This window comes from Urocampus carinirostris, chromosome 2 (genome assembly GCF_059441175.1).
Source record: "Urocampus carinirostris isolate Australia breed hairy pipefish chromosome 2, RoL_Ucar_1.0, whole genome shotgun sequence".
Lineage (NCBI taxonomy): Eukaryota > Metazoa > Chordata > Actinopteri > Syngnathiformes > Syngnathidae > Urocampus > Urocampus carinirostris.
The window spans coordinates 11064990-11199196 of record NC_142350.1 but is presented as its reverse complement, the minus strand read 5'-3'; the positions used below and the strand labels follow the sequence as shown (position 1 = coordinate 11199196).

Below are 134207 nucleotides of genomic sequence, written 5' to 3'. Positions count from 1 at the left end.
AAACAATCAATAAAATATTTTTATAAATATTTTACTAGATTTTTTTTAATATTACTTTTTTGTTTTAACGTTTTGTTAACCAATTTTACTATTGCAGTTCTACATTGCAATTAAAAAAAATTAAAACAGAATAAATAAGGAATTGATAATAATAATAAAAAAACTATTAAAAAAACAATAATTTCAATTATGCTTTATTTTTCAAAAACAAAATTCCAGTTAAAATGACAAAAGTTTTTGATAGAATTAGAATAGATTTAGGTTGGATGGTGGCTAATTTAGCTTTTTTTCCGTTAAATATGTGTTCTATTCATAAGAAGTTCATTAGAAGATATGGCAATATAAAAAACCCTAAAAAATAGAAAATAAAAATTTGAAGATTACAAAATTAAACAAGATATATTCAAGTAAAAATGAAATAACTAAAAAGTGTAAAAATTAAAATAAATAATAAAAACACAAATAATAAGTCAATGAATAGAATAAAAAAAATAAATGAAATAAAAAATAAATAAACCAAAATAAACAATTACAAATCAATATAATACAAATAAAAAATAAAACAATTTAGAATAAATAAAATAAAAAAGAGATAAACAAGAGATACACCTGTTATATACCAATCTATAATTCTTCATTATTCTTTTTCATTTCTTGAAAATCACCATGTCCCATCACTGCTGAATTATCCTTAACACACATTTAAACAAACTTACAAAAAAATGGTTGGAGTCTTGGCCTGGCAAATACATTTGAAGAGCAGATACCTCTAAAAAGAACTCATCAACCTTAGAACGAAGCCCACTTGTCTCTTCCTCGATTGCAGGTGAAATGCCCTCTAACCCTGAAACATCTCTTAACAAGACAGATTCTTGCCATCAAAGACTCCGGAGGAGGCGCCTTAATGCTTTCATGACTTCTTAACGCGATTCCCTGCAGGTTAACATTTAAGAGGAAAGCAGCAAATGGATCGTCGCCACAATCGTGCTCCCGTCACCTTTTTTTTTAAAAGTGAAAAATCTCTAAAAATATCGTGGGCCTAAACAGGACTCAAGAGGGATTCCCGTTCCATCTGCATCCTTGAAGACAATACTCATGGTGTGCACATGACCCCCAGTGTCCAATAAGAGATCCAACTCTGATTCATCCCTGAAACCATCTGCTTTGGGGGGGGTCCCCACCGCCTCCCACGGACTTGTCCTATCTCCTCCCATCTCATTACTCCTTTCGGTAACCTAACCCTCAACGCCCCCCCCCCATTCTTTCCCCTAAGCCCCCCACCTCTATCTGACACTCAGCAGGGCCGCCTTTCCATCTCGGTGTGTGTGCCTGCAGGCAAACATATGCTGCGCTTCCCGTCAAGAAGATTCCGGTGGTTTTGAGCGAGGAGGGATTGTTTAATGTTTATTAATCACCTGTCTGTGGATTGGAAGAAGGGGGGGATTAAATGGCGATACGGCAGCACACAATCACACACATGAAGTGATGTTATAAGCATGCCCCGGTTTGGCATTTTGACACTTTCACATACTACATGTAAATCTAAAGCGTGTTTAGTCTATATCTTTATTTTATTTACAGTAACCAAGCAAACATCTAAAAATACATATTCAAAAATAATAAACAAATAAATAACAATAAATGTTTAAAACAATTGTTTTCATACAAATTAAAACTAAACTATTTAGTATTTTTTTATTTTATCGACTGTAAACAAGCGGAACTCTATAACATTTTATATAAAAAAATAAGACATGACCAAAAAATAAATAAAATCACAAATATTTGAAATAATGTGATCTTTTTAACTATATCAACTATGTAAATATAAACTATATTTAGTTTATTTTCTAACTTACTGTAAGCAAGCTAAAATAGAAAATGTCATACAGAAATTAATCAAATATATTTTATTTTTATGTATATATTTTTCTTACAATTTAATTGTAATCTCTATTTAGTATTTTATTGTATTCACTGCAACAAAGTTAAAACAGAAAGATATTCTATATAAAAAAACGTGACCCAAATAAATCATTTAAATATTTGCTATAATTTTATTCTTATTTATCTTTTCCCGGAATGTATATATGACCTCTTTTCAGTGTTTATTTTATTCATTGGAATCAAGCAAAAAGGAATTAAATATTATAACAAAAAATATTTTTACAAAAATATTCACTAAAATATTACCATTCATAATTAAATTTATACAATTTTGAATTTTTTCTACAACTCAAATCGAAATTGTATTTATTGTTCTTTATTTCTTGTAACCAAGCTGAAATATAAAATCTCATACAAAAATATACTAAATAATAAACTTTAATATAGCAATGCTTTCGGTTACAGGATGCTGAGTTGATGAGGTTGAAACCAGGTATCACACATCGCTACATTTACGATTCACCTCTGTGGGTTTCCTGGCTGTTTGAGCCAGCTAGACGTCAAAGTTACGTGGGAATGGCCGGAGTGTTATGAAAAGATATACCGAAGAGAACAAATACATGCACACACACACACGCAACAGGAGCAATGATCCGAGAATGTATGATCTCAGATCGAATACACTGAGCTCCCCCCAAAAAGACAAAAACTTCTATAACGATTGAAATAATACTATTTTCTTTTTTTCTATGGAGCTAAGCTAGATTGTATTCAGTATTTTTATTTTACTTAATGTAGCCAAAGTATTTTTTAAATTATTGGTATACCATACTAATACAAAAATAACATATACTGTAATACATTTTAACATAAGTGACTGTTGATATTACAGGGGTGTTTTCTAACAATCAAAGTCAATTCAACAATTTTTTTTTCAGAAACGCTTCAGGTAGTCGGAGGTTTTTTTAAATGATTAATGATAGGTTTGTACTGATACTAGGTATTCGAATCGATCCGATACGATAACTTTTGTTTTTTTTCCATAGCAGAATAGTTGGACTTATTTTGTGATAAACAAGGAATTACAGGATACTGTATATTATTTATGAAACCTTCATATTCTCTTCGAGTAGTAAGTCATAGTTGTCGTTTTTCATTCTGGTCACTCACATTTTAATTTATTTCAATTTCTCAAGTGCTCACTAGACGCCGACTGGATTCAAGTGCAAAAGTACACAGCCAGGAGCATGTTCTCTTTCCATGTTGCAGATGAGTAAAGCCAAAAGCACCACAGGGACAGCGTCACTTTTTATTGGAACAGAAAGAAGACGGAGGTCGGCGATAAAAAAAAAAAAGAAAAAAGGTTGCCATTTGCTTGTAGCGAAACAGGGTCACTTGACGGGAGAGATCTTCTCCAGGTCATGGATGCCCTCCTTGTCAATCAAACGGACGGTGAAGGAGGGGAGGTTGAGGATGAAGCGCTTTTCCAGCTAGAGGAAGGAGAATGGAGTGAGTTACTTCATGTATATCATTAGAAAGAGAAATACGAAGATACTCACTTCTTCAATGCACTTCTTCAACAGCTCCACTGCTTCGTCTCTGCTCAAATCTGGAAAAAAAACAACAACCACAGGTTATGGATGAAGTGTGAAAAAAACAAGACGCTAAGGTTTCTGTAGCTCGCCTGGTTTGTAGTAGCGGTCGAGGATGGAGAGTGTGAGGAAGGCGCCGTAACCGTGGGCGGCGAATGGGGCCTTGACCAGCGAGGACAGGAAATCCATGTAGTAAAGGCCCGGACCGTCGGCCTCGTCGTAGCCCGCTAGCAACAAGTTGACGTGATACGGTGTCTGAGAAGAAAGGTTGGGGGTGGCTCAGAATCCAAGGTTGCTTAAAAAAATAAACTTCCCCCCCAAAAAAAACAATTTTTTGACGAGTTAGTTAGCGAGCGAATGCCCCAGTTTTCAAAAGGATCCCTGCAGAGAATTTAAAACGACGACATCACAATAAAAATCTACAATTGAATATTTCATGGCAGTGCATTACGGATTAGTAGGGGTGTGCGAACTTTTTAGGATAGATAATTGAAAGAAAGAAAAAAAGAAAAATGAGTTGTCAAAAGATTCAACCATAAATATATAGCTACCAAAAGTGCCTAATTGAAGTGAAAATGGTCAAGGGACATGTTACCAAATATTAGTGCTGCTGTATGTATGTTTGTGACCCAGCAGATTTGATCACTTTTGCTGTTAACCCATAATAAAGTCATAAAATAACCAAACCTCATGAAGGTTTTTTTTGGTGACAAAGAACTATCTGTTCCAATCACACAATCAGAGAAAAATCAGAGTTGTAGAAATAACTGGAAACTCAAGAGAGCCATGACATTGTGTTATTCAAAAGTGTATGTAAACTTTTGACCACAACTAAGTTTTTTTCCCATAGAATTTGTAGGATTCTAAATTTCTTTGTACAATCACCCCCAAAAAACCAGATTGTTGTGCTTGAAAAAGAGAAAAAGAAAATTATACATTTGTATATATTTTTGGCAAAAAAATCAGCACAAACTACAATTAAAAAAAAATAACACTATTCTTTAGGCTTGAAATATCAGCAAACTGAGAATTTACAGACACGCCCACATTTTGCACTCCCTCTTACAAAAAAGCTATATTTCGGCACTATTGCCTAGAATTTTTCAGAAACTCAAAACGGAGAAATTGACCTTGCCGTTAAAATACTTTTGTATATGGCAGCACTGAATTTCAGACATTATTTGTTCATACCTCATTCGATGTCACTGACAAGAATAGACATCAAATATTCTTACTGAATTTGCTGAGATTGATTTATGGCAAGATGGCTTACTCCATATAAAATATGGGGGATTAGGGGTTTCCATATTAAATTATTCCCAATCAAACCCCCACCCCCAACCCCATGAGATTGAGGATCTAGTACCAGTATTCTCACACGCAGGAGAATGATTTACACCAACAACAATAGCGACAAGATGATGAAGGTGCAGTAGCTACTATGGAAACCAGTGCCTTCGCTCTGAAAACGCTGGTCTACTAGTGATCCCGAGAGCCAAAAAGAGATCCACAGGTTCGAGAGTGTTCTCCATCCGGGCCCCGGTGCTGTGGATTGCTCTCCCCCCTGAGATTCAATCTGCAACCTCAATTGAAATGTTAAAATCTAAGCTTAAATCACACTTTTACTCCATAGCATATGAATAACCATATTTTATGTTGACATTTTCTGTGTATTATTTGCCCTCATGTAGGTTTTAGATGAGGGGATCGTGTCATAGTAGTCTGTAGTTTGCAATCGTCTTTAATCTGTGCAGCCCTTTGAGACTCTTTGTGATTAAGGGATACACAAATAAACATGACTTGACAACTATCTGTTTCATGGAGAAGATCAAACCCTTAGCGCACAACCGGCTTGGAGAAGGATGCGCGACGCCAGGCTGTAATTCCTCAAGACACACCGCAGGAAGTGGAGCCTCGATGACCCTAGCGATTAAAGGATCCGTGAAACGTGAATTAAGTAATTATTATTATCACTTTTACCCTGGACGATTATGATCAATTTTCTGTTGCGGAAAAGTGTGCATGTGCAAGCGTGTCTATTCGAGGAGGGGGTTATTCACTTGCAGTGTGACATCTGCTGGAAGTCAGCACCCCTGTTGCCTTTTCTGTCACCCCCCGCCCTCTTGGTTTCTTCACTCACTCGCCCCGCCACACCCCAAGCCCTGGATTCGCGCTAGGGCTCATTAAAAACTTCTAAAGTCGTTTTTCTTCATCTTCAGAAATTACATCTTCCATGCTTCCGGCCTCTTTTTCCCCCTCCAGTCTATTAATTTGTTTCCTCAATTATAAAAAATACAATTTGGGAAGCTTCAAAACACCTTGAAGCTTCTTTTGACATATTGAAGAGTCATTAACACTGCCCAAAAAATGATCGGCTGCTCTCTGCCCAGTCCGAAGGATTCAAATCATTTAAAAGCCTAAATGGTATTTTGTGCTCTTTTTTGTCACAAAATACAGGGAGTCATCAACACGGCACAGAAAATCATCAGATGCTCTCTGCTCAGAGCTTACAGAGCTGACAAATAATGAAAATCGTATTTCGAAATGGATAGATTTTTTTAACGTAGAATTTAAAAGTGCCGAGTCGAAAGGATAAAGGAGTCCTAAACAAAGTTTTCGCTTAAAAAGAAACTGCAGATCAAAGCTGTTGTTACTAAAAGTCTCCAGCAGATGGCACTAATGCACGATAAATAACCAAGTAACAATCAATATTGTCAATACAAAAAGGAACATTGCTTGAATTCTACCCATCCTCGTAATTTGTGAAAGATTGGCATAGTAAACTATGGAAGATCCCTAGTGTTTGGTAGCACTACAGACACTTTAAACTGGACCATACTTGGACTATTCTTGCACTACACTCACTTTCAACTGTGTTCTATCTTATTTTTTATCTTACTGCCTTAACTCATCTTGGGTTAATCTTGTATTTTTATCTTTTTGATATTTGAATATTCTGTCATGTATACATGTATATAGTTTCTTAGATTTATTACGCTGGCAACTGTGGACAACAAAGTAAGAAATTCATTGTGTAGAGAATCGTGGTTCTTTACTGAGCATATAACAATAAACACTTTGAATCTTAAATCTTACAACTGAGGCCATTTTTACAAGCGCTATCTGAGGTTTGTACACTTTTTTTCATGGCCAAATTCAAGCTCTTTCTAAAGACTTTCTAGGCCAATTTTTCAATTTCTCCAGTACTATTAACAGAAGGAACAAATCATGTGTTTTGCCAATCGACAGGTATATCTGCGATTTTCATATGCGATTTTTAATTGTGTTTGTGCATTTAATAAGATATGTTTTTTAGAACTTGAGTAAATTGTGAAAATATTTGTGGATCTGAACAAGATGTGTATAAACATTTTTAGAGGAGTATCTCACTCTATATACTGGACTGTCTCAGAAAATTAGAATATTGTGATAAAGTTCTTTATTTTCTGTAATGCAATTAAAAAAACAAAAATGTCATACATTCTGGATTCATTACACATCAACTGAACTATTTCAAGCCTTTTATTATTTTAATATTGCTGAATTTGGCTTACAGCTTAAGAAAACTCAAAAATCCTATCTCAAAATGTTAGAATATCATGAAAAAGTATAGAAGTAGGCTATTCAACTAATCACCTGAATCATCTAATTAACTCGAAACACCTTGCGAGGGTTTCCTGAGCCTTAAAAACACTCAGCTTGGTTCAGTAAACTAAATCACTGCTGATCTGACTGCTGTCCAGAGGACCATCATTGATACCCTCCATCAGGAGGGTAAGACACAAAAAGAAATTTCTCAAAGAGCAGGCTGTTCACAGAGTGCAGTTTCAAAGCATATCCACAAAAAGTCTGTTGGAAGGGAAAAATGTGGCCGGAAACGCTGCACAACCAAAAGAGATGACCGCAGCCTTAACAAAATTGTGAAGAAGAGCCGCTTCCAGAATTTGAGGGCGCTTCAAAGACAGTGGGCTGAAGCTGGAGTCCAGGTATCAAAAGCCACAGTTCACAGACGTGTCCGGGAAATGGGCTACAATAGCCGTATTCCCAGGCTGGAGAAAAGCAAAATCCAAGTTGCTTGAAATCCAGTGTGAAGTTCCCACAGTCAGCAATGGTTTGGGGAGCCATGTCAGCTGCTGGTGTTGGTCCAATGTGTTTCATCAAGTCCAGAGTAAATGCAACTGTGTACCAAGAGATTTTAGAGCACTACATGCTTCCATCTGCTGAAAAGCTCTATGGAGATGAGTATTTCATTTTCCAGCATGATCTGGCACCCGCCCACAGTGCCAAAACCACCAGTAACTGGTGCACTGACCATGGCATCACTGTCCTTGATTGGCCTGCTAATTCCCCTGACCTGAACCCCATCGAGAATTTGTGGGGTATAGTTAAGAAGAAGATGAAAGACACCAGACCTACAAATGCAAATGAGCTGAAGGCCGCTATCGAAGCATCCTGGGCATCAATAACACCTCAGCAATGCCACAGGCTGATTGCCTCCATGCCACGCCGGATTGATGCAGTAATCCGTGCAAAAGGATTCCCAACCAAGTACTGAGTGCATCAATGGACATTTTCAAATGTTTGATTTAGTTTTGCTGTTATAAAATTATTTTTTTTACTTGGTCTGAGGAGGTATTCTAATATTTTGAGATAGGATTTTTGAGTTTTTTTCAGCTGTAAGCCAAAATCAGAAATATTCAAATAATAAAAGGCTTGAAATAGTTCAGTTGATGTATAATGAATCCAGAATGTATGACATTTTTGTTTTTTTAATTGCATTACAGAAAATAAAGAACTTTATCACAATATTCTAATTTTCTGAGACAGTCCAGTAGGTGTTGGGTAAAATGCAGGTAATGTGTAGCTTACATTTTCAGTTGCAGGAGGTTCTTCCCATTACATTTTACCACTAAGAAATTCTACCTTCATTTTCTGCATGGCCCATAATAAATATCCATATTGATACATAATCCTTGTACTGATACACATTTCATAGTGCCCTGTTTAAGTGTACCAGGGTGTCCTCTTGGGTGCGATCCGTAGGGGGCGATGTCGCTTCAATGAAAAGTGCTGTACAAACTAATCCCAGCTGCTGTTAATAACGAGGGATGAAGAAATGCAATGGCAAAGCGAAGCGATCATAGAGCTCTCTCTGCGTCATTTTGAAGCAGACTTGTTGAGAAACCTGGCAACAATGTCAAGCATTTACAAGCACTTAACCCAAAATTCAAGCACTTTCCAGACCTTGAGATAAAACCTTACAATTTAAGCATTTTCAAGGATTTCATTCACCCGTACGAACCCTGTGTCTTGTAATCAAATATCCACTTTTTTTGTCACTATTCTTTTTTTTTTGCTTTTAAGTGTTTTATTACATGTTTATCCTCCTAGAGTCTAAAATCACGTAAACAATTTTCACTACGTTGTTATCAATAAAGACGACTCAATTAAAAAAAACACCTGGGCTGTCATTTCAATCTAGCTCGTATTTGACCTGCTTATTTCTTCACCTGGTGTTAGATTTACCACCTAGGGGGGTTGTTACATCCCCTGTGGAGTGGATTTTAGCGCTAGTGCTAACGATGCGGAGCAGGTAGGGCCGAATACCGTGCACGTGTGCTTATACGAGACTCTTCTGAGCCAGCAAACACCCCCTGTGGCATTGCACCCCCTTGCAGGCACCTGCCCCACCGGTTATAATGTAACAACAGCACGGACCTGGCATGAAAATAACCTTCCCATGTCACCTCAAAGGCACCTTGTTAACCCCGACACCTGAACTCACACCTACCTTGAAGTTAACAAACAATCTGCATCATCAACCCCCACCCCCACAAAAAAATCAGACACAAACACACACTATTACTATAATAATTGAAAAATTGCAAATACCCCAGTGACACAAGTGATTAACGTATATATGATCAAGTAAGAACATGGGGATCTGTCCAAATAAAAAATGATTTTTAGTCAAATAAAAAATCTCTCGGAAAATGAACATTTCAACTGTCCAAAAATGAAAAAAAATGAAAAAATAAAATAGGTAAGAAAATCTGAGATAATACAGAAGAATGATTTTTTTTGCACTTAATACAATTAAAAAGGCATTTACCAACACAGAAGAAATAATTACTGAATAAGATTTATTTCCCTTTTTTAAAATATATATATACAAAATTTTGTATTTTTTTAAATTATTCCTAGCAGCGCATCATAAAAAATGATATTAATATTAATATTTTTGTTGTGGTAAGATTAAATAAATAATATGAGAATAAAATACCAAAATTACCTGAAAAAATATCCTTATTTAAAAGATTTGTTTTTCTTATTTTTTTAGCATTACATGAAAAGGATCGTTAACAAACAGAAAACAGGTAAAATTTGATTTTTTTTACATGCAGTAAAGTCAGAAAATTGATTAAAATGAGAAACGAGTTACTACAAAATAAAAAGAAAATCCAAGATAAATTTAACTGTTTTTTATATTTTTTACAATAGTTATAAAGTTATTTCAAAGAACTAGTTATATACAATTATTTTTAAATTCTTCTTAATAACAAGACCCTTTGCAGTATGCTTGAGTCTGAATGCTGCACCAATGACTAATGCGTTATTAACATTCCAACCTTTCCAAACGCCAAATAAAGATACTTTGAAACATTAGCAAGCACTAAAGCAAAGGTTCAAAGCTAATCCCTATCATTATTCTTGTCACCCACTCCTGTCCCCCTTTTTTGCACCCTGCCCCTGGGCATATCTCTTTATTGGCCTTTCTCCTCAATCTGTTGTATTAATTGTTCATCTGTGCGAGAGCCGGTGAGTTGTGTGCAATATGGTGCAGATAATTATTTGTGCCCGTTGTGTGCCTGTGTACGAAATTTATGGGCGAACTGTTGCCACAGCCTTAAAGATTTCGAGCACTGCTTGGGGATCCCGTAAAATAAATTGTGCAATAGCTCCCCAAAGTATTCTAACATCATGCTCGTTTGCTACAATTTATGTTTATTAGCTATATTTAATCTCTGTTAATCCAACTCTTAGTTAATTGTGTATTCAAATCTGAGGAAAACCGTATACTCTTCATTTTGATGCATTGACGTACAAAAACTGGTTGCTAATGCCACGTGGACCGTTAGCATTCGCTAAATCAGAAAAGCTAGCCAGATTAGTGCTCAAACTGCAACCATTTTCTTACCTAATGAGCATTGTAGTGGGTAATGCTATGTCAGCAAGGGTACCTGAATTAGCATTAGCGCTTCCTCCGGTTATATGATGTCCATAAAAATATGATTAACTACCATTGAGGGGAAAAAAGCTCCAAATAAATTATAAACGGGTTGCTGGACCTGTCCACGTTAAATACTGCACCTCAAAATTTTGCAACCATTTTTGGAACTTTTTCCTATTAAGCATCGCTAATGCTAATATTGTGACCCGGAAAACTAGCCACATCAGTACTTTCTACAGTTTTCTGTGTCATTAATTGACAATGATAGTAATCATATTACCTACTATCGAGAAAAAAAAAAGCTGTAAATAAGTTCTCGGTCACACGGGATTCATCAAAAAAAGAACTTTGGTTTTCCATTTTCTCTCTGTGTGGAACCCCTAATGCCCCCAATAAGCAGGTCGGCGCCTTGCATGGCTGCTATTGGTGTGTGTGTGTGTGAGAGAGAACGGGTAAGTGTGAAGCACATTGTAAGCGCTTTGGGAGGTCTTCATTGACTTGAAAAGCTCTAAATAAATGCAGACCATGTCCCATTTACCATAACCCTGTACCTCACAAATGTGCAACAATTTTCAGACCTCTTCCCTAATGAGCATTGCGTGTTGCGAATGCAAGTGTGTTCTTGTCAGTGAAGCTTGCTGAATTAACAGCACATTCTCAGATTTTGAGCATCATTAACTGACATTGATAATAATCTGTTAACCTACTTAAAAAACAAACAAAAACAAAATTCTGAAATGCAGGATTTGATATGAAAATAGCGTGGAACGTCTACTTTCTCACTGCGTTGAATCGTGTAGTTCGGAACAATTTTCGGACCTCTACCTGAATGAGTATTGCTAATCCGTAATGCTAGTGGCCATGTCAGCAAAGCTAGACAAATTAGCATTCTCACATCCTCCGGTTTAGCATATGATTAGTGAACTGATGAACTAGTGTTTAAAAAAAAAAGCTCCAAAAAGTTATAAAAAGCAGGCTTTGACAAAAAAACACTTTTTAACTTCTTTTTTTTCTGTGTGGATTCCTGTATCTCATAAATATGTTCAGACCTCTTCCAAATAAGCATCGCTTGTTGCTAACGCTAGAGACTAGGTCACCTGAGCTGGCCACATCAGCTTGAGCGCTTTCTTCGGTTTGGCATTATTGTTTACATTATAGAGGACAATTCCCACACTGGCCACCACCTCTTTGACTCGTTGCCCTCTGGTAGGCTCCACAGGTCCCTCAAAAGTAGGACAAACGGGCTCAGAGACAGCTTCTTCCCCAGGGTCATCACCAGCCCAATCAGTAGCACAAATCTCCTGACTTATTTTGGATGCATTTCTCTTTTTGTTGTTGCCAAATAAAACAGTGAAAAAAATACATATGTTATTGCACAAAACTGTTATATATATATATATATATATATATGTACCTTGTGATTTACATTGCTGCTGCTAAATGTTATTGCACTATTTTTCTTTGTCACGTTATTATATTTATTACTATTATTATTGTTTTTATAACAGGCTAGTTCTTTAAGCACTATGTAATTATTATTTTTTTGCCTATTCATCCTGTTAGTCTTTAATTGTTTCTCTTTTTAAAGTCTTTATATTATATGTTTTAGCCTGAAGTGCCCATGTCTAATCTCGTTGCATACAAGGTTTCAAAAAGTTGATATCAATTACTAGATGATTCAAATTCTAATCATACTTCCAGTGATCAACTACTACCAAAGAAAAGCTCCAAATAAGTTTGAGAACACAAGATTTAACAGAAAGTCAGCTTTAAATTTCTATTTCTCTCTGTATGGAATCCTGTACCTCACAACCATTTGTGATCCTTTTTCCTACTGAGCATCGTTACTTGCTAAATATAATGGCCGTGTCAGGAAAGCAAGACGCATTAGCTATTGCGTTTTCTCGTTTTTTTGCGTATTTCGGAATGACATCGAGAATAATCTGAATGACTAATATAGAGGAAAAAAAATGTATATATAGTATAAAACACAGGATTCAACAGGAAATTAGCTTTTGACTTCTATTTTCTCTCTGCATGGAATCCTGTTTCCCACAACTATTTTCGGACCTCTTTCCTAATAAGGTGACTCGCTAGTCACTAATGCTCGTGGCATTTTCTCTGGTTTTGAGTATCATTAATCGACATGAATTATAATCTGATTCACAAATCTAAAAAAAAAAAGCTCCAAATAAGTTCTAGAACACAGGATTGACCGACAATCAGCTTTGAACTTCTCCTTCCTCATTACTGATGCCAACTCGTCAAGGCCCGCGGTGATTTTGTTTACCGCCAATTTTTTCTTTGCTTGGCCCTCTCTTGCTCTCCCTGCTCCCCGGAGCTCGAGTAAATTCAGTCCTCCAGAGGTTAATAATGCGGCCCAGTTGTTTTGTTTTGGATTTTTTGGGGGGCGCGAGACGCTACCTAAACCGATTCAGGCCCTCTCCGTTCAGACACGCTCTGCTGACGAGAATTAACTAGAGCTCCGGGTGCTCGAGAGTCGCTGGAGTATGACATCCATGCAATACATCCTGCGGGAATAAGGCTATACAAATTAACTATATAGCACTGATTAATTTATCAGCCAGCAGTTTTTAACCTAAGGCTTTAGAGATGCTGGAAGAGCAGTGATCATTTTTAGGGGGGGTTTGGGAATCAAAATTGGGAAACAAAACAAATCATTATCTAGAAAAATCCTCGCGTTTGAATCTGCTGTGATTTCATCAAATTAATTGACCAATTCTTAAATATCTGGGACAGCTTCCCAGGCATCAACTAAACAAAAGGTTAGAAGTCCTTCAGAGAGCTTTATATAAATCGATACTCAAACACAAAGTTCGTTAGTGCAGTGAACGATTTTGGCAGATGCGGAGTAGAAAAATAGAAGAGCCTACCTTTTTTCTTTTCATAAAATATTACACAGCCAGTATTAGAGTGAAAGAAAATTGATTGGGAAATATTGATGTCTCAGATCTAAAGGGCCTTACACTCGAGATGGACTAAAGGAAAATAAAAATTGCAGATGTCAGGATACTCCGGAGGTTAGTGAAACATAGCTGGAGGAAAGTACAGGAAAAAAATGCTTTGGATTGGGTTTTAGTACTCCTCTTCCCTCGCAGCAATCGACGAGATATGAATAAAAATGTGTCTTTTTCTCAATGTTTTCTTAGCTTAAATAAATACAAATGATCCTGAAAACTTTTTTTGTGTGAAAATCATTTCAGCCTTCTTTTTAGGTTATAGTTAGTCTTGTTTTCGTCTGCCCATTATACAGTGATACCTTGATACTCAAACTAGTATATCTGAACAAATCAGAGTTCAACCCCAAAATGTGAGTAATTTTCACTGCATTGTTCAAACAAAAATTAGGAACTTGAAAAAACCTGAACACATCAGATTGAGATGAGCAGCCCTTCCAACAATATGTGTTCAGAATTTATTTGTGATTTGGCGCGTTTTACTGTAATTAGTCACCTCAGTGCTAATGTACATTGTGGCCTAAGTGAATCGCAGGTAAAAAGATATGCCGCAATCCATTATCCCTTGTCGCCTATTGCTGCAAGCGGGATCTGGCAGAGGGCACTTTTTATCAGGCTTGGCGGCTCAATTTTGCAGTTTTGTCCACAAAAATGTGAACTGCATTCCTGCACCTGTGATCCATTATCCTCAATCACATATTGCTTTGAGAGAGGATTGGCAAAGCGGACCTTTATTGGGAGGCGTGCTGCTCTTGCCGGCCTAAAAGGAAATTCAAGGTTGCGGCAGCGATCAATTATTCACAATCAGAGCAGGAGCCAGCAGAGTCCATTTTTTATTGGATATTTATTTTGCGGATATTTACGTATCGCGGGGAATTCTGGTCCCCATTAACAGCAATAAATGAGGAATTGTAGTATTTAATTCTGATCAAATTTTGGTTAATAGATTTTAAGGACTACTAGCTACATATTTCATATTAATGACACCCCTATTTAAAAAAAAAAATAATCATGTTGTATAACAACTTTTATTCAACGATTGTGGCCGCAATCCATTATCGTTGGTCAACTATTGCTGAGAGCAGGACCTGGCAGAGTGAATTTTTTTTACTGGTTTGGGGTGTTCAAGCATTTTTGGCCACCTAAAGTGAACTACACTTCTTGGGCCACCATCAGTTATCCCTAGTTGACTGTTACTTAGAGCAGGAGCCAGCAGAGCAAATTTGCGTCATGCATGTTGGATCTTTTTTCCTGTTTTTTCCTCCTAGAACAAACAGCACCGTGTGGCCGCGATCATTTATCCCCAGTCGACTATTACTCGATGGTGGCCTACAGAACATATGTTAAAAATAGGGGGGAAACGTAGGCGCTTTTTGCCCATTGTTCGGATTCTGGTCCCTATTATTGGATAAAAAAGGAATTACAGTATTGCTTTCTTTTGGTCCCCTAAAAGTTGACAATAAGGGGAAAACAACGATCAAGTTGAAGAAGCAAATTATTAAGTAATACAAGAACTGTGTACAAATGTCCGAAATCAAAATGCTGCTCAAAGGTAGAGTGAATGGGTTAAAATGGTATAATATATTTTTTGTTACTTTGTTAAGAATTTATTATGTCCACATTGGAATCATTATTGTTGTTAAGGTACACGTTTTATTCATATTTAAGGTATTTTGCACTAAATAGGAATGTATAAAATATTATTATTTTTAATGGGAAAAAAATTTCAGTACTCAAAAAAGTCAGTGGTCGAACACCCATCCCAAACAGATCATAGTCTCGTAACGACGTATATAGGATTCAAATTAGGCTTAATGCTGGCGGAGCATAGGAAAAAAAACATTGAATGACACTCTTCCATGTTAGAATGCAAGTGTTTGAATGGGAAGAATTTAAAGTCATGTGTACATTGACGCCGACTGGTTCTCACACTCTATTCTGTACAGTTGAGAGTCTACAGAGAATAGATCGACCCCAGCTGGGACAACCACAACACTCCCCCTTCTCCCGCAACGCCGCACCCGTCCACGGCTCGATGTGTCCCACATTCCCATCCCGGCCGCACTAATTGTTTTTTGTAATTATTATCACCCTTCTGCTATTGTGAAGGGAAGCAGCTGCACGACTCCAAACAAATTAGTACGAGCGTCATGACATCTGCAAATGATCTGACTGTTTTTTAAAAATAACCTGTGCCACTAGACTAAGTAAGAACCAAAATGGCTTTGAATGGACTTAGTTGTGAGTTTGTGTGTGTCCTTATAGAATACCAATATATATTGCTAATGTTTTTCCAGGTGCAAACCAAGACACAGGTGGTATTTTGCTGACTAAGGAAGTGCAACATTTAATACCAATTGGTATCAGTGTTGATACAAACCTTTATTCAAAGAGCATTTGTGATTACAGTGATGTAGGATCAGGGAATGAAAATCGTAATGAAGATAAAAATGTTGCCATTCATTTCTCACAAGTTTGAAGGAAAATCGTATTTTTGCAATAAGGGTATCGCTTTCCTCTAGTATCTCTGTCTTTGGTAGTTCTTTTTTGCCCTCCTGGTGTTTTGCTGTTCATACAGCGCAGCCCTAGGAGTGTAAAGTAACAAATGCAGTTCAAATATAGAGCTGCTGCTAAACCTTCTTCTTTTTCCTCCCCTTATCCTCGATGAATCAGGGGTCGGCTCACATACACACACATGCAACTGTGTAAGGAAAACGTGCAACGATAGTTCTACCCAACTGATGAGTCGCAACACCTGTCGTCGGGAATCATTAGGTGACCAAACCCCCTAATTCTCATCCCTAATACCAAAGCCCAACACGGAGGCAACGGGTACCAATGTAGTAAGTCTTAGGTATGACTCGGCCGAAGCGCGAACACGGCAGCCTCACAGTCTCCGGTTGGGCGCCCTACCCCAAAGTCACCAAGCTAGTAGCATTTGCTAGACCAGGAGTGTCAAACTCATTTTAACTCGGGGGCCACACGATAGAACAAACATTCTGTCGGGGGCCGGACTAGTAGATTAAAGAGAAAGCAAAAGAGAGATAAAAGAAATAAGAGAAAGAGGGAGGGAAAAGGAGAGAGGGCGGGGAAAAAGAAAGAAAAAAAGAGAGAGGGAGAGAGCGTGAGAAACAAAAGATAAAAAGTCGTGAGAGAGGGGGAAAAGAAAGGGAGAGGAAGAAAGAAATCCAAGGAGAAATAGAAAGACAGAAGGAGAGAAAAGGAAAAAAGGAAGTTAGAGCAAAAGAGGTGAAAAGAGACAGAGAGAGAAAGAGACAAAAAGCAACAAAGGAAGAGAAAATGAGAGACACAGAGAGTGAAAGAGACAGAGACAGAGAGGGAGAAAAGGGGTGGAAAAGAGCAAGCGAGTGAGCGAGAGCGAGAGAAAAAAATAAATAAATACAAGTACAGTGTCTTTGTGAGAGGCACCTGGCTTTGGCAACATCAAGTTAACATATTTCGACCTGCAGCTTGTTTTCTCTTGCGCTTCTCTGAGTGTTGTCTCGCGGGCCGGATTCAATCCCTTAGCGGGCTGGATTCAATCCCTTAGCGGGCCGGATTCAATCCCTTAGCGGGCCTGATCTGGCCCGCGGGCCGTCTGTTTGGCACCTGTGTGCTAGACCTTGCTTAGCAGAAAATAAATACTGCCTAGAGTCATTGAATTCTAAACTAACATTGTGCAAAAACATTTAAGGGCCCGGTCACACAGCCGTTTGCGGCTGAATCACGGCCAGAAATTTCTGCCTGTGAGGTGGACGCTATTGGACGCTTTGAGATCGCCATACAGACGAGATACAGCAGTGCTTAACACGCGGTCGGAAATTCACGCGCGGTTGGCAGCGCGAAAAGGTTTTGCGCTGCTCAACACTTTAGAGCACGGGTACACAGCCTTTCACGGGCGTATCGAGGCTGAATCACGGCCAGAAATTTCTGACCGTGAAGCAGACGCTGTTGGGCGCTGTTGGACGCTTTGAGACCGCCATATAGACGAGATACAGCAGTGCTTTACTCGCGTTAGGAAATTCACACGCGGTTGGCCGCGCAAAAAAGTTTTGAGCTGCTCAAATCTTTGAGCACGTGTTAACCGCGGGCGGCACACGAGGTAATGACGCGGAAATGACGCGGGAATAATCTGATTGACTAATATCGAGGAAAAAAAAAAGCGCTAAATATAGTATAAAACACAGGATTCAACAGGAAATTAGCTTTTGACTTCTATTTTCTGACCGTGAAGCAGACGCTGTTGGGTGCTGTTGGACGCTTTGAGACCGCCATATAGACGAGATAGAGCAGTGCTTTACTCGCGGTCGGAAATTCACACGCGGTTGGCCGCGCAAAAAAGTTTTGAGCTGCTCAAATGATGACGCGGAAATGACGCGGAACGACGTGCTCTGGCCGCGGCCAGGGTGTGGTTACACATGGGTAGGACAGGAAATTTCAGCGGGTAATCGTGGGTGGAGCACGGTAATAGAATGTTCTGCGCCTGTATCGCGGTGTTATTACGTGAAATTAGCGTGTTACGCGTGTGACGGTCAAACGCCTTTCTCCGCGTATATACAGCGCGATTTGCCGAGCACATGTCAGTTGTGCTCGAGACGTCAAGGGGTGGACATGGATCCCCGTCACCGTAGTGACCTCGTCTTAATCCATTTTTATTTCTTGACATTTATTTTCATTTCATAACAAGATAATAAAATCAAAATGAAAAACGATTACAATAATAACATTGGCTTCTTCGGTGCCATAGCTTGAAATTTTGATCTTCACGGGACTGTGTCTTGAGCGGTTATGATTTCTACAGCCCGGTGTTATGCCGAGAAATGCATCCCTGCCGAGATTTGCATCCCCTCGCTACTACAACCACTTTTACCTCGTTTTATCTCACTTTTATATCACTTTTAGGGAATGTAATGGCGAACATATAACCAAAACCACTTCGTCTTGCATTTGTTGGGAATGTAATACAACTTAAACCATTCCGTCTTTGTTTTTGTTGTGAACGTAATCGAACGGTAATGCACACCGTATATAAAATCCTCCCACCCTGGCGTGAACGCGCATTCTGCTGCGCTTCCAACAAAAGCGATCGTATTCTATATAAAACGCTTATTAAAACAATAAAGTGAGCTAATTATAACAATTGGGAGATCCTAGTCTATATAACGCGTTTATTTAAACAATAAAGTGTGATTGTATTCTACAAAATGCGTTTGTTAACGCGGATGAAAAAGTCACCAACGTCAATGCACGCTTCCAACAAAAGCGATCGCAGCAGAATGCGCGTTCACGCGAGGGGGGGGATTTTGCGCAAGAGTCGGATTTGGGCACAAGACCGGCTCGGGAGCTTTTATACCCGTGGTCCACACGAGAAAATGACGCGGAAATGACGCGATGAGAAAGCGGAACAGTCGCCGGCGTCTGTTTTGCGGGCATACCACCGATGAACAGCGGGTTGGACAATTTTGCGCAGTTTCCATCGCGGGCAACCACGGGCAAAAAAAAAAAAAAACGCAAAATTTTACCCGCAATACAGACGCAAACGGCTGTGTGACCGGGCCCTAAGGTCAATATTTTAAAACCTCAACATTGAATCCCGATCCAAAAATCACAACATAAAGTATTGCATTAATTCCTAGCTTTTAGGATTTGGAATTACCAGTTTTACGACAGAACGGCATTTGTGTTTTTCTAGACAAATAATAATGTTAGACTGAGTGCCAATAGCTGCAACTTTCCTGCTCGTTAAGTGTTGCCAAATAGTTAATTTGGTAAATTATCCCGTCTGGGCAAGATACGCCTCTCCAGCACTGGCATTGCCAAATAAGGTCAACATTGTTGCAAATAAGTTACTATAAGTCGCTGTCACACCTATTATCAGCAACTAGGAGACTTTGCAATTTTGTGAAAGCCTCTATAATTGAAAGCTATGTTTTTAAGATAATTTTCGAATTATAATTAATTTAAATACATAGTAGATTAAATTTATAGAAGGCTGATGGAACCTATTTTCTGTGACGAAATAAACTGAAAAACTTTAGAAGAAAAGACATCTATCTATCTATCTATCTATCTATCTACCCTGGTCATATCCCTTGAGAGGGGTGACCGACAGCAAGACAAACACATACAAAAACAAAGAAAATAAAAAAAGGGGAAAGAGTAGCAAAAAACACACACAAATTTTTTTGGCCCATAGCCAACCCAAATGCCCAAACACCCAAACAAGTTAAGCACCTCTGCACCCAAGTTGGTCATGCTTTCATCCTTCCAGATGAATAGGGACACAAGAAAGCGACCATGCCACTCGGGTCAGGGTGACACAACACACTCTTCTGTTCAACAGCAGGGCCCGACAGCTTTCATTGGTTTACCCCTGCCGCATAATACAGGTGCCCTGCCCATCCCTTAGAACGCGTCCAAACATCCCACTATCCTTTCACAACACCTCTCCACTTATTCCTACCACCAACAAGAGCTCTAGCTTCCACTACATTTAGACCTCTTTCCTGCAGTTCACTCATAACACCATCCATCGACGTCAATCACGGCCTTAATCTTGGTCTCCTTCCATTTACTTCTGCTCTGTAGATCCTCTTCCTCCTCATCCATCCTCTCCATGTGTCCAAACCAACCCAGTACTCTCTTATCCACACCCTTGCTCAGTTCCACTATTACTCCAGTTCTGTCTCTCACAATCTATTCAATCTTGCCACTCCATACTCACACTCTTGTTGGTCATCACTCACCTCAGAGCACCCAAAACCTTGCTTCCTTGATTCACTCCATGCAATACCTCGCACTCCATTCCACCAACTGCAGCCACATGACAACCCTAGTACCTAAAGCTTTCAACTTCTTTCAGCACCTGTCCATGCAACCTGATTTCTAATGCCATGCCCACTCCATCACGTGAACACTTCATCAACATTCACACATAACTTACGCCTATTACACACTCTTCCAAACTCCATTACCAACCATCTCAATGTTTCCTCAGAATCAGCCACAAGCGCTGTGTCATCTGCAAACAACAAACGACTTACCTGCCACACTGTTATCCATCATCTCTACACCTCTGCCAAATACTCTTGCATTCACCTCTCTCACCACACCATCCATGTACACATTAAACAGCCATCGTGACATCACACACGCCTGTCTCACACCAGTCAACACAGGGAACCACACACTTGTCTCACTCCCTACTTTTACACGTGCTCTGTTGTTCACTTAAAAACTCCTCAATGCTTCCAACAACCTTCCACCTACTCCATACATTACCTTCACCTGCCACAAAGCCTCTCTATGAACTCTGTCATACGCCTTTTCCAAGTTGATTCAAATTCCCAAATTAATTCAACGTTGTATTTGATGAACAGAGAAAAACTATAAAAATGTCAATCAATCAATGAATTGTAAAAAAGCTTTACACAATTACCTGCACATCACTGCTAGAAACAGAATCAAATAAGTATTTTCATTGAGTATTCACCCTGCTTCGAAGGTACTCTGCGAGGTTCTTTCTCGTGAGGTTTGCAGCAGCTGCTGGACTGAGTTCATAGCCTGCACAACCAAACATTTAAAAAAAGTTAACCTCGACCAAGATTTGATTGATAAATAGATTTAAAATGCAATTTGAGGTACCTACCGTTTCTCATTTTGTAGAGCTGAACGTTCTTCTGGATGTACTCTGCAAACTGCACTGTGTCTCCTGCCTCTCCCACACAGAGCAGCAGGATCTTTTCGCTTAGTTTGAACATCTTGTCATCGTCTGAAACCAAACAAAAGGAATTGACTATGTTTACATGCGGGTATTAATCAGATTGGAAACTAAAAATTCATTTTTTTGATAAATCCGAATTAATCAGTTATATGCGCAGACACAGGCAGCACAGTGGTTAGCGCATGTGCGGCACAGTTCATGTCTTGGGAACCTCCTGCGTGGGTTCAAATCCAGCTCCAGACTTCCTGTGCGGAGTTTGTATGTTCTCCCCGTGCTTGTGTGGGTTTCCTCCGGGCACTCCGGTTTCCTCCCACATTCCAAAAACATGCATTTCAGGTGAATTGGCCGGTCCAAATTGTCCCTAGGTGCGAATGAGCGAGTGAGTTGTCTGTCCCCGTGTGCCCTGCGATTGGCTGGCAACCAGTTCAGGGTGTCCCCTGCCCACTGCCCGATGATTGCTGGGATGGGCTCCAGCACCCCCGCGACCCTACTGAGGATAAGCGGTTGCAGCTAATGAGATGATATGCGCAGACACAAGCGAATGACCCCGTTTACATGGAGTTTGTGAATACTCTGATTACAAGGGCAAAGAACAGTGGACATTCTTGCAAAAATAGACACTGGGTTTCTAAATGTAACTTTAATAAAGGATGATTTCATAAATGTCACTCACAGAATTCAACAAAGTACCGTGCTAGTTTCCTCCATGCTCCAAAAGTGAGCAGTATTGCTTACACTCTACATCAGGGGTCAGAAGCCTATGACTTGCGAGCCATATATGGCATTTCATGAGTACATATGGCTCGAAGATAAAATGTCACACCTAAACACCTAAATAAACCTTTACATGGAAGCTCATTAAAAGAATCTATTTTCATTGTTAAGACACTTTATGATGAAAAGCTACCAGACAAATCTTAAACACCCTAAAGCTCTTGTAAAGTACTTGAAGCAATTTGTTTGGGTGAGCGGCAGGAATGGGCGGGCTCTCCACAGAGCATGCACACTCTTCCTACTCCTCACTCAGCGCCGTCTGCAGTCAAAGTAAATACATTGGAATATTCATTTGTAATATTTTGTGAAAATTTTACATGAGAACTTAGCTCGCACCTTGTTTGGAAACCATTATTTAGGACAAAAATGACTAAATGAGCCTCAACACTCTTAAGTGACTGCAGGACGGAGACCATTTTTAAGTCCTATATTTATATGGGACACAGACTCCGGCATTATTTTTATTATTTCACAAATTTTAGTAAAAATCATCAAACATCACACAGTGGAAAAAATGTGCAGAATAATAAGCTTTTGTCTTTTTTATGAACATATATGGTGCAGTTCTCGCCTTTTCCAAAATAAATAAATATCATTGGCTTTTATGGCTTTTTGGGTCAAAAAGGTTCCCAACCCCAGGTATATATGGATTAATGATCGACCAATGTTTTTCAGGGCTGATACCCATACCGATTATTAGTATTAGAAGGAGGACGAGAGCCGATATTTGGAGCCGATATTCATTTGCTCTAAAAGCTTAAATTTACGCAGGAATTTGTCTAAAATGCAAATGAAACAAAATAATATTTGTAATAAATTCAAATAAAACTTTTATAGGGCTCTGCAATGAGCCCTAATTATGTAAAAACAATTGGGGTTTTTTTCGTTTTATTCACGACAATCAATATTTCTTAATGAACAAATTATACAGACGACAATCACAACACTCATTCTATCAGAAGAGCAACGCTTAGAAGAATAGGAAAATCCGAGTCAGAAGGGAGTGAGACGCTGGTGTTCTCCGCTTATGCGTGTGCGTCGCTGCACGTATAAGACATTTCAGTCAAGGGTGGTCACAAAAGGGGCGGGGAGAAAAAAAGACAGTACAGAAATCGCAAATTAGAAAAATATTCGTGGATATTTTTCATATTCGTGAGTATGAAAAAACATTCGCGACAGCCCTAACTTTCGCTAAAGTAGACTGTGGCCAGTACAGGCAGCTTCCTGCTTCAGTGGCTCCGCCCCCGGTCACTTATCCAATCAGAAGGCGCAAGGTGTGTAGCGTCAAAGACATAAAGCAGGAGAGAAAGGCTCAGTAGTTGCGCGGTGATGTGCTTAATAATCGGCACGTCAAATGAATAAATATGCCGATACCAATATACGTCAAATTCCCAAATATCAGTTCCAATAATCAACCTGGCCGATAATCGACCTCTAATATGGATGGATACAAAGGTTGCATCTTTTAATTACGGATGTTTGAAACTGTAGCATTTTCGCAGTGGGGGATAGAAATACCCCAACGAAGTTGGCGTCTCTGTACTGCAACAGTGCTTTGTGTCATAAAAATATCCCGGATGGGAGAAACTGCACATGCGCACAAGCAATCTGATTACTTGAATGTGTATAATTGCACAAGCAATCGGAGACTCAAAGGACTAACCCAACCATTATAAATTACAAAACTCACAGTTGTACTAAAACCTTAAGCAGACCATTATAGTGTAACAATCTGTGAAGCCCTTTGAGACTCTTCGTGATTTAGGGCTATACAAATAAAAATGACTTGACTTGACTTGACCATTACATGTGTTTACATAATCCGATTGCTGGCAATATTCAGTTTCCAATCGCGTTATTGCGCCGTGTTGGAGGTAAAAATATTCTGCAGTACTAGAAGAGCAAAACATGTTTGAAAACATATTCAAAAGAAGCCATGATAGTGTCAAAAATACGTCTTCGTGCGGTTAAACAGAGTTTTACCCAACTCAATGAAAAGACGTCTTTAAAAAAAAACAACATCGGACAAATTTAACACGACGACGACTATTTTCACACTAAATTTGGTCCTTGGTGTAATAGCTAAACACAACCAAATTTTAAAGGTGAATTTTTGACTACAACAAGTTTAAAACAGGCCAGACCCGATTTGGCTCCAAAATGAAATCTTTAAAAAAAAAAAAAAAAAAAGAAAAGCTGAGTGGGACTTAAAGGGACAATGTGTAATATTTAGTGCCAAATAGTGATATAAAAACAACAAAAAAACGTTGACTTGAAAATTACACTGAACACCTAATGCACTTGATATGCAGGTAAGTTTCTTCCATGGCTGACGCAACTATCGATGTGTGAGCGTGTGTGTGAATGGATAACTGTGAAGCACATTGTAAAGCGCTTTGCGTGGGAGGACATTAGTGATTTGAGAAGCGCTATAAAATGCAGACCATTCACCAGGCAAAAATACATGAACAATCACGCCAATGTTCATTTTTAGAAACAATCATCTGTATTTCTTTTACATAGTGGAATCCCTAACTACAAGTTGCTGCCATGTTTGACTGTTATCTTGCAGTACTCTTTGCACTGGTTTTTGTTCGCATTAGACAATACAGTGCAATCTAACAGTCAAATATTTCTCACTGGGACTTTGACCATAAACAAATACTTTCCCTTTCACTTTGAGGGGTTAAATGTGAACTTGAAATGTTATATTAATTTGGTACAGACTTGAATCTGTAAATGTTTAGACTTCAAAACTATTTTTTTCCCCTGCTTTTCTTTTCCAACAACCGCTTTAAAGCTGAAAGTTACTTTTTGGTTATTTATTATTGTGAAGGGCCACCAATCTTATATTTCTCGTGTTATAACTATGTTGTCACTCTGTCGTGATTAATATTATTTAACTACCAGGTTGAAAGTAATGGAAGTCGGGATAACGACACCTATCATTTCAATGAGTTCTCATAGAAAATCCCAATGACCATCACTGTTGGTAAGCCCTTGTCAGAACCGGTCCGTGGACTATCCAAGTTTTCCCAGGGGGGTTACCTGGTGCCCACAGGTACCATGGTGGTGACCCATGGTTTAGGGCAGGGGTCTCCAACCTTTTTCAAGCTGAGAACTAGTTTTTGTTAATAAGCCCATCGGGCACCCAGTTTGATATGCATTTCTAGAATATTAACAGATATTATTAGTAAGTTGTTACAAGGTTAAGTATTAAGAATATGTTTGAGTAGTCAGTCCAGAACTAAACAAAAAAATCGTTTTACTACAGAATCACAATAACCCAGGGCGGGTGATCTAATTTCAGAAGAGGTTCGAAGCCATCTCAGCTGTTCTTACAGGGCACCCTGGTGCCCGCGGGGACTGCGTTGGAGTTCCCTGGTTTGGAGTCTTGCGAGTTATCTAAACTAATTCATTAACGTGAATATTGTATTCTAACTGTAGATTTTTTACGATTGTGAGAACATTAATTACAAAGAAGCGAGTCATATAAAAAAAAAATCAAATTTACTTCATGACGTTCGGCATCTCACAATATCAACGTTATGACACTTTTAAAACAGACCATGCTAAGCTAACACATTGTCACTTACCTCGTTTGAGCTGCATAAAGCTGTTGATTGCGACATTATCAGCAGCGACGAGGACAAAATCTGGTCCTTGTATCCCGATTAGATATTCCATCCCGTACAGCGAGAAATAGTTTAATTAAAATGTGTCAAATATGAAAAACGCGCTGCAGTTTCGCTTGGTTAGATTACACAGCAAAAGTAAAGAGAAGGAGACGCGGAGTTATACGTCACCGGAAACGGAATTGCGTAAAATTCACGCGACTCGGGCGGGCATTTTGAGCGGACTTTTCAACCTCAACTGGAAATGCTGTTCATTTTTTAACTCTAAAAAGTATATTGTTTTTCCTTTGTTTTTAATCTGACGGGGGACTGATTTAAAGGACGAACACTACGAAGCCATAAAAATATGTCGGGTGAGGATCAAGTAAACGACACCTCGCAGCGGAGACGCTCCCCTCGTCTGACGTCTCCTGTTGTAGACAACGAAAGAAACAACAAGGCGCCTGATTGTAACATTCCTGTCAAGAAGTTTATAACGGTGAGGAAAATAGCACCCAAGAAAATAACTTCTGCATCTGCGCACAACAAAGAAAACACGCCGAGGAAATCAGAGGTGACGATTCCAGGCCCTGGTTCCGTTCGGAGGAGCGATCGGAAGCCTGCCACACTCTCACCGATCCTTGCACCATCGAAACCGGTTCAGCCTAAAACGCTGCAGTCGGTGGAGGATCCACGATATGCGGCGTTGTTGCACAAAGTACGTCGCTCTTCCAGTGCAAAGAAGAAGGCCACCATGCCCTCCCCGATCCTTGCACCAACGACACCGGTCCAGGTTAAACCGCAGCACCCGGTCGAAGATCCACGAGACCCGGCGTGGTCGCGTCCAGTAAGTCGCTCCTTCTATAGGAAGCAATAGAAGTTAAATTGTCTTTATTGTCATTGATACCAACGTGGTGAAACATTGTGCAACTAGATTAGATACGGAACATCTCATAAATAATCTTAAGAGTAAGAAAAGATTGTCAGGATATATGGCCAAAAATATTTGCAACATCGTGCCTAGGGACTGACCCACCCCTCCATTATTTACCACTTTTCTGAGGTACGGTTGCTGGGGCAGTAGACTCAGCAGGGAAGCCTAGACCTCCGTATCCACGGCCAGTTCAATCGACAGGATCCCAAGGCATTCCCAGGCCAGTCTAGCGACATTGTCTGGCCAGTTAGTCCTGGATCGACCTCTGGCCTCCTGCCAGTAAGACATGCCTGAAACACCTCCCGAGAGAAGCGTCCAGAAAGCATCCTTATTAGATACCTGAGCCACCTCAGCTGGCTCTTTTCAATGCAGAGGAGCAGCGGCCCTACACTAAGTACCTCCCGGCTGACAGAGTGTGCACTCGATGGCTGAGGCTAGCCAGCCTGTGTGGAAACTAATTTCAGCCGCTTATGTCCAGGATCTTGTTCTTTCGGCCATGACCCAAAGTTCGTGACCATCGGTGATAGTAAAAACGTAAATTTAGATATTTTCCTTTTGGCTCAGCTCCTTCTTGACCACAACGGATGACTGCAGACCTTCCACCAATCTGTCTATGGATCTAGTGCAATACCATTAGCACCCAACGAAATTTTCAAATAAGTTGCGAGATGTATATGTTTAGTTTTGTGCACTTGTTTAGAGTGGTGATTGTCCTGGGGAAGATAGTGTTTCTGAGCCTTTTTGTCCTTGTTTTAAGGCACCTCCAGCACCTACAAGGGGGCAACAAGTCAAGATGAGGCCTACCATTCCATCACCGATTCTTGCACCAACAACACCGGTCCAGCCTGAACCTCAAAAGCCGTTGGATCCACGAGACGTGGTGTGGTCTCAGAAAGTTCGTCGCTCATACACCAGGATCAGCGACAACTCCTTCAACAGCCCCAAAGATCGAGAGGATCTCTTCGGGTTCAGGATGCTGCAGACCCCTGAGGTGAGACGCAGAGCTGGCCAATCGCAAGTGGATCTGGAGGTTTCGAGTACAGCGTTCCGACCCGGTTCCTTTGTCCTGGACGGCGAGGATTGCACCATGGACCTCAGCATCCCGGGGGTCACCTTGGCAAAGAAGAGGAGGTATCGGAAGAAGGTTCAGCAGATCAACGCCACAGAGGTGGAGCAGCTCTCGGCCAAGTTGAACGCTGAGTTCCAGGAGGCTGAGTTGTTTGAGTTAGTTGTTGAGTAGAGGAAACGTGAGGACGGACAACCACCGAACGGGACAAATCTGTGTTGTGTTCTGACAGTCAGGTTTCAAGTGCAAACCTTTTTGTTTTCACCCCAATTTATATTGCTTATTGTCATTTCTTCTAACTTGTTCCTGTGTGAATTCCGGCAGAAGCTATATGTCAAAATGGGTGATTTAGGGTTAAACGATGTACAGTATAATAAACTTTTTATTTTCGCTCCAAATGTCTTTCATTTTCAGTCCCAATGTCTCCAAATTAAGTTTTTTTTTTTTATTTATTTATTGAATCAAGATTCCAATTTTGCAGGACTTTTAGTAGGGACAGGTGATTATCGATACCTGGAATCAGTATCGGCCCCAATAGCTGCCTTTTTTTTATGATATTACAATGATAGTTGCTAGGGATCATCTGCTATGAGTTTTTTTAGTGCTGATAACGATTATTAGTATTAAGAGTCTGCCGATCACCAATATTAGGAGCTGGCATTCATTTGCTGTAAAAGCTTGATAATTGACGAAATAACATTTGTAGTAATGCAAAAAGAAACTAACACTTATTATAAATTTGAATAAAACTCAAAAGCTCTCTTAAACATTTTACAGTACCCCGGTTTCCTCCCACATTCCAAAACATGCATGTCAAGTTAATTGGCCGGTCCAAATTGCCCCTAGGTGTGAATGAGGGAGTGAGTTGTCTGTCTCAGTGTGCCGTGCGATTGGCTGGCAACCAGTTCAGGGTGTCCCCTTCCCACTGCCCGAAGATAGCTGGGATGGACTCTGGCACCCCCGAGTCCCTTCAGAGGTTAGGTTGTGCAGATAATGGATGGATAGTGCTGGCACAGGGGTAGGAAAAATTATGCCAACCTTTTGGATTGTTTAAAATATTTGCATAAAATCAAACATGACTTAAATTGGTGAAAATTTGGCAAGGGTTTGGTTACTCATACCCACCGCTTATTTTCATAAAATACGCAAACTTAAATGTTTAAGTTGTTTTATTTAAAGCAGTTTTTTCCCATCTATGTTCTTGACAAAGATCAGGACAGATTTGATGGAGATTTTATGCAGACGTATGTGAAATTTCATCGGATTTAAATACGTTTTAATACCATTCTGTCATGTCCTGCACGGTTATCATGGCGCCCAGCTGGCCCCGCTCCTTGACACCAGCAGAGACGCATTGGACTGATTGCTCTTGGAGTACTTAAGCGCGCTCCTTTGTACTGTGCGTTGCTGGAACTTTTGTTAAACCTGGTTAAACTCCGTGAGACTTCTGTTAAAACCTGTTAAATGCCTAGTACTGTGAATCTGCCCGTATTTGATCCTGTTTTGTTTTTGGTCTGATCCGTTTGTTTTTTGACAACTTGTCTTTTGTTTGGATTTCTAATCCACTCCGCGACCATCGATTGCCGGATCGAGTGTGCGCACCCTCCTCATCCTTCCTCCAATAAATTGTGAGTACGTCTACGCGAATGGGTCCTTTTTTCCTGTTTCCCGCTCCGCTTCGTGACAGAACGTTCCAGCCAGTTTTGGACCCAGCGGATGCTCACACCAGCGTAAATTGGGGTCACTTCTCCGGCCGCGCCGTCACCTCTCCTGCCCACTCGAACCACAGCCACGCCCGCCGTGGCCATTGTGTTAGGATTGTATAGTTATATTTATCCTACAGTTGACATTTAATATGTTATATGTGTTCTCAGACATTTTGAAGAGATCTCAGCCTGTAAGCTGCTCTTCAAGGCCATGAGTTGTTTTTGATGTGCAGCCTGTCTTTTGTCTCAGATACCAATGGATACACCCTGACCTGTTCATGCCCATAACTCAAGTTGTTTTTCTCCAAGAACCTGAATATTAGAAGGGAGGTTTCGGAGACGTCTTCAGAGCCCAGCGAGCGAGCAGAGCAAGCGAGGAGGAGATTCGTAACAGCTCGATCTCCGGGGCTCTCATAATGATGATTAATAAAGTAACTAATTCTAAATAACCGATTCTCTATGTCTTCTTTTATTTCAGAGCGTTTTATTAAAAATGTTGGGGACTTGAACCTAACACATTGCTGTGCCTCGAATGGGGTTTCCGGGAAGATTTGGCGCCGAGCTGTCCGAGGTCCCTGTCGGCCTCAATGCCGCGCCTTTCAAGTCAAGTCACATATATTTATATAGCCCACAATCACAAAAATGTCTCAAAGGACTGCACAGGATTACAATTACAAAATTGTACAATTACCTGCTCTTAAACCAGCATGCGGGCAAGGAACAACTCAAAAACCTCAGTGTGAGGAAAAAAGAAAAACCTTGAGAAAGGACCTCACATGTGGTAATCCCCCTTCTAGGATTGACCAGGGTGAATCACAATTAGCATTACTGTACACAGATTAGTACACACTAGGTAAATGTCCGGAAAATGTCCGGAAAGAGCATGACAGCAACGACGCCCCCAGTCAGTAAACTAGTCCAGAAAGTCAATGACTGCCACGACGCAGCTTACCATCTCTGCCAGCTGGTAAAAGCAGGGGTTGACATGTGTGCTTCAGGTCAGACGCTGGTCCGCTGACTCATCTCAAATCGTCCTTTTCCTTTGTATCACCACCAGGCAGGCAGTTGGAAAAAGACAGGACAATACAGAATATGAGGGCATCAATCATAAGCTTTGGAATAGAAGTGTGTCTTATGCCTCGATCTAAAAACTTCCGTTGAGGTTGCAGATCTTATCTCCGGAGGTAGGGCATTCCATAACACTGGGGCCCGGATGGAGAACGCTCACGAGCCTGCAGACTTCTTGGCTTAGGAGTCACAAGTAGACCGGCATTTTCCGAGCGCAGACTCCGTGCAGGAACATAGGGGGAAATCATATCAGAGAGATAAGAGGGTGCAAGCCCATGCGAACATTTATATGTTAATAAGAGAACCTTAAAGTCACATCTTAAGTCGACTGGGAGCCAGTGCAAGTTGGCCAATACCGGAGTAATATGCTCAAACGTTTTGGTCTCTGTGCAAAAGTCTAGCTGCCGCATTCTGAACCAGCTGCAAACTTTTAATGCTAGACATCGGGAGACCAGAAAGCAATACATTACATTAATCAAGCCGAGAAGTAAGAAACGCATTAATTAAAACCTCTGCATCTGATTGGGACAGCATCGAACAAATCTTCGCAATATTACGGAGGTGGTAGAAAGCTATTCTAGAAATATTTTTCACGTGTGACTGAAACGACAGATTCGGCTTCAACGCCGCGCCTGTCGGCCGACCTTCCGTGCCCGTATGTTGGTCTGACTCCTCTGCTCGCCTGTCTGACTCCCCTGCTTGCCGGTCTGACTCCCCTGCTTTACTGTCTGACTCCCCTGCTCGCCTTTCTGACTCCCCTGTCGCCTGTCTGACTCCGCCGATCGCCATTCCGACTCCGCCGATCGCCAGTCCGACTCTGCCGATCCCCAGTCCGACCCCGCTGATCGCCAGTCCGACTCCGCTGATAGCCAGCCCGACTATTCCGATTCGTCTGCCTGCCATTCCGACTCTTCGAGTCGCCCGTTCGACTCCTGCAACGCTCGGCCCGTCTGAGTCCGACTCATCAGCTCGCCGCTCCGATTCGTCTGCCTGCCGCCCCTGCCTCCCCCCGTTCCTGCGTTTTCGGAAGAGGGAGTGCGGTTGCCCTCATCGCGAGCGTCGACCCATTCTGGGGGGCGAGGTATTTGTTTCTTTTTGGAACCTCAGGAGCTGTCCCTTGAAGGGGGGGTTCTGTCATGTCCTGCACGGTTATCATGGCGCCCAGCTGGCCCCGCCCCTTGACACCGGCAGAGATGCATTGGACTGATTGCTCTTGGAGTACTAAAGCGCGCTCCTTTGTACTATGCGTTGCTGGAACGTTTGTTAAACCTGGTTAAACTCCGTGAGACTTCTGTTAAAACCTGTTAAATGCCTTGTTCCATGAATCTGCCCGTATTTGATCCTGTTTTGTTTTTGGTGTGATCCGTTTGTTTGTTTTTTGACAACTTGTCTTTTGTTTGGATTTCTAATCCACTCCGCGACCATCGATTGCCGGATCGAGTGTGCGCACCCTCCTCAACCTTCCCCCAATAAATTGTGTGTACGTATACGCGAATGGGTCCTTTTTTCCTGTTTCCCGCTCCGCTTCGTGACACCATTCTATGTCACATCTGACCACTCAAGATTTGGGAACCAATACAAAAATATGGGATCAAAATATATTTTAACATTTAAACATCTCATTGCGATACAAACAGTATCTGGCCATCAAAACAAGGGAAGCAAAGCTGCAGATGCTCAGCACAGGATTATGTTGTGTAGTCATTGTTATTAATGATATTTGTAATATAATGTGAAAAGATTTTGAAAAAGAAAATATCCAAATTGTGAAGTTAGATGAAAAATATTTTTTACACTGAACACATTTAAAAATGTAATCAAATTTTATATTTCAATAATGATAGGAGAGGCAAAGACTTTTGTGCCTCCCGTGACTGCACATCACTGTCGAAATTTCAGGAAAGGCTGAGCTAAAAAAAAAGTTTGAGTCACATTGAGCCTCCATAGTTGGAATGTGTCCTTGAGCTTTTGAGCACTTGTTTTAGGTAGCACAACTCAATACAGCAGTGGTTCTCTGAGTGGGCACGTCTGACCTTAGAAGTTTTTTTTTCTTTTTTAAATGTCCTGAAATAAAGTGTAATTGCACCTCCACTGCACTAGAGGGCAATGGCACTCTCACTTGGGTGGGAGCGGGAGGTTTTCAAATAATTGAGAAGCACGGCAATATAGTGACTTCTGGTAGTCACACTGTCCCTTTAAGGTTAACTCGGAAGTTGCAGTTTCCCACAACATCATAAAACCAACGCTCCAACGTCCCTTGTGGACGAATCACTCACGCCGTTACTTAGCTGAGACTTGTTAGACAAATACGATGCATTCCTTTACGCTGTTCTCCAGTGATTATGTCAGAGCGAATGAGTGAGCCATCAGTTTATTTTTAATGACGTGTGAGCAGGTAAAACGTCGCCTCTCGAGGCTTTCGACAGCTAAATGGATGTGATGTTTAATTTGTTGGAACAGGGGGGGGGGGTGTCCACTGTCACATTTGGCTTTTTATCCAAGATGCTGTCGAGTCGGTGAGCAAGAAGCATCTTTTTTTTTTTTTCATTTTTCCAGTCAACATCATTATTTTCGGTTGACTATGCATTACTGTTTTCTGGCTTCTCACTTCGGTAGTTTTGCCAGCTTTAGAATCAAACACTTGAAAAAAATACAACAGTTTTCCAGTGGCGAGTCATTTGAATTTTTTTTTTCTTATTTCTTCTTATTTGAGGTACCAATAATCTTTCATTTTCCTACCTATTTACTTTGTTTTCAAGTCAAATAAGACGGAAACAATACTTTTTCATTATTTTTTACTTAAGTTTTGGACTCCTGGAATCAGTATCTATAATACCAAAGAAGTTGACTATTCACTTGACTATCAAGGCCTTTAAATGGTCCCTGGTATCCGTATTGATCAATGCAAAATGCTTATTTTGGGGAGGAGTAGAACAAATTTTAGATGTAAGTGAAATCTGTATTTGATGTCAGTATTAATGAATACCAAAGAGGTGGCTATTGCATATTGAATGCCTTTTGGATCTGTAAATATTTTTATTAGGTTCTTTTTGGGGTGAATTGGTACCTGGCATCAGTCTTTATCAATGCAAAAAAAAACAAAAAAAAACGAACTATAATTGTAAAAAATATATGTATTATACTTTTGCTTGTTTTGTGGATGTTTTTATCTCTATTTTGGAATGACAGGTCACATCCTCACTTCCAATATCACAGTAAGTACTGCAAAATAAATATTTTTAATTTTTATTTTGTAATAATAAATTAACCCTTTTATTCACTCGCAGTTGTAAAGCTTCTCCATTGTTTCAGTTGTGTTTTATTTTGTTGACAGACAAGGCTTGGACTCGTCATTTCAATTTCTGTTAAAACCAGTTTGAACAAAAACATCTTTCGAGTGGAAAATTCCACTCTCTTAGTTTAGTTTTCCTTACGTTTTAGTTGGTGGGATTGCCCTCTGGGTATAAAAATAATTTGCAGCCATTTTCACTTTGCACTCTTAAATTCTACCAACCATTAACCTCTAACTCATTTGTGCCCAGAATATTCTGTGATAAAAGACATTTGAAAAAAAGCTGCTAACCAGCTCCAGCACTTGTTTTACCCGTCTTACAACCGGGACGTCGACTAAACCCGCAGGAAGAAAAAGATCTACGTTCTTCACAAGTCCCGTTTACACCAGGTATGAGCACGAGAAACGTGGAAAAATAATGAGTGTCTGCAGCCAGGGAGTAAATCCACAATTTGCTCATACATTTAAATATATTTGCCTTGAGCTCTTAGTAGCCTTCATTTTTCATTCTGACATTCCTGCTCCTTGTATATTTTTAACAAGTGTGCCTGGTTGCCACCGAGCTCTGCAAAGAAGACGAAGACGAAAAGTCATAACGCCGCCTTTGCTTTTGCGAGAGCACGGTGGGTATTCGACGCTCTCAAATATAGATGCTGCCCCCCTTCCTCTCCGTTTTCACTCACGGCAGTTGTCGCCCGGTTCAGCTTGACTGCTTCGTTAGGGCTCATCATTTGCATTCAGATTAATTATCTAATTACTGACAAATGTCCGGCGGCCACCCCCGGCACACGTCATCTTGAAGCCCTGTAATTATTTTAATCATTTACTTTCATCTGGAGCGTGGCTGCCTTTACGCCCGTGTTTAGAGGCCATTCTTAATTACCCTGCTAAGACTTTCTTTTTGAGATTTTCTGCGCATGTCCAACGGGGGATGCGATCCAGAGGCTTTTTTTTAAAGCACAGAGGAAGCGCTCTCCCTTTTTAAAACCCCCCTCCCACCCGAGCGACTAACTCCCCCCTACCCCATTGTAAGTCCTCTCCCTTTTCCCCACTTTATCGCAAGCTCACACAGGAATCGCCTGTGGGCCTATGCACTTACACACATGCACACTCTCTCATAGAGGAGACTCGTACACCCTATTTGTGGCACACATATCTGCATGGAAAATCTATACTCGTCTGTCACCCCCACCCCCTACTCAAACTCCCTCCCTCAGCATCCATCCCTCAGCATTAGAAATAAGATCTTAAGCCCAAGACTTAGTCAGAGCCCAAAACGAATTTTGGGACGGGTCTGGCGTAAAATGTCAATCATTATGTTCAGGTCGGTCCGAGCTTCTTTCTCGCTGACTTTTTCATTTTTTGCCTCTTTCTCTCTTAAAGTGCCGGGCTAGATTCTTAAGGACATATTGCTGCTGCGGTTTATGGCAGGTTTTTCAACCCGTCAAAATGACTGACGGCCTTATTTTTCCTGTCAACCACTCAAAAAAATCAGTCAATGATGGGAAATTATCGATTAATGTAACCTCCGAACACGCATAGATATAAGAGATGTGAAGTTTTATACAGTTTTGTTTAACTTGCATTTGTTACAAAATATGGGCTTCAATTTGTTGTCATAAATAGCCTCTCTTCGTCCCGAGTCCTGACAAATAAAAAAAATTAGTGTTTTCTTCAGGCTCGATTCCCCACATCAAGTTAATTGGTCAGGCTGGGGCTGGGGCGGGCTGTAATGCTCACGGGCCTTGGGCAGGCTGGGTTTTTTTAGGCCCCAGGTGCCTCCATTCAGCATCCTACCTTCAGCACCCCTCTACCAGTATTCTTCCCTTAGTATCTCTTTCTCAGCATCCCTCCTTCAACAGCTCTCCCTCAGCACACCTCCTTCAGCATCCCTTCCTCAGCATCCTTCCCTTAGCATCAATCCCATACCATTCCCCTATCAGCATTTTTCACCTAAGCATCCCTCCTCAGCATCACTCCTTCAGCATCCCACCCTCAGTATTCTTCCCTCTGCATCTCTCTTACAGCATCACCCCTTCAGCATCCTTCCCTCAGCATCCCTTCCTCAACATCCATTTATCAGTATCCCTTGCTAAGCATCCCTCCTTTAGCCTTCCTCCAACAGCATTTGCCCATCAGCATCCCTTCCTTAGCATCTCTCCTTCACCATCCCTCCCTCAGCATTCGTCCATGAGCATACCTTGCTCTGCATCCCTCCTTCATCATTCCCCCTCAGCATCCCTCTCTCGATGCATGGCACCTTCACTCCTTTCTTCAACTTGTGTTGCCTCACATCACTCCCCTGTCTCCTCCCATTGAGAGGGATGATAGGTCAGCCTCCATCCCCCTCTCCCTCAACCGGCCCACTCCATAATGATGCTCTCACTCAACCCCTCCAGCCACCGTGACTGCTCTCGTTAAGGATAGCCAAAGTGTGAGAGAAAGAGATACAAAAGCGCCCGTAATTGGCCTCTAGAATATTCAAGTCAGTGGGGATGAAAGTTTTTTTAATGAAAAGATGATTATCTACCAGTTCATCACGCACCGCCGTTTCGTATTTCATTTTCGTAAGTTCCGCATGTGGAGTCCGATTCAGCGTGAAATGCGACTTTCATTTTTAGATGTTTTCCATGCTCATTGGAGTGGATTTGAGAAGAAGACTAAATTCATGTGGACTTAAAAAAAGAAGTTTACCTATGCTTGAAAATATCTATATTGCAAAAAAATTACTTGTTTTGATTGTTAATTTTCTAATTTTAATGTATTTTTACGTTTAGTTTGTTAGTGTATTTACTATATTTTGCGTATTCTGGTCCTTTTAATTTGTCCAATGGTCTTATATGTAATATTATTGTTATTACCCCAGCAAGAAAGATTTTTTTCTAAAACTCACTTGTAAAATAATAAATAAGCTTCAAAAAAAGTTCCAAAAAATAAAAATTTACTCCAATGACAGAAAATTGTAAATGTTTTTCCTACTGATTTTGTAATTTCACTTTATTTTTATTTATTTTTATTTTTTGTTTTTTATGTTTTAATATATTTTAGATAGGCAGTATGGTATTATATTTGATAGTATTTCATGATATTAGTCGAAAAATAGCTTAAGATAAAATAAGAACATTATCGGGGACCCCTCTCACCCCCATCATGGACTGTTCACTCTGCTAGCCTCTGGGAGGAGGTACTGCAGTGTGCGGTGCAGGACCACCAGGTTCCGCAGTAGTCTAGTCCCCCTGGCCATTAGACTGTTAAATGGTCAATCTAACATATAGTTAACCTAAATCTAAACGGCTGCTAATCTGACTTTTTGCACTACTGGCAGTTCTTTATAGCTTGCCACTCCTTGCACATTTGCTCTCTGCACTATTGTACTTACAGCGTTATTGTTACAGTGTTAATGTTACTGTTTACCTGACTTGTTAACCTGACTGCCCATTTTGCACATCTGGTTAGCTACTCCTCTTGCACTATCGGCACTATGGTAAAATACTATACGTAGCCATAATACAATACAACTTTTACTTATATCTGTACATTCAAGGAAACTGTGCGGGTCAGATGTATCGACATTTCGTTCTGTATACACGTGTACTAGAATGACAATAAAGTAGATCTGAATCTGAATCTGAAATACCTTTCCAGAACAAAATATTTCAGCAATTTTTTCTGTTTTAGAGATTTTTTTTCTAACTTGCCTCATTGATAGGGAGATTTACTTGTTTTGGTTATTTGATCTTTTTTGTTTCAAATTTTTTGAATGCTTTTCCTATTTTATCGATTAAAAAAAAAACTCCATTGTCCTAAAATTTTACTTATTGTAATTATTATTTTCATTATCCTAACAACACTATTTTTATATGTACAATACTGTCACGAGGACCAGAACAGAGCAGGAGACCCCAGAGCGTTCGTTACAATTCTTTATTTGGAAAAGCGTACAGGGTTAGCAGGAGACGCGATGACCGTCGGACGTCAGCAGCAAAGCCGTGATGACTACTTCGGAACACATAGCCAATCGTAGCGTGGGACGGAAGCAGGTCGAGTTTACCGGGACTGGAGAGAAGATCGTAGCGTGGGACGGAAGCAGGTCGGATCAGAGGCAGGCAGAATCAGGTAAAGAGGTCAGAAGGCACAGGTAAATCAGGAGAGTCAAACGGGGTACAAAAGTAATCCTCAGACGAAGAGGTCTCGGCGTAGCGTGCTTAAAAAGGGAACATAAACCAATCAGGATGCGCACTCAAGCGCGCCAGATGATTAACCCAGGTGGCTCCACTTAGGTAATCATGACACAATACATTTTCAGTAAAGTCCATTTTGGTAGTATGATTATGTATGTGATCATAATGTTATGATCTTAGTTGAAAATATCTCAAAGAGACAGTGTGTAAAAATTAGTGCTTCTTAGTGGTACGAAAAACTTACATTCATCAAGATGGTAAATTAAATGAAAATGAAATGATCTGCATTTTGTATAGCGCTTTTCAAGTCGACACTTCCCAAAGCGCTTTACAGTGTGCTTCACATTTCCCAATAGCGGTCGTGCAGCCATGTAAGGCGCTAACCTGCTTATTGGGGGTATTAGGGGTTCAGTGTCTTACCCAAGGACACTTCGAACATGTAACACGGAGGAGCCGGGATTCGAACTGCGATCTCTTGATCCCAAGACGAGCGCTCTACCTCCTGAGCCACTGCCGCCCCAATGCATTTATGTAGCACTTTTCAAGTCACTGAAGACCTCCCAAAGCGCTTTACAATGTGCTTCACACTCACCCATAGCGGCAACAGCATTGCTTGCTCATCGGGGGTGTTAGGGGTTCAGTGTCTTGCCCAAAGACACTTTGACATTTAACTTGGATGAGCTGGGAATTGAACTTGCATCCAAGGGTAATGATCTGAATACCAGGCAAAATACATAAACCATGATACCAATATTTATTTTTATCAAAAATAAATAATGGGTCGAGACATTTGACATAGTGGAATCCTTACATTGAGGTCGCCACCATGTTGGCTGCTATGTGCGCTCTGGTCACTGGTTTTGGTTCACATTTGTGGTTACATATTCCACACTGGGGCTTTAAATTTAAATTTAAAAATACTGGCATGACACACTCATTCTTCTCTATCATTGCAGATTCTTACAAAAAGGGAAGCTCAGGGCGGGGTATAAGTTGGGATATCTGCCTGTTATCAAATGAACGCTATCGGTCCTCCACCTTAAATTGTAGTCAAACAACACAAAAAGGATAACTCTCTGCCAGCATAACTCTCTCTATAAAATCTCTATAAATCTCTATAAGCATAACTCACATACCTGTCAACCTGTACCTTTTTGCCATACAAAGTACGTTTATTATGCATTTTAAGACATGTACGATGTACGAGAACATCTGTACGGAAAAACACAAATTTGTCAATTATGGGTACCATCCGGTATACACCGACTATCACGAAACGGCAAATCAATCGGGTCAAACGAGTTTGCCGCGGTAGCTTCTATTTCGGTATCGTTGTTTTTGTTGCAAGCGAAGCGAGCGGTTTGATGTAGTGAAAGGAAGTCCGTCTCTTTTTAGAGAACCGGCTTTTTCGGCTCTCAAACGGCTCACTTGCTTTGATGCATTATATTACGAATTATGATGTTGTATCAAGAAGTTCAGAAAAAGCGGAAGTATAAAATGAGAAAATGAAAAAAGACAGGTTTGTGGCTATATTACCAACAATAATTTAATGCAGAAAATAAATTAATAATTTGAATAAGAAAATGTTTTATTCTACTTAATTATAATTGCATGTATTTTTTCCTTCTACAGTGAACGTCCAAGCTACTTCCTTTTTAACTTTTTTTTATAATAAACCTCATTCATGTCGAGCAAAATGTTAATTAACAATATATATGATATAACGAAACACATGTACAATATAACATGCTAAACTACATAAATCAACACGTTTGAAAAAAAAATATGGTGTAGGATTATTTAGTATTTTGTAAGGGAAAATACGACATTTTGTAACAGCATGGAGCCAAGGAGGTTGACAGGTATGAACTCAATGGATCAGATGGTGACTTAACACGGTAGAATTCTTCCTCAAAGATGATACGATTAAATTATAAAAGAGCACAAGGACACACTTAACTCTGCAGGATAAACAGACGGCTGTTTGTTATTCATTTTCATTGCACATAATAGCCGAGCCATTAATCCTTTTTTTGCTCCAAGACGCTGTGAAAAAGCCGCCTTGTGCCACTCCGACATGGAAGAGTTTTGCCAAATCCCGACGGAATACGAGGGGTGGGGGTGAGGGGAATAAATAAGGACCCCCACATAGCCTTAGGCTACAGTTTGGAACGGGGCGGCAGAGATTAGACGTCAAGGTATGGTGCAAACAGCCCAATTTGGGGGGTTTCGGATTGTGGGTCAGCTATTGCGAACTGACGCCGGATAACAACGCGGTGACATTATTGTGAATGCGTGAGAAGAAACGATAAGGCTCCGTGAAAAGACACATGACACCAGATTAGTTTGCAAATTCAAGCGTGGAGCTGCACTGGATGTGTGCGCATGGTCTGATTGATTTTTTTGGGCGCCCCCAAAAAAAGTTGCGCCGATGAATTCAGGAGGTGGCATTATTTAACGGCTTTCCTCGCCGGCCGCCATATGTCGACTTCGCGCCAGTGAAAATCAGGGATACTTCCACAAAAGTGATGGTAAACTGGACAATTGGGTCGAAAATGAGACAATTTTCTACTTGACTCACCTTTTTGTAGGTGGATTTATATTTTGTGGTTTGGAATCCTTAAACATTAGAGTCGTAGGAGCACCATATCTTGAGGTGTGTCTTGGGCAAGAACAGCCTGGTGGCCCCCATCCTTGTCCAAGCCAACATATGTTTCCACCCGGCCTCGAACCAGGGATCTTTCGCGTGGTAGGCGAATGTTCAAACTACTGCATTACGGAAACCTTCAAATTCTGGTTTGGTATCAACATTTATTTTCAAATATTTTGTAGTGTTGATAAAATAATCGTTTGATAACCCCGTTATTTGGGTTGTTACATTTAGTTTTGTCTGTTTGTTTATCTTTTGCTTTCCTGCTTCCTGTTTTTTTCCCCGCTTTTGTGACTTCCTTCTTTCTTTCTTGCTCTCTTGCTTTATCGCTTTATCGCTTTATTTATTTCCTGATTTCTTACTTCCTTGTTTCTTTCTATCTTCCATCCTCTTTACGGCCTTCTTTCCTTTTTTCCTTCCTTACTTCCCTCATCCTTTCCTTTCTTCCTTATTTAGTTCCTTCCTTTCTTCTGTCCTTCCTTCCTTCCTTCCTTCCTTCCTTCCTTCCTTCCTTCCTTCCTTCCTTCCTTCCTTCCTTCCTTCCTTCCTCACTTTCTTTCTCTCTTTCTTTCTTTCTTTCTTTCTTTGTTTCTTTTTTCCTTTCTGTTCAATGCCACCTTGTAACTTCTCACACCAATCCCCCTTCAAACCATCACTGAGGTGGGCATGACCCACCACCCCAATGTGTTTTTTGTAGGCAAATTGTCACCGTTTAGCTCTATCTCCTCGCCACGGAATAAACACGTAGAGCGCGTGTGCGGGGGGTTGCGTACCCCCGGACAAAAGAAAAAGAGCAAGTTAAACAGAAGTGACAATGTGCAAACATTCCTGCCTGCAGCTGCATCACATTCCCCGCACACACAAGCGAACCTCCACCCTGCGTGGTCACCGGGCCCCCCTTTGTGACCCCCCTCGTGCCTGGCACACGCACCTGCCGTTTTTTCTCTTTTTCATTCGACATGTGCATAATCTCAGGGCGGGCCCCGGCTCCTCTCAATGCACTCTTGAGAAAACCTCTTATGCGTGAAAAAGGTCCCCTTCTCTCTCTTTTGTCCAACACGGTTTTTATGGGACAACATTGAGCATTATGAGGTTTGGGGGATTTATCACGGGACTCTATAGAAGCCCCCTAATCCTTTCGGAGCTGAAACTTTAACCTGCTGTTTTCATATTTATTAGCTGGTTAAAGCAGGCGAGGCAGCTGAGGCGTCGAGGCGCTCACAAATGGATCAGGGAGGGGAACCTCGAGAGAGACTTCATAATGGACCCTGATTCTTCTGCTAACTAAATTAACGATAGGAGTCAAGTGGATAAGTGACAAGAAGGTTGCAAAGGTTGGTTTGGTCCAACAGGTTTGACCTCAAATTGAACCACTCAAGTGCCAAAACGGAAAAAAAAACGTTTGTTTTATTTAAAAGAAAAAACATTTTAAAGAGTTTGACGTTGCTCATCAGTATGTATCAAGCTTTTGGGTATTAGTTCCGTATGATAAATCAGAATCAGATGGCAGGAGTGGCTTCGATTAGATCTATGTCCACACATCAAGGAAGCCCCATATCCTAGTGTTGCTTTCTGTACCCAGCGATTGAGAGTGTGTAAGGTTTCTTCATTTTCCTCATGCTGAGGTTTTTAAATTTTTACTTGCCCTCATGTGGGTTTTAGATCAGGGGATGGTGTAATAACAGTCTGTGGTTTGCAATCATCTGTGGTCTGTGCAGCCCTTTGAGACTCCTTGTGATTAAACATAACTCATGACCCTTGAATATATTATATCCTAGGGACAATTTGGACCGGGCGATTAACCTGACATGCATGTTTTTTTGTAATGTGGGAGGAAACGGGAGTGCCCAGGGGAAACGCACGCATGCATGGGGATAACATGCAAACTACACACGGGGGAGGCTGCGGTAGCTGGACTTCCACCCTGAACCTTTGCACCGCGAGGCTGTGCGCTAACCACCCATCCGCCGTGCCGCCTATGAATGTATTATATATAATTTGTAAATTTACCATATTTAATGATTTAACCATAAAAAAAAAAAACCTTTGAAAACAGTTCAAGAATCAGTCACATTATTTGTGGATTCAAAAAATATGGCTACAACCTTAATCTTTTCACATGCAGTTTGTTGTTTTTTGGTGACAACACCATACAGTGACATCTGGTAGTCAAAAAATATATACTGTCCCTTTTATACTTCAGCATATGAATAGTTATATTGTGTGAAGCATTAACAACCGTTGACATCCAGTGGTCAAATGATATACACTGTCCCTTTAATACTTTAACGAAAGACGACAGTGGTACCTCTACTTTTGACAACTATATATAACTAACTATATAGTAACTATATATATATATATATATATATATCTATCTATCTATCTATCTATCTATCTATCTACATATATATATATATATATCTATCTATCTATCTATATATATATATATATATATATATATATATATATATATATATATATATATATATATATATATATATATATAAGTTATATATATAAAGTAATATATATAAAATTATATATATAAAATTATATTGTGATCAGTGCTGTAAATGAGCCACTACATCCAACATGTGATCAAATTCCCAAATAATATTTTCAAAAGAGCAAAATGTCAGCTCCAAATTGTGAGAGTACACATTTGTTTTCAATTGTACATTATTGTAGATTTCTCCGCAGGCCACACTGACATTTGCCAACCACACAGCAACCTTGAACATGTTTCTCACTAGTCGGCAGCAAACTATTGCAATCTTCATTTAATGTCAGACGCACTTTGTCCATCCATCCTTCCCGGCGTCCGTCCGTCCGCCGTTGGCCCCAGTCGACAACTCTTTTCATCCAGTTCATCATAGCCGAGCCTCCGGCCTCCAGTTCCCCTCACCCTTCCTCACCCCTCCTTGCTCCCCTCCAGCTCCAGCATCCCCCTCCTCCTCTCTCCTCCCTTCCTCCTCCACCATCAGCACCAGCAGCACCTCCTCCACCCCCTTTCTGTCAAAGCTGATTGTTTCCAAGCCAGCAGAGTGCTGCAGGGCTACCACACTGTCACACTACATCAGGCAGAGGAAAGAAGGGGCCACCAAGACTATGATAGCTTCTATATGTGTGTCTGTGTCCAAAAAAAAAAAGACCAGCTGAAGACTCGGCCACGGCGGGAGTGTGATACGAGGAATATTGTCCGGGAGAGGGAGGAGAAAATCACTTAGAACAGTGTCTCTCAACTGTAGTGACCCAAAAGTGGGTTGTGGGATTTTCCTTCGTAAAATAATGCTCAGAAGAAGCAAAAACGGAGGGTCAAACACACTTCCTAACAGTAGATGGCGATAATGCCCCGCTCGATCTCCACTTCTTCGTTCAGTCCACCGGCGCATTTGCGAGGGACCATATCTCATTTAGTAGTGATTTTGTTGGTTTTGTTTCCTTTTCTACTGACAGATTTGATACATTTTACTATAAAGGATTTTATACGATTAAATACAAGTTACATTTATTGAGTGCAATGAAGATTTTCACTGAGTGGGCTTCAGGTCACGTTGATCCGAATGCAGAATATTTTGTCTAGTTCTGTTGATAACAGGACTGTGACGCAGGCGGCAGGCATTGATAGGAGAAGTTGTTTTCATTAGCGCTATGCCTTTATGAGTTTTTCAGACGCTCTTCTCCGAGATGGTGGGGCCACGTAGGGGCTTTCATTGGCACGCCCATGGGAGGAGCCGGCACACCAGCTTGCGGAAAAAACGTGGGCAGGGGATCTAGAGAGGAGACTTGACAGAGACTCAAGCGACACTAATTCAGCTAATTCGGCCATATATTCGATGGAGTTCACTTAGTTAAATTACTTAAGAAATTAAATCTGCCCCCGTGTGAAAATGTCGGCTATTCTTGTCCATCTTTTCCCATCAAGAAACGAGCGCGCATTGTTAGGAGTTGGTTTGGATAGTCATTTCATTTTTGGAAAAAAAAAGGGTGAAAATATTCTGAAATCCCAGCTTTAAACTGCACCATTCTTTCATTGGATACATTTGAGAAATTGAAAATGTTTTTTGATGCTGGCCGCAGCTTATCATTAGGGTGGATGATTGCTCCTGAAGTTAGACCAGTGGAGAACCACTGAATTAGAACATTTTGCAGCTTTTCTATTCCTGTAAAACAAAGCTGGCAAGGAGAATACTTTTTTATTTTACCAAAGATCTCTTATAAAGATGACAGGATCTAATAGTTTTTAAAGGTGTTTTTATCACCCCCGACACACAGTGTACTTTCTTTAAAAGTTGCATACAAATTTAAAAGAAAAATATAATTTTAGTATGTTATCTTTTGCAGGACAGTCCACTTACAAGCACTACCTTGTGAATGCTTGTCTAATTATAATAACCTTATTTTATTTTTCCTTATTTCTCCCACTTAAGTCTTTAATTACAAGCGTGGCACGTCTTATCTTGTTGTAAACAATGTTCACTACGTTGTTAACAATTACAATAGAGATAAATCAATTCAATTTAATCAGTTTATTAAGTACATCGAAGTCAATGAGAGCATGTCTGTGAGCTAGAGTCGCCCCCTAGTGGATACGATTGCCTCACAGCAGGCATCAATAATCAAGCTAAAATACATTGAGGTCATTTTTGAGAATTGAAAACATTCAGGTTCTGTAGGGGTATAGTTTTCCTCATTTCATTTTTTTTTTGTTTTTTTGCTATGTTTGAATCCTTTTTGTATCTATTTTTTTCAAAATTAATACAACTTTCTTTGTATACAAATTTTTTAAATAAGAAAAAAGATTCCCATCGTGCCACTCCAGCAGCTCCCGTGTTATTTTTCGATTGTTCTCGATTGTTCTCAGCTCAGGGATGCTGCTGGAAATGTGAATTTCCCTTCGGGGATGAACAAAGTATCTATCTATCTATCTATCTATCTATCTATCTATCTATCTAAAAGTGAACACCAAAAACTAGACATGGCTAATCAAGCTAAAATCAGATTTGCGTACTTTCTGAGATTCGAACACAATCTGGTTCCGTTATTATTTATTATTCTACTATATTTTAATTCATTCTTACATATTTTCCAAAATACAGATTATCCTTCAGCTGAAAGAATTCTTAAATGAGCAAAATGATTACCATTTTTTATCCATAATATTTTAAACGTTTTTACTTTAAGCAAAATAATCTGCTCACCTTTTTTTTTTAGAATTGTACATATTTTGAGTATACAAACATTAACAATGTTTGAAGAAACATTATAAACATCATGAGATATGGTCATTTGTGGAAGATTTACGGTAAAATTATAAAAATAAATTGTCATGGGATTTTCTAAAAATTCAATATTATATTGTAAACAAAAATTTAAATACTTTGTGTGATTTAGATCATTTTAATTACTCCCTATGTTAAGATTACTCTTCATTTGTTTTTGTAAAATAAATTTGACAAACTGAAAAACAAGATATTCGAAGGATTGCCCTCAAATTTGCTGACGTATGTGAGGAAATATTAAAAGCTAGCTTACTTTTTAAAATATTTATTCCATATTTATTACATTAGGTGACTTCCTGAATTACACTGCACTTGTTTTGTAAATATCAGTCAAATAAAAAGAAATTTAAAAAAAATCAGGTGAAGCTATTGCGTGGTTTATGAGGGAACAATGACTCCCTAAATTACACTGCCCTTGTTTTGTTTATTTAAATCTGTCATATAAAATGAAATGTATTCATAAAAGTGATACAAAATAATATCATGAATATTTTTTGAGACATATACAGAAATATTAATAATCATTTAAGATTTATGACATATTTTTGTTATTGTCTGATATATGGCAGATTTATGACCCCCTCAATTACACTGTACATGTTTTCTTTAATCTGTCATATAATAGGAAATAAAAACAACAACATCCTGAACATTTTGTAGCACACATATGGAAAGATTAATAAGAACTTTGCGGTACATTGGTACTTGTTATATTGTGTGTTTATGTTTAAGGTACCTGCAATTTATTTTGAAAAAAAAAGGGATTTTAATTTGATATTTGCTGATGATAATATTAATAATAAGAAATGGTAGAATATAAGTTATACTGGGCAAGTTTAGATTATTTTGTCTACAGAATTTTAAATTGCATAAAGTCAAGCAAATATTTATGATATATTTATGACGACGCGTGAGTTGTAACAGGTTCATGACTCCCTAAATTGCACTGCACTTGTTTTGTGAAACTCCATCAAATAACTGAAAACTAAGATTTAACTAAACTATAGATATAATGTACCACGTTCACTGATCTTTTCACCGCCAGGGTCGTAGGGGCACCACGTCCTGTGGGGTGTCCTGGGTAAGAACAGCCTGGTAGTGCCCATCCCTCTCCAGGCCATGTTTTTGAGGTGGTAGTTTGCTCCCCCACAAGAAAAATATGGCACTGGCTTAATGGTTACCAGTAACAGGATAAGCTTCCTGATCTGACTCAGATACAGCCCCTTCATCATCTGGTCACTGTTGTTTTTTGGTGCAAAGTATCATCCTTTAGATATGAGCTGACATAATGAGTATCACAGTGTACAATACACATATACACAAAATAATTATTCCTAACATTCAAAGACATATTTACAGAAATATAAATAACAAATCATTGCACATCACTGCTTATTTTATTATGTTGTGTTGCCACAGACATTGTTCACCTGCTTAGCCCACCTTGAAATTGTGCTTAGTGTTTAACAAATCATCATCTCACACTGTTTTAGTAGCCTGCATGCACATGACAAGCAAACACATTATCCCTCTAACATGTCTTCCATCTTCCCGACCAGCAACTGGGGGGGTCAACATAGAAATTCGCTCCGCCCGCTGCAACGATTTCACGACAAAGAAGCGATAAGGGGAAAAACCGGCGGCGAGAGTTAGCCTTAGGGTCCTGTTTTTGAGGGCACAGGGGCCCCGGGTGCAGACTCCAATGATCCCTTGAGGCCTTCACAAATTCACAGAGGATAAAAACCTGGTATCTACAGGAACACATACAGAGGTGAGATGATTTCAGCGCCCAGGGAGAAAGGCTCACACGGCAATCACGCTCTCTGCAGAACTCGGGCCACCCCAGCCCCTGTGATGGGCCCATACAAAACCAACTTTTATTCACGGGACAAAGAAGCAATTGTAAGCTGAAAGGACACCATGCCCCGGGGTGGATTACGGCGTTCGGAGCAGAACATCGATAAACATGCCAATTAACTGCATAATGAAGTCTGTGTGCTAAATTTAGTCCTTCAGAGAAGACGATAAGTGGAAATAAAACCCACAAACAAAACACTTTGTTTTGATTACCGCCAAGAATCGAAAAACACAGCCACTGTTTTGATATAATATTTATTTAAAATCCTCTTTATACACAGAATCAAATCATTCTTATTACTGAATGTTCTGGACAATCAAGGACAACACATTGACTTTACAATATGAATCCCACAACGAGGCCTTTTTTGCAATTATAACAAGAAAAAATATTTGATTATTTGGTTAATAAAGACTCCAGTCACAAAGAGTCAACGAGAACATTTTGAATCAAGACAGTCACAACATGGGAAAAACACAAAACAGAAAAGTTGGTCTTCGTTTTGGGGGGTTACATACACACAAACATACATGTCTACAGTTTATATCAACTATAACTGCATTTCCAAAGTGCCTATTTTTGTATTTCACAGCAGTGGTGTGCAGAGATTGACAAATGGTGATGCTACAGCTCCTGCCCTTCTGGAAATTTGATGTATTTGTTTGTTGTTATCACAATGATTAAACAGTTTAGAAAAGTACACAGTTTACCTTTCCGCCTAAGCGTCTGGATTTTGGGGGTATTTTTTGGGTGGGGGTTATTATAACTATTACATTAGAGAGTAAAGTTTGCTTCGAACTCCAATATTCTAGACTACTCCTATTCTCAATCATATTTTCTTGATCCATTGTAAACTTGGTGTGGGAAATCTTGATAAAAAATCTTGATTTTCACAATAAAAGTGAAATTGTATTCAAAATGTGTGCTAAAATCTCTTTATATATTGAACAAAATAACATATTTTTTTCTCTCTGACCCTCAAGTGTCTGTGCACGCCACTGGATCACAGTGTGCAAATTTGACAATAACCATTAGCTAATTTTATGATTTCTACAGTTTATTTTAATGAGACCTTTTGTATCAATAAATTAACCCGATGTTTTTGGTCAAAATCTCAAACAACTGCATTGAATATGCACATAAAACTGCTGGTTAAAAAACAAACTTGTTCAAGATGGGTTGTTAGAACTAAGTAATTTTTCATTGAATATTAGTGTGACTATTTTGGAGCCGAACACTCATTAAACCAAAATCAAATTTGGTATCAAATAGGTCCATATATGAGCTAAAATTGAATGATTTTTGACGCAGGATTGCGACCCAACACTTATAGTTTGAAATGACCTGGATAATTGGGTTGTATTGTACAATATAAACTTGAAAAAGGGCTAATTTGGTTTACAAAATGAAAAAATTGGCTCATTTTGTAGGTTCACTCGACTCAACACTATTAACTGATGGCAATTTTACCCAAGGAGCGCGAGGTTCGATTTTGGGCAAAAATTGTACCACTAATAAAAAAAGTGTTGTTTGTTACCAGTCTTGAACTTAATGTCCCTTCATTAATAATTATTTTTTTCCTGATCCAATTCCTCTGCCATTTTGTTTAAACCAATGCAGCCTACGAGTCAAAAACTTAGGGTTAGGTTTGGGCAAACTTTTTTTATGGGTGTGAGTTCACAAAGGGACTTCGGGGACAAATGTGACATAAAGGTTGTTAAAAGGCTTTTGCCTGCAAAAAATGCGCCACAGTGAACTCTTTCCTGAAAAAAAGCTCAACTTTTTTATGAGATTTTGAAATTCCATCTATGGGGAACATGATTGCGTGTCATCAATCAGCCCTCATTTAAATCTTGTTTAAGCTACGTGCATCTGTTTCCTCGCCAATCTTTTTGGTGCAACGTCCATTTTTTTTTCCTTAGTCAAGGGGGGGATTTTTTAAGGGTTATTGTTCTGTCTTCTTTATTCATTATCCATTATCCGTTATCGGTCAGTTCATAATACGCTGCAAAGCCTAGGAGCCTCTAGGAGGGACTCTTACTCTCAGCCAAAAGGCCAAGCTAAGGTCCTAGCCTTAAAGCCTTGCTGCGATCATTGCGAATGCACCGTTCCCGGAGGTACTGCAATACCGGGCTGATGCGTGGAGTGGACAGAGCAAGCTCTTATTCCATCTCCATGTTAGTGTCGTTACGTTTCTCGAGGCTGTATCACGGCCAGAAATTTCAAGGGCCTGAATGTGAACTTGAAACAGATTTAAAACTAAAGAGAGAAGCTTTGATGGTATGCAACCTTCCATGTGCGGAAGCCTCACTGTAGTTCTGGTCACCACTGGGAATGCATGGTATGCTTTCAGCTAGGTTATTTGTGGTTTGAGTATGCATCATTCGTGAAAAGTTTGCAGCAAAAGCAAAAAAATATATATTGGTCGTACTTTTATTAGATTTTTACAATTTTCATTTTGCGGACTGGGTTCAAAAGCCAAAAGGCCAAATTGAGTTATTTGTTGCCCTGACTTGTAGAGCGCTCTCATGCAAGGTTAAATTGTGGTAAAATAGTTGGTCTTTATGATGAAGATGGATTTCATATCCTTCTGTCTTAAATTAGAACTTGAATATACATATATTTCAGGGTTAGTCTTGCTAATACATTTCTCGTGAGCAAATGTTTTTACTGGATTCATGTCCTATGACTGTGCCTCAGCAGAGGGCGCGACAGCGTTGACCACGGCAGCGCCCATTCGCAGAAGTTCCTTCCTATGCGTGAGGATAACGTCGAAACTGGACTGCAGTCGGTTCTGCTGCTCCTCCACGCGACCTTGCAGGGTGCGCAACCATCGGATGAGTGCCAGGCGCCGATACATGGTCAGCTGGACCTGGTGCTTCTCCATCTCCTGTGCCTTGAACCTCTCGCGGTCCCGCAGCGTCCACACGGCGTCCATCATCTCGCCGTCCGAATCGGATGATTGCTGCCGTCTTTCCTCCCCGCCTTCTTCCAGAAGGTCTTCCAGGTAACTCCCGGACATAGAGCTCCGACTGAAGCTTCTGCGTTTCCCAAGGGTTCCTCGGTAACCGCTCCTGGAGAGTTCCGAGTCGGAGTGGTCGGGTTTTTGCTCACTGGAGGTCATGCGATCCAAGCCGCCCGTGGTCAACCAGTTGGTACCTCGCTCCAGTCGAATGGAGGACATGCTTCCACCCGACTCGGAATCGGAACCGCTGTCCCCCCATTCATCGTCGTTCTCTAGCTTCATCATCTCCTCGATGTCGCTCCGGCTTCGCTGGCTGCTGGTCCTTCTGTGGAACTCCGCCTTTTCCTTGTGCTTGGCCAACATTTGGCAATCTTCTTCTTCCATCCTCCTCTCCTCTGCTCCATCAGGAGGCACCCGGCCATAGCCGTCGTCGCCGTTTTCGATTTCGGGGAGGGGCTCCAGGGTGCTCCAGGTTGGCATTCGGGACCGGGCGGAAAGGGTGCTTCCCTGTGAAGGGGAGGACCTTGAGTCTGGACTCAGGAGGCCCAGTTTATGAAGGTGCTGCTGGTTTTGGTTTTCGTCGCCTTTCAAGCGTCCACCGTTGGACAGGAAGTTGGAGTTGCCATCTTGGTCGAACTTCCTGGACGATGAGGAAGAGGAGCGATAGTTGGTGTTCTGGCCTCTGTAGGCCAATTGTTGATCCGGATGGAGCATATTTGGTCTGGACTGATTTTCACTGTAAAAAGACAGCATAGCTACAATTAGCTAAAATTATAATGCTAAACTATTTCATTGGAAAAAGGGAAATATCCCCCAAAAACACTCTAAAAATCCGATGTTTCATTATATATATTTCTAGATAGTGTCTTTATGGCACTATCGTTATTGTTTTGGTCCAGTTTGAGAGTTTTTCTTGGTTCCTCTCCTTTTACGTTTTCTTCATTTATAGGTAATGTCCACAGCATATTCTTTGATGTCTTCCTTTCATGTTTTGTTCTGTTACGACTAGATAGTCTGCCTGCATTTCATTTTATTGTCTAGTTTTCATGGCACTCTTGTAGTTGTTCTATCCACATGTGATAGTGTTCCCCCCGTACTCTTAATTTTGTGTTTTGTTCAGTTAGAACTGGTTAGTGTCTTTTTTTTGTTGTTGTATTAGAGCTGGATAGTGTTGGGACATTGTTAGCTGTTCTCTCCACACATTAGTATGTTTGCAGTGTTCTTCTTTTGTGTTTCTTTTTCAGTTAAAACTAATTAGTGCCATGTTTTGTTCAGTTAGAGGTGGTTAATGTCGGAACATTATGCAGTTGTTCTATCCATGCGTGAATATGTTCCCTATGTCCTCATAATTTATTGTTTTGTTTAGTTGGAACAAGTTAGTATCCCATCATACCCCATGTTTTCTCCTTCCATATGTAAGGCTAGTAAGGCTTTGTAGTCTTCCTTTCACGTTGTGTCCTATTGCAGCTGGTTATTTTCCTAACATACTGTGCGTTGTCTTGCTTTGTGTGTTTTTGTTCAGTTAGCGGTAGATTTTTAACATATCCCGCAATGTCCTGATTTTCTGTTTCGTCCAGTTAAATGTTGTTTGTGTCCGAACATATCCTGCATTTTATAATTTTCATATTTTGTTTATTTACGTCTATTCAGTGATTCAACCTTATGTAGGATTGATGTGTTGTCTGGCCTGTATTACAAACTTTTGATGTATTTGAGTTCTGATGATCCTATTAAATTTTATTGTTCTGTTCCTGTACACAATCTGATATGGATTCATTTTCTGTAAGTAAAATCTTTTCTAAAATTGATTTTCTGTTCATGGGATCTGCTTCTCAGGCCATGTTGTATCATGACAGATATTTAATTTTAACGTTTAAGGCAAAGTATTGGTATTCATGGTATCGGTTAATGACCGTTTAAGGGTTTGGCTAAAGGAAACAAAGTATCTAGAATATGAAATGATCACCAATTTTTAGGAACTATACAGTATGTTTTGCTTTTGATGTCTTTTTAACACCAAAAGTAGATACCTTGTAGCCATCATCGCTTATGAAACTCCTCATTAATAAATTACAAGCAAAATATGACCTTATTTATAGTCCATAGACCCTCACAATGCAAAGAGTTAGCTTAAAAAGCCCCCTTCGTCCATAACTTTCTCGCCCTATTCCTGCAGGTCACCCCAAAATACTTTTTTTGTTTATAATAACTGGAGGCTGCTGAGCTGCACTCCACTCCCATTAGCATCACCCATTTACATGTCACCCCGGAATGGAAATTTCTCTAATCCTGACTCCGGGCTGCTGTCAATCCCCCTCCTCATTTTCCCTCCCCCTTGCTCACAAATCCAATAACACAAGAAGAGGAAAAAAATACCCGAATTGAGTCGATGCAGGATGGACGGTCCGGTTCTTTATCAGGGCTTCCGTGGATTTGCCTAGATGCTTATAAAAAACGCGGAAACGATGACTAACGACGCTTATTTGTTTCATATTTGATTTTGAGACGAGAGAATTTGAAAAATATAAAAATCAATGCAGTATAATGTATTACAGCGCGTCTCTTCCTGCGGCTTATGTAACACTCACCCCATCTCAGTGTTATCTCCTCTTTCCCTTCCTCGATCAAAAATCCACGCAGTCTCACTTTCCCCTTTTTATCTGTCACTTGACTGACATTTTGTATCTCATTTGCATGCGTTTGCTGTTGATTTTCTTACCACGGTGCCGGTTCGCTGCTCAGCGCAGAGGCTGGACCGATGTTGCGGCGTTTTCACCCTCCTCCGTCGCGGTGTGTTGTGGATCCTCCTCCCCCTTCTCTTCCTGTATCCCTCCCCTCCTCCTCTTGCCATCCCATGACTCATGGAGTTCCAGGAAGGATTAAAAAAATGTACTTCTGAGTTCGGAGGGCAGGAAAAGAAACAAAAAAAGGAAAGTGATGACGCGCGTTAAGTAGGATGGAGAAACAAACAGCGTTTATGGCGCCTTTACTTTAGTACTTACTTTACTTTAGTGTTCGAAACAGATGTTACCGCTTTTCACTGGAGATAAGTATTTGATACAAATCAACAGAGATTTCATAAAACCTCAAACACTTTGAAGGAGATCGAAAAATAATAACATTGAGACAATTGTCATGGCTATTTAAAAAATATGTGTTTGAGAGTTCTGTCTGCATTAATGGTACTTGAACGCACCTCGAGTCCAGTGCTGACAGCTAATGAATGGCCGCCCCAAAGTGCCAAAAATACAGTGATGAAACCAACAACAAAGGTTTATTATGTAATATGGCAATACCTTTTAGAAATAGAAGTCCTTTAACCCAAAGCCATCGCCGGTTGCGTGCGCATTGTTGACCCAAAACAACAGGAGTAGCAATGCCAGTTTGAAAATGGTGAAAGATTTTTATGTTGAGCTGCGTGTTTAGACTTGCAGTTTACAAAAACAACATGTCCAACTATTGCTTGTACAAGCGCACGAATCACAATTTTAAGCAACAGCATTTTTGTGCAATTCCTAGGGAAAACGGGCTTTTCCTCGTTTGCGATGCCCATTTCATATCTTGTACGTTATCGTGGCAATCTGGTTTAAATTTACACAATGCCCCACCTAAAATAATATATGGGATTAGAGCCACGATCCATTAACCTTAATCAATTTTTGCAGAGTGATCAGCGGAGTGAATTTTTGTCGGGCCTGTATGGTGTTTTTTTAATTTTTTTTCGCCGTTACTGTATTTCTGTCGAAAATGAACTGCACTTTTGCAGTCGAGATCCATTATCTTCAGTCGACTATTGTTGAGAGCAGGGAGCAGGAGAGCGCATTTTTTTTGCTATTTGGGCCCTTGAAACATGCTATTATGGCTCGCCTTAAATGAACTTCACTGTTTATGCCGCAGTCCATTATCCCCGGTCAACCACTGTTGAGAGTGAGAGCCCAGGGAGAGCAAATTTGTGTCATGCGAAGTGGCTTTTTTTCCCCGTTCTTCTCGTGTAAAATGAATAGCACTCATGCGGCCATGATCCATTATCCCCGGTAGACATTGCTGCAAGCAGGGCCTGGCGTTCCCATGTCAAAAATGTGGGTGGGGGGGAGTTGGGGGCTAATTCGCCAAATTTCGTGTATTGTGGAAAGGTCTGGTCGCTATTACCAGCGATAAACGAGAGATTACAGTATTAAATTCTGATCAAATTTTAATTAAAAGTTAATAGTTTAAATTAAGTATCCACATATATCTTAATAATGAAAGCCTTCTTAAAAAAAACAGCCGTGTAATGAAAAAAAAAACACATCTGGAAAAAAAAAACACATGATAAGGGTTATACAATCCTGTCAGGAACTCAAGTTCATCGATGTCCCCAGGAGGAGAAAAACAAGTATAAAAAAGCTTTGTGAATCTTGAGTCTTTAGTCTGGTGATTCCATTTTATGCAAGCAGTTTAAGGCTAAAATAAGAGCAGAATCCCCAGAGGTGGAAAAAAATACGAAGAGTCTGTTTCAAAAAGTACCAACTGTACCAGAAAAATATAATAAATATAATATCAAAAGAAGAAAAGGCACTTAAGACTGCCACTAGGTGGCAAAAGTGGGAGAATATATTCCTATCACATATTAGATGAATGTACAAAACATATTTTTAATAACTAATATATACTTAAAGGGGTGCATTTAGGCAAGTTAGACTCAGGCTATAAATATGAATTGTCTTGCACAAACTATTCATTTAAAATTAGCATTAAAACTGATCTAAACTATGTAACTTTCGTATGAGCAGTTTGTTCAGAAAGTTTTTGTTTGATGAATGAAATATTCTATTAAAATTGTTCAAGCTCATTCTTATTTGGCAAGCTTGTTCTTTCTTTTTTACACGGTTATGATCATAATCATCCTGAATTAAAAAAAAAAGTTATATTTTCAACTTTTATATATATATATATATATATATATATATATATATAAAATATCACAGATATTGAATTTTACAAACACAAAACTATGGATACCATGAACAAACTAAAAAATATGTTTTTTGAAACATTATTTTTTAATCTTTCTACCTTAAAATAAAAAAAACCCCAAACCATTGCAATTACAAATTTCATTGAAAAACCGAGTTAGAAAATGTAGTTATAAAATAAAAACATTTTACAATTCCTGGATGTTTACCTAATAAGTTTGAATTTTACTATTTATTTTATGATTTTTAATTGAATGCTTTAGAATACATTAAAACAGAACAATTGTTTCTGCTCAAATAAGAACTAAATAAAATGGGCAAAATTATATCATTTGTTGTTCCAAACATTTGTATTTAATGATTTTTTTTACAATTATTTTTGTTCAATCATTTAGAATGGGTTGAAAAATATGGAAATTATTTCAAGTATAATATTTACCTAAATAGAAAAAAAATATAATTTTAAAATAAGTAAAACTGTCCACTACAAATTAATCTATTTTTCCATTAATAATAATAACACTCGTACTCAAAAAGGCAAACCTCTCTCGTCTACCCTTTATTTTTATTTAAATTATCCTTATTGAATTTAAAAGCGGCAATTTTTATTTAAGAAAAAAATAAAATTGTATCAATAATACTCTAAGCAAACTTACCATTTTCATTTTTTATTTTAGAATTGTTCTTAAATTAATCAAAAATATATTAAATTAAAGGAGAAAATACATTTTTTAAATTTGTTAAAATAACCGCTATATTGTAGATTAATTTCCCAAAAGAATATCTACATGCCCTCCTTTGGAACTAATTTCTAATTATCAATACTGTCCATTTCCAAGTGAAATAAGACCGGTAATACAAAGAAAAAGCAAAATTCTCTCATTTCAATGCAGATATTTATATTGTAAGCTTTAGTCTACCAAATATATAATATATAAAAAATAAAGAGTAAAAAATTCCACTACATTTGTGATTATTGTATTATATTTAAGACTTTTTCCTAGTGAGTATCTGTTCCAAGACACAAACTGTTGTTTAAATAGATATGAAAGCGATTTTAAAAAGAATGTCTGTTTACAAAATCTGAAATAGATAATAATGTATACATATATCAAGTCAAGTCACATTTATTTGTGACGCCCTTTATCACAAAGTATCTCAAAGGACTGCATAGGTTACAGTCAAAAATTTCCTGATCTGAAACCAACATGTGGGCAAGGGAAACCTCAAAAAGCTCAGCATGGGGAAAATAGGAGCCTCACAAGTGGTAGTCCCCCTTCCAGGATGACCAGGGTGAAATAGATTTAACTTGACCACATATTTAAAACCTCACATACCCCCAAATGAGAACCACTGCCTTAAATCACTTGCAGTAGTTGTTGATGAACTCTTCTTGCAACTGATTGGCAATTTAATGTAAGAGTTTTGGGTGTTTTTGTGTGTGTGTGTGTCAGTATCGAGAGGCTACATCAGAGAGAATTAACAAGTGTTCAGTGTCTCTCTCCTCTCTCGTCCCCCCTGACATGTCGACGCTGGCGGCGTCCAAAAAAAAGAAAGAAAGAAAACTCATCCCGCCCCCCGTTATCCCTCCATCCCTTCTTCCTTCAACAACATCCACATTCAAATCCAGCAGCTCCAGGCATCCTCCCCCTACCCCCTTTTCACCAGTAGCCTAAGCCCATAAAAAATACATCAAACACAATCTTGGGAACCCCGGGGCCTCGTCTCACGCAAAATCGTCACTCTCTTTCGCTCTCTTGTAAGAAAAAGCAGTTACACAATGTGGTCACGGCATGTAAAGCCTGGGAAAATCAACTTCTGACTTACCTTGTGCATAACCAAACATTGTTTTCCGACGTTCTTCCTGTCATGTTCTGTACTTTTGACATGTTAGTATACGTCCCCCGCTGTCCCGTTTCCATGGTTTTGTTTAGTTAGAGGAACGTAGCGTTCAAACATATCCTGTGTTGTCTTCCTTCCATGTGTTTTTCAGTTAATGTTGTGTTGCTAAATATCCTGAGTTGTCTACGTTACATGTTTTGTTTAGTTAGATAGAGCCAGTTAGTGTTCCATCATATCCTATGTTGTCCTTCTTGCTTTTGTTCAGTTAGAGCGAGTTAGTGTTCCAATGTATCCTACGTCTTCTTTTTTCGATCTTTTTCTGTTCACAAGTGGAAATGTTTCCTTTGTTGTTTTACTTACATATTTTGTTCTGTGAGAGCAAGTTGGTGCTGGAAAATTATGTAGTTCTATCCACTTGTATATCCCCTGTGTCTTTAAGATTTCATGTTTTGTCAGTTATAACTAATTAGCATTACAACATAATATCGTCCATCTTTCGGTGTTTTGTTCAATTACAAATTGCTTCACGTAAAAAATCCATTCAAAAAAAGCGTCGTTTTGCATGCAACACCCTCAAAAATAGAGATGTAATGTTCAAAACAATTTTGGAAACGTGTAAATTTGGTTAACACAACCTAGAAAATGGGTTACCTTTCCATTTCATGTTTTGTTCAGTTGGAGCTGGTTAGTGTCCCAACATAATCCTACATAACCCTTGTCCTCTTTCATGTTTTTGTTTAGTTACCGTATCTCTATTTCGTGTGCCTACATTATATTTCAGGGTCTCGTCAAGTCACTTTTATTGTTTTGACGTTTCTTCCATCATCTTTATTTTATGTTTTGTTCTGTTAGAGCTGGTTGGCAATGAAAAGTCATGTTCCATCTATGCGTGGTTTGTGCCCTGCATCCTCTTGATTTGTTTTTTTTTTTTCAGTTAAAACTAGTATTCGAGCATATCCCACCTTTCCCTTTCATGTTTATTTCAGTTAGAGATAGTTAGTGTTTCAACATATTTTGCGTTATTTTCTTCTATTGATTGCTCAGTAAGGTAATGTTCCAACAAATCCATTTTTTTTTAAATTCATTCAGGGTAGTCAGGTTGTTCTGTCCAAGTGTGGTAGTGCTTCTTGGCCCCCGCATTTTTGTTTTTTGTTTTGTTCTGTTGGAGCTAGTCGGTGATGGAACAATATATTTTTTTAATTGAAACATTGATCATGTAGTTCTCCCAAAGCTAGTGTTCTTTGCATTCTTTAAATTTTGTTTTGTTCAGTTAAAACTAGTGTTCAAACACATGCCGCATCTTTATATTTTGTTTTCTCCTTTTAGATCTAGTAAGGGTTTCAACATTATGTTACAGGGATGCATTCGGGATAACTTTGTTGACTTTGAATTCTGAAGGTCCTATTAAACTTAATTGCTCTCTCAGAACCCTATTTATGGGTCTTTTTATTTTCTGTACTATAGATACGATTTAGAGATATAATTGTACTCATTCAAATCTCATCAGTGGCGTTCAAATTTAGATGAGCGCAGTCAATTCTAGTGCATGCATAGCTCACGTAGAGCTTTGAAAAGGGATGGGTCTTCCCAGTATATAATAATAATAATAATAATAATTTCCTTGTATTGTCATTCTGTGTAACAATGTACACAGAACGAAATGTCGATTGCACCTGACCCGTTGTAGCGAGCCGATGCAGCCGCAGCCAACAGAGGGCGCCGCCGACCACTTTTTAAGTCTTAGGAATGACTCAGCCGGGGCGCGAACCACCGACCTCCCATCTCAAAGCGGGCGCCTTACCATCTAGGCTACTGAGCTGGTAATGAGCATACTACCAAGTTTACAGTCAAAGTTTCACACCAACAGACTGTTTTGGCTGTATGTTGCGAAAGGAATCCTTTACATGGAAGCTCAATAAACAATTCAGGCTCACTGTTGAGATACATTATCATGAAAACCCACACAAAAACTGTAAACAGCCACAAACGTCAGCCAAGCATCCTGAGCAATTTGATTTGGTGAGCGGTAGGAGTAGGCAGAGCTCTGCACATAGCGCACTACTGTCTGCACTCAAGGTAAATATGTCAGTATCCTCGTTTACAGTATTTTGTGACATGTTTAAAATACAACTCTGCTTGCACCTTGTTTTGAAACCATTATGTAAAAAATAAGGGTCAAAATGAGCCTCAACGATCTTAAATAATCGCGGGAGGGAGAAGTTTAAAGTGGCATATTTGTTAATATGGGACACAGGCTCCGGCATTATTCTTATTTGTTAAATTTGATCAAATCATCTAACGTCACGCAGTGAAATAAAATGCGCAGAAAAATTCGATTTTGTCTGGAGAGCGGGTTTGGCTGAAATTTGACTTAAAATATTTAATGTGGCTCTCCAAAATGTTCTGAAATCTTATTTTGCGACCACTTTTACGTTATGCGTTCCTCGGCAACGTTGGATGGTGACATTTTTAGCCTGCAGGACCGTGACCCACTTCCCTCAGCTTCAGTACCGGCGGCGGTCTCGGGCCGTGACAGCGACCGAGGGCAGACAACACCCGTGGGCTACCCTGTCAGATCGTCGGCGTGGAGAAGAGAAGCACAAAGAAGAAGAGCAAGCCAGTATTGTTTAATAAAAAAACGAGCCAAATGAGCCTGGACGTTGGAAAGTGAAATCCACCGTGGCTTGTTTTGCGCTATAATTACACTTTTATCTCATTGAGTGGATGTTGCATGGCACACGGCAAAGAAAAAACACCCTTGGGTGCTTTGGCTTTGGTTTCACTTCAATTATTCCACCCTCTGCCCTCTCTTATCCGGGTAATAGCAACAGAAAAGGATCCGTGTCCTCTGGATATTTAGAAGCTCGGACCTCAGTGCCAAAACGTGTAACCCTTTCGTGTCGAGTTTGCCAACCTTTAACCTTACAGATTAGCTCCGGAGGTGGAGAAAGTTGTGAGAATTTAAATTTGGAAAAGGAAAGTGAGAATACGAATCTCAAGGTCTGGTTAAAATCTGATTAAGTTGGGTTGGGTTGCTTGACCCCCACAAAAAAGGCTGTTAAATTGCAATTATTGTATTTCCTTGACTACAAAGTGCACTGGATAAGGAGGATATGCAAATTTGTGTAAAATCTTCCTTTTGTCGATGCGGTAAGTAATCTGAAAAATACAGTGACTAAATTGGTATAATTTGGTTGTATTTTATTTCATGTATCCTTCACGTCCCGGGAAAAAAAAACGATATATCAAATAAGGGATAAAAAAGGAAAAAAAAATACCAAAACAGGTGAATGAAAACACACAAGTGATTTGAAATATTAATTATGGCTGCCTTAAGCTTTAGCCCCTAATGACGTGTAATGGCATCCTAACCCCAGGACATTCATTTGCTAATCACCATAACAACTAATGAGGTGTATAGACAAAAGGGGCTTATTTATTTTAAGTCCTTCTCAAAACTCCAATTAGTCGTTCAAATGAGGAAAAGCCAGCAGGAAATTTCGATAAAATTGTAAATGAGCCAAAACAAACATTAAAAGTAACTCTTTTTATATACCAGAAATGATCATTAACAATCCCAAAGTTGAATTTTTGACAAAAAAAAGAAAGTTCTTAAAATATAATTTTATATACACGTAAAATAACCTATACAAATCCTGGCCATCACACCTTATATACAGTACTCATTTAAAAAAAATGTAAAAATAAAATAAAATTGTACAATTGATGGAACACATTGATTTAAAAAAAAGGGAAATAAGCAACACATCAGCTAGAAAAATACTAATACTCATAGGTTTGATCTGCTGGCAATTCAGTGGTCTAAGAAATGAAAAATGCTTCTTGGGGGTCTGCTGGATGTGTCCTGCTTGCAGACCCTTTTGGGGGCCGGGTTCACAGCACCTAGGTACCCCCTCCTCTTTGAAGTCTGTCAGGAAAAATTAACATATTTAATTTGTCAAGAAAAAAAATATAAGACAAGTATAATTTCAAAGTCGTCCCATTTGTTTTGACAAAGATGGCTTAATCTTACTAAATTCCAATTTATTTTTTCCAACCTTTTGTGTACTCACTTGGTTTTGTGACTCTTCCCTGGCCTTGCAATCTTTTTCCGGAGATAATGTCTGAAAGAGGAATCCGCGACTGTTTCTGGGCGCCAGCGGGTTTCCTTCGGATATGGATGCCAGTTTCTGGAGGACCGACTGGGGCTGACTCAGCAGAGAACCTCTCTTAACCTTTGCAAAATCCAAAAGTAAAATCAATAACAAATACACAAAACCATATTTTATGTCGACATACCTTTGAGGGTTGCAGGAAGGGATTGAGGGTTGCCTTTTTGGGCAGCGGTGCAAAAGGAAGCTCCGCTGCAGAAATTAGGATGTATGAGCATCACATCCACATATATTTATTAAAAATAATAGGCTAAAAATAAATGTTAAAAAATGCTTAGTGTTAGTAGAATCACGCTGAATTTGCTGTAAGGTGCAACATGGTGCATTCCGTGTACTTTCAAAACATAGAACATGGTACCAAGATATATACTGTAAGTAGGCTAGTTTTCTAGGTTTCAGTGCTTTCAGCGGAATTCCTTATGGCCTTGCCGTCATGGCACTTTAATAACTGTTCTATTAACATGTGGGTGTGTTTCATAAGGCTATTGTCTTTAAAAAATAATAGTTCAGTAGAGATCGACATGCATGTGGAATTAAACAACACAGGGTCTCTGTGTTGTGATCAGAGGAAGAAAACTTAGTTTTTAAGTCATGCACCCCTTCAGCAATTTGAACACATTTTGGGTTTACACCGCGCAACAGATGTACGCCCCCAAATACCCTTTTTTAAACATTTTGTAAGAAAAACTGTACTTTTACTGTGTGCGCCAGTCTTTGTTTTCAAAGTTTAAGAATCTGACATTTGTCTGTTGCTGTTTGCTGCATTCACTTTAAATGTGTCGAAATCTTAAAACCTGAAGCGAAGAAAAGGGACATTTATCTGCTCTGCTGTTGTATCCTTCCCTTATATGTGCACCTAATTTTTGCACTCTGTTCAAAAACTATTACTGAAAAGTAGAATCAAAGACCTTAGGACTTGTTACCTCACCTGTGCAGTGTTCCTTGAACGGTTTTAGCCTGACAGGTTGAAATCCTGCGATGTTGCATTTGTTTTAATAAAAAGAACAGAATGATAAGTTACCGTACTTTCCGCACTATAGGGCGCACCCCGAAAAATAGTTTTTTTGTCCCATATCTTCCATCTATAAGGCGCACCGGATTATAAGGCGCTACAATGGGAACGTCGACAAAACAGTCAGATAGTTCAGTCAAAATTATTACCCCCTTAACATTCCGAAAGCTTGCAAAGAAGCAAATACGTGTCTCCGACATATACAGAAACAGTGTCTGTACGATGTCACTCAAATGCATCGGTCCAAATATCATTTGGAAGGTTAAAGTCTTGGGATTCAAAAAATGCCAACCATTCCTTAGTTTCTATTTTCTTTTTCGCTCGCAACTTTACTGTGCATATGACAATAAACACTTAAAATTGAGTTTAATTTAAAAAAAGACCCATCACAAACATCAAGATCACTCTGAAACAAGATACTGGGAAAATATATAGCCGGAGTAGCTCACCGAAGTAGTTGCGTTCAATAATAATGTTCAACCATGGTCCGCTTATATCCGTGAGGGTAGTAAATCCAGGAGAGTAAAATATTTACAAATACAGAATAGTAAAACTTTTTTCTATGCCGTAGACAACCAAACTTGCTATTCACATTCATCTTTTTCAGCCAATTGCAGGCTTTGTTTTGCCCCTTTAGCCTATGCGAGCCTGTAAATGATAAAAGGGATCCACCTCCTTTACCTCCGAATAACTTTAGCCAATAGTGATCGATTCAAATGATGTTTGACACATTGGCTGGGAAATGAAACACTGGCATATGTATCCCAGCATACACCGCGGACGACTTCGCCTTCAGGGGAAAATCTAGTCGGCGGCCGCTTGCCTTAGTGACTTAATATTGATCCATTTATAAGGCGCATGGTCAGTTTTTGAAAAAAAAAAAAAAAAAAAAAAGGCTTTTAGGTGCGCCTTATAGCGCGGAAAATACGGTAATAATGATTTCTTGTTTATATATTTCTTGCTCTTCTTTACTGAGGTGTATAGCAGTGTCTGAAACAACGTCTTCCCGGACGGTGCATCTTTTAAGTTGGGCGTACAACTTACAAATCTCCACCCGGGTGGCCGACAACTTTTTCAAGAAAAAAAAAAAAAAAAAAAGCAAAAGATTTTTTCTCAAATCAAACGTGCCAGCCAGTTGCTTTATTACGATTTCTAAATCTTCGTTTGGTTTGGAAATTTCGGTTAGTTTGTCAATTTGCATGCTCGGCAGCCAATCAGAAGCCTGCATCGAATAACTTCGTGCTTCCAGACTCTCGCGAGTGTGATAAGGTTGTGCATTTGCATATCGTTTTCCAAAGTAGACGCACAGAGAACACAAGAAAAATGGATAAGTGGTTAGGAATCAAGCCAAAACACCAGCCCCAGATGAAATATTCAAAAGAAGCTAACAAAATTGATGACGCTACAAAATGTAAACGTACATTGAAAGCGTCGTGGAAAGAGTTCACGTGACTTGAAGCAGATGACGCAACTCAAACATTGCATGAATGAAGATGAGTAAATACCGGTACATACTGATGGCAGATGGAAAACAGCGATGTCATATACATGCAATGAATGTTATTAGTAGATTTATAATAAACTTAAATCGAAAGTGTTGTTCTGTTATATATCCTGATTATAAATCCTTAATACTTTGCAACAACGTTTTTTTTGTGATTAGTCGTCTTATTGTGTTTCAAGTTGTGAAAAATGGGGCAGGCAACCTTATGGCCAGGCAGGCAACTTTTCAGAGTTGTCTTCCCTGGTGTCCGGTAACTTTTTGTCACGAGTTTCAGACACTGTGTACAGTATATGTTATATTAAGCTGATATTATCACAGTAACATAGTAGACAATGAATTTGTCAATCGGGACTATTTGTGGGACAATCAATCGTCTCCAGAAATTCTTAATTGTGACAGCCCTTTTCACAGCTAGTGAGCCGGCCTGCATCATATTAAACGGCACTTATGTTGATCCGTCCACGTGTGGGAATGTTTCAGTAGTCTTTTATGTCATGTTCGGTTAGAGTTGGAACATTATATATAACATTTACGAAGAAGTTACGAAAGCCCTCCGACGGGGCTGAACCGGGGTGGGCCAAACCGTTTCCATATGCTGTGTTGAATGATTTGTTCATTTAGATCTAGTGAGTGTTTCAACATTATTCGGTCTCGCATGCTTGCCCCCCTTTCATGTTTTGTTCCGTTAGAGCTGGTTGACGTTTGAAAATTATATCCACGTAAATGTATGTTACAAGGTCTTCTTTCAACCTATCCCGTGTTGGCCGTTTTCATTATATGGCAGGGAGGTGTCGTTGAAACTGGTTGAGTAGCTCAGACGTCTTTGAATTCTGAATATCCTAGGAAACTTTGTTGTCTCTTCCTGAACACTATCAGATACCTTTTCGGTGAATAAATCATTTTCTATCTATCTACCTTGGTCATATCCCTCAAGAGGTGTGACCAACAGCAAGACACATACATACAATAACAAAGAAAATAAAAGGGAAATAAATAGCAAACAAAACAAAACAAAAAAAGATAGAAAGGATCCAAATCCAGATGACGCCAACATTTTGTTTCACAATGTGAAAGACAAAAAAAAAAAAAAAAAAAAAAAAAATACAAAAAAAAAAAAAAAAACACTGACCTTTCTTCTGAAGAGTCTTAGCAGTCACTTTCTTAGCCAACTTCATGAAGCGACTATCCTCCTCTCCAATCTCTTGGTCGTCCTCATCTTCACCTGTCGCTTTCTTGGATTTCTGTTGGGACTGAAGAAATGCGGGGAAATGGAGTTTGAACTCAGAAAATGACCATTGAGAATTGAAAATATATAGGCAAAATTATCCATTTTGCGATTTGTCAAACTACCTGCTCTCTGAGCCACTGTTCCCTCTCCATTCTCTCTTTCCTCCTTTGAATCTCAGTCTGATCCACGTCATCATCTTCAAACTCCTCGTCTCCCTCAGCTCCAATCATGTCTCTGTCAAAGCAGTCCTCTAAAAGGGGGGGGGGGGACCTCATTAATCACGTGAAAGTTTTTTTTTCACTCTGACTAAAAGTGGGCAGATCACACACCTATATTTTTCCAGCGGAAGCGGCGAGCTCTTCCGGGTCCTTCAGAATGCAAATCGCCGTCGGCAAGGTAGCGTTCCTGATACAACCTCAAGCGTCGTTTGTCATCATCCATTACCTGCTTCCTGTAAGGATACTTGAATGTTATTGATTGCAGCTTTGAAATTCTTGTTATAATAGATTTTACAGCATAGTAAATGCCTATTTAATGCAATGTTAACATAATTGTATGCAAAAAATATTTAATTTTGGAAAACAAAATAAATAAAAAAATCTAAAGAATCGTACTGTAAATTCTGGACAATAGAACGCACCTGATTATAAGCCGCACCCAGTACATTTTTAAAGAAAAAAATAAAAATAAATAAATAAATAAGATACACCCGACTATAAGCCACATGTGCCAACATTGAAACAGCTATTTACAAACAAAGGCAGTATATAGAAAGAGTTTTAATAACTTTAGATGAACAAATATGTGACTGTCACTGAAATATATAATGCCACATCTCATTGGAAAGCTTGAACTATCGGGATTCAGGATATGACCATCAGCGAAACATCACTATTAGTCTGAAATATGAAAGACAGAAAACTATAAAGGCAGTGTAACTCACCACTACATCCCCTGGCTGTCTTCAACTTTTTTTCCGCGAAAAGCGAATTCAAGGAAACCCCATTGAATCCAACCGTGTAAACGATTAACTCCAAAAGACAGGATAATGCAGACAGATAAATAGGAATCCGCCTAAAACATTCCGTTCGTCTCGCGTCATTATTTCTGTTTACAAATGAACAAAATCGTAAACTTATTCCAAATATGGTAGTTAGCCCTCCCCTTTCCATTGACACATTTTCCATGATGAGGGTCTGTTCATGCTAATTTTATTTATGCAAAAAGCGCAAAGTGACATTAATCTTACATCTTACTCGACACATATACTCTACCTGTCATTTTTACCTTTACTGCTCGGGCACCTCTGGTGGCCATTGGAAAAAAAAATTACATAAATTAGCCGCATCACTGCATAAGTTGAAAGCTTGTGACAAAAGTCACGGCTTATAGACCGGAATTCACAGTACATTACAATTTTGCAAACTGATGGATATGAAATTGCAACTAGGACAGGAGAGAGATCAAACTTCAGATAATAAATTGCAAACTATTAAAAAAGCCCTTCCGTCTTTTTATCAAGTCTCCAAAGTTTCAAAAGCAGATCCGTCGTAAAGGGTGTGGGGATAAAAGAGGAAAATGAATGAGCGATTGTGACAATTATGTGAACAGTTCATAAAAGATAATAAACTGGCAATCTCATTTGCACGTGTCCAATATTAAAAACAATATACTGGACTGTCTCAGAAAATTAGAATATTGTGATAAAGTTCTTTTTTTTTTCTGTAATGCAAATAAAAAAACAAAAATGTCATACATTCTGGATTCATTACACATCAACTGAACTATTTCAAGCCTTTTATTATTTGAATATTGCTGATTTTGGCTTACAGCTGAAAAAAACTCAAAAATCCTATCTCAAAATATTAGAATACTTCCTCAGACCAAGTAAAAAAAATAATTTCATAACAGCAAAACTAAATCAAACATTTGAAAATGTCCATTGATGCACTCAGTACTTGGTTGGGAATCCTTTTGCACGGATTACTGCATCAATCCGGCGTGGCATGGAGGCAATCAGCCTGTGGCATTGCTGAGGTGTTATTGATGCCCAGGATGCTTTGATAGCGGCCTTCAGCTCATTTGCATTTGTAGGTCTGGTGTCTTTCATCTTCTTCTTAACTATACCCCACACATTCTCGATGGGGTTCAGGTCAGGGGAATTAGCAGGCCAATCAAGGACAGTGATGCCATGGTCAGTGCACCAGTTACTGGTGGTTTTGGCACTGTGGGCAGGTGCCAGATCATGCTGGAAAATGAAATCCTCATCTCCATAGAGCTTTTCAGCAGATGGAAGCATGTAAGTGCTCTAAAATCTCTTGGTACACAGTTGTATTTACTCTGGACTTGATGAAACACAGTGGACCAACACCAGCAGCTGACATGGCTCCCCAAACCATTGCTGACTGTGGGAACTTCACACTGGATTTCAAGCAACTTGGATTTTGCTCCTCTCCAGCCTTTCTCCAGACTCTGGCGCCTTGACTTCCAAATGAAATGCAAAACTTGCTTTCGTCTGAAAAGAGGACTTTGGACCACTCTGCAACTGTCCAGTGCTTCTTCTCCATAGCCCAAGTCAGACGCTTCTTCCGTTGTCTTGAGTTCAGAAGTGGCTTGACCATGGGAATACGGCTATTGTAGCCCATTTCCCGGACACGTCTGTGAACTGTGGCTTTTGATACCTGGACTCCAGCTTCAGCCCACTGTCTTTGAAGCTCCCCCAAATTCTGGAAGCGGCTCTTCTTCACAATTTTGTTAAGGCTGCGGTCATCTCTCTTGGTTGTGCAGCGTTTCCGGCCACATTTTTCCCTTCCAATAGACTTTTTGTGGATATGCTTTGAAACTGCACTCTGTGAACAGCCTGCTCTTTGAGAAATTTCTTTTTGTGTCTTACCCTCCTGATGGAGGGTATCAATGATGGTCCTCTGGACGGCAGTGATTTAGTTTACTGAACCAAGCTGAGTGTTTTTAAGGCTCAGGAAACCCTCGCAAGGTGTTTCGAGTTAATTAGATGATTCAGGTGATTAGTTGAATAGCCTACTTGTATACTTTTTCATGATATTCTAATATTTTGAGATAGGATTTTTGAGTTTTCTTAAGCTGTAAGCCAAATTCAGCAATATTAAAATAATAATAATAATTTCCTTGTATTGTCATTCTGTGTAACAATGTACACAGAACGAAATGTCGATTGCACCTGACCCGTTGTAGCGAGCCGATGCAGCCGCAGCCAACAGAGGGCGCCGCCGACCACTTTTTAAGTCTTAGGAATGACTCGGCCGGGGCGCGAACCACCGACCTCCAAAATAATAAAAGGCTTGAAATAGTTCAGTTGATGTGTAATGAATCCAGAATGTATGACATTTTTGTTTTTTTAATTGCATTACAGAAAATAAAGAACTTTATCACAATATTCTAATTTTCTGAGACAGTCCAGTACTTATGAAAAATAAAACACCATTTTAAAATGTCCTCCAAAATACCATTAATAATAATAAAGAGGAATTTTATTTCTCTTCGTTTGCAAACGCATTCATCGCTTTTAAATTCTAAATTTAACCCATCCAAGCTGTCTTTTCTCAGCTTGATCAATCATGATTTAAGTTCCTAAGATCCGTCATGAACTATTTTGTTTAAAACTATGTCATCCCAAAAACTGTACAATGCTGCCCTCCACAGGCCAGATATAGATTTTAATCCATAGTCCTGTAGTTCACTTGGAAGAACACAGCATGCTTAGATATTTTCTGCACCTCCAAGGAAAAAAAAAATCAAATAAATACACGTATATAAAATATAAGCCTACATAAATGATGAAGATGGTAAACACAACCATATATGTATAAAAACATATAAAATCAAAATTAAAAATACATACAATTAATAAAATAGATAGAATTAATACATTGATACACGAATTAAAAAAATAAATAAAAACAATTTAAGACATTAAAAAGATATTAAAAAAACACAATATAAAAAAAAATCATCGTCACACATGCACACTCAAACACAAAATACAATAGAACTGTAAAAAATGTAATTTAATATATATTAAAAAAAAAAAAAGAAGAATTTCTTGTTGCGTTGAATCTGCTCTTTTCTTACTCATCCACCACCCCTTCAAAACTGATCAAATGAAAAGGTGCTAAACGTTCCCAACAACCGCTATAAAACATTTGGTTCATTGTACTCACATATGGATCTTGTTGACTTGGTTATGCAGCTCCTCATCTGAGGGAAGCTCCTCTAGGATCTCCTCCTCTTCGTATTCGCTATCTCCATCCTCATCTTCATCTCCGCTCCCCTGGTCGCTGCCTGACAGTTCGGCTTCAGAATCCAGGTAGTCCGTCAGGCGCCTGCAGAAAAAGAGGTTGCACGTCAACACCGACGAGGAGGATTTCAGCTACATTCTTTACTTACATTCTCTTCTTTTTCTTCTTTAAGAGATTGGGTGCAAACACACCGTTTAACTCCTCCTCTTCTACGTCATTATTCTCCAATTCATCATCATCAGTCGCATTGTTGTCATCTTCATCTCTTTCTTCATCTTCCTGCAGAATAAATTCACATTCATCTTGTTATTTAAATAGACATTCAACAGGATTCGTACACTTTTCGTGGCCAAATTAAAGTTATTTTTAAGGATTATTTAAGACACTTTTCTAATTTCTCCATTACTATTAAATAAAAAATATAAGCGTGAATCATAAATTTGCAGAGCCACAAATATACCTGTGATTTACATGTGCAATCTTTGATCTAGCGTGTGCATTTATCAAGACATACAATTTTTGTATCTTAAGTAAAATGCCAATATATTTGCTTTTGAGACCAATCCCCCCCTATGTAAGGTGTTGGGTAAAATGACATTTCGGTTGCAGGAAGTTTCTCTCATTTCAATTTACTACTGGGAAATGCTACCATCATTTTTTGCATGGCGCATAATTGATATGTAATTCATTCACAAATGCATTTTAAATCATCTCACAGTGCCCTGTTTAAGTGAAGCAAACTATTCTATCTACCCTGATCATATCCCTTGAGAGGGGTTGACCGACAGCAAGACAAACACATTTAAAAAAAAAAAAAAAACCCTCACAAAAATGTTTGGACCATGGCCAACCCAAATGCCCAAACACCCAAACAAGTTAAGCAGCTCAGCACCCAAGCTGGTCATGCTTTCGTCCCTCCAGATGAAACGGGACACAAGAAAGCGGCCATGTCACTCGGGTCAGGGTGACAACACACTCTTCTGTTCAACAGCAGGGCCCAACAGCTTTCACTGGTTTACCCCAGCCGCATCATACGGGTGCCCTGCCCATCCCTTAGAACGCGTCCAAACATCTCATTATCCTTTCACAACACCTCTCCACTTATTCCTATTACCAACAAGGTGTAGCAAACACAAAAAAGTCATAATTAAGAAATACATTTCTAAAAATGCCCTCTCATATGACTGGAGAGAGCTGACTCTCCCAATTGTAAAGAATTGGATCCATTTTTGCATCATACTGTGTATGGATTTGTTCCACATTTTAACCATAGTCTGTATTTTCCGTTTTCTAGCCACTGCTTATTAAAACAGCAGCCTCATGGCTTGTTGCACCTCTTGAGCACGGCCCATAGCGGGCAGGGACACTATATGACAACACCAAATACAAACAGATGTCACCTGCTGTTAATCAAAAGGGATGAAGATATTCAATGGCAAAGTGAAGACACCAGAGCAGGTGCGTCGTCGTCATTTTTCAGCAGACTCGTTTTATTTTTATTCTTCTATTTACTGCCCGAGAAACGCAGCAAAAATTTCAAGCATTTACATGCACTTTGCCCAAAATTCAAGAACTTGAAAACGGAACATTAGGATTAAAAGCATTTCAAGCACTCCTACGAACCGCTATTCAAACAATACATTTTCTTCATAGCATTATTTTGTTACATACCATATCAGACAAGAGTCGAAACTCACAGTCCTCTTCTTCCTCCTCTTCTTCATCCTGTGGGGTCTTGCTCCTGTGAAAAACGTAAAAATATGATGAATGATAGCAAATATAAAAACATAAATTGCTCTACACTTAATAAAACTGAAAAATTAAGGCTTGTTTTTACCCATTTTGAGCAGGCAAGTCCGGTTGAAGAGAATCTGAAAGCACCAGAGAACAATGAAATCAGTAGGAGGGAGAACAAATACCAATAATCGATACCAGGCACTACTTTGTGGTGTCAAGATTGTTTTTAAATACTGTGTCTTACAATTTAACACAACAAAATGGTTGTTTTATACTACTGTAAGTAACATATTATATGTACACAATAATATATATATATATATATATATATATATATATATATATATATATATATTATATATAAAGTTATTATTTATTATATTTATTATATATTTTGGGGCAAATTATCAAAAGTATCAAAAGCCCCAATTATTTTTAGATTATCAAATCAGAAATGCCAAATTTTGAAAATCATATTTCAGAATGGATAAAAAGGATTAAGATTTGAAAATGTTTTCGTAGTCTCATTTAAAGGGACACTGTAGTAACTGATCATTAGTTGCCTCTGTACTGTATAGTACAAAGACAAATACAAACTACACGCACTCAGTGACTACACTGCACCATTTTCCGCAGCTTTCTCTAGGTGAAGCTCATGTTATGTCAAATAAATACAATGTTATTTTGCTTATTATTCAAATCAATCCTTTTTTTGAATGAATGGATTATTTTACCACTAGAAGGCACTAAATAATATAGAATGCTTTTTTCATTTAGCACTTATTTAGAATCAATAAGGGGTTCTTAGACAACGATATCACTTAAAAAGGACACTGCACACCCAACCTGCTGTTATTGCAAGTGTCGAGCTAGTGGCACTTGTGGACCATTATTAACCAAGGACCATTCAACAATCTCAATACAAAAACGAGCATTGCCTGACTTTTTCAAAGTCTAGAGCTTTCATATAGGGCGGCACGGCGGCTGGGTGGTTAGCACACTGCCCCACGATGCGGAGGTTCAGGGATCTCGTCCAGCTACCGCAGCTTCCCCGTATGGAGTTTGCATGTTCTCCCTGTGCCTGCGAGGGTTTCCTACGGGCACTCCAGTTTCTTCCCACATTACGAAAACATACATTGTAGGTTGATTGGCCAGTCCAAATTGTCCATAGGTGTGAGTGAGCAAGTGAGTTGTCGTCTGTGTGCCCTGCGACTGGGTGGCAACCATTTCAGGGTGTCCCCTGCCCGAAGACCGCTGGGATGGGCTCCAGCACCCCTGCGACCCTAGTGAGAATAAGCGGTGCACAAAATGGATGGATAGTTCTCTTAGAAAACACGTATTTTGCTATTAATTGGCGTAAAAAACTACAGAAGAATCGTAGTATTTGGTATTAGGGTTGCAAGATTTTGGAAAAAAAACAAAACTGAATTGCGATTTTTCAGAACAATATTGCAATTTTGATGCGAATTTCGATTTTATAAGAAAAGTGAATTTTCTGTGCTAGGTTTTTTTTTTGTGAGCACCTAATCATATCTACAAGCGTTATCCTTGAGAAAACAGCGTTAGCTTCTGTTTGTTAGGGTTGCTGTCTGCTCACAGGATGTGTGTGGCATAGCGTGCCACTTGCAAACTCTGCCTTGCCTTTATTGGCAGACGCCGTTAAAACCCAACTGTGACAATTCTGCTTATACTCATATAATACTCATCTCTCAAATAACAGAATGTGGGAGGAAACCGTAGTTCCCGCAGGTCAACATGCAAACTCAGCACAGGAAGGCTGATAGCTGGATTTGGACCCTCGACCTCAGAACGGTGCTGTGGACGCGCTAACCACTTAGCTGCCCTGCCAACCATTTTGGTTAATGATGCAGCCCTAATCGGTTGCTCAAATTAAAATGTTTATTGCAGTAGTACAGAAAAATAAGTATTTTATAAAAATGTTACCTGAGCTTTTAAATTTTCCATAAGAAACACCAAAGATCTGATCCATGCTGTTTTCAACCTCTTCTTCCCGTTCTTGCTCCTTGTTATTATCACTCAGCAACTTCTCTCCTTCCTGCGATGCCGGAAATGCCCCCGAGCAAAGTCCCAGAAGCTCTTCCGCCTGCGTGTCGTCAACAGCACCCGCCGCCTCCTCACCAGACTCCATTGGTGCCGTCCCGAAAATGCCTGAGCACATTCCTAAAAGATCCCCCATGTTGGCGTCCATGGCGTTTTCATCCAAGCTGTCCAGGATCAATTTTCTCTTGTGGGTGCGGATGGCACCGGGTCGGGGGCCGACGTTAAGGAAGCCGTCGGCATCGAGGAGCTGGGAATGGGCGTCGTCCTCCAGGGAAAAGCGTCCCTGCGAGTCTCCGGCTAGACCGTGGGGCCCGGCGATTTCACCCACTGTCTCCAAGTCCACAGGAGAAGGAGGAGCGTACAAATCTTGGGAGTCCTCTACTGGTAGGGACAGGGAGGGCTCGGATAGTTTACCGGAGCTCTGTCAGAAAGGATAAAAAAAAAAAAGGGCATCTATATCAATCTATTGCAGAAGTCTCAAACACAATTTACTCGGAAGCTGCAGGTGTGTTACAGGTGAAGTGGGGTCGTGTTGCATCAAACATTCCACTATTGTCAAATATTTATTTTATTCAAGACAAAATAAGATCTAAAGACGGTAAATTAACCTGTAATGTTTTCTTGTTTGTTTATTTTCAAACATGTTTTAATTAACATAACATAATAAACAAATTGCCTGGAAAAAAAAATAGGATGACAGGTTGAAGCCAAAGCCTAATAAGAGACCGAGGCCCAAAATAACACCGCACTGCTTATCCTCAACTAGGGTGATGGAGCCCATCCCAGCCGTTTTGGGGCAGCGGGACACCGTAAATGGGGTGCCAGCCAGTTGCAAGATACAATGAGATAGACACTCATTCACACCTAAGGACAATTTGGATTTGACAATCAATTGGAATGTGGGGAGAACCCCACACACGCACGGGGAGAACATGAAAAGCCCACACAGCAAGGTGGCCGGATTTGAACAAGTCCTCTGAACTGTGGGGCCGACGTGCTAACCAACTGAGCTGCCATGCCACCCAACATCATTTGATAGTCTATTTAGAAGGTTTTTTTCTCTCTCCAATACTTTTCAATACAACAAAACAATGCGTAAAACCTGAGACAAATAAATTGTCAAGCCTGTAGTGTGTTTAGTTGTTTATGAGCTTGTCAAGGTCTTTAATCCTCTTGATCAGCTGTGTTGAATTCGATCTGGGATATTTCCTTTTGCTTTATCAAGCGAATTTGATCAAGTTTATGTTAGTTGGGTTTCTTGTCTTTGGACATTTTCCGTTTAAATTTAACTTTATAGTGTCTCTCAGTTTTCTTTCTCCCCAATGTTTGTCTGTCGCTTTCTGACCATCTCGCTCTCATTCTCGTGGTCTTGCCCTCTCTCAGTCTGTCTCAGTCCATTTCGCTCTGTCTAATGCTTTCGATGAGAACAGTCAGCCAACACCAACTTTTAAATACCGCGTTTAAATAACACTTCAGAAAAAACTTGTGTTTTGCAACCTGCACACTCTAACTGTGCTTGCATTTGCAAGTGAATAGTTTCTTATTTCGAGTTTTGGCTAACAAATTAGCATGGAGGAAGCACTCAAATCAAACCTTCGCAGGTGGCACTGGCATTAAACCTTCTTATTAAGGTAAAGGCCTTAAATTATCGTCACGCGGGCCCCGAGTTTGAGACCCCTTGGTCTAAATGTTTGACATTTTGCATCTCACCCTGGAAGCAGAACTGAGGAGACCCGGCCGGAAGAAGCACGGAGAAGGTGACCGAAACATGGAGCTGGAATTGGAGTTGTAAGCGCCTCTTCCCACGCGCTGATTGCCAACCGGCTGATATGAAGTGATCATGGATCCGGCCAGCTCGAAGCTGCTGTTGTGGCTGAGGTCTTTCATTAGGGACAGAGAGTAGTCTTCTTCTGGATAATATGAGCATCAAAATAGAAGTCAAACTTAATAACCGCTTGTAAAAAGTCTTTAAATCAAATTATTTTACCCAGTTTACTCGCAGCATATTGTCCAGCACCAGATTGCCTTCCACCATCACTTAAAAGGGGAAATAAAAATAATATAAGGTCATTATATAATTTCTCAGGCCTATTCAATTTTCTTCTGCCAGTCCCTGGCCTGAATAGAGCTTATGTTTTCGTTAATGCAACCGCTAGCCGGATTTAGTAGCTAACTTTGATTTGGCTGCTAGCATCACTCAGCTGCTAATGCTAAACGATTTAGCATTTAATGGGAATTTCATGGACCTTAACTCCAATATGTGCATTGTAGACATGGCCACTACCTGCTAATGCTAGTGTTTGCATTAATGCTTACGAGCAAAGTATTGTCCAGCACCAGATCGCCTTTCTAAAACACTTAAAAGGGGAATAAAAAATATTAACAATAAGATTGTTGTGCCGTCTACTGTGCATATTTTTAGCACTGCTCAGCCTGAATGTATCACTTTGTTCTGCTAACGCAAGCGCTAGCTGCATTTGAATAGCATCACTTTGGTGGCGAGCTATGTTTAAAGAGCTAGCATCAGTTTAGCAGTTAATACCAATTCATTTAGCATTCAATGACAATTTCATTGCCCTTGCCTACTAATGCTAGCATCGCGGACAAAACTGCAGCTAGTAATGCTAGGGTTTGCACTAATACATGCTTAATAGTGCAGTTTTGTTGGGCAACAAAGATCTTCAGATCATCTATTCTGTTAAGATCTGGCAGTCCCTGGCTAGGATTTAGCCCATATTTCTGCTAACACAGATGGTAGCTGCATTTGAATAGCATCAAATTAGTGGCTAGCATCACTTTAGCAGTTGATACATAATCAATTAGCATTTAAAAGCAATTTCATTGACCTTAACTTCTAATATTTATGGTAGCACCACAGACACAACCACTAGTTGCTAATGCTAGTGTTTGCATTAGTGCCTAATGTTAAAATATACACGATATTCAAAAAACAAAAAAAACAAAAAAAAAAAACTAAAACAATCGCACATTTTCAGTTAAAGCCTCTCAGGAAAAAAATTATTTGGTCAAAAACAACCTTATCCGTAACCCCCCAATAACTAAATGTACGGTGATAAAACCGAGATTTTTGTTGTATAACCCTTAAGTAAAGTCAATTTTTATTGCTGTATTTCTTTGGTGAATTACAAACATAAAACAAACTCACCCAGTGCGAGAACAGGAGTTGCCAGGGAACAGTATAAGTGTTCCATCAGTGTTAACGATGTCTGGAGTGACTGGCAGGCAATTTAACACTGCGGGAGAAATACTTCGGACACTCTGGACCACACTGCCATCTTCTTCCTCTTCTGCATCATCTCCTCCCAATAGGTCATCTAAACCCTGTGATACAAAAAGTGAAATGAGGCCGAAAAACTGATTATAGTGACGAGAACTGGGAGAAATGAGTACCTCTTCGTCCTCATCTGTCATTTCTGCTTCTTCTTCTTCCTCTCCGCAGTCTTCGTTATCCAAGCGGTTGAGCTCAGCCTTGCGTGCCCGCTCCTCCTGTCGTCGCTGCGCCATAGCGAGCTGCAATTGCTGCTTCAAGGTCAACAGTTTCTCTCCTGTAATAGGCAAATCGTTACAAGTTGCGAAACTCAAAAGCTTGGACATTTGCCTTATGCCTAAAGTTCAATTTCATACCAGGTTTAGTCGCCGTTTGTTCCTCCTTCCCTTCTCTTACAGTGATGGTTACCGTGTCAGCACGCAACTCTTCCTTGCCAGATTGCGTGCTATCTTTACGGACGATATTCAGCTGCAGCTTATGCTCAACCTGTTGCTGGGGTGGAGCGTGGATGTGACGGAGGTAGCGCTTCTTAAGGGCTTCAACGCCTAATATATAGAGACAGAAATAAGGAAAATAGAGAGTTGTGAGGATAAAAACACCGTGATTTGGGTCAAAAGTGGATCTACTGCTGGTAACTGGGCTATTTTGATCGAGCTTATGGGTTGTGACCCAATTAAGAATTTTTTTTTTGACTCGTCTCTCTAAAGCGTAGGTTTTTGAGAGCATAACTGACCTGGGTTGTTATTAGCTGGTTCAAGGAGTACAAAAGCCCCAGCATTGGCACACAATTTAGCAACAGGCGGAGGGTCCATCCCCAGTTCTTTTAGACGGGCTAATTTATCCTTTCTAGGCTTTGTCTGCTGAACCGAAGGCTCTGCCGACGCAGGATCAGCAAAAAGTGGAGCTTGAGCCTCAACCGCAGCTGGTACAGCCTCAGTTTGCTGGACATCAGGTAGCACTTCAGTTTCTTTCACAACAACCTTTTTTTCAGAAGGTTTGTCTAAGCAATCTGCAGTAAGTGACTCCTGCAAGCTCTCAGAGAGATAGAGCATCGGCATGGATTCAGACTCGGGTTTGGAGTTCTCGGCAGCAGCAGGAGCTTCTGGTTTCTGACTCAAGTTCTCCTGCTGAGGTGAAGATGTGGCTGACGGCTCAGGTATCATTTTGGGTAAGAGTAGAGCATCTGGTTGAATGGGAGCAGAGTCCTGGTCCACAGGCTGGGCTTCATTGGTGGGGTTGGCTGGTGGTGTCGGCTTCTCCAACATCACAGCTGAATATTGTCGAGATCTAAATAAAAAATGTAACGGGTCAGGTCCTAACTGTCGATCAGGTCTTTTTTTAAGTATCCCGACTATATTTACTTTAACAAAGCCATTGCAGGTCCCTCAGGCCTGGCCCGCTTCTTAAAAAACTGGCTTATGGTTTTGGGTTCCGGGATGTGGTACGGTAGGCCGAGTTCAGACTCTAGATAAGACACAACAAACATTGAAGCCTCGTGTGGCTTGATGATACATACTGTTTAAATGTGTATTACTGACCTCGAACCAGCCTTTGAGACTCACTGTGGAGCTGCTTTATTGCCTCTTTACTTGCACGGGCAGCTTTTCTCTCCTAATAAAACACAATGAGAAGTCAAATATCCGATTTTGTGTTTGTGTTTTTCGATTAGCATTGCTTACTACACGCTGAGGCTTTTGCACTTCTTTGTCTTCCTCATCATCCATGAAAGGCTCCTGCATTAAAGAAATAATCGGGGAAAAAGCATGAAAAACAAATTAAAAAAAAAATCTTTTAACATGCAATTTGATGCACCTTGTGCTTTTTCAACTTTTGTTTGACAGCCGCTCGAATGGAATCAAGCGACTCCTCTTCCTCATCATTCTCAACAATGCCGGTGTCGAAAAGATCTGTGTCACCCAATAGGCAGCCGCTGTCGTTCAGAGGGAGAAGCTGATCATGGACACAAAAAGGTTTGTCAACATCAACGTGAGACAAAAATGAAACAAACGTATTTGATTTTTTTCCAAAATAGATTGCACGAACTATAAAATCCCTTACTTGCTTCGAGTCAGAGAATCTCTCCCTCTTTTTAAAATTTTCAACAGTTTTACTATGTTTTTCCTTCTTTTCTCTGTGCCTCTGACTCTTCTCCCTTTTTTTAGGATCTTTTGTGGGTTTCGAACTATCTTTATGGATCCGTTTCGGTTCATCATGCTCTTCTCGCTCGCTGTCTTCGTCATCAACAAGAAGGGAAATCCGCCGCCTGCTATTTTGAACGGCATCTTTCCCTTCTGTTTCCATCTCTTCTTGGCTAAATGCAGCTTTCTGCGACGCGTCAGCCATGGTCGCCTCATCCTCGCTGTCGCTATCTCTGATGGCGTTACGACGAGGCTTTCTCCGGATTTGAATGTTTTCTTCCTCGTCGGAATCTAGGAAAGCAATAGTAAAAGATGCTTTAATGAATGAATGAAATTTCTTTGGGCACAGCACAACGATTCTAAAAATAGGATTGTTTGGATCAAATAATTAAATTAAGGCAACCTCTTGCAACCTTACCTGGAGTCGCCAATCTGTTGTTTTGCGTCTCAGCAACATTAGCTTCAGTTGGTGAGCCCATGCCGCTGTCTGAATCACTCTCGGTTTCTGCAGGAGCCACAGCAGGGAGAGCTTCACCCTGGTTAGAACACAAAAGATTAATGATTACAACACACACAGTAATGGAAATTACACACAAAAATCAAAAATATCTTGCTTAAGTATAGGAAAAATATTCAAAATATATTCAAATTTCATTTTAATTAACCACCCCTTTTACCTAGTGCACTACGCTACAGGTCCGTTAAAACAAGGACCAACGCGCTCAGAGACAGTTTCTCCCCAAGGTCCATCACCACACTAGACAAAGGCACAAGACTGTGAAAAGATACCTTACCTATTAAAAGGAAAATGGGTATTCCGAGCTTATTTCTTAAAAAATCTTTTGCAATAACTTTGCTGCTTAACGTCATTGCACTACTTTTTGAATGCACTATTACTCTCTTATACAAACAATCTAGGCCAGTACTACCATGTAAATATTAACCCATTCATTAAAACATTCTTTGTTTAATTGAATTGTTTACTTCAATATCAACGTTGTAAAATGTTTAATGCAACAAGACAAAAAACTAAGACTATCAGGATAGAAGTCCGAAAAAAAAAATATTTACAACGAAGTGCTTAGAGACTGGCCTAAGTTACAATAATAGTGGAGGGAAGAGAATATTGCACCGTCACAAAAATGCAATAAAAAGAAGAGCAAACACATTTTCTCTTCATTTCGAGGACTGTATATCCTGGAGTGTCATGACAGATCTTATTGTGAACAAGGACAATAAAAAGAATTCTAAATTTTGGTTTGAACAAATTTATTGACACTAAAAACAGAAAACAATCATGACAATCTCAACAGCAATTAAGCACATTCACAATATTATATTCCAATATTACGTTTTTAACAGCAAACACAAAGTGAGGTTTGAACAAACCTTCTCGAAAATCAAACATATTCACAATTTCATTATATAACATCTTTGTTAGTGTCAATAGAGCCGTCCAGGCCAAAGTCGATTGTCCTCGGTCTGAACAAATCCACCGACACCAACAGCAGCAAAACACAGCCATCAAGCATATTCACATTTTTTTTTATATTTGACAATATGACGTGACGATATGACGTTTTAACATTTTTTCCTGACATTTTCAACATCAATTAAACAATTTCAGAGTTATTTTCTTTTAACATTAGTCAACCAGCGTGTAAAAGGCAATACTATTGTGCAAGGGCATAGCTCTGCCATCCCACCCTCCCAAGCAGCATTCACAATATTTTGTATACTTTTTTCTTCCAAGTATTTCATTAATTTTTTCTCCTGGAGTGCCACGTCTAAAACACGTTGTAAACAATCGTCACGAACGTTGTGATCGACAATAAAGGCAATTCTATCCTATCAATTTTCTATAACATCTTAAATACCAAACGTAATCTGTACTTACCTCGTCGAGGTCCTATTTGCATGCTAAAAAATACTTACTGGCATCCATTTTGCAAGCGTATGAAGAGTGGCGCCTTACAGCATGCCAAACAATGAACACCCAGTTAGCTGGCCATTACTTTGTACCATTGTTATTATTATAATTCTCTTTTTATTTTTAACAGTTGCCTGTTGCCATGTTTTCATAGTGTAACATTGAAGAAATATGCAATTCGGTTAAATTTGCTAAGCAAGATTCTTGACCCAATTTCTTCTTGCTGGCTCGTACCAACACGCCTAGTTTGCTAACTAGCCAAAGCTAACAAATGTAAGAAACCATGACCCTGTCGAAGAGTAGCGATCACACCCCAATTTGGTCTAAAACAGGCAAAAACGCATTTCAATTTAATTTGAAATAATCACCTGTTGTTGAGAAAGAATCAAGCTCATCGCGTTCCCCGCTTCCTACTCGACACTCGTAACAAAGAACAATAAGAAATAAAACGAATAAAACAGGTGTCAGCCTCAAAAAGCATCCAGAAACTTCATTTCTTATTCTAAAAAGGACAACTTTGTTAAACAAAGTGACAAAAATACACTGATTAGCTCGGTTGTATCTGATCCTCCCGCCTGTTCTCCGAGCACAAAAATTTATCTTTCGCGCGCCGTGACAGCTGGCCACCGGTTTTCGTCACGCAAGTGCCAATCAGTGATGTTTCGTGATTCTATTGGTTGGTAGGCGTTTCTGTCCCGCCTACTTTTAAACAACATGGGATAACAGATGTGCGTGATTTACTACTTGTTACGTCCCAAGCGGGCGGTATGGAGGTAGATAAAAGTTTTCTTTTAAAATGCATTATGAAGCAAACAACACGAAGATTTCTTTATATTATTATTAATATTATTATTAATATTATTATGACAGTATTTTCTTTTTCTTTTTAAAGTCTTTATGACATGTTGACCCCAGGGTTGGGTAGGGTTACTTTAACTTGATTACCTTCAATTACTTTTGGATTACTCCAATACCAAATATGCTAATAAAAGACAAAAGAAACTAAATATGAATAAAATTGCAAAATTTTGTGCAGGCTTGGGGAGTAACGGAATACATGGAACGGCAAAAATGATGTTGGCAAGCTGTTTGGATTTATTTTCATTTTGTTTCTGTCGCATTTTATGTTAGTTTTGCTGGAGATCAAAGGGATCAAAACCAGGAGAGAAAGCTTACCACGTGTTGTGAGTCATAATTTTATTCATATTTAGTTTCTTTTGTCTTTTATTAGCATATTTGGTATTTTAGTAATCCAAAAGTAATTGAAAGTAATCAAGTTAAAGTAACCCTACCCAACCCTGGTTGACCCTGGCTGGAGTGCCATGTCTAATCTTGACTTGACTTAATCTTGATGCATACAATGTTTCACCAAGTTGATACAATGACAAATTGTCAATAAAGGCTATTCTATTCTATTCTATTCTATTCTATTCTATTCTATTCTATTCTATTCTATTCTATTCTAATAGGGTTATACAAATAAACATGACTTAATAAAATAGAGTGCAATTATAAATAATAATAATAATAAATGAAATCAATAAAGAAGCATACAAAACTATAACCCCCCCACAAAATTATAACATGTACCCATAAATTCATAAATACACAAATAAATAAATAAACACAGAATAAATATGAATATCAAATTCACGGATAAGGCTGAATATGTCAAGTATTTTTATTATTATTATTTGACAGTGTTTTCATTATTAAAATAATTTCAATTGTCTGATAAGGGGGTGGCATGTATTCTATTTCTATTTCCATTTTTATTTCTATTTCTATTAAATATAATTGTTTTATATTTAACCCTCCTATTGTCTTTGGATCAAAACAAAACAATACTGTCCAGTTAAAAACCCAGAAAATTGATCCCAAAACTAAATTTTATTAGACTTTAAATGTTGTTATTTTTTCCCACATTGGTGCCAACAGTAGAAAAACTTAAATTGTATTTTTTTTACATTTCCATATAAGCTGTATAAAGAACTACAGATATGTTCCTTAAAATGAAGACAACACAGGGGTTAAAATGGCCCTTGTTTATAAACATATTCTAAATAAATTAGAGCTCAGGAGGTAGAGTGCTAGTCTTGGGATCAAGGGATCCCAGTTCGAATCCCGGCTCGTCCTTGGGTAAGACACTGAACCCCTAATAACCCCAATAAGCAGGTTAGCGCCTTACATGGCTGCAAGGCCGCTATTGGGAAATGTGGAGCACATTGTAAAGCGCTTTGGGAAGTCTTTGACTTGAAAAGCGCTATATAAATGCAGATCATTTCATTTCATTTCATAATACGCCATCCGCTAAATCTGATGGTTAGTTAATTGTATTACATTTTCTTGTTTTACTAGAAAATAAAACTAACTAGAAAAATACATGAAAATGGAAACTAATACTCTGAACAGTGAGTTTAAATAGGTTGAAATAAGAAAACTACAGCCACATTTTTACCAAATTGCATAAAATATTTGAATTTTTTTTTTACAGAATAGCTAGCCGCGATTTGCTGTCGGTCAAATCTGTATCCATCCATCCATCCATCCATCCATCCATCCATCCATCCAGCCACCCATCTATCCATTTTCTGTGCCGCTTATCCTCACAAGGGTGTTAGAGCCCATCCCAGGCATCTTCAGGCAGTGGGCACCCTGAATTAGTTGAGTTTTTGCCATAAAAAGCAATATGAAATCAACAAATGACTTGCAGTATTTCTGTTGATTTAGAATGAATCCAGAATGTAGGACATTTTTATTAAATAAATGTAATTAAAGGCAATGAAATACTTTATCACAATATTGAACTTTTCTGAGACAGTCCTGTATAGCATGCTCATTATTTGAGCATGAAAAGTGACTAACAGCATTAAAGAAAATAAATATCTTTATCACAATACGTTATCCTAATTTTCCAAGAGGCGGCTCAGTGGTTAGTGCGTCCGCGGCACAGTTCTTAGGTTATGAGATTGAACCTTACCGTGTGGAGTTTGCATGTTCTCCACGTGCTCGCGTGGGTTTCCTCCCACATTCCAAAAACATGCATGTCAGGTTAATTGGCCCGTCCAAATTTTCCCTAGGTGTGAATGAGCGAGTGAGTGGTCTTTCTCTGTGTGCCCTGCGACTGGCAGGGAACCAGTTCAGGGTCTCCCCTGCCCACTGCCCAAAGATAGCTTGGATGGGCTCCAGCACCCCTGCGACCCTACTGAGGATAAGCGGTGCAGAGAATGAATGAATGAATTTTCTGAGACACTCCTCTATATTTCTGCACAGTAGCTAGAAACGGAGCAAGTGTTGTGATTTTGCATATAAGCTTTTTTTCAAATCTATTTGAAAATTATCTAATTTACTCAGCTCAGAAAATATCTGGTTATGTTTACAAATAAATTATTCGTGTAGTTTAATTAACTCTTGATGAAGTGACGCATGCGCACAAAACAAAGGACAGCCTCCCTCTCGCGCATGCGCAGTTTAAAACCCACAGCGCCAGCGGGGGCAGTCTGGACAGTTCGGGTCAGCCTGCCCAGTCAACAGCACCCCTCGCTGTATTTTATCCCCATTTTTCTTAAATTAGCCACATTAAGCTTCGCGATACCGCCCCCAATTTCAGCGTCGGTACGGAGCCGCCAGGCCGGGACAGAGTCGGAGAGGGAGGCCTCGGCAATGGAAGCGCTCGGACCCGGTAAGGAATCATTGGCGGGGCGTGAAGCGGAGAGAGGCGGGAGTGCGACGCGCCTGCTCAGGTGTGTGGCTTCACTGGGGGCCGCGGCTGATTTTGAGGCCTCCAAACGAGAAAACAAACGCAGGGCCCACCCCCCACATGTGTCTCTCTGACATTGTTCATGTCGAGCCAAAATATTTTCCTCAGACGTCGAATGTGTGCGTAATTTTGCGGACATTTCCGTTTTATTCATGTGTGGCACGCACGGCCCGTCGTGACGGAGCTGGCATTGTGCGAGAGAGGATTTAACTCCGACCTGTCTTCCGCATCGTAGTGGATGTTTACACCGCACGTTGCTCCATCCACGATGTGTTTGTCCGGATGACAACAGGCCATCTGGTCGTCGCGGGACAAACTGTGCCACATATTTTAACACCCGGATCCCCCTCGAAGCTTTTGATCGCTTAGCGACCGCCATCGGGGATTTTGTGCTTTCTTCCCAAATCGTCAGAAATGAATAAATAAATTCGCCTCAAAAAAGGGGGCGACGATCTCTAATAAGAGATCCGTATGGATAGATGACGTTTTTCACCATCACTCGGTTGCGGGCGTGCTACGTATTCTGCATCTGCGAGATAATAACAAAGCCACTTCCCGTTTGAAGGAAGCTTGTGTCTTAAAAGACTAAGCGATAACAATTTACGAGCTGCAAATTGTATTTTCCCTCCCCAACAGAAATGAGCACATCCTTCCGCTTGCTTTGCTTTGTGTACAACAAATCAACAATTTTTAATGGTTGCTCATACAAGGTGGTATAAAAGGATTTAGAGGAGTGGCAAAACAAAAAATGTATCTTTTTTTCCCCCTTAGGAGACATTGTAATTGTCTCAATTACATCCACAGGTGTGTGTGTGTGTGTGTGTGTGTGTACCACTTTTTTTTTTTTAAAGGGACAGTGTGTATTTATTGACAACTAGATGTCACTATTGTTGTGCTAAAAATTACAATGAACAATGTAAATTTATGTAGGATTTAAGTGACCAAACCGCAGTAATTTGTCTTTTTGTTTGTTTTTATTTTTTTGTTTGGGTATCAGCAGTAGTGATGTGCTTCTCTGGTGAAATCCCTGAAGCGTGTGCTGAGTAGTTTAAATGAGTGGCCCATGAACCGTGAGTTTGAAGCCTCGCAAAGCGAGTGCACCAACGTCACTGATTCAGGAAATTATTCGCTTGGTTAGAGCTCATTATGAAATGGGCAAATAAACTTTATGGATTCCCTATTAACTTTACCTGAGTCCAAAAGCATTAGAAAAAAATGTCTGACCTTGAAACAATCAAAAATAAATGCGCACTTTTTGCCTCCTCTTGTTCACATTTTCACTTGTTGCGCAAACATAAGCAAAGTAACAGTGTGTATGTATAAATATTTCAGACACTAAAAAGTCATTAATTAGGTCATGATTTAAATCATTTCATTTGCATGCACCAAGCATATTGTATTCTGATCACCAGATGGCGTAGTCAAAGAAATGACATCCCGAGCCCGTATGTCTGTGTGAAGCATTTCCTTCCAGGGATTCACTGCTTTATGGGGCTTCATTGTGCCATCACTACATACAGGGATGTGATTTTTCCGCTAATTCGCGGAATTCCGCTTTTTTTATCTCCAAAAATAAAATTTTAAAATTTCCGGTGTTTTAATTGGTAAAAAAAAACGATTTCGTCTCGACAGCATGCCATTTGAGTGTTTCCGTAACTGAAATGAAACGTACTTGCGATTGGTTGAAGTCTCGTGTTGACCAATAAACGCGCTTGTTATAGGAGTGTGCCATTGTTCATTTCTCACACGTTTTTGCCGGGTGTTTAAAGAAAGATGTCCGTGATCGAACGCAAAGATGCTCCGCGAGCTAAAGAAATTGATAAGATTGTAAAAAACAAGTTTCGATGGGACTGGTTGGAGAAGGAATTATCTACGAATGTTGGAAAGAAGACTGTGACGAATTTGTTCAATGACTTTATTCGGAAGATCGATCGTGCCGGGAAAGCACTTTGCATTTGGTGTCATGATACCATCGACTATGGTGGGAGAGGTTTCAAAGCTCTTGAAAGTCACGCAAAGAGCAAAAAACACGTGAAAGAACTCCAGTCAAGAACGACAAATTATTCCATCGCTGGAAGTTTCGGTGCCCAAACGAAAACTCCAAAACTTTACGGCCTCCATCCCTTATTGACATCACAATCGGAAGCGGTAATAAAGAGACGTGATCCACCCCAACAACCTGTACCAGTTGCTGATAGAGTCGTGAATTTTGAGGTAGGTGGTAAACTTTTCAAATTTATTTGACAGTTTTCCCATTTTTTTCGAAAATATTATAACGTAATAAAAATGGCCATAAATATTTAACAATTACAATAATAGATTTTCATGTGTACATTACACCAACACTTTACTGTAGGGCCTATACTTATTGTACTTTTTACTGCCCTGGTCCTACCTGGTTCCCCCCCCCCCCCCCCCCCAGCTAGCAATCACCCCCCCCCCCGCTAATTTTCAGATAATTTCACTTTGGTCAAATCACATCCCTGTACATAGCAGCAACACTGCTGACAATTCATAGATCCGACAGCGCTGTTTTCAGCCAATCGGAACACGAGGCAAATGACAACCTTGCCCTTTTTTGGTATCACACATAATGCATGGTATGTTGGATTCACCATCTCAACGTGCATGAGATCGATGGGAACCAAAACAATTTTTTTTTTTCTGCAGTAAGAGTTTTATTTTTATTACACTGGCGTTGGGTTGGTTAGTTGTCAAGTGAGAGAAGTTTAAAAGTTACTGTGACCGCTTTACTTGCACTTCCTTTGAGTATATCACTGGGCCCTCGTTTGCCTATGACAGTAACAAATTCAAGCGAAGGTGGCGTTTCGTAAAAAAATTAAAACTTGTCAATCATTTGATCGGATGTGCAGTTTGTTATCCGGTGTATCTGGTTTGTGAGGCTTGTGATGTAGTTTCCATTTGTTCATCACCTGAAACTCATTTGTATATCCTCCATATACCATCATCTTTCACAACTTTGAATCTCTTTTTACGTGTACTTTGGTACGGGGCTTCTGATTTCCTCATGGATGGCTAACATTTTGCATCCACTTCATGCCATGAATATAACTATATATGATAATTGAGACCCTTTTCTACTCTATTTTGAGATGCGTTTGAATAATAAGAAAGAGACGATACCACTATCAGGCATAGCAACTAAATAGTCCCTCGCTGTTGTTTTGGCTGCTCTATTCGCTCCACGTTACTTTGGTGGTTGTGGCTTAGTGCTCTCTGTTGGAGCTATTTTGTCTTGATGAGACTCATGTTATGTAAATTAGATACACATTTATCCACCTAATGAATATTTTTAAAAATGCACGTTTGTAAGAGTTCATATATTTCTGCTTAATATTTAAATTAATTTCTTTTTAAAATGTTTGTTTTATTTGACCACTAAATGTTTTTTGTCGTGCAACAAATATAACTACTTAAAAAGCACAAGGATACAAACTGGAGAATCAAAGTGACCCGTACCGCAGTTTTTTTGGTGGTAATTACTTTTTGCCCAGCCCTTCGCCAAGTTTTGTTTTACCCATGACAGCAGAACGACTGACAATTTTGTGCATTTCCTCCTAGGTGAGGCTCATGTTGCATCAAATAATTACAAATTTTTAAAATTTTGTTTTTTTGATTTGAGGAAAATGTAAACTTGTGCGTTCATGTATTTGTGCTTATCATTTAAAGCATTACATTAGTATTTTTTAACCACTAGGAGGTGCCAAATACACACTGTCCCTTTTAAGTTCACACACAGCCAACTTTCCGTTTAGGAATATTCTCCAATATTCCATTTGTTAAGGCAATATAAACTTTTAACCAATCAACGGTTGTGCTAAAACTGAGTTTTTCTTCATAAACAAAATTCATATTCATGTAAACCCCTTTTGATTTATATGAACCCTTTTGCTGATTTCTTGTCAGGCCAATTTTTTATTTTGTGGGGCCCAAATTAACCATGGTATGGTAGTCCAGAAACTAATAAGGAGCACTCGCATGCTAAACAAACAGAACAATTTTTCTTCAACATATGTCACGAAAATGCCACAGTTTCCCATTTTTCTGACAGTATGTAGTAAGGCAGTCCATTCTTCTGGCCGGGAACATTTAAGCCAAACTTCTAAATGCGCTGATGTGCATTTTTGGAGTTAAGTGTAAAAGACTAGCTTATTTTAATGTGATTTCACATAAATAAATTTGGTGATTTGCAGAAATGACCGTTGTATCCTCAATGACCTCCTTCCTGCTTTCCACTCTGTTATTTCCGAACACCATTTTTTGGGGTAACTTTTGCCACTATAGTCATGTGAATGGTTTGATAAATATCATATTTTTCCAGAAACCCAAATGCTTAACTGAAACTGATAATGACCCGTTTGTAAAAAATTCTCACCATTGTCATTTTCGGATGGCTCACTTTGTAACCTTGCATACAATATATATATATATATATAAAAAAAATATCCAACTATATCATCACTGGTTCTAACAGTGTTCGCAAACTAGTCATAGGTCCTTGTGAACCATAAGCAATGCAGCCAAATGGAATAACTGCAACCCTATATAAGTGTCACTCTGGAACATAAACTACAACTCTGAATTAAGCTTTAATGCTCTACTAACAGGAAGCGTTTAATTGTTACTTCTGATTCAACCTCTTCAACTGACAGGGATTGTCACAAAAGAAGCCGATTGAACACAATAGGAGCAGAGATTGTAAAGGACATTTTTTAATGCATATAACAGCAACAGAGTAGTCAGGTTGTTTAAAAGCCATTATATTTTCAAACATGCTCATGCTTTCTAAAATGCATAAATTAATTTTTGGCATTAATTTTTTTTTTCCTGGATTAATCCGACTGGGTATAATTTCCATTAATATGTTTTGGACCTTGTTGGACCAAAAACCTGATTACAACATCCCTAGGATTGAACAATCCATACAAAATCATGTTGAGAAAAAATATATGAAGATCAGCTCGTTATTTATTTCAGAACCCTGGTCTCTCGTGTGACCCAATGGTCAGTGTGCATGTAAACATCTTATTGGAAAGTGCTTGTACAACAGTGTTGCCCATTTCCCCACTCCTAATAGTGCTAGAATATCTCCATAATTGTGTTGTGCTGAATTTTACTATTTTGGATGCTGTAACTTGAATAATGTGGTGCATTTTCGTTCTTTAAAATAGTACATTTTACAAAAAAGATGATGTCTGTAATCGATGTATTTGCAGGTGTGGGTGTCAATGTCATGGCTGCTTAGTTCTATACAGTGAGTCATCAACTGGCTCGACCAACATCTTCATGCCAGAGACTTGGTTTTCATACTCCTGAATCACGCTCTGATTATGAATTTATCTTTTACGCCTCATTAACGCACCTGTAAAGGGTTTAGATCCATTTACACAAGGCACTACTTTGGTTCATTTCAGTGTCAAACAAACAACCTGTGCATAGCAAGAGGAAAACCTAAATCGTAATATCGGTAATTTTGGTCTGCTCTATGCGTTATTTGTGGAATCCATTAGCAGAATAAACATAGTCGGCCTAGTTGCATGACTCTCCCGCCCACTATCCATTTGATGGGAAATGCTAACAAGACTCTCAGCTGAATTGTACCACTTCCTAAAAAAGATTTTTTTTTTCTGTGGTGGCCGTCGGACATTAAATGCCATTTAAATAGAAGTGGAGTGTTTTTAATGTGTACTACATAATAGGTAAACTTAACAATTTACTGTGTTCATTTGAACACAAAATTGCTAATTGCTTAGTTTCAGAGTACTTCAAAGTAATTTCATTTCATCCATTTTCTCCTGTTGTTTTTAACTTCTCAACATTCATTATTTTTTTGTGCAATCCAATATTTTAAAGCAGCGGTCAGGAACCTTTTTGAACCAAAGAGCCATAAAGCGAAACATTTTTAAAAAGAAATTGAGAGCCACATCATATATTTTCAGACAAAATTGAAAAAACTGCCAAACGCGCTCTCTAGACAAAAGCTAATTCTTCAGCGCATTTTATTTCACTGTGTGTCATTTGATGATTTAATCAATTGTATGAAATGGTAATAATGCCAAATCCTGTGTCCCAAATCAATGTAAATGTCATTTACAATTTGTCTTCCTTCAGTTAAGAGTGTTGAGGCAATTTTTTTCCAATAAATTTGTCCTTAACGGTTTCAAAACAACGTGCATGCAAAGTTCTTTCGTAAAAATGTCACAAATTACTGCAAACAATAAGCATATCGTCATATTTACTTTCGGTGTAGACTGCACTGAGCGAGAGTGCCTTGCTCTGTGTGCAGGGATCCGCCCACCTGTACTGCTCACCCAATCAGTCGTTTCCCAGCGTTTTTATTTATCAGTTTTAATGATTTCTTACCGAACTTCTGCATTAAGTTGCTTCGGCTTTATATGGACCAAAATCGGGATGAAATCACTTGACTTTGGAACGCCACAGAGAGATGTGCAATATTTACTTTTTATTTCGGAGCCGTATCTTCTCATGAAAAGAACCATATATGGCTCCTAAGCCATAGGTTCCCTACCCCTGTTTTAAAGACTTAATAGCTTGTTTCAAGAATGACTACCACCCAAAATCGTCCTCAACACGTGTCGTTTATTGTTCTTTTTGTATTTTTTATTTTTTTTAATAAAAAAAAATAGTATTAAGTCATGAGGAATATATTTCAGCATATCTCGATCGTTTCGATGAGGTTGAAATACATACTAAAAAATGTTTTCCTCCCTTGACCAAACAACTAAGCACGCTTTCTCGGGGAAATTTTCAAGTCCTCATTGATGCCAAGTAACTCATACCCGTAACTCAAGTGCAGTTTGTTGGATACCAATGACATACAACTTCTATAGTTTATTTTTTTAACAAAAATACAACAGTCACTCTGCAAATTAAAGTTCACAGTGATAGTATATTTATAGGTCAACGCTATTTGCAAAATTGACAGCAATCTGCATCTTTTGGTAGCTGTAAGGTGCAAAAAAACTTTTAATAGGACTAATTATTTTCAAAGGATTTTGCATGCCACTGAAAATGGTTGTTGTTGTTTCATGTGCAAACAACAAATATTTCCTATGGATTTCTAAAAACTATAGCTGATTTTATACGCGTTTGATTTTAAAGTAGATTGCAGAACATTTATAGTCTATCTTTTAGCTTTAGTTTAGCCCCACATGTTTTGCCTAGCGCGGGTTCTGACAAGTGCCACGATACTTGCTAAAGACAACACTGAGAATAAAAGCATCCCGCATTGTCAAGGCGGTGAGTCACACGCCGACTGTCATAGAAAGCTAACAATAGCAAGGCACCAAACAAACTACTGCTACTATAGCGGGGAGCATGTTTATCTTTGCCAAAAAGAGAAAAGGGGGTGTATTTGGGGCCTGCTCTTGATGGGGGTACATAAGCAAATGTACTTCGTAGGAGAAACGGGGCCCTAATTGTCTGTGCTCTCGCACCTCACTTGTTAACTAGAGCGTGTGGGTGCACTGAGTCCAGCGGGACCCCCACAGTCCTTTAGCTGTCAGTTAACAAAAGCATTAAGCAGCCCCCTATCCACACACACATACCCTCCTAACCCTCCTTTAATATCACCAAAGCTGATGATGCCAAATGTCTGAGGTCATGCATGTCCAATGAATTCATACTGATGATCACTAAATCTAACAATGATCAAAACTGCCATCTTGCCTTATGGATGTAAATCGGTATTGAGGCGCTGCGTATTACTATTTGAAGGAGAGAGTGGATTTATGGCGGCGCAATTCAAATCAATATGGGCCTTTCATAAATGTCGCAATAATCTAAGTGATGTTTAATTTTACCAAGGTCTTGTTATGAAAAAAAATCTTAATTTAGGGCTGATGTCATTACTTTCTTTGTTCTGATGTCTTGACATAATGAATTTTCCGTCAAAAGCAGGATCACAAATGTGTTCCCCGCAGGCACCAGGTAGCCCCCACAGTCACTATAATAGAATAGCTCACCAATAATGGGATTATTTTGATTACCTAAAAAATTTGAAAATGTAAGCACTTCGCACTAAGCCATAACAAAGAAGTACCTCTCGTATTCAGAGGTTGGTGACACTTTATCTAAAGGAAAGAAAAGATAATATTTCTGCTTGTCCCCAACAAAGATTGTATATTCAGTTCAATGATCGTTGAACTGGGAGTATGCACCAAATATAACGGTAATCCCAGACTCTGTGCACCACCCCTCCATATGGCGCTGCTGTCTGTCTGAGGGAAGCTTCGGCTTTGTCTTCACATTTTGGGGTGGGTGCCCTTGCACGTCTGGGTGGAGTTGGGGGTGAGTCCAACGATAATTGGAGGTCATTGTTTCGTTGGCCTCTCTTTGACCCACATGGTCAGGGGGCAGAAACCTGGATCGATTGCAGCACATGCATTGCATTGAGACAAAGCACTGAAGAAATTGAAATTCAATGATTTTCCATCGTCTAGCATGTCAATGTTTTCTCAAGGTTGATCAATGGGATGTGATCACTGTTGTTGTCGTCTCCAGGCCCTCCTGCCCCGACCTCTCTGTTCCAGCCTCCGCGGCGTCCCGGCCTCGGCACGGTGGGGAAACCCATCCGTCTCCTGGCCAACCACTTCCAAGTGCAGATTCCCAAGATTGATGTCTATCACTATGATATCGACATCAAGCCTGAGAAACGGCCACGGAGGGTCAATAGGTAGCTTGGCATCAATATGGATGCATCTTATTGTATGTACTTTCAGCACACGCTTTTTTTTTTTTTTTTTTTTACTTCCAGGGAGGTGGTGGACACGATGGTTCGGCACTTCAAAATGCAAATTTTTGGAGACCGACAGCCTGGCTATGATGGGAAGAGGAACATGTACACAGCTCATCCACTGCCTATTGGGAGAGACAGGGTGAATATCCCACTTTGAAGCCCCCTTTATTGACCCCAAAAAATTTCTGTTTTTCTTGCTCTTATTACCCACTCAATTACATTTCCTTAATTGTTCCAGGTGGACCTGGAGGTGACCTTACCAGGGGAAGGCAAAGATCAAACATTCAAAGTGTCGTTGCAGTGGGTGTCTGTGGTCAGTCTTCAGATGCTCCTTGAAGCCTTATCGGGCCACCTGAATGAAGTCCCGGAGGACTCTGTTCAGGCTCTCGATGTTATCACGCGGCATCTCCCTTCCATGAGGTCCTTATATCTATTAAATAACTTTGTTGGGTTTAAGTATGGGTGGGACGATATGCTTTGGTCATGATTCGATTGTATCACAATACTAAGGTGCTGATTTGATTTATATCACGATTCTCGATAATTTTGATCCTCCAAGTATTGCGATTCGATGTAATTGATGATTGCAAGTTAATTTTCTTTCCTAAAAACATGCAACTTAAATCATACACATTTGGAACATAAACAAACAATGCCCATCAGAGTGTGTCAGTCAGTCCGGAACTTGACATGTATTGCAACTGAGACGATGAGAACATAACATGTACCCTGTTTAACAGGTTTACAGCCACAAAATGTCATGAATTGAAATGGCAACGCAACACAAACGTTGTCCTTTAATGATTATATTAACAATTAACACTGTAAGATGAAAGGAGATAAAATGGAGCCTCTAAAATAAAACAAAAACCCACACAAATAAAAGCTATTTTTTTTTTCAAATTGAAATAAAGATCTTTCAATTTCTAAATATTTTTCCAAACCCTCTTCTGCAAGTAAACATTGCAGTCCGAGGTAATGCTTTAAGGTAATAAAATACTATATTTATATATTTATTGTGAGAAAACTCACTATAAAAGAAAAGCTGTACTGTAAGTTTTACAGAACCCTGGGTTGCAGATAAATGCCAACAAACAAAACTTAGAGCATTTTTTGATACAAGCAGGTAACTGGTAGGCTACTGTTACTTTTGTGCTAGCGCTCAGGAGTATCAAGGTTCTTGTGCAAAAACTTGAACTCATCAACATGCTCTGCTGTTAGGGTGCTACGCTGTAACAATGTCTCCAACATTGGAGAACATGCGTTCAGCAGACAGTTCTGCCTGCACACATACGGATTGCCTTGACAGCTTTACCAGGAGAGGATACTCAATCTGATTATATTTCCACCAGTCTAATGGTTTGGCTAATGTTGTTATAGGGGTGAAAGGACAAAATATCTGCGGTCATGTTCACCATGTTACCGCTGTGGGATACGGACAAAGTTCGCAGACAGTTTTTGTCATGTCTAGCCAGTCTTTCTGGGATCTGTATGAAAACTGAAAAGTGTCCGTACTTTGGATTTACAATTGAGTTCTCGTTGCTTGCTTTCTTCCTCCATTTTTCACTTCTGTTAGCTTTCCTGCATTTTTTGCACTTTTTTTTGTTCAGGTCCCACTCTTGGGTTTAAGTCTACAGTATTTTGAATATTATTTTTTTTAATTGTGGTCCGTTTTCACAGATACACTCCAGTAGGGCGTTCATTCTTTTCTCCTCCTGAGGGCTACTACCATCCTTTAGGAGGAGGGAGAGAAGTGTGGTTTGGGTTCCATCAGTCCGTCCGTCCTGCTATGTGGAACATGATGCTGAACATCGACGGTAAAGCTGTGCTGCTTTTATTATCATTATTACTGGACTGTCTCAGAAAATTAGAATATTATGATAAAGTTCTTTATTTTCTGTAATGCAATTAAAAAAACAAAAATGTCATACATTCTGGATTCATTACACATCAACTGAACTATTTCAAGCCTTTTATTATTTTAATATTGCTGAATTTGGCCTACAGCTTAAGAAAACTCAAAAATCCTATCTCAAATTATTAGAATATCATGAAAAAGTATACAAGTAGGCTATTCAACTAATCACCTGAATCATCTAATTAACTCGAAACACCTTGCGAGGTTTCCTGAGCCTTAAAAACACTCAGCTTGGTTCAGTAAACTAAATCACAAGTATGGGGAAGACTGCTGATCGGACTGCTGTCCAGAGGACCATCATTGATACCCTCCATCAGGAGGGTAAGACACAAAAAGAAATTTCTCAAAGAGCAGGCTGTTCACAGAGTGCAGTTTCAAAGCATATCCACAAAAAGTCTGTTGGAAGGGAAAAATGTGGCCGGAAACGCTGCACAACCAAGAGAGATGACCGCAGCCTTAACAAAATTGTGAAGAAGAGCCGCTTCCAGAATTTGGGGGAGCTTCAAAGACAGTGGGCTGAAGCTGGAGTCCAGGTATCAAAAGCCACAGTTCACAGACGTGTCCGGGAAATGGGCTACAATAGCCGTATTCCCATGGTCAAGCCACTTCTGAACTCAAGACAACGGAAGAAGCGTCTGACTTGGGCTATGGAGAAGAAGCACTGGACAGTTGCAGAGTGGTCCAAAGTCCTCTTTTCAGACGAAAGCAAGTTTTGCATTTCATTTGGAAGTCAACGCGCCAGAGTCTGGAGAAAGGCTGGAGAGGAGCAAAATCCAAGTTGCTTGAAATCCAGTGTGAAGTTCCCACAGTCAGCAATGGTTTGGGGAGCCATGTCAGCTGCTGGTGTTGGTCCACTGTGTTTTATCAAGTCCAGAGTAAATGCAACTGTGTACCAAGAGATTTTAGAGCACTACATGCTTCCATCTGCTGAAAAGCTCTATGGAGATGAGGATTTCATTTTCCAGCATGATCTGGCACCTGCCCACAGTGCCAAAACCACCAGTAACTGGTGCACTGACCATGGCATCACTGTCCTTGATTGGCCTGCTAATTCCCCTGACCTGAACCCCATCGAGAATGTGTGGGGTATAGTTAAGAAGAAGATGAAAGACACCAGACCTGCAAATGCAAATGAGCTGAAGGCCGCTATCGAAGCATCCTGGGCATCAATAACACCTCAGCAATGCCACAGGCTGATCGCCTCCATGCCACGCTGGATTGATGCAGTAATCCGTGCAAAAGGATTCCCAACCAAGTACTGAATGCATCAATGGACATTTTCAAATGTTTGATTTAGTTTTGCTGTTATAAAACTATTTTTTTACTTGGTCTGAGGAAGTATTCTAATATTTTGAGATAGGATTTTTGAGTTTTCTTAAGCTGTAGGCCAAATTCAGCAATATTAAAATAAAAGGCTTGAAATAGTTCAGTTGATGTGTAATGAATCCAGAATGTATGACATTTTTGTTTTTTTAATTGCATTACAGAAAATAAAGAACTTTATCACAATATTCTAATTTTCTGAGACAGTCCAGTATATATATATTTTTTTACATCTATCCTGATCCAAATGATGGGGCATAAGAAATACTAAATTATTTTAGACGTAACTGTATTAAATTACCCTAAAGATCAGGATATCGTTGTTTTTACTCTTAAAATAGTGTACTTCATTTGCATTATAGAACACAATGTTTAAGGAACAACAAATATTGTTTTCGGAATAGGCTGCCGACCATAGTAAGTAGGCAGCAAATGGCCCCGAGCCATAGTGGCACCATTTTGTGAAGTCCGATGCACTATTAATACCAAATTATCATTCTTGAAATAGGTCCTTCCGCCCAGCTGCAATCTCCATTTAAGCCTCTTAAAAGCATCTGCACATATCAATGTTGCATTCCGTACTCAGCCTGTGATATTTCATGCATGGAATTGTTCTGCTCGTAGTTACTAATCGATGGGGGACTTTTGACTAATACTGTCTCTTTGCTCCCCTCAGTGTCGGCCACTGCGTTCTACCGCGCTCAGCCTGTGATCGAGTTCATGTGTGAAGTTTTAGATATCCAGAATATCAATGAACAGACTAAACCGTTAACTGACTCGCAGCGTGTCAAATTTACCAAGGAAATAAGAGGTAAGGGCTGCCTGAATGTTGCAGTTTTTAAAGGCTTTAATTTTAGTGCTAAGATGTAAGTTGCTTCAGAAATGTTGGACATTGATTCTAGAAAGCACACTGAAAGTTTGGTATTCAACCCTGTATTTGTTTTAACAGGCCTGAAAGTGGAGGTCACACACTGTGGTCAGATGAAGAGGAAGTATCGTGTGTGCAATGTTACGCGCCGTCCAGCCAGCCACCAAACGTAATTCACTTTCCTCTTTCACAATTTTTCCGAGACCTTTTATGTTTTATAATCAATCCGTATTGAGTGTCAGTTTATTTTCACTCTGTGTGTATGGTTTACTTTGCGACAGGTTTCCCTTACAACTTGAGAATGGCCAAGCAATGGAGTGCACAGTCGCTCAGTATTTCAAGCAGAAGTACAACTTGCAGCTCAAGTATCCACATTTACCCTGTCTGCAAGTAGGGCAAGAACAGAAGCACACCTATCTGCCATTGGAGGTGACAAAAAGACCATTTAGATACTTGTACATAGTACAATACAAAAAACAATAAATCATTATTTGTTTGTGCACCTTCAACAAAGGTCTGTAATATTGTAGCCGGGCAACGCTGTATAAAAAAGCTGACGGACAACCAGACATCTACTATGATTAAAGCTACTGCTCGCTCTGCCCCAGACAGACAAGAAGAGATCAGCAGACTGGTGAGTGAGTCCGTGGCCTTGTGTTGCCTGTTATATATTTTACAAGATGGCACAATCTACGTTGAGTGATCTGAATTATTTAGAGAAATCTAAAATTGCATACCCAAAAAAGAGCAAATCTAGATCCTTTTTTTCTAGTTTCAAAATATATGCAGACTTGTTCCATTCCATTTCCGATTACGTTTAGAATTCGTAATGGATGCCACATTCATTCAAACAAACTTCTATAGATGTCAAACAAAACTCCCTAGGCATTTAAGATATTTTTTTTTTTATATATAACATATTTTCCAAGACACTCAATGTGTTCTCGTTTTGCGTACACTAAATCAAACAAAAAAACATTTGTATTTCACCTGGATTAAAAAGGAAAATCAATTTGATGAAATGTAAAAACCCATCTTTTGCAGTGAGATAAGTAGCCAGGCAGTAACTGTGTGGTCATTTTCCTCAAACACAAAATTCTGTTAACCTTTTTTGTTTTAAATTTCTCTCAACCCTGCCCAGGTCAAAAGCAACAGCATGGTCGGTGGCCCTGACCCGTACCTGAAGGAATTTGGCATCGTGGTCCACAATGATATGACTGAGGTGACAGGACGAGTGCTCCCGGCACCCATGCTTCAGTATGGGGGCCGGGTGAGTACGGACACAGGACGGGATTGCGGCAGGGTGAGTACTGGGACCCCAATGATTAACACACTTGGTTGGGGCGTCTGTGTAAATGTTGGAACAATATGTTTTGGGTTCCAGGTTTGCAGGTATAGTCTTAATAATATATTCTACAGATTACATTTTCAACATTTGTTTTTCTTTAGTTAATTAATCAAAACTAAAAAGTAGCAACTTCTTTCAAAGAAACCACTGCAGCAATGTGTTCTACAAGGCCTACAAAACTTTGAAGAATACCGTTGTGGGGAAATCCTGTGGTGCAGCTTAAGTCAAGTCAAGTCAAGTCAAGTCAGTTTATTTATATAGCCCTTAATCACAAGGAGTCTCAAAGGGCTGCACAGATCAAAGACTATTGCAAACTATAGACTATTATGACACCATCCCCTCATCTAAAACCTACATGAGGGCAAATGATACACATATTATCAACATAAAGTATGGGTTATTCACATGCTATAGAGTAGAAGTGTGTTTTAAGCTTAGATTTAAACATTTTCACTGAGGTTGCGGATCGAATTTCAGTGAGAAGAGCATTCCACAGCACCGGGGCCCGGATGGAGAAAGCTCTCGAACCTGCGGATCTCTTCTTGGCTCTTGGGATCACTAGTAGACCAGCGTTTTCAGAGCGAAGGCTCCGGACCGCAACATAGGGGAAAATTTGAAAGATATGAGGGAGCAAGTTCATGCATGATTTTGTATAATACCAACAGAACCTTAAAATCACATCTTAAGCCAACAGGGAGCTAAGCAGTCTCTGTGTGCAAATCCTTCATTGCAGTCGTTGGATAATAATTTTCCACAGTAGACATGAACAGATATATTAATTATTGTTAAGTATTCAATTCCATGGCAATGATAATCTGCTGCTTGTGATGAATTTAAATCTCTAAAAAAAATGCCTATGCAGGATTGTCTCAGAAACTGAACATTGTGATAAAGTTCCTTATTTTCTGTTGTGCAATTTGAAATCTGTCATACAGTCTAGAGTCTACAAATCAACTGAAATATTGCAAGCCTTTTATTTATGTATGATTGGTGATTATGGCTTAAGCCTACTAGTATAGTTTTTCATGATTCTTATATTCTACATTTTGAGAATGGATATTTGAGATTTTGCCATGATACCGACTCAATTATTCTTTATTGTGCAAAGGGAGGTCTAAACACACAAGGTTGGTAATGCACCGGCTGAATCTCAATTTGGCCACATCTCATGTGGGTGATCAAAATCGTGTCAATTGATTAAAAAAAGATTATCGTGAAAATCATCATGTTAGCTTTTCCCATCATTATTCGAGCACTAGAGGCACTATTCCAGGGGTCTCCAACCTTTTTATAAGCCAAGTTCTACATTTTGTCACTAGTGCTAAGGGGACCCAGTTTGATATGAATTTCTAAAAGAACTTGTCCTGTTATTACTGTGTTGTTACTATTTTATTACCAGGTTAATTATTGGAAGTAAAGTTAAATACTCGACCACTAAAACAATAGTTTTACTAAAAAAAATCGCAATGACCCAGCACTGGTGAGCTGTTTTCAGAAGAGGTCCACGGGTACCACGTTGGAGACCCTTCCACGATCCTAATCATGATAATGCTGTGTAATGTAATGCTGAATAGTTATTCAAGTAAAAAGAATAGTTTAATGTATTCGCTTTTTTTGTAAAACCATATGAGGGGCTATTTGGTCTAATTACAGGTAATAAAACACCTTAATATTCTGCTGACATGACATAATCCCAATCATGCTGTGTAAGTGTTTGGCTGTATATCCCATTTTGTTATACGTTCCATTTACTGTTGTTCTCACTGTTTGATTTTATCGCTTAAAGCAGCACTCTTCTACACTTGGGGATTTGCCCCTTGGGACAGCAAGTTTAATCATCGTTTAGCAAATACTTTGAAATGTGGACTGTGTTGAGGCCTTAAAGCTTTTTCTCTCGTTGCTTTGAATTGAGGTATCAATTTCACTTCAAAACTAATGGCTGCTTTTACTTCCGTTTGGTCCAAACTAATACCTAAAAATTGTGTGATAATGGGCTCCACAAACTGCTTGAATTATTTGATAAGATTCTCAGGGATCAGAATTTTCCGCGGATCCGCGGATTTCCGCTGTTTTTGAACCCCAAAGGCATTCCGACTTTTTCACTTTTTCTCTTGCGTAGCAAACAAATTCAAAATCCGACTGTCTCACTCTTTCCTTTATTGCTCTGGCGCACCCTGGCGGCCGTTAGAAAAATTGGCCGCATTGTCGCACAAGCTGCAGGGACTGAACTGCATTTGAACTTATCTTGCAGTATTTACTAAAAAATCAGTTATGTGGGCAAATTATTTTAATCTTCTAAAAATGTTACTTAAATGATAAATATAAGCATGGTTTTGGACAAGTAAATTGCCTAAAACCCAGGTTTTTGGGGGGTGGGGGTGGGGCTCCGCCCTGGTTTATTCCTGGACGCTGGCTATTTCAGCTGAAAATGAAAATCTCCATTCTGATCCCTGGATTCTGACTAGGCTTGTAATGATCTTTGGTAAAGCTTGTTAAACTAGTAGAAAGTTTGTATCCTTTTGGATTTAAAACCACTATTAATCAAGCATGGCCTGATATGAGATTATCATGGTCTGATATATATGTGCAACATATAATAGTGTTCCTATATATTTTTTTTGTAATGGCTATACATTTAAACTGTGAGCACTGAGAACATGGCATGATTATAATTAATAATAATGTGTAACTTTGATTATTCTTGGTCAAATATTTTCTGATGAAGACTGCTAAACAAAAGTTTTATAAATCATTCATTTTTATTTTAAACTCTTCCATTATTAAACCAATTATGGGCCTGTTCCTACTCTGAAGCAGGAGCAAAATCTTTTCCCCTCATCAATGTGGCTCAACCTTGTGTATCAACTCATTCAACCGGTGGATTGACTAAGAGGTTAGGGACTCTCTCCGCAGAACAAAACGGTGGCCACGCCCAATCAGGGCGTATGGGACATGAGGGGCAAGCAGTTCTATGCCGGAATTGAGATCAAAGTCTGGGCCGTGGCCTGCTTCGCGCCACAGAAACAGTGCAGAGAGGACCTGCTAAAGTGAGTGCCGGAATGCTCCTCTGCTAGATTGTGCTTTTTCTCACGAGCTCTGATTTTTTTTGTTTTTTTTTGTTTAGGAGCTTCACTGACCAATTGCGTAAGATCTCAAAGGATGCTGGGATGCCTATTCAGGGCCAGCCATGTTTCTGTAAATACGCGCAAGGAGCGGACAGTGTGGAGCCAATGTTTAAGCACCTCAAGATGTCTTATGTCGGCTTGCAGCTGATTGTTGTCATCCTGCCTGGCAAAACGCCTGTTTATGGTAAGTCTGCTTTTATATAGTCACAATTCTTGATGATAAATGCAGGTTATCCCGTATTTCCCTCCCCCACAGCTGAAGTGAAGCGGGTGGGTGACACCCTCCTCGGTATGGCAACCCAGTGTGTTCAGGTGAAGAATGTTGTAAAGACGTCTCCACAAACTCTCTCCAACCTCTGCCTCAAGATCAACGCCAAACTGGGAGGCATCAACAACGTCCTTGTTCCACACCAGAGGTCTTGAATTTTTTTTTAAAGCCTGGGTTTTGCTTAAAAACTGTAAACCCCTTGGATATAACATGAATCCATTCTGAAGAGGGCTGTATAGTGGAGGATAAAAGCTATGCTTGTTAGCTAATGCCTTTGGAAGCCACAGATAAAAACATTATAAAAATTAATAGTATTTACTGTATATCATCTTATGTGTGTTATACATCCAAGTAAATAGAAACATGATAAATGTACAAAGGAAAAAATAAAATGTACCTTTAGTGTTACTCAAGTAGTGTAGCTGGTGAAGAATGAGGTGGGACACATCAGATTAAAAATGATCTTGCAACGATTGTCATGCCCTTAGCTTTCCTTTCGTTAATCACTTCATTTCTAATGATAGTCCCAATCGTCAATTGGTAAGGCCATGCCACTTGGTGAGATTAGCGATTTTGTATGCCTTCTTTGTATTTAAGAATTGCAGGCTTTGTTTTCATGGTTATGGTTTTGCTTCTCCCTCTAGCTGCACTGCAAAGCTTGAGACTCATTGCGATTACAGTAGAAAAAAATGTATCTTATTGCAGACTATCAAAGTCATTACAAACCACCCAACATTCTGAACTGAATGAAGGGAAACTCATTGTGGGAAGTAGTTCGGTCACCAGCTTATAGTCATTTTTGTCATTCTGTGTGGAAAACCAATAGCAGACCAGCATTTTATGATGTCGACCAATGACAGGCAGGCATCTTGGAGATTTTTGGGATGTGCATTTTTGGGCTTGCGAAATAATTTTTTGTTGCTGTTGTATTTGGGGAAAATGTAGTAAAGTGGGGCATGAAAACATTTTGTTGTACACAGTAAAGTGAAAATGTCATAAGATGGCGTCATCATACCCCAAATTATTTCAATCTTCTTCTCGAAATGTTCTCGTGCAGGCCGTCCGTATTCCAGCAGCCTGTCATCTTCCTCGGTGCTGATGTCACCCACCCTCCAGCAGGTGACGGGAAGAAGCCATCCATAGCGGCGGTTGTGGGCAGCATGGACGGCCACCCCAGCCGTTACTGCGCCACAGTGAGAGTACAAACATCCCGTCAAGATATGTCCCAGGTTTGTAAATCCTTTTCATGTGTATGTTTGTTGAATGTTAAGTCTTGAAGCCAAGTCTTTGTGGTGTTTTTAGGAGCAGCTCTTCAGTCAGGAGGTTATTCAAGATCTGACCAATATGGTGCGGGAGCTACTGATCCAGTTTTACAAGTCCACTCGCTTCAAGCCCACCCGCATTATCTATTATCGCGGTGGTGTGTCTGAAGGCCAGATGAAACAGGTGACGTAGATGCGTTGCATGAACATTAGTTTAGGTTTATTATAATAGGAATATTGAAAATTATTATGGTTTTATTTTCCCAGGTTGCATGGCCAGAGTTGATAGCCATCAGAAAGGCGTGCATCAGTCTGGAAGAGGATTACCGGCCCGGCATCACATATATTGTGGTCCAAAAACGCCACCACACTCGCCTTTTCTGCTCTGACAAAGCTGAGAGGGTGAGAATAATTGACTTCAACATCAGACGCCTTATTGATATACATGTAAAAACCCAAATTATATATTTTTGTGTGTCACTTTTAGGTTGGGAAGAGCGGTAACGTGCCGGCTGGTACAACAGTGGACAGCACCATCACACATCCGTCCGAGTTTGATTTCTATTTGTGTAGCCATGCTGGAATTCAGGTGAGGTGCAGGATTGAAATGGTGTGCCAACTCTAAATCATTATTTTCATATCTTTAAACTGGTGACTGTGTATCATCTAAAACCTTAGTTAAGAAAAAAAAACCAATTTATTTGATTAAAAAGCAAAAATACAACTATTTTAAGTAGTTGTACGTCGAGAGAGGTAAGCATTTTTTTTTTCTCCTAACAGTCCAATAAAAAACGAATGCTTATGGACACAAACAAGCAATTTTCAATTTCCTAAACCCACTTCCTGTCCTGCTTTTGTTCAGGGTACCAGCCGTCCATCTCACTACCACGTCCTGTGGGACGACAACTGCTTCACAGCTGATGAACTGCAGCTGCTCACCTACCAGCTGTGCCACACGTACGTTCGCTGCACGCGCTCAGTCTCTATCCCGGCCCCTGCCTACTATGCCAGGCTGGTGGCCTTCCGTGCACGCTACCATCTGGTGGACAAAGACCACGACAGGTCGGGAGCGAAACCTAAAGTCTTTCATCTGAAATAGTTGATTTTCCTCGTTTGACATGTTTTTGTTGGTGTTTTACTATCCAGTGCCGAGGGGAGCCACGTGTCTGGTCAGAGTAACGGTCGTGACCCACAGGCTTTGGCCAAAGCGGTTCAAATCCACTACGACACCCAGCACACCATGTACTTCGCCTAAACCAGCGAGCCCGACTTTCATCCAGTCTGTATTTATCAGCATTATTTCCTCCTCTTTTAATATTTCTTAATTGTGCACCAAAGCGACACTTTTTTGAAAGGATTCTTCATCCAGTAGCTTTTAGCTCAAATTTCGTCGCCCTTCCAAACCAGCAAAATCAGCACTGCGCACCCTAAAGGGTTTCTGACGCACAGAAGAAAATCAGAATTGACTGTACTCGTACACATACTACTTATTGAGCCATTATTTTTGTGTTATTGTTGTCTTTCCTATCTGAATGTCTGCACTCGTGTTTGCGTCTGAGTGTTGCTCATTCGCTCTCCCAGCTAAGCAGGACTCTGATCTACTTTTACCTCAAAGCCCACTAGGGCAAAATCTGTCACAAGGTCTTGGGTTTTATTGGGAGGGAATACTCCATGAAGAGATTGGAAATCTGTGGGAGGGGGCTTTTAAGAATGATCTATATATAGTATATATATATATATATTTTTTTTTTTCCTTTTTATGAGTGTGTTTAACTTTTTTTCTCTTACAAACGAGGTGACCTGGGTGTCCATGCCCATTACTACTTTCCTCCCATCCCTTGTGTAAGTAGCTGGCGTATGTGTGTTTTGTAAATAGATGTCATTGTTTGTGTGCGCACGTGCTTTCATGGCGGGCCACTGAAAATGTAAAGGGAAAATTGAGGGGAATGACTGCTGTAAATGCCTCAGAATTGTTTTTATATTGACACATATAAACATATTTACATCTCTAGAGCAGCTTTGAGAGAAACGATGCAAGCGGGCCTCGTAGAGGTGGCGTGAGGTTTCTCAGCGCTCCTGGGTCGCTTTTTTTGCTTAGTTGATGACCATCAGGTGGGATTTTAAAGTATTATCAGTTTCTGTTTGGACTGACTTACTTTAGGGACCTGTTGTGTGGCTAAAGCTAGTCTTACTGCATCAGCGCTGCCTCAGGTATGAGTTATTTTTCTCTGGACCTCCCAAGATTTTATGACACTGACAGTTTTTTTCATTTCTAGTAGAAATTTCTTTTATTTTTCTTCTTGGTCTCTTTGGTAAACGACAGCCAATCCATTGCTCTGACCCAGGACGCTAGACAAGCAACAGAGGGCACTCTCGATCTTCAATGACCTTCATGCATTTATACATACGGATCAAAGAAGCAGATTTGTAAATTTTAATATAAGAATGTTCTATGGTTATCTTGAGCTGTTGTTTAGGATTTTAGTGCTACCTTTTGGTGTTGTCATTATCAATGTCGTCAATGTGTAGTTGTTGTGATAAACTTTTTTCAAAGAATTTTTAGACGTTAGAGTTTAGGGCTGTTGAAATTGTCAAAGAATCTTGGCGAATAGATGGAAGTTGTTTGATTGTGCAGCCTAGCAGAAATCTGGGACTTCTGAAAACATTCGGGTCGACTGGTCCACTACTTGGGTAAATTGCAACAAACTCTGGGATGTTTTAAGCAAAAGTCGACCAGCATTTTTTGGGAGGTTTTAATCAAAAAGACCAATTTGACAGGTTTAAAACAATATTTAACTTTTACTTTCAAGACATGTATCCTGTGATTTGTAAACCCTTTAACAAACTATACACATTCATTGATTACATCTTTTGATGCCAGGGTTATGCATTTTATCAAACAAATCGAAGCATAATCTGACAAGTTTGAAACAAAAAACATTTACTATTTTGGGATTTCAAAGGAAACATATCTTGTAATTTTTAAACCGTTCAACACACCATAGGCCTTTAATTATATATCCTGATGCAATGACAATGCATTATCTCAAATAAACTTGGGGGGGTTAAAAACATTCTTATTTTAAACAAAATGACTTTTGTTTTTAGCATAAAACAATATTTTTTAAAAGTTGTTTGGTACAATATATTTTTTTTTCACCAAAATGACCCATCTGGGCCTAATTAACCCAAGTGGTGGATTAGCCCGCTCCTCTCAACTCGTTCACTACCAATGACATCTGAAGACGTCACCCGCATTCTTAACTACCACGGGCGTCTTTAGTCGTCAATGGCAGTAAACGCGTTAAAAGTTGACCCAAGTGTTTTTTAGCACTCCAGACACGCCTCCGTGAGTCATTGTGTCTGTTCCGACCAATCGGATGGAGACGATCAAGGATCGAATCTGGATTGAAGCTAGCTTGGGCGGTGGGGGTTTGTTTTTTTCAAACGGTTTGCGATAGGCAATGAGATCTTTTTTTCTAATGGTTAATTTCTGTGTATTTCATGTATCAACCCACTTTTATAAACTTAAACACTGAATGGAACAATTTGACTCTAGCATGAGCACTGCCCCGCCATTGAAAAACGTGCCTCGCAGTTTTACGCGTGGCGCCTCGAGTGTTGCTTCTGGACGGCCGAGAATGCTGGGGGAGGCAGTCGGCGGGCACGCCTCATCAGGAGGGTCCAGCTCAGAATAGAACCCTTTTTGTAATAAACCAACCCGTAAATCTGCAGGTTTATTATGAATGAGTTTGAGCGCTCTCCTGGGGACGGCGTGCTTGTCGGCGTTAAACCTCGGAATGGGTTGGGTCTCCAGAGGGGGGTGGAATTGCAAAGGGGAGGCGCTACATGGCAAATTGAAGGGGTGCAGTTAAATAATCTTAGTCTTATGGATTGTATATTTTAAATGGAAGTCAAGTTTTACTTGTTGATCTTAATGAGAAGTTTTGTGTTTCTACTCCTATATGTGACATTCTGTCAGTGGTTTTGGAATTTCAACTAGAAGGAAACCACAACTATTTAAAAGCCATCTAAGGAGGCGGCCAATTTGTCACCTTTACAAGCTGAGCTGTGCAGGGTTTGTACAGGTTCTTGAAGTCCTTGAATGGGGGTTTTGGGGTTTTTAAGGGTTATTTAGCTATCTTCGTTATTCATTATCCATTATCCGTTATCGGTCAGTTCATAATACGCTACAAAGCCTAGGAGCCGGGACACTTACTCTCAGCCAAAAGGCCAAGCTAAGGTCCTAGCCCTAAAGCCTTGCTGCGATCATTGCGAATGCACCGTTCCCGGAGGTCCTCGAATACTTGATGTTTTCAAGGTGTGAAAAGTGCCTGAATGTTTTTTTTGGGTGACGTCCTGGAAACTATTGTAATGTTTCTCAGCAGTCTGACCTGCTGGACCACAAAAAATAAAAATGAAACAAGTCTGCTTAAAAATGATGCAGACACTGCTCTCTAGTAGCTTTGCTTTGCTATTATATTACCGGCAGCTGATATTAGTTTGTGTGCTGTGGTCATGTTAAGAGAACAGGTGCATCATGGGAGGCTGCTGTTTTAATAAACAATGGCTAAAACATGGAACAAATGCACAACATTCTGCAAGGTAAAAGAGATTCAAATCTTAACGATGGGAGTCGGCTCTCTCCATTCATGTGAATGATAATTCACGGAGATGACTAGCTTAAGTGGTTTTTTTTTAAACTTCATGCTAACCTCAACAGGGCACTTTGAAATGTTTATTAGTTCAAGAGTTGTGTATAAATTCAGGGCCACGTAAAGAAGCAAGGTAGTATTTCCAAGTTGGAAATTGAATGGTTCAGAAGAAATCGTGAATTGGCTTTGACAATAAAGTGATTGAATTTGGTCATGAAAACTGTACAAACCCTGTCAACAGCAAAATAGCTGCCTATGTAGACAAAATGGGTGCACAGAACTTGTCGTTTTAACTATTTTTTTTAAACTTGACTTCCTAGTTAATGAAATTTATCGGACTTAAGCTATCACGTGCTGTTTATAAAACAGCAGCGCAAAGCAATATCAGTGAGTTGTACTATTGAAATGCGGTAAAAGAAAGCTCTAATTTTTTTTTTACTTAAGTGATTTTTTTTGTATGCTTGTTGTCCCTGTAACTTTTTTCATTTGCTTATATCAATCAGTGGGGATGTGCATTTTGATGGTATAGTTAGGTAGACTTTAGAAAATTATTTTTTCCTTGCCTGCATGCCAGAATATTCTACTTAAAGTTTGAAATCGTATTTATAAGGATAAAAAAAACAAACAAATGTTTTTCTGGTTGTTTAAATGTTTATCACTTTGTTGATCGTTCAGTTTTTATTTTTGTAAGATTCCCACATTGTCTAGTTCTAAGGCGGAGATGTATTTGAGGGGGAGGGGTGCATTTTTCGGGTCGTGTTGAAATTCAAACGAGGTACTTTGTTAACACACGGCCCCTTTTCCGAGCAAACCCTACGTGTGGTCGCCCCCTTCCTGGTTTATACCTGTGGCCAAGCCTCGTATTTCGGGGGGTGTCTCCCTTTTCCAGGGAAGCGCTCCCCTACTCTTTGTACTTATAAATTAAGACGTATGTCCCAAAGGGGAGAGCATGAGAAACCGTTTGATTCCTGTTATCAATTTGCTTAATAGAGTTCTTTGTATATTTTTTGTTCCTTTTAAGAGTATTTTTTTGTGTGCTCTAAAATTGTTAAAAGCTATTGTTTTCTAATGGCAATCAAAGCAGAGGGACTGTCCAACACTTTCTTACCAGTAGGTAGGGCATGTTGTTTAACCTCTTCATTGGGCAATTCCATACAGTATTGCTATTAAAACCTGTTTTTTTTTTGCCTGCAGGGAACTCTCGTATTAATGTGCAAAGTAATAAATTGGTATTTTATGCTTGTAACATAAGTTGTTTGTGATCATTCTTACAAATGCCCCTATGTGCTTATTTAGCCACTAGGTGACACTATTGTTCCACGAATCTGTCGCAAATCTAATTTTGTTACTGTAAAAAAAATAAAAATCTACGATCACGTTATTTGTATTTTTTTTTTAATCAAACGTTCATGTTTGCAATCCAAAAATCTGCAGATCACCTAAACGATTTATCCAGATCCTAGTCATGAATTATCCCCTGTCCCGCGTTTTGTGTCCCAACCTATTGCCATGGCTACCGTTACCTTGGAGAGCTGTTGAACAGAAGAATGGAAACCTGAAACAGATCTTGACGACATATTTAATTCATTAGCGCGTTAAGCTTGGGTGTGCATCAATGCAGGCGAGGGAAAGTTGAATTCAACAAAATAAAGCAGTTTGTGTTTTTCAAACCCTTAAAATCACAATTGCACTACACTTGATCAGAGAAGGATAGTCTTTCTTAATCTAGATTCTTTAACGTGTAACTTTTTTACTTCAATGCAAAAAAATGCATAGTTAAATTATTTCCTTTTATTTTGATCCAATGTTAGTCATTATTTAGTAAGGTAGATTTGCAAGCATCAATGGAAAGAAATCCTGTATTTTCTGGACTAAGGCCTAACATATTATATATATATATATATATATATATATATATATATATATATATATATATATAATCAAAATATTCCGATTTTTTTTTTCCCCCAAATATTATCCAACGTATTCTATTATCTATACGTATTAGGAAATCTGGTTTCACAAGTAAAATAACTTATTACTAATAACTTCATTGTAATTGTGCAATATTTACAGTGTCCATGATTATCTGTACCAGTGCCTCTGTGAATATACACATATTTTATGATTAAAATAGACATTTTCTTAATGCTTTTGTTCTTTTGCACATTGAAAAAAATGTTTTACTTTCACTGAAAAGTCCACCGATTTCGTTTTACTAGTACAATGACAATAGAATAAAATCAATTCCCGGGTGTATTTCCTGTCTATTGGGCTCACTTAGGAATTTCTGGCAATTTTTGGTGTGCCTTATAATCCAGAAAATATGCTAAATGGGAGATTATTAGATGATGGAAGAAGAAAAAATCAATTTAAGACTGAGGGGAATATATCATGAAATAAAGACTTATTTCTTCCTCATTTAAAGTGTTTTAACTGTTTTTCATTCAAATCCCTTTTTAATTTGTTTAAAACTGCAAAACTATTTTTAACAATTATGCTAGTTTAGAAATATTTCACTTTTATCTCATTTTTCTCAATTTTGGGGGTGTACTGAAATAATGTTAACAACCAGATTCTGAAGTGTTTTTGGTGTATATATTTTCAGCATTTTCAATGCAGTGTACAGAAACAGGCAACTCTTTTGTAAACACATTTAAAAGGGACTGTAGCCCCTTTTTTATGGAGGACCCCACGCTTTTGTGTCAAAAGATCCACCTCCCATCCATCCATCCATCCTGGCCCTTCTTTGTTGACTATTCACCCCCCCCCCCCCCACCCCCCGCATCCTATTCACTTTCGCGCCCCCACAATTGCAGCGGTATCCACTACGAGATGTTCCCTTGTACGTAAAATTTCGCCAATTTGGACCTTTTTCGACTCTTGTTGTGGTAGGAGGGGGAAGGGTAAAGCTGAGCAACAGCTGAAGACTCAAGTGGCTGAATCCTGGATTGGACCTCTAAATGCTTGTTGTCTGCACGGCGGTGGCTAAAGGTTCTACGGTGTAATTTTGAGAAGAAATCTGCTTGAGGTATGATTTTCACCTAGATAACAAGTCAAAGTCGGGGAGCATGGGCCAGATGTGAAATGTTTTCACAGTCCTTGATGATTTTGATCATTGGATCACACCAGGAATTGTGTATTTTGTAATCACTTCATTAATTTTGAAGAAAGTGTTTTTAATTTGGTTAATTTTTTCATCACTTTATTCAATTGTATTTCTATCCAAGGGCATAGTTTTGGCAAAATAATGTGATCACTTAAAAAAAGAGGGGTATACCTAACCACGTCCTTGTTTCAATTATATGTATGTATATATAATTAGAAATTAGGTTGAGTGAGAGATTGGACTTTTGTTTTGTACAAAGTAACTTTGGCAAAACTGGAAACTAAGCTACTGATGCTGCCTGACAACTACCGGCTTCTTTCATTTACTGTTCATGTTATAGCGAATTTGGTATAAAATAAAATAAAAATCTTATCTTTTTAAAATCAACTATTACCAACAAAGCCTCAAGAAAATGTTGCTTTATTTAATCAGATTGGAATAAATTTGTTAAGTAGGTTAAATCGGCTTTAAAAGACTAAATCAAGTTTACAAAAATTTAACAGCCCTTAGCTTGTAAGCCAATATTCTATTTGGCCCTCTGTTCATTTTACTTTGAGACCCTTGACCTAGATTATCATTGTTAAAGGGTGTGTATTATTTATCGCCTCCTAGTAGTTTACAAAGCCTTCATTGGAAAAAATGTTGATTTTAAAAAAAGCAAAATACATGAACTATCATATCACCATGCATTTTTCAAAAAAACATGTAGGTTGAAAGAGCATTTATTTTACATAACTTGAACCTCACCTAAAGGTAGCTGAGATTTTTGTCCGTCGTCGTGTTGCTACAGATACCAAAAATCTAAAAAAGCCTGGGCATAAAAATGAGAAGTAAAATGGTGTATGTTGGTCTCTGAGTCTTCATAGTTTGTATTTTCCTTTTGCTTTTTAATATTCGTCTTTGGTTGCACTAGTAATACACACTGTCCCTTTAACTTTAGCTGAAGTTCACTTCCAACATTCTGGAAGACTGCCACAGGTGGCTACACAAACATCACCTCTTCAATAATGCATCGAGCGGAGCGCAGGAATGAATGGGGAGAGAAAGCGTCTGATCCTTTTTCCACAGCTAGATTTTCATTACCAGGAGAAAGTAAGGGCGAATGATGCAGAAATCTGATTCTAGGTCAGGGGTGGGCAAAGATTTTAAGTTGAGTGTCGCAAAACCTTGAAAATAAATGAATACATATATATCCCATTATAATTTAGTAGTGTATAATACATTTTAAATTATATTATTTAATGTATTATGTTTCATAATAATTGGTAAAAAAAATGATTAAAGCAACAACTAAAATAGTTTATGAGCAAAGCAGCCAGCTCTTATTAGTGAGCCGAGCCAAAAGATCTATCTAAAAAGGGAAGGAATTTCCATCATTTCTAAATTGGAAGCGGGGCGCTGTCAGGAGAAATGGAGAGAAAACAAGAAAATTAAAAATACTGCGACCTGCTTAGTGTTTCTATAGTGCAGTGCTTAGCACGTTTGCCTAACACACGAAAGGTCTTTGGTTCGAGACCGGGTGGTTGGCCTGGAGAGGGATGGGCTCCACCAGGCTCTATTTGCCCAAGACTCACCACAAAAAACGGTGCCCCTATAATCCTATCGGTTAAAGGGTCAGAACAACCAACCAGCTCAGTTCTATTGCCAATTACAAACGTCAACCCTCTTTCTATCTCTGCACTCCAGCAGTGAATGATTGAGCCTCTTCAGCCTCCAAAACTGCCGCCATGGTGAACACCGGCATGCAACTCATAAGCTTCACCTGCGCCGTAACCGGCTGGATCATGGCCATCGCCGTCACGGCTCTTCCCCAGTGGAAAGTATCTGCTTTTATAGGTAGCAACATCCTGACCTCCGAAATCAAGTGGGAAGGGATCTGGATGAGCTGCATCTACCAAACCACCGGCCACATGCAATGCAAGACCTACGACTCAATGCTAGCATTAGCTCCCGATGTCCAAGCGGCACGCGCCCTCATGTGCTTGGCGATCTTCATGGGCTGGCTGTCATGCACAGTGTCCTGCTGCGGCATGAAGTGCACGACATGCGCCGGAGATGACCGGCAGGCCAAGGCGGGTATTGCGCTCTCCGGTGGGATTCTTTTCATCCTGACGGGCATTTGTGTCCTGGTTCCTATTTCTTGGACAGCCAATACGGTGGTGCAGGACTTTTACAACCCCAATGTGCCCGTCATGCACAAACGGGAGCTGGGTCAGGCCATCTATCTGGGCTGGGCTGCCGCGGTTATTTTGGTCATAAGCGGAGCAGTGCTAAGTAGCACCTGCCCTTTGGTAGAAAGTGGGGGTAGGTATCGGAGGGGCTATGTGGGTCGCAACTTTGCTAATTCGCCTGCTTCGGCAACTAATCTGCCCAAAACCATCACATCTACCAGTCTCCCACTTAAGGAGTATGTATAAAGAAATTGCATTATTTCTGCCACATACCTGTCAACATCAGCCAATTCCTCTCTGTATTAATGATTGCAATTTGCGTGAAGGGCTACCATTTTCATATACATATCTAAAATATGTTGTTACTGCGATATTATAAGTAAACCACTAAAACATTCCAGGTAAAATTGAAACATACTAGAAAATTGCAATGACCCATCTCTGGTGAGCTATTTTCTAAACCTGTCCAAGGAATACTCAGGGGATCTGCCCTGTTGGAGACCTCTGGTATAGAGAAATTGCATTGAGACAAAATGAAAACATTTGACCATATAAAACCTTGTCCAAAACATGGCCCAATTAGTTAAAGTACATAATTAGCTAAAAAAATACGGCTTTTCATGTGCTTCAAATTCGCTATTTGTGATGCCTAGAAGAACAAGACATCTTCGGTATAAATTATTCCAATATTGTACTTTATTTTTTTACAAGTACTGATTCGATTTCAATGTATCAGCACTTGCTATCCATGCAATAATGTCCAACTATCATGATACAGTATCAAAAATAAACTTGATTTGATGAGTATTAAAATATTATTGTGATAATTTTTAAGTGATCTATACTGAAAATAAAGCAGTTTTGTTTCGTCTGGATTTGTTTACAATGCTTTTATATTCCGTATTTTTTTGCTTTTAATCTTGGGACAATCTTTCAAAGAAAATCATTGATGTATACAGATAACTCTGTGTATTCCTCCTTCGACAATTGCATTCCAGGTCATTACAACACTCATCTGGTCTTAGCCCGCCTCCACGAAGAAAGACACTTTGCAAAGTGTATCTGGAATCAGACAAAAAGTGTAAAATTTAGGACCCACATCTAGAGACTACAAACAAAAATTCATATAAACCTGTGATTTGATCCTCTGCAGTGGTATCATCCATGTCTCTCCATTTTTTGGTAGCAGAACCCAAAAGCTTAAGATCGCCAGACCCAAATGCGTGGAGCAGAACTTTCCTCCGTGTGTACCTAAATATTTGATTTAAGGATTTCAAAATAGAGCTGCTCCAACCCGAGCCTGTGCAAAAGAGGATACTGCTGTCTGTAATATCGCTCAGCATCATGCAGCCACTCCAGCATGTCGACAACAGACGGGGTGATGCCTGAGCGCTCGGTGACTGTGGCCAGATCCAGACTATCTAAATTTTGATCATAAAACTGGACCACTGCAAAAACCTGGTTGGTCATAGAGTCTCTCAGTGACTGCAGGGAAGTGCTGTGAGAAAGAATGAGGGGGAATGGAGAGTAAAACTATCAGAATACTAATATATGATTGTAATAATTGCATAAACTCTTTGTTTTTATGTTTTTAGTGTGTTCTGCTTACCCTCGCTATGACATGGTTACACTTTCATAGTATCAGTTTTTCACTGATTTGCATCGGGTTCTGCATTCAGATTGGTTAAACCAGTTTCTCAACATTTGTTGAGTCAAGGCTCACCTTTTTCATAAAATCAAATCTAAAGGCACACATTCTATCAAAAAAATTTAACAATTCTTTGGAAGCAGTTCCATATTTTTGTTTTCATCCAAGCTTAAATTATGTTGCCTAAATTGATAATATGAATAGTATATTTTCAAACCATTTTCGACCACTATGGCTCTGGAGGTTCTAGCTAGCTCATCTCAATAGCTCGTTCACACATAGGGACCATTTGGACCAGCCAATTAACCTGACATGCATGTTTTTGGAATGTGGGAGGAAACCAACGCAAGCATGGGGAGAACTCCACACAGGAAGGTTTGATCTCACGACCTCAGAACTGTGCCGCACACGCGCTAACCACTGCGCCGCCGTGCTGCCCGATTTTTACTTGACTTTATTATATAGTTAGTGCAGCGCAATCTAAGAGCTTCCTCAAAGAAAATAAGTTTTCCTGTACTTCCTTGTGAGGATATCATTAATCAATTAAAAGAATAAAAACATAGTGATCTGCTGCCATCTACTAATGTAGATGAATGTTACAGTTACTCGGCTGATCACTGGAAGGAAGCAAAGATACTGAACAATGGCAGGCTTCTTTCTTTACATAGTAAAAATTGGGATTTTTTTGCAACTAAACGGTTTCTCCTCTTTTTAATTATTTGACAGTATAGTAATTATTTGTAGAAGAAACACATCTATAAATTTATAGACGTTTGAACGTGTAAAGAGGTTTCTCCCTTTATTTTAAATTATAATAGAATATTTGATTGTAAAAAATACTGGTTTCAACTTGACAGATGTTGTCTGTTACGGGTTTTTTTGGAACTTAACCCGCGCGATAAATCATGTCTTATTGGAATCCCTGAGACCACTCAGGTATGGTGCATACCTGTAGAAAGACTGCAATTTGTACAAATATGAACTCAGGCTGTCAGAAATTCAATTTAATTGCCGATTTAAAAAAAAATAGAATAATCCCCAATATGATTTCGCACGACTCACATTTTTTCGTTAAGTTTGCCCAACACCGTATCCATGGCTTGCGACAATTTGAACCGCAGCAGATCCTCTAATCCTACAAAGACTTTCAGCGGCGTGTCGGCGATTTGGACGCTGGAAAGCGCCCTCGATTGCTCTGCTAAATTTTCCAGTGATGACAAAAGCGGGACGCACTCCGTTGAAACATTCGTCCACGTTTTGTGGTTGTTTTCCAGGTTATGGAAGTTTCTTTTCAGTTGTTGATGGATGGACAGTAAAGCGGGTTTCGACATCTTCAAAAAAATAATTTAAAATGTTATATTACATGAAATCAAGAAAAAAGTGTATATATAATAGATTATAAACATATTCTGATACATAAACAACACCATGCAAGTCGCCATCTTTTACGTTTCCATGTTGCTTTTCATCTACTTCTGGTCACATGATGTAAATAGGTGACGTTACACAAACTTATTTGTCAAGCCGTAAACAGAAGTGACGTAGGACATCGCAAGGAGATTGGTACATTCTGGGTTTTGTCTCCTCCCAGCATACGATTTGAAATTCTATTTTCCAGTTTTCAAACCCACTGAAAGAAGAAGATAACGAAACAGCGAGAAGGAAAACATCAGGTAGCAACGCTATTGAATATTGAATATTTTTGAAAAATAGTAAAAACGTGTTTTGAATGGTTAAAAGAGTCATTAAAATAAATAAAACCGTGTGAACATGTACAAAGTTGACACTAGCGTAACGAGTCGTTTCGGCTACTAGCTAGCTTGGAGGCTAACGCCACTATGAACTTTGTTTGCCCACTGGTAAAAACGTTTTGTTTAACCGTTTTTCAGTCATGGGTCCCAGGAAAACATCTAAAAAGCGAAACGAAAAAACACCTAAGATGGCCAAACTTGAAGGGTTTCTGAGTGACTTTGATGGCGAAGGTAAAAATCATGTTATTAAAACGGTGCTTACATCATCCTTTTATGTCAAACGTGGTTTCCTGTGTTTGTGTCTCTTCCTCTTGATTGTTTTTCATTTTTTTATCCCCTAGTAAATACGAGACTAGAGCAACTACAGGAGATGAAGCTCCAGATGCTGCATGATCTTCGCAACAACTATAACGTCGCACTCATTAAGCTCCCTTCAGTTGTCCGCAAATCTAATTGGATTGGATATTTCAGTAAGTACAGAGGAGGCTGTGGTTGTCTAGAATAAGTTCTCAACAAAGAACTTAAAAAAGTAAGGTAGACCCACGGGATACGACACTACTTTGTTCTGAGACGGCGTTCGCAATAGGAAATAACAGTGTAGTATAGTGTAGATAAACCATGCCGTTTTGTCTCATGAAAATGTTAAAATACCAAAATAAAATATAGTAGTTACTCATATGTTATATGTGTGGATGATTAAACAACATCATAAATCAATATTCATGTAAAAGATAAATGCAATTTTAATTACCTTTGTTGCAAAAGGATTTGAGCTGGTTGAGTGGCGTATCAGGTGGATGCAAATGTTAAGGAGATGGCGAGGGCAGATTGTAAATGTAAAATATTTCAAAGCTTCCACTAGAGGAATGTCATGCCACTAAAATATTTCTTTGCTTTAATCTTTTTTTATTTTTTGTAATAGTGCCGATTGATTTTGGCTATACAACTTAGCGAGGGTAGTCCTTGTGTCTTCTTCATATTTCTCAATTGCAAGCTTTTTTCTATGTTAATTATGTTTTGGCTTTTCCCTTCAGCATTCCATTAGCCTCAGACCCACAGCGAATGAATAAAGTGTACAAATAGTCTATTACCGGAGTCTTTGGCAGGTATAAAAATACCTTACATTTTTGGAGAAATCCACAATTTTGAAACCAAAAAGGGGTAAAGTATGTAAATTGTGCAGATCCAGGGAGAATAAAATACAAAATAAACCAATTATGAATAAAATGACTAAATTTTGTGCAGGCTTGGGGAGTAACGGAATACATGGAACGGCAAAAATGGTGTTGGCAAGCTGTTTGGATTTTTTTTTTCTGTCGCATTTTATGTTAGTTTTGCCCGAGATCAAAGCCAGGAGAGAAAGCTTACCACGTGTTGTGAATCATAATTTTATTCATATTTAGTTTCTTTTGTCTTTTATTAGCATATTTGGATTTGGAGTAATCCAAAAGTAATTGAAAGTAATCAAGTTAAAGTAACCCTACCCAACCCTGGTTATCTGTAAAAAATTAAATCACCACTGTAACTGAGCCGAGCAAAATTTAACCTGCTTTAGTGTAAGTGACTTGAGGCTAAATACAGCCAAGATAATAAACCTATCAATATTTCGTTGGGTTGTACCAGAACATATATCCTCCACATTCTTTTCATTTTATTTAACCACTAACCCGTTTTCATGCCTGCTTTACGAAACACAATATTCTGAATAGAATAACGGAACAGAAAGGCATTGTGGGAGTTAGTACTACCATTTTCCTGATGCCGTGATGCAAACCTATAGCAGACCAGCGTTTTATATGATATCGACCAAATGTGACAAACCTACTGACTCAAGAAATTAGAATTTTCTGTAAGCTTTTGGATACATTGTTCATGTTGTATATTGGGGAAATGGTGTAAAAAGGGGGTAAAAAAAAATCTTATTCCACACCGTAAAGTGAAAGTTTTTTTCGGCGCACCACAGACAAGCACACAAGTGTGTATATTTAAAAATACTATCTACCTACCTTGGTCATATACCCCGAGAGGGGTGACTGACCGCAAGAAAAACACATACAGAAAAACACATACAGAAAAACAAAGAAAATAAAAAAGGGGAAAACATTGCAAAAAACACAAAAAAATTGACCGTGGCCAACCAGAATGCCCAAACACCCAAACAAGTTAAGCACCTCTGCACCCAAGTCGTTCATGATTTCGTCACTCCAAATGAAACGGGACACAAGAAAGTGGCCATGTCACTCGGGTCAGGGTGACATCACACACTCTTATGTTCAACAGCAGGGCCCAACAGCTTTCACTGGTTTACCCCTGCCGCATCATACAGGTGCCTTGCCCATCCCTTAGAACGCGTCCAACCATCCCAACTATCCTTTCACAACACCTCTCCACTTATTCCTATCACCAACAAGAGCTCTAGCTTCCACTAGATTTAGACTTCTTTCCTGCAGTTCACTCATAACACCATCCATCCACGCCAATCGAGGCCTTCCTCATGATTTCCTTCCATTCATCTTTGCTCTGTAGATCCTCTTCAACATTCGCTCCTCATCCATCCTCTCCACGTGTCCAAACCAACCGTGTTCTCATATCCACACGCTTGCTCAGTTCCATGACTACTCCAGTTCTGTCTCTCACGATTTCATTTCTCAATTTATCCAATCTTGTCACTCCTAACATACTCCTCAAACACGTCATCTCAAAAACATTTAATTTCCTTCTCAAATTTGCGTTCAGGCTCCAAGTCTCTGCACCATACAACACAGTCGGCACAATCTCACTCACATACAGTCCTTTCTTTACATCCATACACATACTCTTGTTACTCATCACTCTCCTTAAAGCACCCAAAACCTTGTTTGTATTCAAAAATACAGCTGTAACAAAACTGAGTTTGCGTGTTTGTTTTTTAAGTATTGATTACAAACTAACACACAATGATGCAAACTTGTTTGAGTTCGTTTTTCAGCTTCCTCCACTTGCGAACATTCAGTTAATCTTCAAATCTCTCACGGATGCTCGGTTTCCATTTTCATATGAAAATCTGAGACTTATGTGTGCCATATGGTATCTGTTGTTTTCTTCTTTGTTAGCTAACGCAACAGCTGCAGTTCCCGTCCCTGTACCCACTTTACCGATGAAGAAAGACACAGTCAAATCCAGCTTAATTGATGAAAACACACCCAGAACTTTGAGGAAGGTAAAAGCTCATTTTGAGGGGCTGCACAAAGTCCTTGTTTGCAACCTTGTTTCTAATTTCAGAGGAAAACTGCGAAAAAGCCTCCAACTGCATCGAAACGAGCAAAGGCGCTTTCAGTCAAGCAGCAAAATTCTTCCACAAGAAGGTCAGACACACCACCAGTTCTTAGTCTGCATTCTCATCCTGTTCTTGGTCTGAGTATCCAAGATGTGACTCCATTACTCTCCATTTATGCTTTCTCCATTTAGAACCTCCAAAAATTCCATGGTAACTCCTTCCAGGACATTCCTAGACTCTTCTTTGATGGGCCCAACCCCCCTCATCACTCCACGCTTTGACCCAAGGTAACCATTCTCATTTATTACTTTGGTCAAAAGTCTAATTGCTTTATTGTTTTTTTTTCTTTGCCTAAAGGCTTCCCAAGACGCCGGCTGTAAGAGTTCTTCGCCACAAGGAAAGGGTCTTCAGTATTTCCACCAACGGCTCCCCAATCTCTGCTGCCAACGAAGAAATTACCATCAACGTCCCGGTCGGTAACGGAGAGGTGAGTGTGCTTTAGAATTAGAGCTAAGATCCTATGCCTGCAGCCCAAACAAATTCGGCCAAAATCACCATTCCTATTCCTGATTGCTCGCAACTAAAATCTGCAAATTTGGGTTTTCTTCAAGCTGGTCTAGTTAATTTGTTGGGCTTTAATACTCGCCGGTGAGCTTGAATCGGACTGGATTTTTTTAGGCCTGGTATTCTACGTTGAATACAGAATGTAATTCAAATTCATGAGAATGTCTGTTTTTAGAGTATTCAACTGTTGGCTAGTCAGGTGGATTCAATGGATTTATCCCAGCTGAACGAAACTGCATTGAAAAGCATCCGCTCTTTACAGGTACTGTGTCTCTGCCACATTTATATTTTCTTATTCATTAATTATTTCTTTAATAATTATTCAGGTATACCGTATTTTCCGCACTATAAGGCGCACCTAAAAGTCTTATTTTTTTTCAAAAGCTGACCATGCGCCTTATAACACAGTGCGCCTTATATATGGCTCAATATTAAATTCGCAAGGTCTCGCAACTACGAGAAACAGCCGCCGACTCCATTTTTCGCGCTGTGCATACTGGGAAATATTAAACGATTGGTAGTTGCCGGGGCTCGTGTTGTATTGGTTTACTAAGTGGCAAAATGGCTACCCCATTAAACTGCTTAATTCATATTCAACAAATACAGTATTTGTCAGAATCCAGGGTTATGACTGGTGAAGATGTAAAGCACAATTTACCTTAAACAAACGCAGAATTATTCAGAATGTCACGTTTGAGAGAGAGAGCGAGCGCGAGCGCGAGAGCAAGCGCGAGAGAGCGAGAGAGCGAGAGCGAGAGAGCGAGATTCTCTTTCATACGTGCATTTGTATAAAAAATGGCTCCTGTTAAGAGACACACGTACAACGCCGAGTTTAAACTCTAGGCGATCAGTCACGGCAATAGAGCGGCAGCGAGAGAGTTAAACTTAAATGAATCGATGGTACGGAAGTGGAGAAAGGATGAAGATAAGCTCCGCCAAGTAAGGAAAACTCAACAAAGTTTCCGTGGCAATAAAGCAAGATGGCCAGAGTTAGAGGAGACACTTGAACAGTGGGTTGTTCAACAAAGAGCGGCAAGCAGAAGTGTCAGTACGATAACTATACGTATGAAGGCAACAGCGCTGGCACAAAAACACCGGACGTGTTGGATGGCCCATTCACTGAGATATGGTCAATTTGAACACAGCAGAAGAAGAATTCGAGGGATTCGTCGATGAGGAGCTTATAGAGTGATCTTTGTTTTTCTTTAGTGTGTTTACGTTTTACATTTTACAGTTATTATGTTATTGCTTTATTGTTATTGTTTTGCACTCGTTGTTTTTGCACATTACGAGTGTCACTTTATTGCGATTGCACTAACGTTTCATTTAAAATAACAGTATCAGACGTTTTTTTCTTTGCGTGTTGACTAAATGGACAAAAAATAAAATGATATGTCGATGTTGTTCAAAGATGTTAAAGATGTGTCACGAAAATGCTTTACCTCAGAGAAAATAATAAAACGGCTGTTTATTTATTTTGGGAGTGAATGGAGTTGTGGAAAGCTTGTTTGTTAATAAAGTTTGACCTTTTTGAATGTTTTGTTGACATTCCCTTGAGCCTGGCAGCATCTAGAGGTTGCATAACGTAACTACATTCTCTACTAAAGTCGTCACATTTATTTACCGTAAATAGCCCTTAATCCCAAAAATGTCTCGAAGGACTGCACAGGATTACGATTACAAAATTGCACAATTACCTGATCTTAAACCAGCATGCACTTATAGCGCCTTATAATGGGGTGCGTCTTATGTATGGCATAAGTTTTAAAATATATCATTCATTGAAGGTGCGCCTTATAACATGGTGCGCCATATACTGCGGAAAATACGGTAACCTCAGAGCCTAATATTCACTATTAGCATCAGTATATCACATGTGAATGAATTGCCGATATAGAGCAATGGCAACAAAGCATAAATTAAAGTTCCTTAAGAACACTTGAGATATAGAAGTGCCTCACCAGTGATGGTTCATTGTGATTTTCTAGAAAACAAGCATGTGTTCGTTGTGTTCATGTATTCCTTTACCACTAAGGATTGTAGGGGGTACCACTTCCTATGGTGTGTCCTGAAACTGAGCCTAAAATCATGCTACCAATTATTACAACCTGGTAATCACATAATAAGAATAAAAATAAAATGATCATGTTATTTTAGAAAAAGTGAACATATTAAATTAGTAGGACTTGGTCCTAATAACTCAGAAAAAGCACCCAGCTTCTTAAAAGTTGGTGATCCTTGTATTCCAAAGTGGGGTGAAGGATTTAAAAAACTTGAGGCTGCTAACATGAATTTAAGCCAGGAGATGGCGGCAGAGTAACATCTGATTTGCAAGCAAGTACAGTGGAACCTCGGTTCTCGACCATAATCCGTTCCTTTTTTTTGTACGAAAACCGATATGTACGATCACCGAAGCCGTTTTTTCCCATTAAAAGTAATGTAAAATTGTTTTAATCCGTTCCAACGCCCTGAATGTTTATCTTGAATATTTAACGTAAAGCTAACCCAGGCTAATCATACGTTCGCGTTAGCGTAATCTTCTGTACGAAAGATTACGCTAACATGAACGTGTAAAAATAAAAAAATCAGGTCGTTTACACGTCATTTAGCACCCAGGTCTCCACAACAAGTGGTGAGCGGTTAAAGGATAAAGAAAAGAATTATGAATAGGATCTCTTACCGGTTGGCAGAAGCCATGCTGTATTCCTGAAAGAAGGGAAACTCGCTCACCTTCTTCATATTTTGCTATTATTTCTTTCTTAAATGCATTAGTTGTACGCACTACTCCTCTTTTTTCACCTGTAGCAACTTTGCTGCTGGCACCAACCTTCTTCCGAGGCATAATTAGGGGTTAAAACACTCCCTTCACCGCTTTTGAAAAACAGAAACAGAAAAGGAGTGCGCGTTGCCGTGACAACAGTTCTTCACGAGGGGTGGGGGCAATCTACACTCGTACGCCGCTCAGCGTCGCCCCCTAGCCTACCGGCGTTCGAACTCCGATTTTTTGAACGAAAAGCGAAGCAAGAATTTCTCGAAATTTTTGGTCGAGAACCGATTTGTTCAAACTGAGAAGCGTTCGAAAACCGAGGTTCCACTGTACAGGAATTTCTAAGACCAGCTCGAGTAAACAATTCTTTTTTAATCTTGTGTTTTTTTTCCCCCACCCCGAACAGGCCTTATAATAAAAGTAAGATAAAAGCAGATAGACGCAATGGAAAATAAAGCATAAGGGCTCTTTGAGGTCAGTTGGGCATTATTAACACACTTAAAAGAGAAAATATTTAACTTTCAACTCTTTATGGACACCTCAAACGACGCACCCCACCTTTAAGAAATAGCAAAAAAGGGCTTATATTAAAGTCATCTAATTGTGCTATGCTATGATTATTATATAATTTATTAATAATTTATTATATAATTTTATCAACGTTGTAACATGATCTTAAAAGTAAAAAATGGTGTTGTATGACAAAAAGTAACCTACAGAATATTGATAGAATGTTTAACTTGCATGGTAATTGAGTAAGCAAGGAAAAAAGTTTCCAGCTTGCATTTGCTCATCTTTATTAGTTCAACTATATTTATTTATTTATTGTTAATTCCAGTCAATAATGGAAAACCTGTTGCCAAAAATGGTTTGCTGTCCCAAACTACATGCATTAAAAAGCACATGCTGTTTTTAACCAAGACTTATTTTGTTATTGGACTTACTATGACATAATTCATATCTGAAATGTTGTTTTAATTTACACTTTTTTTCTCTCTCTTTTCCAGAATCGTCTCACTTTCCTTTGCCAATCTTAGATCCGTCCAAGCTTGTGCCCCTTTGTGTTAAAAAAATTGACCTGCATTTGTATTTCTATTCCCTGCGGCTTTTTCTATAAACGGTCTCAGTGTTGCCATTGAATGTTTTCCTTTCGGCCTAAAGTTCTCTTGGGGCTCACTCGCTAGGGCGCTGTTCATGTAGAGAAACACTGTGTTGTTATTTTAGTTTGATTATTCATGTCAATTTCTGCTTTCCATCCTTTCTTACTGCTGCAATGATGATTGCGTGCAGCTTCATTTGAATGTAAATATTTTATTTTGAGTGCGGTCACAACTGTACTTCATCAAAATGCCACTAGATGGCAACATTTATTCACTGACTTTATTTTTTTTTTAAAACAGCGTGCTCTGTTACATTGTCTTCTTTACCTTCAAACAATAAAAGCTATGGAGCGCTGATTCGGAATGGCTGATCCATTGTCAGAGTTTAAATTTATAGGTGGAGTATGTTTTTATTTTGGGGAAGACAATATGGAGATTAGGTTAATCATCTATTGTGAGAATTTCTAATTGGCGAATTAAGTCAAGTCAAGTTTATTTTATAGCCCTTAATCACAAAGAGTCTCAAAGGGCTGCACAGTCCACGGATTATTTCAAACCACAGACAATGATTACACCATCCCCTGACCTAAAACCTACAAATCATACACATATATTGTCAACATAAAATCTATCTTATTTATATGCTATAGAATAGAAGTGTGTTTTAAGCTTAGATTTAAACATTTCCACTGAGGTTGCAGATCGAATCTGAGGGGGAAGAGCATTCCACAGCACCGGGGCCCAAAAGGAGAACGCTCTCGAACCTGCAGATCTCTTCTTGGGTCTTGGGATCACTAGTAAACCTCAAATGACTGGAACTCCCACGGTTCTCCCCAAAAAGTGATTACAAAACATAATCGGTTTCCATCTGCGAAAACGTGACAATTTTGTTTTCTCTGTTCATTTAACTACAAGGTTACAATGAATTCAGAATCCACAACTTCCCGATACAATCAAAATGAAAAAAGGAGGGCTGAAGGGGAAAAAGCCAAGGTTGGTTTCGGTCTCTCAACTGTCCTGCCACTTCTCACATTACACAATTCAAGAAACGGAATAAGAATAGAGAGTCTCAATATATAACCATTTTTAAGAGAAATAAACTCGTACAAGATCTCCTTCACTCAGTCACAGTATATTTATGATATAAAAATAATAACATAAGGCTTACTATATTAGATATTAATGTAAAATTGTAATTTATCATCACAGTATCTTATTTAACATAACTGCAAAATAAAACATTTGGATTCATAAGATAAATTTGAATAAAAAACTTAAACCGGGCAACATAAGCCAACCTCCCAAATAACATTGTGTGTTTGCTGTATTTTTTTGTTGCCGTTGTTCCTCTCAGTAGCATGAGCTTTTGTCATGTGTTAATGTCAAATGGTGGCGTTGCCACAGTAGCAAACCACTGTAACACACAAATTACACCATGCATTGTCTTTTTTTGTGGGAAAAAAAACCAGACACCGCCCTGCCCTTCCTGTTTGCCTTTCAGGTTTAGCTTCTTGTAAGGGGTGCATAGATTAAGTCCTTTCTTCTGCCTGGGAAGGCGGGATTTATCAGCTTACCTGTTGGACAAAGGTGCTAAAAGTGTGCCCATCAGTCACACTCTCAGGCATAAACTTAGAGAGTTGCAGAGGGCGCTGGGTGGGAGAGACAAAGGCTGCAATATCTACAAGGATAAGCGGCACCTTGAGGAAAATGGAGGTGGAGCGAAGTATGGATCCCAGGACAATCCAAGTACTTACCCTGTCCACTGGTATCCAAGCCCGGACCCGAACAATTAACTTGATTTTATGGAACGAGCCTGAAGTAAACCCAAAGCTTTTTTATTTTTATTTTTTAAATGCTTTATTAAACAAACACATATACATTAACATACAAACATCTTACAATGTTGAGTAAACAGTAAACTCAAACTGTACAACAAACCAAAATAACCCGAAGCTTTACTTAGGCGCTGTGCGTACTTGGATTGACTTGGGGCCGAGTCCCTCAAATAGACGGTGCACTTCGGAGTACAGCACGAAATTAACACCTAGGAGCCAAAGTTCGCATTTCGGCAAAATGCAGTGTAATGAAACTCAACAAAATGCTACAGAAAAGATTTTTTTTTCTGCAGATTACAAGATGCAAATAGTGGAATATTTGGCCCAAAAGGAAAACGTTTATAAACCTTGTAAGCTATTGGCGACAAGCGGAAATTACATTTGATGTAAAGTGACGTAGAGGTGGAAAGAGTAAGCGGCGCATCTCACTGTGACACCAAAGATGGACATTTCTTTGGATTTACGGATTTGGATTTAAACTGATGGTTTGGTAAGCATGTTCTTTATGATTAATTGATCTGAATGATATAACTTGGGCACCAAATTCTGAACTGCAGCACCAACGTGTGTTACTCAAGTAAAAGTACTGTTGCTTCAGAAAAATATTACTCAAGTAGAAGTAAAAAGCAGTCATCTAAATAATTGCTCGAGTAAAAGAAAGTGCATGCTGTGCCAATCTCACCTCCAGCACGTCTCGCAATCTTTGCATTCTACTTCTTTACCACTAGATGGTGCAAAATCTTACGCACTGTACTTGGTGTGTTTTGCCTTTATTATTACCGGTATGTTTGTCCCTTTCTTATCCCTCAACTCTTCTGCTGGAAGTTTCCCTTGTCCTTCCGTGACTTTGTTTGCACAGAGGGATCCTTGTGAGAGAAGTGGATGCACGGGCTGTTGGCAGGAAGTGGCATACCCTCCTCCTCCGGGCTGCTGGAACAGGCACGTGAACTTTGACCTTCAGGCACAAGCCGACTGCCAATTAGGACTTTGTTAGGAAACCTAAAGAGCTCATTGATTTCCGTCGGTGACTCGGGTCTTGAACCGGATTGCTGTGGGGAAGTGGGACTGGAACTTGGCCCCTTTCCATCTGTAGTCATCTTAAGTACTTGATCATCTGCTGTCACTCAGTGTGCAATCTTAAAAAAAAAACTTAAAAAAAAATAAAAAAAATTCCCTGAGACTGACAGATGTTGTGGTCAGCGGAGCGTGAGGTTCAACTCCCTTGTTAGCGAAGTCTTTGCACACCTGCTCTACATCTCCTGATCTTGACTTTTTTTGCACACGGACAGTTCGGACTAGTTCTTTCCCCGGAATTCTCTAGGTGGGTGGAAAATTGCCATATTGCACGGATGACTCGCTTTTCAGTGAGAAAGTGGGCAGAGGTGCAGTGACAGGTGCTGTAGGAATGGAGCGCATTTTGATGTCATAAATCATCCTATGCAATGTGCGGGACAGAATATAACCGATGGTTAGAATTCTTTTTCGGAATGGTTACTTTTTTTAAAAGCCTAATTACAATTAAAAGTGATCTGACAGTTTTGGCCAACTGTTTCATTATTCTTTTTCTTAAGGATGTTGTCTAACGGCCCCATCATGTTGACAAATACTGTAATCCATTGTTTGCTGTGGTTAACAAGGACTAGAACCCCTCATGATATGCAATAATCCGTGCAGTAGCCCCCTTAAGATTTGTTTAACTGTGCAGTTGCTTTATGTTCTTTAAAACTATTATTTGAAGTTCCAGATTAAAAATGGCTACAAATGGAAGACCTATACAAGTACCAATACCTTAAATCCCCAGTGTGTAATATTTTACCACTAGATGGCACTGTATTGTATAATGCTTACAAAAACGAGTGTAACGAGCACAGCGTTGCAGCAAAATTCCAGACAAACATAGATACTTCTAGGTAGGGTTTTCACTATGTAAAAGAAACACAAACTTCTCGAACTATGATTATTTAAAAAACAATCATTGGAACGATAGAGAGCTCATACATTTTTTATATATATATGTATTTGAAGTATGAGGAATACTAGTACAATTGTCCATCCATTCATCCATCCATTATCTGCATCGCTTATCCTCAGTAGGGTCACGGGGGTGCTGGAGCCCATTCTAGCTATCCTCGGGCAGTGGGCAGGGGACACCCTGAACTGGTTGCATACCTTTCAACCTGTACGTTTTTGCCGTACAAAGTACGTTTATTATGGATTTTAAGACGTGTACGACGTACAAGAAAATCTGCATGGAAAATTGCAAATTTGTCAATTATGGGTACCATCCGGTATACACTCACTATCACGAAACGGCAAATCAATCAAGTCAAACGAGTTCGCCGCGGTAGCCTCTATCTTGGTATCGTTTTTTTCGTTGCAAACGAAGCGAGCGCTTTGATGCCACTGTGCGCATGCGTCTGCCGCCTGGGCATTTCCCATCATGCATCATTCCGATCACACGTGAACAAAGCGTAAGCAGAGCAGTACATACTCGGCAGCTGATCAGAAGCAGTACAGAGCATACATGTGGTCTTAAAAAACATCGGATTTCATGTAGTAGTTGTGTAGTGAAAGGAAGTCCGTCTCTTTTTAGAGAACTGGCTTTTTCGGCTTAACTTATATAAGAGAGCCAGCTCTCAAATGGCTCACTTGCTTTGATGCATTATATTATGAATCATTATTGTTGTATAAAGAAGTTAAGAAAAATAGGAAGTATAAAAGTAGAAAATGAAAAAAGACAGGTTTGTGGTTATCCCTCTAATCAGCATATTAACAAAAAAAAATAATTCAGAAAATGAATCAATTTGAGAAGAAGAGAAGAAGAAAATGTATTATTCTACATAATTATATTTGCATGTATTTTTTCCTACTACAGTGAACTTCCAAGCTACTTAATTTGTGATTTTTTTTTATAATAAACCTCATTCATGTCGAGCAACTCAGTATCTCACAACAAAATGTTAATTAACAATATATATGATATAACGAAACACATGTGCAATATAACATGTTAAACTACATAAATAAATACGTTTGGAAAAAAAAAAATATGGTGTAAGATTATTTTGTATTTTGTAAGGGAAAATACAACAGTTTGTAAGGGCATGGAGCCCTGGAGCTTGACAGGTATGTGGTTGCCAGCCAGTTGCAGGGCACACAGAGACAGACAACTCACTCGCTCATTCACACCTAAGGACAATTTGGACCGTCCGATTAACCTGTCATGCATGTTTTTGAAATGTGGGAGGAAATCAGAGTGTAACCCACCCAAGCACAGGGGAGAACATGCAAACTCCACACAAGAAGGTTCGATCTCATGACCTCAGAACTGTGCTGCACACGCGCTAACCACTGCTACGCCGTGCTGCCCACTCGTACAATTAATTGAATATTTTAATCATAATGTAATCCCTCGTTTATTGCAATTGGCCCCCTCATTTTTAATACGCGCTCTGCCGGCCCATGCTCAGAGCAATAGTCCAACGGGTATAATGGATTACGGTAAAAGCAGTGCAGTTTATTTTAGGCAAGTCACAATGGCACGCTTCAAAGGTTTGTAATTAAGAAAACGAAGCGCAGTAATGATCCATTGGGGATAATGTAGCGCAGCCCAACCGATAGATTTCATTGTAGGCGGGCCAGAACGGCACACCTCCAAACATAAATGCCTTTAACCGGTCTCTGCCTGCAGCAATATGAGGATTTAGACAATGGCTCCTGGCCAAAGGAGTGAATTTCATTTTAGCCGGAAATGCAGACACTGCAAAAAGGGAGCTGCCATGCCAGACCAAAGTACGCTCTGCTAGTTCCCGCTCGCAACAATATGTGATTGTAGATAATGGATGGCGGCTGCACAAGTACAGTTCATTTTAGGTGGAAATACGGCAAAAATCGAGACTCCAGTTCTGACAAAAGTGTTCTTTGCCGGTCCCTGCTCGCAGTAAAATGTAATTGGAGAGAATGGATAGTGGTCGTACAAGTGCACCTTACTATTTGGTGGACAGAACAGCTAAAAAAGAGCCCCCTAAAGTTGCGATCGCAGATAATAAATCGTGGAGTATTTGTCACCCCAGGAATATAGTGATTTTTCTTGGAAACAGTATTTGTAACACACATGAGAAATCCTTGATATGATCAACGTCTTTAAATACACAATTGATTTTTCCAAAATTCTTTTTGAAGCTAGCCTATTTATATTATATATGTAAATCACTCAGTCAGTACCCTTCTACAAGCCAAACGTTTTAGTAGTTTGACCTATTAATAACAACTTGGTAACAACATAGATGTTATCTTGGGAATGCATCTCAAACTGAGTAAAAAAAGAGTAAAAACAAAACAATAAATAAACAAATGTTACCTGAAGGCCCAATGGTGATAATGCGGCAAAACGACAGACTGGTTCAGCCACGCGCCGGTCGGGTGGCCAGCAAGGGTCCTGATGGCGTTTTGATGGGCAGCCCCCGATGACTGGTGGGATGGAAAAGAACATCTGCCACCGTTAAAAACCGCAGTCAAAATGAGGCTCAGAAGGAAGACGAGCAGGAGGTTTTACGGATGGTGCGGGGATGAGCTCAAGCTCCCCGGGCGAAGCTAAAAATGAAGATATTTGTCATAGGAGGACATGATAGGGATTGCTGTTTTGTGATAAAAACGTGTGTATAATACTCATGAGAGTGGAGCTTAGGGAGATAGGGTGCAGGAAATGTACTGTAGTTCCTCAAATACTCCAGTTTTCTTTCAAATATTGGCTGTAGTTCCTCAAACGATTATGTAGTCCTTCGAATGGCTGCTGTAGTTCCTTAAAAGGTTCTGTAGTTGCTCAAATGGTTTCTGTAGTTCTTCAAATGGTTGCAGTACTTTCTAAAATGGTTTCTGTAGTTCTTCAAGCAGTTCTGTAGTCCCTCAAATGTTTTGTTTTGCATTACGTTAAACGGTTCTGGAGTTCCTCAAAATGCTTTGTAGTTTTGCAAAACGTTTCTGTAGTTCCTCAAATGGTTGCTACAGTTCCTCAAAATGCTATGTAGCTCCTTAAATGGTTCTGGAGTTCTTCGAAATGTATTGTCGTTTTTCAACATGCTCTGTAGTTCCTCAAATTCAGATTCAGATTCAGATTCAGATCTACTTTATTGTCATTCTAGTACACGTGTATACAGAACGAAATGTCGATGCATCTGACCCCCACAGTTTCCTTGAATGTACAGATATAAATAAAGTTGTATTGTAATTGGCTACGTATAGTATTTTACCATAGTGCCGATAGTGCAAGAAGAGTAGCTAACCAGATGTGCAAAATGGGCAGTCAGGTTAACAAGTCAGGTACACAGTAACATTAACACTGTAACAATAACGCTGTAATTACCATAGTGCAGAGAGCAATGTGCAATGAGTGGCAAGCTATAAAAAACTGCCAGTAGTGCAAAAAGTCAGATTAGCAGCCGTTTAGATTTAAGTTAACTATATGTTAGATTGACCATTTAACAGTCTAATGGCCAGGGGGACTAGACTATTGCGGAGCCTGGTGGTCCTGCACCGCACACTGCAGAACCTCTTCCCAGAGGCTAGCAGAGTGAACAGTCCATGATGGGGGTGAGAGGGGTCCCCGGTAATGTTCTTAGCATGGGATAGGCAGCGCTTCTGGCCAATGTCCTGAATGGAGGGAAGTGTAGTCCCGATTATTTTCTCTGCTGTCCTCGTTACCCTCCTCACACTACCCCAGTCGGTAGCGCTGCAGCCTCCACACCACACAGAGATACAGCTGGTCAGGATACTCTCTATGGTGCCCCTGTAGAATGTGATGAGGGAGGGTGGGGGCAGGTGGGCTCTCCTCATCCTCCGCAGAAAGTACAGGCGCTGCTGTGCCCTCTTAACCAGTGATGCAGTGTTCACGGACCAGGTGAGTTTGTTTGTAATGTGCACCCCTAGGAACTTGATACTGCTGACCACCTCCACAGCCTTGTTGTTGATGCAAAGTGGGGCATGGTTGGGCTGGTTTTTCCTAAAGTCGACAATGATCTCTTTAGTTTTGTCAACATTCAGGACCAGGCTGTTGTCCCTGCACCAGCCCACCAACTGCTCCACCTGCTCTCTGTAGGCTAGGTCGTTGTCATCCCTGATGAGGCCCACCACTGTTGTGTCGTCAGCATACTTCACGATGTGGTTTGTGGCGGACCTAGGGACAAATGTTTGCTATAGTTCCACAAAACGTTTTGGAGTTCCTCACAATGTTTTGTAGTTTTTTTTTTATACATTATCTAGTTTCTCAAATGGTTGTGTAGTTCCTCAAATGGTTTCCGATGTTCCATTATTGGTTCTGTAATTCTAAAGTTCTTTAGTTCTTCAAATTGTTTTGTAGTTCCTCCAAAGGTCCTTGAGTTCCTCAAATCGTTCTGTAGTTTCTCAAATAGTTTCTGTAGTTCTTCAGATGGTTCCCAAAATGGTTCCTCAAATGTGTGCTCTAGTTCCTCAAAAGGTCCCATTATTACTCAAATTGTACTATAGGATGTCCATAAGTTACATAGTTCTTCAAATGGTTTCTGTAGTGCCTCAAAGGGTTTCTTAAAAGTTTCTATAGTTCTTCAAATTGTTTCTGTAGTTTTTCAAATGCTTGGAGTACTTCCTAAAATGAATCAAATAGTTTTGTACTTCTTCAAAGGTTTTTCTTAGTCCCTCAAAAGGTTATCTAGTTCCCCAAATGGTTGCTGTGGTTCCTTCAACAGTCCTTTAATGGTTCCTCACACAGTTCTACAGTTCCTCAAACAACAACTTTTAAGATGAAACATCAGCGCAACTCACGGACAAAAACATCTCCTGCCCGACGGGAAAACGGATGACGAGTGATTATAATTGTGCGTTGAGCGTAAAGTTAATTAAATTACGGGTCGACATCCGTAGAAGAAGTGACGGCTGCGTAATCGTCTCTGCGATTTAATAGCGGCTAAATAGCAAGCGTGTTTCCTCACAATTGACTTGAGTTTACGCTAGGCTATCGGCGCCACCTTTCGGAAAAATGAAGACAACGTCGATATATTCCGGTCGGATCGAAAACCTGTTTCGACTCAGCGGACATGCAAATTCAGGCCGGGGCAACGGAGCAGGGATGAAATAAAGTGAATTCTCACCTAATTAATTATCTCCAGTACGGTAGCAAGTAGCATGGGTTGTATTGTGAAGAGAGAGGGTATTGTCTTTGAGAAATAAATCAAGCCTCTTTGAGAGAACCTCTGGGGAAAATCCCCATCTTCTATATGCTCTTACGATTGATGTTTGCTTTAGCGGCTCCAGACCTTCAATAAACTATATCGCCCTATTTGGGCGGCTAATGCGGCCCTGTGAGGCCCTCAATTAGCTATAAATGACACAGCAAATTGGAAAATTAGGAGGGGGAGGGAAGAATAATTTGCTCCCAAACAGGCTAAAAGCAATTCATTAGGAGCGCGGGGAAGGAGACGGAAGGTCCGACTCTGCCCTTGAAACAAAACAGTCCCGCTTTTAAGCTAGTTAGCATAAACGGTTAGCTTTCAGAAACCAGCCAATGTTGACTTTTAGGTTTAGTATTAGCCAAAAAGGCTAAAAGCAAGGTTATCTTTTGTGTGAGAGTAGGTTTTCTTCTTATTTTGGGAATTTGGATTTTAATTTTTAGCTGTGTTTTTTTTGGGAGTGATTTTGAAGTTGTGTTTTTTTAAGTGAGACGTAAGTATTTTTTGGTTCATGTAAATGAAATGAAATGATCTGCATTTATATAGCGCTTTTCA

General features: G+C 39.5%; 8 protein-coding genes across 13 annotated transcripts; 4 read left to right on the top strand and 4 right to left on the bottom strand.

The window, feature by feature from the left end:
- Nucleotides 1–3182: 3182 nt before the first annotated feature.
- On the bottom strand, nt 3183–26001 carry psmb2 (proteasome 20S subunit beta 2). Its single transcript, XM_088328885.1, has 6 exons — nt 25782–26001; nt 21337–21459; nt 21181–21251; nt 3572–3734; nt 3447–3496; nt 3183–3377 (listed from the first exon to the last, which is right to left on the bottom strand). The coding sequence occupies exons 1-6, from the start codon at nt 25870–25872 to the stop codon at nt 3279–3281; spliced, it is 597 nt and encodes a 198-aa protein (XP_088185011.1). The 5' UTR covers nt 25873–26001; the 3' UTR covers nt 3183–3278.
- On the top strand, nt 25847–29392 carry cdca5 (cell division cycle associated 5). The gene is made up of 2 exons (XM_088328884.1): nt 25847–26646; nt 27491–29392. The coding sequence occupies exons 1-2, from the start codon at nt 26167–26169 to the stop codon at nt 27971–27973; spliced, it is 963 nt and encodes a 320-aa protein (XP_088185010.1). The 5' UTR covers nt 25847–26166; the 3' UTR covers nt 27974–29392.
- An 18682-nt stretch (nt 29393–48074) lies between these two features.
- c19h1orf216 (chromosome 19 C1orf216 homolog) lies at nt 48075–53617 on the bottom strand. Of its 2 annotated transcripts, none has more exons than XM_088328883.1 (2): nt 53524–53617; nt 48075–51540 (listed from the first exon to the last, which is right to left on the bottom strand). In XM_088328883.1, the coding sequence occupies exon 2, from the start codon at nt 51516–51518 to the stop codon at nt 50523–50525; it is 996 nt and encodes a 331-aa protein (XP_088185009.1). In that variant the 5' UTR covers nt 51519–51540; nt 53524–53617; the 3' UTR covers nt 48075–50522. The 2 variants fall into 2 exon arrangements, with proteins under 2 accessions (XP_088185009.1, XP_088185008.1); XM_088328882.1 differs by having other exon boundaries at nt 53393–53541.
- A 7593-nt stretch (nt 53618–61210) lies between these two features.
- Nucleotides 61211–81569, bottom strand: clspn (claspin). Of its 2 annotated transcripts, none has more exons than XM_088328880.1 (24): nt 81315–81569; nt 79435–79552; nt 78937–79307; nt 78691–78828; nt 78558–78611; nt 78417–78489; nt 78240–78342; nt 77612–78165; nt 77235–77423; nt 77001–77155; nt 76756–76931; nt 75577–75626; nt 75300–75499; nt 73473–74010; nt 71629–71662; nt 71463–71532; nt 69940–70070; nt 69714–69875; nt 65847–65968; nt 65640–65767; nt 65419–65539; nt 61901–61965; nt 61675–61836; nt 61211–61529 (listed from the first exon to the last, which is right to left on the bottom strand). In XM_088328880.1, the coding sequence occupies exons 1-24, from the start codon at nt 81339–81341 to the stop codon at nt 61416–61418; spliced, it is 3855 nt and encodes a 1284-aa protein (XP_088185006.1). In that variant the 5' UTR covers nt 81342–81569; the 3' UTR covers nt 61211–61415. The 2 variants fall into 2 exon arrangements, with proteins under 2 accessions (XP_088185006.1, XP_088185007.1); XM_088328881.1 differs by lacking the exon at nt 81315–81569 and adding an exon at nt 80952–80972.
- A 2883-nt stretch (nt 81570–84452) lies between these two features.
- On the top strand, nt 84453–109633 carry ago4 (argonaute RISC component 4). 2 transcript variants are annotated; one of them, XM_088328879.1, is made up of 19 exons: nt 84453–84628; nt 93251–93422; nt 93504–93624; nt 93724–93905; nt 95166–95302; nt 97403–97537; nt 97676–97763; nt 97876–98023; nt 98109–98228; nt 98736–98897; nt 101856–101989; nt 102067–102251; nt 102324–102483; nt 103393–103564; nt 103638–103781; nt 103865–103999; nt 104085–104186; nt 104460–104659; nt 104744–109633. In XM_088328879.1, the coding sequence occupies exons 1-19, from the start codon at nt 84610–84612 to the stop codon at nt 104850–104852; spliced, it is 2625 nt and encodes an 874-aa protein (XP_088185005.1). In that variant the 5' UTR covers nt 84453–84609; the 3' UTR covers nt 104853–109633. The 2 variants fall into 2 exon arrangements, with proteins under 2 accessions (XP_088185005.1, XP_088185004.1); XM_088328878.1 differs by having other exon boundaries at nt 101841–101989.
- Nucleotides 109634–111081: 1448 nt separating this feature from the next.
- cldn35 (claudin 35) lies at nt 111082–114397 on the top strand. Its single transcript, XM_088328877.1, has 2 exons — nt 111082–111283; nt 113048–114397. The coding sequence occupies exon 2, from the start codon at nt 113089–113091 to the stop codon at nt 113776–113778; it is 690 nt and encodes a 229-aa protein (XP_088185003.1). The 5' UTR covers nt 111082–111283; nt 113048–113088; the 3' UTR covers nt 113779–114397.
- Nucleotides 114205–123610, bottom strand: airim (AFG2 interacting ribosome maturation factor). 3 transcript variants are annotated; one of them, XM_088328871.1, is made up of 5 exons: nt 123432–123610; nt 116243–116511; nt 114851–115030; nt 114665–114783; nt 114205–114594 (listed from the first exon to the last, which is right to left on the bottom strand). In XM_088328871.1, exons 1-5 carry the CDS (start codon nt 123591–123593, stop codon nt 114554–114556), a joined length of 771 nt encoding a protein of 256 aa, XP_088184997.1. In that variant the 5' UTR covers nt 123594–123610; the 3' UTR covers nt 114205–114553. The 3 variants fall into 3 exon arrangements, with proteins under 3 accessions (XP_088184997.1, XP_088184998.1, XP_088184999.1); XM_088328872.1 differs by lacking the exon at nt 123432–123610 and adding an exon at nt 116597–117117; XM_088328873.1 differs by lacking the exon at nt 123432–123610 and adding an exon at nt 116630–117117.
- On the top strand, nt 116705–124975 carry cdca8 (cell division cycle associated 8). Its single transcript, XM_088328874.1, has 9 exons — nt 116705–116853; nt 117070–117162; nt 117273–117401; nt 120024–120130; nt 120193–120275; nt 120379–120474; nt 120545–120674; nt 120927–121013; nt 124526–124975. Exons 2-9 carry the CDS (start codon nt 117072–117074, stop codon nt 124553–124555), a joined length of 753 nt encoding a protein of 250 aa, XP_088185000.1. The 5' UTR covers nt 116705–116853; nt 117070–117071; the 3' UTR covers nt 124556–124975.
- Nucleotides 124976–134207: the final 9232 nt, after the last annotated feature.

Excerpts from the sequence above, each read along its gene's own strand:
- psmb2 (XM_088328885.1), bottom strand. The coding sequence starts at position 25,872 with ATGGAATATCTAATCGGGATACAAGGACCAGATTTTGTCCTCGTCGCT. Across the intron at positions 21,460-25,781 it reads CTTTATGCAGCTCAAACGAG|ACGATGACAAGATGTTCAAA; the intron begins GTAAGTGACAAT and ends GTTTGGTTTCAG. Across the intron at positions 3,378-3,446 it reads TGAAGAAGTGCATTGAAGAA|CTGGAAAAGCGCTTCATCCT; the intron begins GTGAGTATCTTC and ends TCCTTCCTCTAG.
- cdca5 (XM_088328884.1), top strand. The coding sequence starts at position 26,167 with ATGTCGGGTGAGGATCAAGTAAACGACACCTCGCAGCGGAGACGCTCC. Across the intron at positions 26,647-27,490 it reads ACCCGGCGTGGTCGCGTCCA|GCACCTCCAGCACCTACAAG; the intron begins GTAAGTCGCTCC and ends CCTTGTTTTAAG.
- clspn (XM_088328880.1), bottom strand. The coding sequence starts at position 81,341 with ATGAGCTTGATTCTTTCTCAACAACAG. Across the intron at positions 78,490-78,557 it reads TGCAAAAGCCTCAGCGTGTA|GAGAGAAAAGCTGCCCGTGC; the intron begins GTAAGCAATGCT and ends GTGTTTTATTAG. Across the intron at positions 61,966-65,418 it reads TAAGACTCTTCAGAAGAAAG|CGGAGCTTCCTTTTGCACCG; the intron begins GTCAGTGTTTTT and ends TAATTTCTGCAG.
- ago4 (XM_088328878.1), top strand. Across the intron at positions 93,625-93,723 it reads TGCCTATTGGGAGAGACAGG|GTGGACCTGGAGGTGACCTT; the intron begins GTGAATATCCCA and ends TAATTGTTCCAG. Across the intron at positions 104,187-104,459 it reads GTAGCCATGCTGGAATTCAG|GGTACCAGCCGTCCATCTCA; the intron begins GTGAGGTGCAGG and ends GCTTTTGTTCAG.
- cldn35 (XM_088328877.1), top strand. The coding sequence starts at position 113,089 with ATGGTGAACACCGGCATGCAACTCATAAGCTTCACCTGCGCCGTAACC.
- cdca8 (XM_088328874.1), top strand. The coding sequence starts at position 117,072 with ATGGGTCCCAGGAAAACATCTAAAAAGCGAAACGAAAAAACACCTAAG. Across the intron at positions 117,163-117,272 it reads GAGTGACTTTGATGGCGAAG|TAAATACGAGACTAGAGCAA; the intron begins GTAAAAATCATG and ends TTTATCCCCTAG. Across the intron at positions 120,675-120,926 it reads TCCCGGTCGGTAACGGAGAG|AGTATTCAACTGTTGGCTAG; the intron begins GTGAGTGTGCTT and ends GTCTGTTTTTAG.
- airim (XM_088328871.1), bottom strand. The coding sequence starts at position 123,593 with ATGCCTCGGAAGAAGGTTGGTGCCAGCAGCAAAGTTGCTACAGGTGAA. Across the intron at positions 115,031-116,242 it reads GGCAAACTTAACGAAAAAAT|CACTTCCCTGCAGTCACTGA; the intron begins GTGAGTCGTGCG and ends TCTTTCTCACAG. Across the intron at positions 114,595-114,664 it reads TGCAGAGGATCAAATCACAG|ATACACTTTGCAAAGTGTCT; the intron begins GTTTATATGAAT and ends GTCTGATTCCAG.